The 138,571-nt window shown below is 49.5% G+C and overlaps 11 protein-coding genes and 1 pseudogene across 22 annotated transcripts; 7 read left to right on the forward strand and 5 right to left on the reverse strand.

The window, feature by feature from the left end:
* Positions 1-1,104: 1,104 nt before the first annotated feature.
* SEPHS2 (selenophosphate synthetase 2) lies at positions 1,105-3,367 on the forward strand. The gene has a single exon (XM_081257615.1). The coding sequence runs from the start codon at positions 1,267-1,269 to the stop codon at positions 2,620-2,622; it is 1,356 nt and encodes a 451-aa protein (XP_081113741.1). The 5' UTR covers positions 1,105-1,266; the 3' UTR covers positions 2,623-3,367.
* A 6,313-nt stretch (positions 3,368-9,680) lies between these two features.
* Positions 9,681-14,752, forward strand: DCTPP1 (dCTP pyrophosphatase 1). Its single transcript, XM_081256581.1, is given in 3 exon segments — positions 9,681-11,810; positions 12,500-12,611; positions 14,262-14,752. Coding segments are annotated over 3 exon segments (507 nt in total). The 5' UTR covers positions 9,681-11,712; the 3' UTR covers positions 14,559-14,752.
* A 2,897-nt stretch (positions 14,753-17,649) lies between these two features.
* Positions 17,650-29,771, reverse strand: ZNF771 (zinc finger protein 771; the record flags this gene model as incomplete). Its single annotated transcript, XM_081255154.1, has 4 exons — positions 17,650-18,703; positions 25,487-25,636; positions 25,981-26,162; positions 29,762-29,771. 4 exons carry the CDS (start codon positions 29,769-29,771, stop codon positions 17,900-17,902), a joined length of 1,146 nt encoding a protein of 381 aa, XP_081111280.1. The 3' UTR covers positions 17,650-17,899.
* A 291-nt stretch (positions 29,772-30,062) lies between these two features.
* On the reverse strand, positions 30,063-34,352 carry ZNF48 (zinc finger protein 48). The gene is made up of 3 exons (XM_081257616.1): positions 34,097-34,352; positions 33,842-33,935; positions 30,063-32,694 (listed from the first exon to the last, which is right to left on the reverse strand). Exons 2-3 carry the CDS (start codon positions 33,918-33,920, stop codon positions 30,893-30,895), a joined length of 1,881 nt encoding a protein of 626 aa, XP_081113742.1. The 5' UTR covers positions 33,921-33,935; positions 34,097-34,352; the 3' UTR covers positions 30,063-30,892.
* A 5,915-nt stretch (positions 34,353-40,267) lies between these two features.
* SEPTIN1 (septin 1) lies at positions 40,268-45,097 on the forward strand. The gene is made up of 11 exons (XM_081257617.1): positions 40,268-41,455; positions 41,627-41,717; positions 41,810-41,896; positions 42,146-42,269; positions 42,579-42,713; positions 42,813-42,930; positions 43,576-43,677; positions 43,798-43,897; positions 44,080-44,245; positions 44,477-44,567; positions 44,672-45,097. Exons 1-11 carry the CDS (start codon positions 41,453-41,455, stop codon positions 44,756-44,758), a joined length of 1,104 nt encoding a protein of 367 aa, XP_081113743.1. The 5' UTR covers positions 40,268-41,452; the 3' UTR covers positions 44,759-45,097.
* A 281-nt stretch (positions 45,098-45,378) lies between these two features.
* Positions 45,379-50,986, reverse strand: MYL11 (myosin light chain 11; the record flags this gene model as incomplete). Of its 4 annotated transcripts, XM_081256695.1 has the most annotated exons (8): positions 50,586-50,627; positions 47,903-47,941; positions 46,948-47,043; positions 46,621-46,696; positions 46,096-46,200; positions 45,910-45,988; positions 45,575-45,623; positions 45,379-45,483 (listed from the first exon to the last, which is right to left on the reverse strand). In XM_081256695.1, the coding sequence occupies exons 2-8, from the start codon at positions 47,903-47,905 to the stop codon at positions 45,379-45,381; spliced, it is 513 nt and encodes a 170-aa protein (XP_081112821.1). In that variant the 5' UTR covers positions 47,906-47,941; positions 50,586-50,627. The 4 variants fall into 4 exon arrangements, with proteins under 4 accessions (XP_081112821.1, XP_081112824.1, XP_081112823.1 ...); XM_081256698.1 differs by lacking the exons at positions 47,903-47,941; positions 50,586-50,627 and adding an exon at positions 50,960-50,986; XM_081256697.1 differs by lacking the exons at positions 47,903-47,941; positions 50,586-50,627 and adding an exon at positions 50,757-50,832.
* Positions 50,987-51,520: 534 nt separating this feature from the next.
* Positions 51,521-63,142, forward strand: TBC1D10B (TBC1 domain family member 10B). Its single transcript, XM_081255819.1, has 9 exons — positions 51,521-52,710; positions 56,421-56,520; positions 56,825-56,932; positions 57,034-57,140; positions 60,369-60,483; positions 60,610-60,675; positions 60,895-61,084; positions 61,412-61,566; positions 61,655-63,142. Exons 1-9 carry the CDS (start codon positions 51,767-51,769, stop codon positions 62,243-62,245), a joined length of 2,376 nt encoding a protein of 791 aa, XP_081111945.1. The 5' UTR covers positions 51,521-51,766; the 3' UTR covers positions 62,246-63,142.
* A 155-nt stretch (positions 63,143-63,297) lies between these two features.
* LOC308628647 (sesquipedalian-1-like) lies at positions 63,298-64,757 on the reverse strand (annotated as a pseudogene). The gene is made up of 2 exons (XR_014017922.1): positions 64,432-64,757; positions 63,298-63,912 (listed from the first exon to the last, which is right to left on the reverse strand). The product of XR_014017922.1 is annotated as a sesquipedalian-1-like (transcript).
* A 33-nt stretch (positions 64,758-64,790) lies between these two features.
* CD2BP2 (CD2 cytoplasmic tail binding protein 2) lies at positions 64,791-69,405 on the forward strand. Of its 8 annotated transcripts, none has more exons than XM_081255822.1 (7): positions 64,791-64,814; positions 65,525-65,628; positions 65,859-65,991; positions 66,119-66,276; positions 66,361-66,796; positions 66,878-66,984; positions 67,643-69,405. In XM_081255822.1, exons 2-7 carry the CDS (start codon positions 65,551-65,553, stop codon positions 67,793-67,795), a joined length of 1,065 nt encoding a protein of 354 aa, XP_081111948.1. In that variant the 5' UTR covers positions 64,791-64,814; positions 65,525-65,550; the 3' UTR covers positions 67,796-69,405. The 8 variants fall into 8 exon arrangements, with proteins under 8 accessions (XP_081111948.1, XP_081111946.1, XP_081111951.1 ...); XM_081255820.1 differs by lacking the exon at positions 64,791-64,814 and adding an exon at positions 64,885-64,987; XM_081255825.1 differs by lacking the exon at positions 64,791-64,814 and adding an exon at positions 64,885-64,987 and having other exon boundaries at positions 66,367-66,796.
* Positions 69,406-91,505: 22,100 nt separating this feature from the next.
* On the forward strand, positions 91,506-94,912 carry SPN (sialophorin; the record flags this gene model as incomplete). Its single annotated transcript, XM_081256863.1, has 2 exons — positions 91,506-91,621; positions 92,008-94,912. The coding sequence occupies 2 exons, from the start codon at positions 91,506-91,508 to the stop codon at positions 93,209-93,211; spliced, it is 1,320 nt and encodes a 439-aa protein (XP_081112989.1). The 3' UTR covers positions 93,212-94,912.
* Positions 94,913-97,838: 2,926 nt separating this feature from the next.
* QPRT (quinolinate phosphoribosyltransferase) lies at positions 97,839-111,147 on the forward strand. Its single transcript, XM_081256438.1, has 4 exons — positions 97,839-97,880; positions 108,904-109,439; positions 110,015-110,146; positions 110,226-111,147. Exons 1-4 carry the CDS (start codon positions 97,868-97,870, stop codon positions 110,442-110,444), a joined length of 900 nt encoding a protein of 299 aa, XP_081112564.1. The 5' UTR covers positions 97,839-97,867; the 3' UTR covers positions 110,445-111,147.
* A 10,729-nt stretch (positions 111,148-121,876) lies between these two features.
* Positions 121,877-124,306, reverse strand: LOC308628864 (transmembrane protein C16orf54). The gene is made up of 2 exons (XM_081256221.1): positions 124,237-124,306; positions 121,877-123,606 (listed from the first exon to the last, which is right to left on the reverse strand). The coding sequence occupies exon 2, from the start codon at positions 123,604-123,606 to the stop codon at positions 122,932-122,934; it is 675 nt and encodes a 224-aa protein (XP_081112347.1). The 5' UTR covers positions 124,237-124,306; the 3' UTR covers positions 121,877-122,931.
* Between the last annotated feature and the right edge of the window lie 14,265 nt (positions 124,307-138,571).

Raw genomic sequence — 138,571 nt, forward strand, 5'->3', positions numbered from 1 at the left:
TCTTCTGTCCCCTAACCACCTCATTCTCTCCCCAGAGGCAATCAAAATTACTTATTACTTATATAATAATTATTATAAGGTCTTTATGAGAATTAAATTAGTTAATATATGTAAAGTATTTAGAATCCTGCCTATTAGAACTGTAACTACTATCAGGATAATCACATCGATGTTTTCTCATTCTTTTTTACAGTTGCCTGATAGTCTATTATATAAATGTATCACTATTTTAATCATAGTTGATAAACATTTAAGTTGTTCCTGTATGTTTATAGCACAGCAGTAAATAACTATTATTTCCCACTCACATAGGTGAGTACATCTAAAGGATAAAATTCTGCAACTGGAACTGCTGGGTCAAAGGTATTTAACACAGTTATAATTTTAATAGATATTGGCAAACTGCCCTTCATGAATACATCACAGATTCTCATATATATTAACTTAAAGAGATAGAAACTTTGGAATAGAATAAACCTAGGTAAGCTACTTTGTTGTTCAGATGAGTCAGCTGATGCACGGGAGAGGGAAAATGACTGGCACAGGCAGTTAGTAGTGGAAACAGCACCAGAACCCATGCAGATGTCTGGACTTCGGGTCTTAAATGCTTTAAAGTCCATGTTAACATTTCATTATTATTATTATTATTTTTAACATTTCATTATTTTGATGCTGCAGCTTGCTTATATAATAGTAGTAACTTAATAATTAATTTCTCACTATTCTTTCCGATTTTTCCCTGGGCTATTTTCCTACCCTGGATTGATCATGCGCGCTGTCTTGGACAATTCTGACCGGCTTGAGGTTTGCCAAGTGACCCATTTGCCCTTGTCTTCGAAAATGCTGGATTTGGTAAACTGCGTCTAGGGAAACAGAGCTCCGCCAGCCACTCCCAAGAGATCATTTAAATTACATCAAGGGAAATGAACCAAGGTATTTGTTCTGTAATGTCTCCGAGGTCAATTTCCCAAGCTGGTGGTTGATTAGTAATACATCTTTTAGACCAAAGGAAGCCCGCCTCTCGAGGGCAAAGTCATCATTGGTTGGTACGGCTGTCAATCACCAGGGGTATAAATATGGGTTGCCGGCGGCTCCTCCTCCCGGACGGCCAGGAGCGCGTGGGGTGACGGCAGTCAGGCTGCGCGAGTCGTGCCGGGGAGGCGCTTTGCGGTAATATCTGACTGTTACTACTTAATAACTGGAGTGGAAAGTAAAAAGGACCTTTGCTCCTCTCTCCTTTTTTCCCCTCCCTGCCGGGCAGGCGTGATGGCGGAAGCCGCGGCGACGGTTGCCGGCGGAGAGGCGATGGCGGCGGTGGCGGCGGGGGAAGGCTCCTCGGGCCCGACAGGCTTGCCTCTAGGCCGGGGCTTCTCGAGCTACCGGCCCTTCGAGCCCCAGGCGTTGGGCCTCAGCCCGAGCTGGCGGCTGACCGGCTTCTCCGGCATGAAGGGCTGAGGCTGCAAGGTCCCGCAGGAGACGCTGCTCAAACTCCTGGCGGGACTGACGCGGCTGGAGGTGCGGCCTCCGCCGGGCCGGGGCCTGGTCGGAGGCCGTGAAGAGACGGCCCAGGAACCCGGCCTGCCGGTTAGGGCGGAACCCAGCCCAACCTTACCAACCCTAGGCATTGGGATGGACTCCTGCGTCATACCCCTGAGGCACGGAGGCTTGTCCCTGGTGCAGACCACCGACTTCTTTTACCCCTTGGTGGAAGATCCCTACATGACGGGGCGCATAGCTTGTGCCAATGTGCTGAGTGATCTCTACGCCATGGGCATTACTGAATGTGACAACATGTTGATGCTACTCAGCGTCAGCCAGAGTATGACTGAGGAGGAACGAGAAAAGATAACACCACTCATGATCAAAGGCTTTCGGGATGCTGCAGAGGAAGGAGGGACTGCAGTGACTGGTGGGCAAACGGTGGTAAACCCTTGGATTATCGTCGGTGGAGTTGCCACTGTGGTGTGTCAACCAAATGAATTCATAATGCCTGACAGTGCCGTTGTTGGGGATGTGCTTGTGTTAACCAAACCCTTAGGAACCCAAGTTGCTGTCAATGCCCACCAATGGCTGGATAATCCTGAAAGATGGAATAAAATAAAGATGGTGGTCTCCAGAGAAGAGGTAGAGCTGGCCTATCAGGAAGCCATGTTCAACATGGCTACCCTAAATAGAATTGCTGCTGGATTAATGCACACGTTTAATGCCCATGCAGCCACAGATATCACAGGCTTTGGCATTCTGGGTCACTCTCAGAACCTTGCAAAACAACAAAGAAATGAGGTGTCCTTTGTCATTCATAATCTGCCAATCATTGCCAAGATGGCTGCCATCAGCAAGGCCAGCGGGCGCTTCGGGCTCCTTCAGGGAACCTCAGCAGAAACTTCTGGGGGGTTACTGATTTGTCTGCCAAGAGAACAGGCAGCTCGCTTTTGTTCGGAAATCAAATCTTCAAAGTATGGAGAGGGCCACCAAGCCTGGATTGTTGGCATTGTGGAAAAGGGAAACCGGACAGCCCGGATCATTGACAAGCCTCGAGTTATTGAGGTCCTGCCTCGAGGATCCTCTGCTACCGCTCTTGCTCCTGAGAATTCCAGTACCTCCTCTGAGCCTAGCTTGTGAGATGGAATAGGGGAAGTTGTTTGGACTGTAGAGCCTTTGTACAGAATCATGGACAATTCTCAAGAGTTGATTTTAGGAAATTTCCAAAGAAGGCTGCCTGCATAATAGTTCCAGCTGCCCTTTGTAGGTGATTTGAATCAGCCCATCAAAAGCTTCACATTCCAAGGCCAGAAGTAACATTTTGGACTTTCGGGGGGTAGGTTTGTTAATCTCTTGAGTGGAAAAAGAGCAGAAAACCCTCTGTTTCCTCTTTCCAAGAGCAAGATGAGGCTACTCAGGTTTGAGAGATTTTTCTCAGCACAGGGTTCATTGATTTCTGCCCAGGGAGTGAGATTATTTAAAATTACATAGACACCAAAAATAAGTTGCAAGAAGAAAAACATTTAGATCAGAAGCAAATAAGTTTGGACCAGTACTGTTGATAAATCTAAATTGTTAAGGGAGATGAAAATGCAATGTCAAATTCTTTTTAGATTACTCTGAAATACTGGCTCTTTCCTACTCTGGACAAGAATTGAGCAGCTTGTCCAATGACTGGGAAAGGAGGACCTCCAACCACCTTACTTGGTCTCTGTTAATGACGTCTCTCCCTCTAAACCCCTTTAAGGACTGGGAGAGGCAGAGCAAGCCCCAGAGCCCAGGCCTTGGTGGACATTAAGATGTTAAATTCTTGTGCTGAAAATTCCTGGTGATTTAATCAATAAAGTGATTTCTAGTGAAATAAAGAGGATTTGGTTGAAAAATTCTTCTGGCTAATGTTTTTATCCTTGGAATTCTGAATGTTTTACAGTCTTATAAAATGAACCAACTGATACATTTAGCGTTGACAGTAAAGGACTCAAGAACAGGCATAAATCCCAAGGACTAGAGGGTGGGAAAGGAAATAGGTAAAGAAAGGTGTCAACAAATCTTGGAACATGGAAAGTAGGTGGAAGAGGGGTAACTGACTTAGAAGAACAGAGGAAGCCGAAGTATAAATGCCTTCAGAGTTGGGGAACACTAACAGGAAGCAAGGAGATACGCTCCGAATGTACTAAGGAAGGTGGGGTCAAAGGGTGGGGATGAAAACGGAGATACTGGTTAAAAATTTATGCACAGGGCAATTAGATCTTTGCAGTTCTCAATCTTCTCCCCTGTGTCATACAACCAGGTGACTGCCTCTCACCTGTGTAGGTAAACGGAGGTTTGTTTTCTGGAAAATGTGAATTTAAAAAATACTGTAAAGTCAGGGGCACCAGGCAGAGCAGAGGACAGGGAACCTCACCAAAAACAAGAATAAAGACAAAAATGAGATTGCCCAGCCCCCTCCCTCAGCTTAGCTATTAGAAACACTGTCCAGGAAGCTTATACCGCCCCTGCCTGGAGCAGGTGGAATATACTCCTCTGGAGAATATAAACCTGCCCAGAAAAAAGACCTATAAATACAAACATTTAGGGAGTCCCCGGTGAAAATCCCTGTACTGGGAAGCCTCCCAGTTGAAAAGCTTCACTCAAGCACATTCTTTTTAATGCCTCATTCTCAAATATGAGCAGGCAAGGATCACCAGATATTTGAGGCAAGCCTCCAACTTGAAAGAAGTCAAAGCAAACAAACTCAAGAAAGACAATACAGGGAGCAAAAGAATAAAAAGAGCAGAAATAAAAGAAGATAAAGTATCCATTAAAAGATAATAAGAGAGCAAAGCACTTAGAATATAAAAATATAGCTACGATCTTAAAATTCAGTAGATTTAGAAGGTAAAGTTGACATTTATCAGAAAGGAGACAAACAAAAAGATGCGCGATAGAAGGGGAAAAAAGTAGGAAAATCAGAGATGAGCCAGGAGGTTCAACATCTGAGAAGAGTCCCAGAAAGAGGTAATAAAGCAGATGGAAGAAAGAAAACGATCAAAAAATAATACAAGAAAGTTTTCTAAAGTTTAAAATTGAGACTGTCACATGCCTTTTGAATTCCCAGCATTGGGAGTGGAAAAAGGCCTACACTCATTTTATTGTTAAATTTTAAAATGCCAGGGATAAAGAGACCCTAATAATAACAATAGCAAATTCTTACCTGGTACATAGTCTTTGCCAGGCACTGTTCTAAGTGCTTTTATATGTATTAACTCCTGTAAATTTCCAACCACCCCATTTTGCAAATGAGGAAGCTGAGGTGCACGGAGATTGAGAAATTTATCCAAGGTTGCCCTGGCAGTCTCCTAAACAGCCTGGTTCCAAAGTCCATGCTTCTAATCATTGTGCTCTCCTAAATCTTCTGGGGGGAGGGGGAGATCACAAACAAGGGTTTGGTATCAGACTTCTCAACAGTGAATTGGAAGCTAAAAGACAATAAAGCGATGCTTTCAAAATTTTGAGGGTAAATGATCTTCTCTGTGTAATTCTATATTTAGCTACATTTTTCAAACAAATAGTATAAGGATGTTTTTTAGACATGGAAGGTATCAAAGTGGTTTCATCCCATTCACTCTTTCTCAAGAAACTACTGGAAGATGTGCTCCAGAAAAACAAGGGAGCAAACGGAGAAAGAGAAAAACATGGGGTCCAGGAAACCCAACCCAGCACAGGTGGAAGGTGAAGGGAGCTCTCAAGGTAATAGCGGTCCAGCAGGCATAGGGAAGAACCAGCCCATGCTGGAGCAGAAGCCTGGAAGGCTTCCAGGGAAAGGAAAATGGAACTGATAGAGGACTGGTATGTTTAATTGTGTGATAAACTGTATTGGAAGGTTATCAGAAGATGTAAATAGAATTAGTGATAATTACATAGAAAATTAGCCAAAAAAAAAAAAGAATGAGGCAGTTATCGACTCCAGCCAAAAATAAAACCTTGAAAAATAAACAAAATGTAATCTAACGACAACAACAAATAAATAATAAATAGATAAATTCAATCGGGGTTTTCTCCTGCTCAGAGCTCAAAGCTCTCAAATAGCTTTCTACAAAATCCCTGCTTCGTCTTGTGACACTTCATCTCACGCACTCTCCCTACCTCTCTCACTAAACTCTAGCCCATTAGCCTTTCCATGGTGCTTCAAACAAATCAAGATCCTTTGTTTTCCGCCTGGAACCTCACCTCTATGCAGCTGGCTCACTCTTAGTCCTAATTCAGCTCAAATAAAACCTCTTCATAAAAGCCCTCTCTGACCTCAGCCAACACCCAGCTACTCTCCCAACTCATCATCGTATTTACTGGCTTCATAGCTTTTATCCTAATCTGTAATTATCTTGAAAATTTCTTAGTTTACTTTATAATTGTCCCTTTCTGCTTGTACGTAAGCTCCAGGATGGAAGAGGATGTTCTATATCCTAGCACTGGAACAGTGTCTGGCCCCCAGTTAGTGTTCAGAATAGTCTGGCCCACAGTTAGTGTTCAGAATATACTGAATCAATGATTGAGTGAGGTATATACACTGGGGACCCCAGCACCCTCTGTTTTCACACTTTCCTTGCTCTTGGTGTCTCCTAGTGGTGGAAGTTGGTACCACCAATCTCTTAAGACAAGGCTTTGGAGAAGAAATTTGGGCCTTGGTTCTGCTTATCAATTTACACAGCTCTCTAACTGGTTTATTTTCTTGCTTGGGGTGGGCAGTAGAAAAGGGCAGGAAAATGACTGGATGTTTCCCTGGCCTGGGTCCTCTTAGTTAACCTAGAAAGGGTTAGGGGTTGGAAGCAAGGTAGGCATCAAACTATTCCTTGGGGAGGGGCTGGGCAGCAAAATGGAGGTAGCAGGTAGTGGAGGTGACAGGCCTCGGGTGGAAATCAGAACAGAATCACAGGTATAAACAGAGGTAAGAAAGGTGATGGAGGAAAAGGAAGAGGAAGAAAAGGAAAAGGGAGCCAAAGGAAGAAAAGAAAAAGGAGAGGAAATTGAAGGTAGAGAAAGAGAGAGAGGAGGACGAAAAGAAAGGACAGAAAGGCAGAAGGAAAGGCAGTGGCAAGGTGACCTCAGCAGATACCCAAGCACATGTGAGCTGCCTCCTTTACTCCTTTGTGGGGAGACGTCTTTCAGTTGCTGAAAAGCACTGGGGAGTGCTGGTGAGCTTCAGCCTTCGCCTTTCTGGGTGATCTCAGACAAGTCTCCTGACCTCTCTGGGTCTCAGTTTCCTCATCTGTAAAATAGGTGCAGCCATACCCACCTATGGCAGGCAAGTCATGGAGAGGATCCCATGAGACCTGCTCCTCTAAATTAATATTTATTAGATCGACTCAAGTACCAGGTCCCGGGGAAACAAAAGCCGGACACTGCTTTTGTTCTCCAGGAGACCCGGTCTAGGGGGAGATCTAGAACAGGAACACCAATCAGCCCCAAATTAAGGCAAGAAGTGGTAAGTGCCACGAGAGTGAGAGTGAATGAAGTGCTTTATAAAACCAAATTATGTCCTGGGAATTCCCTGGCGGTCCAGTGGTTAGGACTCTGTGCTTTCACTGACGAGGGCACGGGTTCAATCCCTGGTCGGGAACTAACGTGGCCCAAAATAAATAAATAATAAAATAAAATAAAACCAAATTATGTCTTTTTGGAGGAAGTTTAGGAAGGCTTCCCAGAGAAGGTGGCTTTGAAGCAGGGCTCTACAGGATGGGTGGAATTTGGATTTGGCTATGCAGGGAAGGGGGATGGTCATTGCAGATGGAGGGAACTATGTGAGCAAAGGCAGAGAGAGTGGGGAACACCTGCTCAGCATGTGTGTGGGGGGATACAGCTGGATAAGTAGGTTGGGGAAGGACCTTTAAGGGTGTTGGGGACTCCCTGGCCTGACTGAGCTAGGCTAGAGGTTCCTAAAAGCCTCTGTCATGACTCCTCCTGAAAATTTTAAGAAGAAATATTTTTAATTATAGCAGCACCCTTTCTGCTGTCCCCCAGTCCAAAACCAACAAGGCCTGTGGATCTACCTCAAATAAGAACAGCGCTGCAGTAGATTCTTGGGATCCAGCCATGAACAAAATACATATTGTTCTGGTCCTCCTAGCACACTTGTGGAGGGTCCTTGGAGGCCACCTAGGCCAGACCCCCATTATATAGAGAAATTGAGGCTCAGAGAAGAGAAACAATCTTCCCAAGAGCATTGGTAGATAGGTTCCCAATCACCTGACTCCTAGTTTCCCATCACACTCTGTTGTCTCTGGGACCTCCAAGTGGCCCAGTTTCCCCCACCCTGATACCACCTACCCAGCTTATGGGCTTCTGTTATTTTGCTCTCCAGCTGCTGTTGACACTTTTACTCCAGGGTTTCCCAAAGAGCCTTACTGGAACCAGTTGCATCTGTTTGGCTGTAGTGGGGAAGGTGGCCAAACTCCTGAGTACCAGAAGGGCATATGTGTGCATTTACACATTTGCCTGTTCCAGCCCATCCACCCTGTCATTAAACATTTATTAGCATGCACTGGGGAAACACCTTTGGTTTGAAAAGACTAGGGCACCTAGTCTCTGGGGGGATAGGCTTCTAAAGGGCTAATCACAAATGTGGACCAAAAAGCAAGACCAAGTACACTGAGGCCCTAACTAAAGCAGAGAAGTCTGGTTGCCTAGATGTGACTGAGGAGAATGGAGGAAACTAACAGGATGTGGGGTGAAGGTTCAGGAAGAGCCTGGGATGAGAAGTCCAGATGATGGGGCCAATCATATGTTCATGTCTGTTCCTTCTCCCTCGTGAAGGTCTCCCCCGTCCCCACCCCCAACTCCATGCCATGCTGATGCTGAGTTTGGTTGGTCTTTAGAGGATGATGCCGTTGGAGCAAAGAACTTGGATGTCCCTGCAGGATGCTTTGCAAGAGCTTTACAACTCAGCCAGGGAATCTTCTAGGGGAGATGGGCAGAGGCAGTCTCAGAGAAAGTGCCTCCTCCTTCAGGTCCGTCTCCAAGGACCATCTGACCTGGGAACTCTAGAAGTCCTGGAAACCTGACTCTTCAAAAATCTGAGATGCAGAGGATTCCTGAGAAACCTGCTCTCCAAGTGGTGTTTTATATTCCAGTAAGAGTTTGGGTTCTGGTCTGGAGAAGCTTAGCAAACACCAGGGAAGGTGCTGGGGTGGTACTTGGTTCCTGAAACTTTCAGTACCCAGATCCATAAGGCAGTTCAATGCTCTGAACTTCAGACCTGTCTGTCCACCCGCCTGCTGGACATCATCTGGATGTTCTAGAGTCATCTCGGACTCGACGTGTTCCAAACTAAAATTCGTTATCTTCCCTCCTACCCCAACTCCCAGGTCTTCTGTGTCCTCATTTCAGCAAATGACAAAACTATCCATCCATTTACTCAAGCCAGAAACAAAGGAGTTACCCAGGACTCCCTCTTATCTCCCGCACCCTATATCCAACTTCCATGTTGCCTAATCTAGCAAATCCTGTGCTCTCATTTTACCCAGCAGCTCAGCCGCATCAGACGTGCACTCGTTCTGGAACACTTTCCTCTCTTAGGCTCCGTAACTTCACCCTCTGTCAATTTTTCTCCTACCTCGCCTTTCTCTTCTGCTCAACTGCCAAATGTTGGAGTACCCCAAATGTTGGTCTCGTCTACCTAGATTCTTGTGCTAGTTATTCTTCTCCAATTCCCTGACTTTAGGAACTGTTTAAATGACTGAGACTACCAAATCTGAATCTCTAGCCCTGATCTCTCCTCTAAACCTTAGGCTCATAAATCTACCTGCCAATTCAATACGTGTCTTCAACTTGCTTTGTCCTAAAACACGCTTCTGATGCCTCATGTGTTCAATCCTGAACCTCATCTTCCACATCCCAGTAAGTCACCATCCATCCACCAATTTGCTCAACACTCAAAACTTGTAAGCCATGCTTGATTCTACCCTTTCTCCCATCTCACTAGTTCAAAACCACCAAAGCCTACAGATCTATCTCCAAAATATGCATCCACCTCTCTTCATTTTCACCCGCCATCAGCAGTCCAAAGCACCAACATCTGTTGCTGGAAAACTGCAGTAACTCATCTCTCTGCTTCAACTCTTGCCCTCTTCAGTTCATTCTTTTTTAAAAAATACAAGGTCAAATTACATAGAATGCTACACTTTTTAAAAATATTTAGTTATTTATTTGGTTGCACTGGGTCTTAGTTGTGGCAGGCGGGTTCCTTAGTTGCAGCACGTGGGGTGGAACCCGGGCCCCTGCATTGGGAGCGTGGAGTCTTATCCACTACACCACCAGGGAAGTCCCCCCTTCAGTTCATTCTTAACACAGCAGTCAGAGGGCTCAGAAATACAACACATGATCATACGGCTCCCCTGCCTAAAATCCTCCAAAGGGTTCCCGTAATAGTTAAAATCCAAAATAAAATAAAATATGAAATAAAATCCATGGTTGATTGATCTGATCTAGCCTCTTTTTACTTCTCCAACACCATATCCCACCATTCTCCCCCTTGCTCACTGCATTCCTGCCATGCTGGAATTCTTTTTGCCTTTAGAACATGCCAAGCCTTTCCTGCTTTAAGCACTGGTGTTCTCTCTACCTAGTACTCTTGATTTTTCCCCTTGACTTTTACTCAGCTTAAATATCACTTTCTCAAAGACGAGTAACAACAACAAAAGAACCCAAAACAAACAAACAAAAACCCCTAAAAGTGGCTTGACCAATCAAGCAATTTAAAATTATTTATTTATTTATTTATTTGGCTGTGCCAGGTTTTAGTTGTGGCGTGCAGGATCTTCAGTTTGCAGCATGCGGGATCTAGTTCCCTGACCAGGGATTGAAGCCGGGCCCCCTGCACTGGGAGCATGGAGTCTTAACCACTGGACCACCAGGGAAGTCCCCCAATAAAGGGATTTATTATCTTATATAACCAGAGTCCTAAATCAGGGCATCTCTGTAACTTGTAAAAGTAAGTGGCTCAGCAATGTTATCAAGGATCCAGGTCCTTTCTGTCTTGCTACCTACCAGTCCCAGATTCTTTTTTCATCGTACTTATCACCATTTGAGACAATATGACGTAGGGGTTAACACAGACTCTGAAGCCAAACTGCCTGAATTTGAAACCTGGCTACCACTTTACTAGGTGTTAAGTTAAACTACTCAATCTCTCAGTTTCCGTATCTCTAAACTGTGGATGATTATTGTAGTATTACCTACCTCAAAGGGCTGACTTGAGGATTGAATGAGTTGCTGTGAGGATTAAATATGTAAAATGCTTAAGCAACCTAAATGCCCATTGACAAGACAAATGGATAAGGAAGATGCGGTACATATGTACAATGGAATATTACTGAGCCATAAAAAGGAACGAAATTGGGTCATTTGTAGAGACGTGGATGGACCTAGAGACTGTCATACAGAGTGAAGTAAGTCAGAAAGAGAAAAACAAATATCGTATGTTAATGCAAATATGTGGAATCTAGAAAAATGGTACAGACGAACTGGTTTGCAAGGCAGAAATAGAGACACAGATGTAGGGAACAAACGTATGGACAGCAAGGGGGGAAAGCGGCGCGGGGGGGGTATGAATTGGGAGATTGGGATTGACACATATACACTAATATGTAAAAAATAGATAAGTAATAAGAACTTGCTGTATAAAAAAATAAAAATCAAAAAAGAAAAAAACTATAGATTTAGCAGGGCCTCCAAAAAATAAATAAATATGTAAAATGCTTGAAACAGCTACCCTACTTCTAGTTCATTCCTCAGGCTCAGCTGTATCCTGGAGACATTCCTGTATCCTTTTAATAAATTCCCCTTTCTCGTTTAAACCCTTCATTGCTGGGGTTCTCCACGGGGCTCCCCGCCATCATTTTGCTTTGGCGCCATCTGGCGCCCAAAAGGGAAGTGATGCGCCTGCGCTCTCCACTCTCTGCCTTTTGTCTCTTCCCTTGGTCGAATCTGGCACCTATACCTTTAAGATGCTTGGTCAAGACTGAAGACTTCGGGGGCCGGCGCCACGGAACGCAGGCATGAAGTCCTCTTAGGTTGGTCCTGTCCGGGTAAGGGGCGGGCTGTAGCAAACTCCACGTAAGGAATTGGTCTTTCCTTCGGCTCCGCCCCCGTGAAGCAATCACGAACGCCTGTGATTGGTCAGGCGCTCTGGAGGCGGGGGCTCCGAGCTTGGCTCCAGGTTCTTCAGCAAGTCAGGGCTGCGGCGCGGTGGGCGGCATGTCCGCGGGTGGGGAGACGCGTGGGGATGCTGGAGGAGAGGGCACTGCTGCTGCTGCCCCCTTCAGCTTCAGCTCGGAACCAACGCTCGAGGACATGTAAGCCGTCCTTGCCCAGGCTGGGCTGGGGAGATCGCCCCCTTTCTCCCTCCGTTTGGGGAGGGTCCCTCCACGTGGTCGGGAAGAAGGCTAGCAGCTGTGCTCAGGTCCTAGCTCTGCTGGCTGACCCCCGCAGGCGAGCCTTCTAACCTCCTCCTCTGTAAAATGGGCTTAACAATGCACACCTGAAGCAGGGGACATACCGGAGTACGATGCTGCTTCTGCCCTGTCTCTGCCCTCCAGGAGCGGGAGGTAGGACGGTGGTAAATGTAGTGTTGAGAGGTGGGAGGCATTTCTTGCTGGAGGAAATCAAAGAGGGCTTCTTAGGGGAAGTGTCCTGGAGCTGTATTCTGTAAAATCAATAGGATTTAGATATACAGAGATAGGGATATTCCAGATGGAGGAAAACTGCAGAAGCAGCAGCAGGAGGTGGAAAAATGAAAAAGAAGGTATTATTAGATTTCGATAATTTAGGGTCTGTGTAAGGTCCCACCCATTTTATAGATGAGGAAACCAAGTCCCCTAAAGAGGAAACGACTTGCTTAGGCCACCCAAGGAATTAGTTGCAGAATCCCCCCTGATACCCATGCCCCCATTACATATCACTGAGGTACCTGCCAGGGCCCCGCATCTCCTCCCCCATCCCCTAACCTTGGGACCTGGACTTCCACCCCTTTCTCCTATTCCAGCCGCCGCCTCCATGCTGAGTTTGCTGCTGAACGAGACTGGGACCAGTTCCACCAACCTCGGAACCTCCTCCTGGCCTTGGTGGGGGAAGTAGGGGAGCTGGCAGAGCTCTTGTGAGTAGATGACAGGCTTCTGGAAGAGTCTGTGTGTTGGGGAGGGGAGGGGAGGATTTATTTGACCATTAGATATCCCTGGATCCAATTTCCCCTCCTCACTACCAAGCTCTGTACGTGGTTGCTGGGCATACAAAGATGACTTATGTGTCCCTGCCCTCTAGGGGTGCCCAGTCTCCTGGGAGAGAAAGGTGTGAAAACAGCAAGGCAGGTCCAGGTCTAAGAGGGGGCAGTGGTAACTGTCCTTTACCTCTGTCTCTGGGGTGGAAAGGCAGGTATTCTTTAGAAGACCTGCCTATGGCATTCCAGACAGGGGAAGTTTACATTTGCAAAGGTAGTGAGGTGGGAAAGGGCAAGTTAAATTCAGGGAGAATATAAGATTCCTTCAGTGTAAGCTTCTTGAGGAAGAGCAAGGATTTTGTCTGTTTTGGTCTCTGGTGTATCCCAAGTGGCTGGGATACAATAGGCACTCAATATACTGTGGCTGTGGAGGACAGGGGTAGGATAGGAACACAGAATGATAGAATCAGGGCTGGGAAGTAATGGAGTTTGGACAGAACACCTGACCAGATTTGAATGGTAGAAAGGTCACTGTGTCTTCAGGGTGGATTGGATCCCCAAGAGAATTGGGTCAGGGGAGACCAGTGAGGAAGCTGGTGTAGATGAGGCAAAAGGTGGTGAGACCTAAGTCAGGGCAGTCACTGTGGGATGGACAAATGAGGGCACTGATGTGTGTGAGGGCAAGCCATTCGTTCATTACAGATTCATGACCACCATCTGTGTGCTACGTCCTCTAGAATCGAGATACGGCCTTGAACAAGATAGACACAGTTCCTACCATCACAGTGCAAGGAGACTGACAATAAATAAGTGAACTAATTTTAAAAGATGTGGAATTGTCACAAGTTCTATGAGGAAAGTAACACAAGGTGATGAGAAAGAAGGTAACAGAGGGAGAAGGCTTTTCTGAGGAGGTGACATCTGAGCTGAGACCTGAGTAACAGCCAGCCATGGGAAGGATGCGGGGAAGAGCACTCAAGGCAGAGGGAGCAGTAAGTGCAAAGGCCCTGTGACAGTTTGGCCTGTTTGCAAGGCAGAAAAGGCCAGAGTGGCTTTAGGTGGGGAGTCAGAGGGAGCATGGTGGATAATGACACTGGAAGAAGCAGGAGTCAGTTCACGCAGGACCTGGAGGGCATGGTAGGAGTTTGGATGTTATTCTAAGCACACCTGGGGGAGTTTTAAGCAGGGGAGGGACAAAATGTAATTTGTGCTTTTAAAAGATGGTGCAGGGTAAGAGTAGAAGATGAGTTAGAGGCTTCTGCAGTGGTCCAGGTCTAAGGTTTAGTCTGGGGTGGCAGTGGCTAAGGCCGGCAGGGGAGGAGTAGAATTGTGTCTCGATAAGTAAAATGTCCTTTTGGCTACTCCTTGGCTCAGATAGGGACACAGAGGTCTGGGTGAATCATCTGATGGGGTCTCTTCCCCACCATGAAGATTCCAGGGCCTAGCTGGGTTGACTTGTCTTTGGAGGAACTTCCTAGGAGGTGGGAGTTCATTGCTGCAAGGCCTGGGGTGTGCCCCTAAGAGAGGTGGAACCCATTGTCCTAGCTAGCATCTATGTGTGTGTGCCTGTCTTTGTGTCCTGTCCCGTCAGTGGAAGCCAGATGAGGAGCCTGGGCCCCAAGCCTGGCCCCCCAGGGAACGAGCAGCCCTTCAAGAGGAGCTCAGTGACGTCCTCATCTACCTGGTAGCATTGGCAGCCCGCTGCCGTGTAGATCTGCCCCGAGCAGTTCTCTCCAAGATGGACACCAACCGGCGACGCTACCCAGTGCATCTGTCCCGCGGCTCTGCCCGCAAGTACACAGACTTGCCCCATGGGGCCACCTCTGAAAACCAGGCTGTGGGGCCTGCAGACCTTGCCTGTGAGTCCACAGGTCAGGCCTCAACCTAGAAACATGGGCACAGAACCTGCAACTCAGCACGGCATCCGAGGAGCAGAGGGTGCTCCAGCCATGCTACCTCATTCTAGTCCTTTCCTAACAGATCATGGGCCTGGGGGCTACCCTTCTTGAGGTCTGAGGCCCAAGAACCTCCAGTAGGTAGCGTCCTGGTTTTTTCTCTCTCAATAAAAGTTTTGGTTAGCAACTTCTGGATTCTTCCTGGGGCAGCTGGGGAGGCTGTCTGTCTCAGCACATGCTGGAGAGGGGTACCAGGGATACCAGTGATACCTGTGAGCCCAAAGCCCATGTTTCTCTATTATACTTCCCACCTGCAGAGCAGAGAGATCTGATTTCTAGTAAGTTCTCTGTCTGACCTCATGCAAGTAAGTCCCTTCCCCTTCTCTAAACAAGACTGGAGGCTTTACTTAGTGTTGGATGAGAGCCCAGATTCTGGAGCCAGGCTGTCTGGGTTCAAATGCCATCTTTGATACTGGATGATGTTCTGGATTATATTGTCATCTTTCTCCATTTCCTCATCTAAAATGAAAATAAGGGACTTCCCTGGTGGTCCAGTGGTTAAGACTCCGCTCTTCCACTGCAGGGGGCATGGGTTCCATCCCTGGTCGGGGAACTAAGATCCCACATGCCACGCAGCCAAAAATAAATAAATTAATTAATTTAATTTAATGAAAATAATGTTATCTACCTAATAGGGTTGTAAGGTTTAAGTAAGTTATTCTAAGTAGAGTGCTTAGGACAGTGTAAGTTTGCAGTTGTCATTATCTGTTTGCTTTTTCAACTCAAAACTTTCAGGGGCCCAGAGCAGGAAATTTCAACAGTTAAGGCAGGCATGGGCCTTGTCCATCAGGACCCCAGCCCTGTGAGAGCTCTCTGCCCCTCTCCCTTGGCCCCCAGCACAAATCAGGGTCAGGTCTGTCTGATATGAAGCAGAACAGGGCTTCCTCTCTTTTGGGGCTTGGACCCCTTAGCCCCCTCCTTCTCTCCCAAGGCCAATTTGCTTGTTCCACTTCTACACCTGAAGATAGTGTTGGGTGTGTATGATTCACCCGATGTGTGACCCCAGGCACATCACTTCCTTTTCAGAGCTACCCAGGGAACTAGCAGCCTGCTTCCTTCACAGGGTGAAACCTGATTCCCCATCAGTAAAATAAAGCATTTCCCTTTACTGGCCTCACTCCTCTTATTAATGACGTCACTTCCTCTTAACCAGTGACCTCTCTTACTTCCTAGGTAAAAGAGAATCCATCAGATTGGAACTGCTTTGGCTTTATCTTCCCAAACCCTCCTTTCCTCTGCCCACCAGTGATAGCAGGAGCCTTATCTTATTGATCTCTTATTTCATCCTGTCTCCTTGATCAATTATGTCCTCTCTCCTCCATATAATCAAAGTCTTTTCCTTTCCATTAACCCTTCCCATTAGCACATAAAGCATACTTGAGGGCCTCCCTGGTGGTGCAGTGGTTGAGGGTCTGCCTGCCGATGAAGGGGACACGGGTTCGTGCCCCGGTCCGGGAGGATCCCACATGCCACAGAGCCGCTGGGCCCGTGAGCCATGGCTGCTGAGCCTGCGCGTCCGGAGCCTGTGCTCCGCAACGGGAGAGGCCACAGCAGTGAGAAGCCCTCGTACCGCAAAAAGAAAAAAAAAAAAAAAAAAAAAGCATACTTGAGTCTCTTTCCTATTGACGAGACAAAACCAACAGAACTCCAGCTACTTCCCTCATGCTTTTCACAGCCAAACCTCTTGAAATGGAGCTACACCGATCCACTCTGCTGCTTCTCTCATTTCTACCCTAACCAACTAAACGCTGGCTTTCACCCCCCACCCCTCCACTGAAACTGTTCTCATCACTTTCCCTGAATTCATACACAGTGGACACCACAGCAGCATCTGACTGAGCTAAGTTTCCTCCATAAAACACTTTCCTCTAGATTTCCCAGACAAGACACTTCTGCTTTTCGACTTCTGGCTATTCTGTCACAGACTCGTTCTCTACTACCCTCTTCTGGATGTGGTGCCATGCCCTCCAGACCTGATATCCCCAAGGCGTTACTTCCAATTACCTCCCTGACCCGTCCACATTTACTTCACACTCAATGTGTCCAGATTGGGGTGTAACAATTGTTGCCACTTCAACTCTGGTCCTGCTCCTTATCCTGTGTCCCCATCTCAATGACACTGCCTACGGTCACCCAAGCTGAGGAATGAAATAAGCCCCATCTCTCCTTTCCCCACATCCACTTTAACTCCTATTAATTCTAGCTCAATAACATGCCATATGCCTCCCTCTCCTCTAATCACTCAAGGCTTCTTTGTGGCCTTGGAACCTTTAACCTGGCTTCCAGGGTCCTTAGTGTCTGTCTCCTGCCAACGTCCTTGCTTGTTGTCCCTGCCTTCCACCCCAGAGGACACCTGCAAGCTCTAACAACTCTGGCATGCAGGTTCAGGGGTTCTCTCCATACGTCCCCAACCCCAACTCTCTTGACCTTAAGACCAGCTTAAATGCCACCTCTGAGAAGAGCCTCTCTAAACTCCAAGATTGCACTGAAGACCTCTCCTATCCAGCAACTTCCCCATCAGAGTTCCAATGACAAGGGACTGCATTTGCCTGTGTACTTGTCCCCACTGTGCCATTCACTGGCTGTCAGTACCTATTTACTCATCTGCAGAAATGGAGGTAAAAGTTACCTCACTTTGGGATGCTTTGAGGATGGAAATGAACTAATAATAACGTAGCACTGAAGTTCTTTAACCTAGTGCTAAAGTTTCCACTATTGCTTCTCTTTACTAGACCAAGTTCCATGAGGTTCATGCCGGCTCACTCAAAGCTCTGCAGAATGCAGTGCCTGTTGATCACAAATGCGCTAAATTTATGGACCCTTCTAGGTATGAGGTCATGGAGACATAACCAAGGGCCAAGCGTGGAATGACTCCACACACACACAAAACCAGTTCCTGTAACACTTTTGGGCTTATAGCCCCTCTTGACTCCATGACAATTCACCTAAATCACCTAAGCCTGGAGAGACCCCCAACTTTCCTAATTCACACCCCACCCACCTCATTCACAGGCACGGGTGGGGTGAGGATATAATACTTTATTCACTCTAACACGGGCCGAGAGGATGTAATGAGGGGGAGGTGGGCGCGTTTCCAGGAACCCCGGTAGGGGATCCTCCCTGTCTCCCAGTTCCAGGGCAACCAGGCCCGCCGTCCCACCCTATCTGAGACGCAGGTGGCGGGGCGGGAAGTTGTCCAGGTTAACGCAGCCCCAGGTCGGGATACTAGCGTGCCCCTCCCCAGCTCGCACCCCGCGGAGACAAGAATTGCGGTTCAACTGCCCTCACAATCTGGGCAGCGCTCAGTGGCAGTGGCTCCGGCGGGTAGCTTGAAGTCCCGGCCGCAGCCCACGCAGATATAGAGACGGCGCCGCATGTGCGCGCGACGGTGGCGGATGAAGTGCGAGCTGAGGCGGAAGCGCCGGCCGCACTCGGCACATGGGTAGGGCCGCTCGCCTGTGTGCGTGCGCGCATGCTCCGCCAGGTTGGAGCGGTGGCCGAAGCCGCGGCCGCACACGGCGCAGCGATGCGGCTTCTCGCCCGTGTGCACGCGCCGGTGCTTGGCCAGCGCCGAGCTCTGAGCGAAGCGCGTGCCGCAGTCGGCGCATGCGTACGGCCGCTCGCCCGTGTGCGTGCGTCGGTGGCGCGCCAGACACGAACTGCCGCCGAAGGCGCGTCCGCAGTCCGGGCACGAGTACGGCTTCTCGCCCGTGTGCACGCGCAGGTGCTGTGCGTAGTTGGAGCTCTGCGCGAAGCGGCGGCCGCATTGTGCGCATGCGTAAGGCTTCTCGCCCGTGTGGCGCCGCCGGTGCTGCCGCAGGTTCGAGGCGGCCGAGAAGCGCTTGTCGCATTCTGGGCATTCGTAAGGCCTCTCGCCCGTATGCGTGCGGCTGTGTTTGGTCAGCGCCGACTTCTGCGAGAAGCGCCGGCCGCACTCGGTGCACGCAAAGGGCCGCTCGCCCGTGTGTATGCGGACGTGCTTGGCCAATGTGGAGCGGCGCGCAAAGGCACGGCCGCAGTCCCGGCACGCGTGTGGGCGCGCCGGGTCCGCCGACGGCGCTGGCGCCTCGCTCGGGACCTGCGGGGAGAGGGGGGACAGGGGAAAGGTCAGCCCTGACCGAGAGGCTCGGGAGCCAGAGACCTGGGGCTCTGCCGGCTGCAGCCTCTACGTCCCCCGTTTGTACAGTAGGAAAAGCCACGGGGTGCGCCTCTCAGGACGGTTGTGCGCGTTAAATGAGATTAACATAAACGCACATATCACAATGCCTAGTGTAATTCTAACTATTCTTTATTAATTCATCCAGTATTTATTGAACGCGTACAATGTGCCAGACTCTGTTCTAGGAACTGGGGATTCAACATTAAATTTTTTTTAAAATTCCTAGTTTCAGGAAGAATGGATAAGGAGTGCTGGTATTGGAGGGGGTGCTGCAAATTTAAATAGGGTTGAGGAACCTCGCTGATGTCACATGAGCGAAGACCTAAGGAGGTGAGACAGCAGGTTCCAGAGGGAAAAGCAAGGCCCTGAGGCAGGAGTTTTCCCGTTATAGGAATGGCCAGAAAAGAGTAATCCATGGAGTGGTCCTGAAGGGGATATCTTAGCATAGGGCCTTGCATGTGAATGAGGTGAGGACTCAATAGAGATGTTAGACGGTTTTGAGCAAGGAGGGGAACAGATTAGACTCATATTTTAAAAGGTTTCAGGGGCTTCCCTGGTGGTGCAGTGGTTAAGAATCCGCCTGCCAATGCAGGGGACACGGGTTCAAGCCCTGGTCCGGGAAGATTCCACAAGCTGCAGAGCAGTTAAGCCTGTGAGCCACAGCTACTGAGCCCACATGCCTGGAGCCCGTGCTCCGCAACAAGAGAAGCCCACGCACCACAACAAACTGTAGCCCCCGCTCGCCACAACTAGAGAAAGTCCAGGCGCAGCAACAGAGAACCAACGCAGCCAAAAAAAAAAAAAAAAAATTAAAAAAAAAAGAATGACGGAGGGGAGGGGGCGGGAACCCAGTGAGGAGGCTTCTGTACTGCAAGCCAGAGAAGACAGTGGCTTGGACCCAGGTGACAAAGTTGGGAAGTGAAGGTGGTGAGAAGTGGTCTGCTTCTGGATATATTCTGCAGTTTGAGACAGCAAATTTGATAGTAGATTAGACATGAGGTGTAAAGAAAGGAGTAAAAATGACTCCAAGGATTTTGAGCTTAGCAACTGCACAGGTGAAGTTGCCATCTACAGAGCTGAGGGTGGAGGGAGGCACAGGTTGGTACCTACTATCCGTTTCTGATCTTATCTGCAGTTCTCCTTGACACATCTGCAGCTCAGGAGAGAGGCCCAGGCTGGGGATGTTAATTGGGAAGACATCAGCGTGGAGGTCGTTTTTAAAGCATTGAGACTGGATGAGTTCGCCCAAGGAATAGGCAGAGAGAAATGGGGGTGGCAAGACGAAAAGCAGCCAGCAAAGGAGACTGAGCAGAAGCAGCCAGTGAGGTAAGAGACCCAGGAGAGCACGGTGTCTTAGAAACCAGGCCACCATCAAGTCCAGGCTCTCTAATAAACTTTCAAGAGCAAGCACTTATCATTTTTTAAGCTGCAAAAAAGGCAGCCAGGGTGAAACCCAAATACTATTCTGAGGCCTGAAATGAAAAAAATTCAAAAATAAGCTAGTTTCATGAGGTCTGGGCCTCTGGAGATAAAATCAGAAAAAGAAATGCTTTATAAGAGGCAGATGAAGGGAAAACAGTTTGTACTAACAGTAAAGAGGAATACTGAGGAAACATTGCTTCCTTCTTAGAAAAGAGAAGGCTCATCCTAGCAAAAGTGGGGTTGAATCTCTACTATGGACTAAGCAAATAGGATATTAATTCATGACCAAATGAAAAACCAGGCACATATTAAGGATAAGACAGTGTTAGCTTCTTTCTCCCCATATTCCATCTCCACCAAGTGATTATCACTATTCTTCTTTTATAGATAAGGAAACAGGTTAAGAGAGGGTAAGTGACAACTAGGGAGTAGGGAGGCCTCTTCTTTCTGAAGTTGTAAGGAGGGCACCTTCAGGGCCTTCAAGATCCTTTGTTAAAAAGACAGTAGCTTTTTGGTAACCACCTCAGAAATTGGAAAACAAGGCAGTTTGGGAAACTGGTCACCAGCCAAGGGAACTCTGGCTTAAATACTATTATCACGATAATGATAATGGTGATAACATTACAGTGTAAAGATTTGGCAGCGCTGTGTTATGTACATTATTGTATTAAATCTTCCTGTCACGCTCCCTTGAGCCAGGCGTTATCTTTTGAGAAAACTGAGCCCAGAGAGATTAAATTCACATAGCCAGTGGGAGTCAGGACTGACCTTAGAGCTCTCACCCTTAACCAGTAGGCTACACTGCTTCCCTGCGCACACAGCACGGAGATGTGACAGCGGCTGGACTCCAAGCGCCTGGCACTCTCCAAGAGGGATTCAAGGTTAAAATACAACTTGATACTTTAAATCAAGAAACTCCCCACAGCAAATTCGGCACAGCTGAATTCAAGGTCACACTTTCCAGTCTTGCCCTGGTTTTGACATCTATTGGGTTTATTTCATCACGTCAGCCATCGTGGAGAGAATTTTTCTCATTATATCTATATTTTTCTGGCCCGTTTTTCTTTGGCACCCTTCTTTAAGGTGACTTTGACCAGCCTGAGGACTTCCTTATGCTGGATTCACTATCTTGTGAAAAAGAAATTCTTCACACAAGTACCTTTGGTATCTCCAGCTCCAGGAGGAGGGGCCTTGGGTGCCCTAGGAAGAATCTTGGTAAGAGGGGCTGAGTCTAGCTCATTAAGACCCCAGGCAAGTCCCTCCCTTCCCCTGCCTCACTGAACCAAGGAAGGCAAGGTAGGCTAGGTGAGATCAATATTTCCCGACTTGAGGTATGCACATCACAGAATGCAAGAGGATTCTAAGTGTTATGTAGGCTAACTCTTATCTTACTATGATCATTATGTATTTATTTTCATGGATATTAGAAAAACAACAGATCACATGAAACCCACAATTTCATCAGTATTATTGCTCAGATGAGGGTAAATTTATTTAACAAAACAATGTGAATCTATCTGAAGAAGAGCATTAAATAAATGAGCAAACAGGTAAGTGACTGAAGCTTGGCAAATACCAGACTTACATGCCTTTTGTTTGTTTTTGTTTTTTGTTTTTTTTGCGGTATGTGGGCCTCTCACTGTTGTGGCCTCTCCCGTTGCGGAGCACAGGCTCCGGACACGCAGGCTCAGCAGCCATGGCTCACGGGCCTAGCCGCTCTGCGGCATGTGGGATCTTCCCGGACCGGGGCACGAACCCGTGTCCCCTGCATGGGCAGGCGGACTCTCAACCATTGCGCCACCAGGGAAGCCCCTTACATGCCTTTTAAATTCTACAGCTGTTAGATTTAAAAATTAGAATACAGGGTATCTGCACTATAACATGAGGGTACTAGGGGGATACATGTAGTATAAGAATATGATAATCCAAGTATTTAAAGTTAGTGATTTTGGGACTTCCCTGGTGGCGCAGTGGTTAAGAATCTGCCTGCCAATGCAGGGGACACAGGTTTGAGCCCTGGTCCGGGAAGATCCCACATGCCATGGAGCAACTAAGCCCGTGCGCCACAACTACTGAGCCAGCGCTCTAGAGCCCAGAAGCCACAACTACTGAGCCCACGTGCCACAACTATTGAAGCCCGTGTGCCTAGAGCCCATGCTCCGCAACAAGGAAGCCACCGCAATGAGAGGCCCGTGCACTGCAACGAAGAGTAGCCCCGCTCACCACAACTAGAGAAAGCCTGAGTGCGGCAACAAAGACCCAATGCAGGCAAAAAATAAATAAAATAAATAAATAAAGTTATTTTTAAAATAAATAAATAAAAATAAAAAATAAAGTTAGTGATTTTGTCTTCCTGCTTAAGGTGTTTTTGTTTTTGTCTTAAACCAGAGCAAACATTCCAGGTTTTTCCTCAGCTATTACTTTTCTAATTAATAACAATAACTACCATTTACTGAGCACTCACTATGCCAGGAAGTGCGGTAAGTGCTTTCTACCCATGTTCTTATTTTAAATTCTCACAACCCTTTGGGTTAGGCTGTATTAGCACCATTTTAAAATAAGGATATAAGACTCAGAAGTAAGTGACTACCAAGGTCCTACAGCTAATCCATCGGCAGGGTCAGGGTTTACACTGGAAGTCTGTCATTGTCTAAAACACATCTTCTCTCATAGAATGATGCAATTCTATCTCACTGACAAGTTTAAGGTTACCTACACAGTTTGTCTCCCTCACCCGGACTTTTTTAGCTGTCAGAATCTCCCTTCTTTTGAGTACAGAGTATAAAATACAATCCCTATCCTCTCCCTCATTGCTAAAGGAAGTGTGGTCCACAGACCAGCAGCATCAGCATCACTGGAAACTTGTCAGAAATACAGCATCTCAAGTCCCCCCCATACCTACTGGATCAAACTTCAGTTTAACAAGATCCCCAAGTGATACGGACACATGTTAAAAATGAAGAAACCTGATCTAGGAGATGCACTACTCCCAGGGAAAGCAGGTGGGAAAGGTGAAGAGGGTTATACAGGCTGAAAGACCACATGGGCAAAGTCTTCGAGGTGAGAAGGGTCAGGTGTGTTTGAAGCTGGGGCATGGGATGGGTGCTGAGTGACTAGAGATGAAGCCATGAGGTCAGACGATGAAGACCTTTGAATGCCAGGCACAGGAGCTGAGGGAAACAGAACACCACTCAAGGTTTAATTTTAAGCAGGGAGAGACAGGCCTGGATGTACATAGAGCCCTCTGAGAAAACCCGTCTATTCATTAAAGATAGTTTGGATTTTAATAGGCAGTGAGAGAATACTCCAGCTACTGAGTGCAGCATAATTAAGGCCTGCTCTGGACAATGACCTGCCATGGGACTGGGTGAGAGCTAAGAGTCACAGAATGTTGACACTAGAAGGAGCTTTGGAGACCACTATTTCATAGAAACCGAGACTCAGGGAGACCACACAGCAAGCTGATGAGCTATCTTGTGGGCACAGTGCTAAATCTTTGTGGGATGTGTGTGTGTAACTCTCATTTCCACCCTCCTCCAAATTCAATCACCCACATGATACTTAGACTGGATTTCAAGGATCTTACTTTCATTATCTCATTTTATAGATGAAAAAGCTGTCGAGGCAAAACTGGTAAATAGTGGTTAGGATTTGAGCCAATGCTTTTAACCGCTACATGATACCATTTAGAGTCTAGTTCTACAGCCTTCTCATGACTAGCCATGCCTACACCCACCCTTCCCATCCTTAGCTCCATCCAGTCCAATCAATGTTCCCCCAAACCCCCTTATTTCCATCTTCTCTCCCCCTGCTGCCGCTACCTTAGAGCAGGCTACCAGCCATACCTGACCTGGTCTCCCCGCAGCAGCCCACGATTCTTCTAAATAGAAAATCTGATCATGTCTCTCCTCTGATTTGAGGCTTCTGATGGTACCGCATAACCTAACAGAGCATGTCCAAATTCCTAACCTGGCTTTCAACACCTTTTACTCTCTGGCCCTGCCTACTTCTCTGGCCTTATCTTCTCTGAGCAATTGCTTTTGTTGTTTCCTCATCCTGGAATGCCCTTCCTCCTCCTCCATTTGCCAAATTCCCACTAAGTTTTCAAGGCCCACGTCAAAGTCATTTCCATGAAGCCTTCCCCACTGCCTTGAGTTATTTGCCCTCAATTCTCTGTCTAGGCCTCCACGTTCTAGGTTTCCCTGTTCACTCCCAGCCTCAGGATTCAGCCCAGAAAGGCCCTGATAAAAATGAGTAGAAAAATCTCCAGAAGGATGACCTAGCCCAGGGTCCTGAACTTTAGGGAGAAGAATGAATAATAGCAGCAAATACTTACATAGTGTTTATTATGTGCCAGACACAGTTCTAACTCTTCACATGTATTAACTCATTTAATCCTCCCAACCCCAAGAAGTAGGTGCTATTATGATTTCCCTTGTACCAGTGAGGAAACTGAGGCACAAAGAGGTTAAACTCGCCTAAGGTGACACAGCTGGTAAGTGATAGAGTTGGAAGTCTACCCTAAACTCTGGAGTCTGAGTTCTTAACTTATAGGCCAAAGGTGGAGACCAGGGGATTCACAGGGCCGGAAGAGGCAGGCTGAGCTAGGAGGATGGGCCAAGGAGGCCTGAGAAAACAGAACTAAACGGGCCACGGCAGTGAAAGCACGGAGTCCTAACCACTGGACCGCCTGGGAATTCCCTAAATAGTTATTTTGACTGGAAGAGGAGGCCACAGCAGCCAGCCCCCTCCCCCTAGGGCCCACCACACCCACTAGGGGGCAGCAGAACTTTCTTTTTCTGGGAACTGGCGCCTGTGCAGGAAGAAATCAGAGGGAGCCTGGGCCCACAAATCTGGCCCAGGAGTCCTCCAGCTGGACTCAGGGCTGCTCTGGCTGTGGGTGGGAGTCCTGTAGGGTTTTGGGAAGTAGAACTATACCTAGTGGCAGTTAGGGTCTCTAATGGGTAAATCTAACTCATATTTTGATCTCCTTAAAACTCCTCTCTTTAAACCTTCAACACCCTTGTCAGTCTAACCCTGCTAGACATCAAGCTCCACGAGGAACCGAGGAGAGCGTTTACTCTCCAGCACCCAGCACAGAGCCTGGCACAGTAGGCGTGACATCTGTATGATGGCAGCATGGACTGTGGGACAGAAGGATGGGTGGCCAACCCTGAGAGTCAAGGGAAAGTAGGGACAGGATCCCTGGATTCTGTCTGAGGGAGGCTGGACCTGCAGCAGGTTTAGGGGCGACGGGACCCCAGGGTGTGGGACACGTACCTCCTTGTTGTCCATGGGGATCTTGAGTTTCACCACTTCATACTTCTCTTCACCCTCATCCTCCTCACCCTTCACCAGCAGCACCATCTCTTCTTGCATCTCCTCCTCCTCCTCCTCCTCTGTCTGCTGTTCACCGGGCATCTTGGTGTCCTGGGGCAGGGAGCTGAGTCAGAAGCTCAGGACCCGCCCCCCCACCATGGCCCACACAAGGCGGTGCAGCCGTGGCTTCTCCTGTGATCTTTGTGTCTGACCTTCTTCCCTCTATCCCAGCCCGGCCCTAGGCCCCAGCCCTATCCCGGGACCAGCTCGGAAGACTCTCGTTCACCCCTCATCCCGGCATTCAAGGCCCTGAACACTTCGAATCTCTAGCCCCAGTGAGTCACCACCCTCCCCGCGCTGAGTCACTCCCCGGTGCCTGGGTCCGCGGCCCGGAGCTCTAGGGCACGGGCTGGAGGCAGTATCGGGGCGGAGACCCTGAGGGGGTGCGCACTCACCAGCCGCAGGTTCAGGCGCTCGCGCTGCCCCAGGCCAGGGCGCCGGGCGGTTGGGCACTCTGCGACGCCGCGACTCCGGGGGCGGGGCGTAGGCGGGGCCTCGGTGACGACTGGCCATTGGTCAGAATACCTAACCCCGCCCCCTAGGGGAGGGGACAGAGGACCCAGGCGTCCGGCCCAAACTGCACCGGGAGGGTGGCGAGCCCACACCCAGTGCCTTCCGCTCAACCCCGACTCCCAAAGACCCCGGGCTGCACTACTCGGTGTTCAAGGTCCTCACAGTCCGGTAGTGACCTACCTTAAATGCTCGTCTCCTGCGGCCGGCTCGGAGATCTCAGCTGCGGCCAAGCGCGTCTGCTCCGCCCGAAATAGGCCACGTGCGCTCCCGCCCCTTCCTGGGCCTCTCGCTGGCGCCCCGCCTGGAGGGCGGACCCTGTTGCCTCCTCACCTCTTCTCTTCCCTCTTTTTGCCTCTTCTCCCATCTTTTCTCCTTTCGCAGCGTCGCCTTCACGGCCTCCTGGTCTCTGGGATATCTTGCTCCTTGAATACATACTTAACCAACAGCCACCCAAGCAACCGCTGCTGTTTGTTGCGTGGTGTGCCTCTTATGCGCCATCGTTATGCTAAGCCTTTTGCACAATCTGATCTCGATCCGCACAAAGGTGGGTCCATTTCACAGATGAGCTAATTGAAATTTACAGATGAGCTAATTGAAGCTAACTGACTTGCCTAAGTTACACAGTAAGTGTTGTCACAGCATCCCCAGCAACCCAGTAGCCTAGGTGGAAAATTATAGCACACGGACCAGATCCAGTCCACAGAAGTATCTTGTTTGGCTCTCAAGTTTAAAAGTTAACTTCAAAAGAAGCACGAGAGGTCTTTTACAAAATTTAATTTCCAACATTTAAAAATTGAGATATTTCATGTAAAGATCTGTATTTTCCCACTTCTCTTGAAAAAGATACCTAATTCTCCCAATTTATGAATGGGGCAACGAAGATTCAGAAATGATGAAAGAGAAATTACATTCAGTAAGTGCTTACAATCCCTAGTTGTCTCTTTACAACAACCCTGTGGGGATCAGTCATATTACCTTCCTTTGACAAATGAGGGAACTAAAAGCTTAAGTAATTTGCTCAAAGTCACATAGCTGGTAAGTAGCCAATTCCAAACCTCATGCTCTTCCTGTTGCACCAAATTCTCTCTCAGAAATGAGGTTACATGAGGAAATTGGTAGCAGAGCCAGGACTCAAGCCTGATCCTCAGTCTGCAGAGCCCAGAACATAATTTGGATGTTGGGATTACATCTGGTCAAAGTCTTGCTCTTCCTCAGAGCTGGGAAAAGGGGGTAAATGAGTGTGATACTCACCCTCAGGATCCCGAAAACCACTTTGATTGTGTTAATTCTCTCATCAAATATTTATTGAACCCTACTATGTGCCTGGCACTATTCTAGACATTGGAGATGCAGTAGTGAACAAAAGAGACAAAAATCTTAGCTACCATGGCACTTCTCAAGGTGTAAAAAATGTCAACAAGTAAATAAGATAATTTCAGGTAAGGATAGGTGTAAGAAGCAAATAGGGCCAGATGATGCAACAGGGAGTGGCTATGGTTGGGAGCTTCTTTAATGTGGGCAGGGAAGGCATCTCTTAGGATATAATATATGAGATGAAACTTGAATGATGAGAAAAAGCCATTTGAAAATCTAGATGAAGAATGTTCTAGACAGAACTACAGAGACTTTAAGGTGAGATTAAGCTTGGCATGTTTGAGGAAAAGAAAGAAGGCTTGTATGGCTGGAGCCAAGTGAGTTAATGGAAATGTAGTGTGGGAGCTGGAGAAGAGGCAGGCAGGGCCAGATTATGGCAGGAACTCTAGCGAAAGGCAAGGCATGCTTCCCCTAATTCAGAGAATCAGTGAGGAGACTCAGCTGGGAGCAGCGAAAGTCCCTACTGGAAGGTCGTCCTACTGTGGGAGGACTTTGGAACAGATGCTTGCAAAAGGGAACGTGTACAAGTATCTATCTGGAATCAGAGCTAGTTCTTGTTCTTGAGAATCTCACAGTCTAATAAAGAAGGTGATTTTAAAATATATATGTATATGATATATATATATATATATATATCATATACATATGAAAAGGAAACAATAGGTGTTCTGGCAACTCCCTGGAAGGGAGTGGATATTGGGTGCAGGCCTCACCAAAGAGATAAACGTAAAGGGCCTTCAAAGAAGAGTGGGAGTTTGCCAGATGGACAAAGAGGTAGCAGTTTGTGGGACTGTAAACTCTCGTGAAGAGCACATCATGTTCCAGGGACATCATTCACCAAAGTATTGAGTGAGCCTTATTGTGTGCCAGGCCCCTTTTAGGACTGGGCGGTAGAAAGTTGAATTTGGAAGTCTTTATCTTACTTTTCACTATTCTGCATTTCACTATTTGCCTTCAGCCTCACTAGAAGTTTACTTGAGTTCTTGAATCCCAAGGACTTGGTGCATAGAACATGCCATCCGCCATCCCATCTCCCACCTCCTCCTTTCTTGGCTTGTTCCAAATCATTCTTTACGTCTTAACATAATTGCCACTTCTTTGGAGAGGCATTGAATCGTGGGAGTCTCTCCTGCATGCCTGCTTCCTGCATAGTCTTTACCACGCTTGAAAATATTTGTTCAATGTCTAGCTTCTGCGTAGAAACTGAGGGCAGAAACTTTGTCTTATTCATCTTTCTATGCCCAGTACCCAGCACACAGTAGGTAATGCTGTTGAGTGTCTCTTTATCCTAAAGAAGCTCTCGATGTGTTAAGGGAGCTTAACACATCAGATGAAGGGGGTTCTAACCCAGGCTGGAGGTTTAGGGAAGGCTTCTGGGAGGAAGTAACACTTGAGGTGTTTGGATAGGTTAACACGTTGGGAAGGGGGGCATTCCAAGTTACGAAAACAGAATATTTAAGAAGCACAGGTCTGAAACCACACAAGTGGAAGGCCTTGAATGCCATCTAGGAGTTAAGTTTTATGGAGAGGACATGTGCATATATGGCAGGGTTTTTAATAGGGGAGTGAAGTGGTCAGATTTTACAAAGTTCACTGCAGACTAGCTTGGAGGCCGACCTGGTAGGGAGGTGAGACACGGCAACCAGCAGGGAGGATCTTACCAAAGCCCCAAAGGCCTCCATTCAGGTCTATGGGTGTTTGTGTGCACTTAAGGACAGAAGCCGCTGAGAACTCCAGGCCTGAACTCAAAATTCTGGGATTTCGAATCTGTTTAACAACTTGGCAGGGGTGGGAGGACTGGGAGGAGCCGCGCTGCAGCAAGCTTTCATTGGTTTCTAAGGAAACCCGGCTGACGGTTAAGATGTCGCGAGAGCTTCTACCTGGGGACCGTTCCCGCACGCAAATTAGCTGAGATGCCAAGCCAGCGAAGTTGTAGGGAGTCTTGTACTTCATTTCTTAGATGGGTGAACCGCCCTAGTCTTTTTTGTCCCTGGCCAATCAGGTCAGTTCCTTTTTTCCTTTTCCTCCCTATTGGCGCCCTCCTCGGAAAAAGCTAGGAGTTGGAGTCCTGCACCTAATGACGCATAGGTGGCTGGGAAATACGGTTGCCTTTTCTGGGGGATAGAGACATCCCCTTGGCCCTGCCTTTGGGCTATGCAGCCAAATGACCTGTTTCTCGACAAATAAAAAAAGGGTCGCAGGGAGGTGGGGTTTCCCAGAAGGCAGAACATCAGTGTCGGGGTCTTCTGAGCTGGTACCAATTCCTGCCGGCCACTTTTCTCCCGGTACCTGTCGCCATAGCAACAGCGCTCGCAGAACACTCGCCCCCCCCCCACGCTTCCACCGAGTGTTTTTCCTTTTAAGGGTCGCGCTCAAGCCTGTGGCGTAGGTGGCTCCTGTGGGCAGCCAGAACTCAGGTCTGAGGCATCAGCTGACAGGCCTGGTGGCCGTTTTCTTAACCCGTTGTCAGCTAAAAAGCAGCTATGACAACCCAACTTCTTTATTTGACAGGGCTCAAAGAGAGCAAGCTTACAACATGGCTTGTGGGTTTTGCCTGTGGTGACCCTTCGGCACCTTTTTCACCCCTCACCACGCACACACGCACACAAGAGTCCAAGCCTCAGACAAGAAGCAGTTTATTGGCGAGACACATGGAGATGTGGCTGTCAGGCCTTGGTGCTTCCCTGGCTTCTCCTCACCCCTGTACTGCCCTTCTCCCAGTGTATCTCTGCTGCCGTCCACGAGGACCTGAGCTTAGCATCCAGGGCAGATGACTGCCCTTTCTGCTGTCTCTGACCTATTCTGCCGTGTCCAGGTGTCAGGGCAGTTTGGGCTTCTCCAGGGCACATAGGTCTGGCCTCTCCAAGTGTCCTCTTCCTGGCTAAGACCACGTCCAGCAGCCTGAGGCTGGGTACTGCCTGCCTCACAACAATACTCTCACCATCAGTAGGGTGGTCAGGATGGCCTTGCCTCACTCTGTCACCCTAAACCTCAGAAGTCTCATTGTTGCAGCTCATATAGGTCTAACAAACCCTGGTTCAGGGTGCTGGTCTCCCAGGGGCAAGGTTGGGAGGGGTCAATTTACAGGTTAAGAGGCAGCAGGAATTTAGAGTTCTTTAAGGGCCCTCAGGCTAAGGTCAGTTTATTCAACAAATATTTATTGCCTACTGCATACTAGGCAGTGTTCTAGAAGCTGGGGGTATAAACCACACTGGCAAGGTCCTGACTGAGCCCAGCTAGGAGTTTCCTGAGCTTCAAGGTCATTGTCTCCAAATCTCTATTGCTATCTATCCACTCCTTTCTCCCATTTGTTTCTTCCCCTCCTTCTCCCTCCCACCGCCTCCCAGGCCCTTTCTTCTCTGCTTAAGCGGCAGATACCCCCCCTTTGGTCTCCTGGGCCTCCACCCTCCCTGGACCCCATCATTCCAGTCCCGTTGGTGGCTCCTCTTTGAGGGGCCTTGCCTGACCATCCCCTGTCCCAAAGGGCCTCAAGACCAGGTGCCCACGCTGGTGCTTGATGCGGGCAGAACTGTCACCAAAACCCTTGCCACACTCTGCACACTTGTATGGCTTCTCCCCGGTGTGTGTGCGCCTATGTTTGACTAGATCTGAGCTCCGGGGAAACTCCTTCCCACAGAAGCCACACACGTGGGGCTGGCTGGGCCCAGAGGGCTGAGCCCGGACTCGGGATCGAGGGGCCGTGGGTGCTGGGCCAGGGGGATTGTGTGGCCTCAGGAGAGTGGATGGTGGCGGTGGCCGAGCCCGTTCACCACGGTGGGTGCGGAGGTGCTTGACTCGGGCAGAGCTGTCGGCAAAACCCTTGCCGCATTCAGGGCAGAGGTAGGGTTTTTCCCCCGTGTGTACACGATGGTGTTTCACCAGGTCCGAGCTTCGGCGGAAACCCTTGCCACACTCAGGGCACTTGTGGGGCTTGTCACCTGCCAGCGGTGGAGGCGGCTCCCCAGCCTGTGGGCCCCCAGGCTCCGGCTCCAAGCCAGGCAGGCCGAAAGGGCCATCACCCGAGTGCGAAGGGCTTCGAGGCGTCAGCGGGGGGCTGGTGCCGAGGGGAGGTGGGGGTGGGCTTGAGCTGGGGGGTGGGCTGGGGATCAGGGGGGCGAGGGGGTAGCCTGGGAAGCTGAAGTCCTGGGGCTCCGCGTGAGTGAGGCGGTGGCGGAAAAGGGTGGAGCTGAGGCTGAAGGTGCGGGCACACTCCGGACAGGCATGAGGCCTCTCGCCACTGTGGGTGCGGAGGTGCTTGACCCGGGCGGAGCTGTCAGCGAAGCCCTTGCCACACTCGGGGCAGAGGTAAGGCTTCTCTCCTGTGTGCACCCGCAGGTGCTTCACCAGATCTGAGCCCCGGGCAAACTCCTTTCCACACACATCACAGCCAAAAGGCTTGGGCCCCAGGTGACTGCGCTGGTGGCTCAGGAGGCTGCAGCTGAGCACAAATCTTTTGCCACAGTCGGTACAGATATATGGCTTGTCCTGGGCCTTAGGTCCCTGTGCGGCTGCCGTGGCTGCTCGAGATGGCAGCCGTCGGGGCACCACGGGCCGAGGGGGCTGCTCCCCACGGTGTGTCCGCTGGTGCTTTATGCGGGCAGAACTGTCACCAAAGCCCTTGCCACAGACCCCGCACTTGTAGGGCTTCTCGCCCGTGTGTGTCCGCTGGTGTTTCACCAGGTCAGAGCTCTGCCGGAAGCTCTTGCCGCACTCACCGCAGATGGTGGGGCGCTCACCAGCAGGGATCCTGGACCGAGGAATCTTTGGGGGGCCCTGGGCTGGTGGCCGGGCTCTGTAGGGCTTTTCACCACTATGAGTTCGCTGGTGTTTAATACGGGCAGAGCTATCCCCAAAGCCCTTGCCACAGACCCCGCACTTGTAGGGCTTCTCCCCTGTGTGGGTTCGCTGGTGTTTCACCAGATCTGACATCTGCCGAAAGCTCTTGCCACACTCGCTGCACACGGCAGCCCGATCGCTAGCCTGGCCCCAGCGTGGTTCTCCCAGGAGCCGAGGGCCTCTGTCCCGGGCCTGTGGTTTCCCAGGTCCCACTCTCTGGACCCACAAGTCATCCCAGGTCTGAATGCCTTCGGGTTTGAGAGAGGCATTTCCTACTTCATGACCTGGGGCCAAATCTTCCTCTTCCTTGAACCCCAAGTCATCCTCCTGTGGGGCATGTTCAAACTCATCTGGCTGAGAAATCTCCACGTTCTCACTCCCTAGACCTGGGGAAAGAAAAAGGAGTTGTAGACCCTGCCCTTTGGCTCAGCCCCTATCTTTGATAGCAACCTCCCCAGAAAGGCGTCCTTGACCATCTGTGGTTGCAAGGATCTCTCTTGCTCTCTCTCCTCTGAATTTCTGAAGCACTTATTATTGTCTGTGCCTCTCAGTAACAGTAACTTCCTTTTACCGTGCCCTTCATATGTGCCAATAACTTAACCAAGCATTATTGAATCCTTGCAAACAATCCTATGAGGTAATACTGTTAACTACCCCCATTTTACCAACATGGAGACTCCGAGAATTTAAGTCACTTGCTCAAAGTGAGTTATAAAGTAGCAAAACCAGGTTTCTAACTCAGGTCTGTCTGATACTCAAGCCTGTGTTAAGCCCTACATTATATTGCCACTATTTGGAAAGCCTGGTATTTGCTAGTTACATTATATCTTTTTTATATTAGCCCAGTCTGTAATTTATTACTTCAATCATCTTGTGTGTACCTGAGAGGACCCAGACACACACCTGTCCCTCAGGATGGGTAGGAGAGATAAGGCACAAAAAATTATAACTGCAGGCTCAGAATAACTGTGCTGTCACGAGAGAGAGGAAATAAAGAGACAGGGCTGGGCTTTCACAGCAGAGAAAGAGTAAACCATGGAAAGGGATGCTGAGACTAGATTAAGCATGTAAGATCTGGATTGAACACTAGGCTAAGCCTTTTAATTAGTAGCAGAAGGGAGCTAGGGAAGGTTTTTGTGAAGGGAGACAGGATTAGATCTGGACTTAGATCAATGTGGCTGCACAGCGCATCACTGGAGAGAAAAGGGCTGAGGGGAGGCTGCTGCAATTGCCGGGATGAGACAGAATGAGGCCTGAAGTAGGGCAGAAGCAGCAAGCCTGCTGATCACTGTCGGGGACGGGGAGGGAGTCCTTGAAATGATGCCCCTCAAGGCCTGGCGCATAGTAGGTGCTCAGAAACACTGGCTCCATCCCTTGGCTTTTGCTCTCCTCCTCCCCGCCCGCCCCCCCACCCCCACCCCCGGAAGCACAGTTCATGTCCGATTTTTCTGGGTCTGGGCCAGGCAGAGCCCAGCACCGGGGTCCTCACCCGGCCATTACCTGCCCACGGCGGTGCACCGCTTTGGCCCTCACCTGTGCGGGTGCCTCTCAGCTGCTCCCTGTCCTCTGAGCCACGGAGATCCGCGCCCCAGGGCCCCACCGAGCGCTCCATCGCCGGCACGCCGCCCTGAGCAAGGGGACAGACACAATTTCACGGTCACACAGCCATGTGCGGACGGCGGCGCCCTGCCCTCTGCTGGCCGGCCCGGGCACCGGGCAGCGTTCGGGTCCGAGGTGCGGGGCGCGGCTCCCGGTGATCCCCGCCCGCGCCGCCAGCCGCCCTTGCACCTGCTGCTCCTTCCGGCGTGCAGCCGCTCCCCTTCTCCTCCCGCCGCCGCCGCTGCAGCAGCCGCCTCCGCCACCCCGGCGCCCTCCGGAGCTCCTCGGCGGGGCTCCGGTGCCCGCGCCGCCGACGGCTCGGGGATGCGGGCTCGGCGCCAAACGGGGAGGGGGCTCCGTCCCAGGCGTTCCCCTGGGGCGGCCGCCGGGGGCGGGGACGGGAAGCGGAAGCGCCGGACGGCACCCGGCCGCTCTAGGACCTTGGAGGAGCTGCACGCTTGTGGGGGCCGCCCGCGTCCTCCAGAGCTCTGTGGCCGGCGGGCAGCCGCGTGCCGCGGAGAGGGCTACTCTGAGCCGAGGACAGTTGCCCGAACTCGGTGGTATTAACCGTGTGCCTCCTGGTCTGGAGCTGGATGTGGTGGGCCGAAGACTTCCTAATTGTCGCTGTGTCGGGCCACCCGCGCCGAACTCCGGAGCTGGCCGACAGCGCCAGCCACCCCGGCCTAGAGAAACAAAGAGAGATCCAAAGGCCGACCCAGGGAAAGGGGTGGGGGAAAGACCAAGGCAGACAAAGGGCGGCAGAGGGCGGCGGAGACCCCAGATGGGGCGGGGGCGGGGCGCCGAGAAACGGGAAACAAAGCGGGACCGGTCGGCGAGGCAGAGGGCCGCGCGTGGGGGCTGGGGCTGGGCTGGGGGAGACCGAGGCAGTAGCGGGAGCTAGTGGCAGACGCCAGATAAATGCTGAGGAGAGTCAGGCCGAGGGACACAGACCTGGATCCGGAGTCGTAACCTAAGAGCCCTGAATCAGAGAGGATGCAAAGGCAGAGAGACAGAGACTGCAGCAAACCAAAAACACAAGAGCAAAAGATTGGCCGCCAGAAACAAACACGTGTAGAAACAGATAAGAGAGACATAAAGTCGTTGAAGCAAAGTCGGAAGAACTACAAGAAAAGGCAGGGAACCTGGAGAGAAACAGAGGCAGAGGAACGAAGAGTGAAACAGGCAGAGACAAAGAGAGACAGGGACACAAAGAAAGAGGCCATGGGGAGACTAGGGACAGGTCTACAACCCTACCAAGGGAGCCCAGGGAGAGGCTAAAACATTAAACCCCGTTTCCCAGCTTGGTGGGGCCCTGGCTGGGGCTGTGTTCCAGTGGTCCCAGGGGTGTGATCCCCAGTATCTGTACTCTGGGCAAGGTTGCCTTTGGGGAGGGGTGGGGTGCCTGTGTCTGCAGCCCATCTAATGATGGAGAGGGATAACCAAGGTTTGTATATTAATTAACATTTATTAGCACCTCAGTGATATGTCAAGAGTTTGATTAAAGAGATGAAACACGTGTAAGAGTTGTCCTTGGGGTGCTACCAGTTTAAAGGGGCAAGCACACAAATCATGATAAATAAGTCTAAGGGCGTGAGAGAGTTACGTTCACCGATTCAAGATAGTAGGAAGAGTTCTCATTTGTGGGAATGAATCTGTGGTTTTGTGTACCTTGTATACATGAATGTTAGACACGGATAAACATGGAGCACAAATCAATCAACACATACTTATGGATCATCAACCATAAGTCTAGACCCTGGAAATACAAAGAAATCCCTCAGGGAGCTCTCTCTGCTCAGTAGAACATGGAGACATACAGATGATGTGACAGATTGTATACCAAGCTAATAAACAAAGATGTGATAGGGATGTAGTACAGAGAGAGAGAGACCTATAGAGTTTAGTGGCTGTAGACACTGTCTTTAAGTTCATTCATGCAGAGTTTGATTCCTGACCTTGTCATTTGCTCCCATTTAACCTTGGGTGGAGACGTTACTTCTGTTTCCTGAACTGTAAAATGGGGATAATACTTAATTTGAATGGTTGAGGTGTAAAGTAATTAGTAAAAAATATCAGTTATTACTCTTTGGGCTGAAGTAACCAAGGAAGAAGGTGGCATTTTTGAGCTGATCCTTTCAGGACGTAAGATTTCAGCCAAGTCCAGAGCCTGGCTGAAGTGGGCCTGAAATGAAGAACTCCAGGCAAAGGGAATGAAATGAACAATGGCCCACATACTAATTGCAAACCTACTATGTGCTAGAAGCTTGGGATCCAAAGATGATTAAGATCTATCCTCAAAGAGGAAGATAGATAATAGTTCTGTTTTAATGTGTCAAAACTTTACATAATAGGAAAGTAGTGGAAGCTGCAGATGAGATGGTAAGTTAATCATCTGTTCCACAAACATTTCCCGGGGGTCCAATATGTGCCAGGCACATGTGCTGGTAAACAGAGGTAAGAGGGTACCAAAATGGCAAAGAGCCAGCCCCTCTTGGAGGAAACCCCCAAAGGCTGGCCAGCCCACATGCCAGACTCACTTGGAGAGGTAGCTCTGACTTTGAGAAGACAAAGCCTGGAGTTATTGGGCCTGAACCTGAACTCAGGTCTAAAGACATAGAAACCCTTCCAGGGATGTCTGGTAGGGCCATAGGTAGCTATGAAGATATGATGGAGAGATGAAAAAGAACTAATCCAGATGATTATTAAATGGGAAGACTGCTGGCTACCATTCACTGCCCCATAGGAAACTCAAGGTGGGATCTTCCTTTCTACAAACAGGCCCCAAACCTTATCACAGGAATGATTGGGCATAATTTGTTGGAGGTAATAAGCATGTAAATGGAATATTGTGTCACTGCTAATTCATATCATCTCTGCACTTAACCAAGCCAAGAGCCTTTTCTGAGGGCATTTATTAGTATGCACAAATGCCTTAAATATGTGACTTCCTTTGACTCAGTAATTCCCCTTATAGAAATGAGGCCCGAGGAAATGGTTGGACAAGTGCACAATGATAGCACCATAAACACAGTCATCCCAGCTCAGTGTTGTTTATCACAGGGAAGAATGGGAATCAGCCTGAATACTAAGCATCTAGAAAAATGATAATGTAAATGTGTATTTATGATCATAGACATAACATATAAGGTGACAAAAACAGGTTTCCAAAGTTATGTTATGATCCTAGTTTCGTGAATATATATTTATTCATATGTATAGGCATATGAGAAAATCTAGAAGGATGAAAATCAAAATGAGGATATATCATGGAATGATATTAGATGTAAAATTTTCTAACCATTTGCATTTGCTAATTTTTCCATGAGAATATGTATTGGTTATACAGTAAATAAATGAATATAAATGGCATTTTTTCTTTTTTTTAATTGAGGTATAGTTGATTTACAATATTATGTAAGTTTCAGGTGTACAACATAGTGATTCACAATTTTTTTTGTAAATATTTATTTCATTTATTTTCATTTATTTCATTATTTTCATTTATTTCATTTATTTTCCTTATCTGTTTGGCTGCGTCGGGTCTTAGTTGTGGCACATGGGATCTTCGTTGAGACACGTGGGATCTTTCATTGTGGCGTGCTGTCTCCTCTTTGTGGCCCTTAGCCTTCTCTCTAGTTGTGGCGTGCAGGTTTTCTCTCTCTAGTTATGGCACGCAGGCTCCAGAGCGCGTGGGGTCTGTAGTTTGTGGCACGCGGGCTCTCTCGTTGAGGCACGAGTGCTCAATAGTTGTGGCGTGTGGGCTTAGTTCCCCCGAGGCATGTGAGATCTTAGCTCCCCGACCAGGGATCAAACCCACATCCCCTGCATTGGAAAGTGGATTCTTTACCACTGGACCACCAGGGAAGTCCCAGTGATTCACAATTTTTAAAGATTATACTGCATTTATAGTTATTATAAATTGGCTGTATTTCCTGTGCTGTACAATATATCCTTGTAGCTTTATTTTAGTTTGTACCTCTTAATATCTCAGCCCTATCTTTCCCTTCTCCTTTCCCTCTCCTCAGTAGTTTATTCTCTAGATGTGTGAGTCTGTTTCTATTTTGTTGTATTCGATAGTTTTTAAAAATTTTTTATATTCCATATATGAGCGATAATATATAGTATTTGTCTTTGTCTGACTTATTTCACTAAACATAATACCCTCCAAGTTCATCCATATTGTTGCAAATGGCAAAATTTCATTCATTTTTATGGCTGAGTAGGTAGTATTCCATTGCGTGTGTGTGTTTGTGTATGTATATATATATATGTATATATATTTTATATTTGTATATATAATACCACATCTTCTTTATCCATTCATCTGTTGATGGACACTTAGGTTGCTTCCATATCTTGGCTATTGTAAACACTGCTGCTATGAACATTGGGGTGCACGTATCTTTTTGAATTAGTGTTTTCGTTTTCTTCAGATATTTACCCAGGAGTGCTATTGCTGGATCATATGGTAGTTCTATTTTTAGTTGTTTGCAGAACCTCCATACTGTTTTCCACATTGGCTACACCAATTTACATTCCCACCAACAGTGTACAAGGGTTCCCTTTTCTCCACATCTTGCCAACATTTGTTATTTGTGGTCTTTTTGAATGATAGCCATTCTGACAGTTGTGTACATGTTATTTCTTAAATATTATTGAATAATTCAGGGAAGAGCTGATTAGAGTCTGAATCCAGTGCAGGGGCAAGACGGTGAAGGGTGTAGAGAGGAGGGGCCAATTTTTCTCATGGATAGAAAGGACTTGGTAACCAATTGGATATACTTGTGGAGAGCAAAGGAGGGAGGAGTTCAGAGTTTTAACTAGGATGGTAGGGCTGCTCAGCCTCGTGAGAAATGCAGGGGAAAGGGTTGTGGTGCAGGGGGAAGGGTATAATTATCCCTTCCCTTGGCTTCTCAAAGTACTCTGTTTATCTCATTACACTACATTTTTAGCACCAGTGCTGTGTGTCACACTTGCTTGTGGCTGTCTCTGTCTCCCCAGAGGGCGGCAACCCTGGCTGATTCACTCTCTGGATTCTCAGCAACTAATCCAGAAGAGCAGTCGCTAGATCGGAGCTAGTGAGTGGCACTGTTGCACCCCTCAGCTCATGTAATAGCAATAACTAGCGTTATGTGTGAGCTCATCTTTTATGCCAGGCACTGCTAAGAACTTTATATGTGTTAGATATATAATCCTCATCATGTCCCGATGAAGTGAAATTATTAATGGCATTATTTAACACATACAGAAACGAAGTCACTGAAAGGTTAAAGATGCCCAAGGTCACACGGCTCTTAATTACTATATGTCTTTATAATCATGAAACTTGAACAACTTCTGTGAATTCAGTGTGGTGGGAGCGTCCAATCCCATATGGTAGATGAGGAAAGTAAGGCCCAGAGAGGTGATTTTTCCAAGGGTACATGAAAGGAGCAGTACTAGAAATGAGGTTGAAGTAAGGAAAAGGTGGTAGCATGGATGGATCTTAAAAGATAGCGCTGATTGAAAAAAATTAACAAACAAATACATATTAATATATACATATATAGCTATTTGTGTAAACATGTACTATGCACTGCACATTTTTCAAAATGTGTACAAACTAAAAAATTACACATTAAGCACATTAGAGTGGTTGCCTTAGGCTGAGGAGAGGAAATGAGTGAGCTATGAGGTGGTATAACAGAGCACCGCAGACTAGGAGTCTTAATCAAAAGATGTTTATTTTCTCATAGTTCTGGAGACTGGAAGTCCAAGATCAAAATGCCAGCAGGGTTGGTTTCTGGTGTGGCCTCTTTTCTTGGGTTGCAGACAGCCACCTTCTCACTGTGTCCTCTCATGGCCTTTCCTTTGTGCATGCGCAGAGAGAGGTTGCTGGTGTCCCTTCTTATAAGGACACCAGACCTATAGAATCAGGGCCCCACCCTTCTGACCTCATTTAACCTTAATTTCCTCCTTAAAGGTCTTACCTCCAAATATAGTCACATTGGGGGTTAGGGCTCCAACACATGAAGTGGGGGGTAGGGGGACACAATTCAGTCCATAACAGGGGCTAAATGGGAAATAATAAATAGAACCATGAAGAATAGAGAAAGAAAATGGGGTTGGAGCAATAGGCAGGATCCAGATTGAGCAAGGCCTTATAGGTCATACTAAGGGGACTCGATTTAAAGGTTCAGAGAGGTCACTCAGTTCATAAATGCTAAAGCTAGGGTATGTGTGTGTGTGTGTGTGTGTGTGTGTGTGTGTGTGTGTGTGTGTGTGTGTATATATATATATATATATATATATATATAGTATATTGTATACATAACTGATTAACTCCAAAGCCCATGTCATCCGAAACCACTCTGAGTCCTGATAACAAAATATAAATGTGTGTATTTCATCTTACTATGAAAAAAATGGAGTTCAGAGAGAGCAAATGACTTGCCCAAGGTCACACAGTAAGTGGGAGAGCTGAGGTTTGGGAAGTTCTTTCTGACTCCAAAGCCAAGCTCCTTTTACAAGTTCTGCAGCCTGCCAGCCTTTGTCCCGGACTAACTTCAATCACTCACTCTTTCATGCATTCATTTATCTAGTATATTATTTATTGGCACCTTCTTTGTGCCAGGCCCTGTGCAAGGCACCAGGGATATAGAAATTAGAAGACATGGTCCCTGTCCTCAGAAAACTCAGCCGGGAGTAGAAGAGACAGCCAGATAAGCAAAGGTGGGCATTGGAGGGGACTGTGAAAGGTGCTGGGGAGTCCAGAGGATGGAAAATGACTCTGCCTGGGGTGGGTGGGGAAGGTTTCATAGACGAGGAAGAAGAGCCCTTTGAATCAAACCCTAGAAGGATAAAGAGGAGTTCACCTGGTGCAGAAGAAGGTAAAGTTCAATATACACAGAGCCTAGGATATGGGCACTCACTAAGGGTGAGTGAAAGACGGTGTGATGAGGTCAGATGGGGGAGGCTTTGGCTGCCAAGTCAGGACTCAGAATTGATTCTGAGATCACTGGGAAGCCCATGAAGGGTTTCAAGCAGGGGAGTGCCTTGGCCAGGATTCTGAAGGACAGTCTCTCTGGAAGTGGTGTCCAAAGACCTGAAGTCCTTTTAAGAATCCAGTGCAAGAGCTGGCGAGGAAAATTGATTGCCCCTCCCACCCTCAATCTTTGTTATGGCTTTTGGTCCACTCAGACCCTTGGAACTTTTTTTTTTAACCACCTCTGTCAAAGCCTTCATCTCACTTGCTAGAGAGACCAACCCACTTCCTTCCTCTCTGCTTACACCCTACCTCCCACCAGGGTGATGGGGTTACATGGGGCTTGGAATAAAGGTGTACAGAGAACAGAGGGGTTGAAGCTTCCTATTGGGGTTATGGGCAAAGGTATCCAGGAATTGAGGACCACAGCTGTTCTTGGTCTCGGCTTTTCCCACCTCTCTGGGCCAGTTTGAGCATCTCAGCTTCCTACATTGCCCGCCCCCTTGTTTGCCGCCCTCAACTTCCTGCCCCACCAGAGGAAGTGGGGAGAGACAGCAGGTGCAGCGACAGCTATCGGGGCCATGGTGAGTCTTTATGCCCAGGAATCTAGGCATCTCTGCCCCCAGTACCCAACCCCCAGGTTAGCCAGGTCAACCCACAATAGGTTGACTTCTCCTAGCCTCTGAGATCAGGTTATCCTGGGGGCCCTGCCTGCTGCCCCCAGCAGCCTCATATTGTCCACCCCCTGCCAACAGGACAAGGAGTATGTGGGTTTCGCCGCCCTCCCCAACCAGCTGCATCGCAAGTCTGTCAAGAAGGGGTTTGACTTCACACTCATGGTGGCAGGTCTGGGGGTTTTGGAGAGGGGCCTGGCAAGGGGTCCTCAAGAGACCTTGGCTGTCGCCTCACCTGACCAGTTGGGCCTGTCTTGTCCACAGGGGAGTCAGGCCTGGGAAAATCTACCCTCATCAACAGCCTATTTCTCACCAACCTCTATGAGGATCGGCAAGTCCCAGAGGCCAGGGGTAAGACCCCCTCCCCACCGTGCTCTCCAGGCACTCTGACCCCCTCCTCCCATGTCCCTAGACTGCACTCTCTTCCTTTCCATCTGGGTTTCCCATGACATTCTGGGGGACTCAGGCAGCTCACTGCTTTTCTCCGAGACTCACTCTCCTCCCCTGAAAAATGGGTGGAGGCAACTGTGAGTCTGAGAAAGGAAATCAGTCCTGCCTCAGGCCCCTACCCAGCTCCCTGACCTCTCCCCATCCTCATAGCTCGCTTGACACAAACACTGACCATCGAGCGCCGGGGCGTGGAGATCGAGGAGGGGGGTATTAAGGTGAAGCTGACCCTGGTGGACACACCTGGCTTTGGGGACTCAGTGGACTGTTCAGACTGGTGAGGAATGGGGGAGGACCTGGGGCTCAGCTTCCCAATGTGGCTACTCTGTGGAGACTGAGGGGTCAGATTCTGGGCTGGTCTGCCCTGCCCTACCCCCCCACCCCCGCCAAAGGTGGGGCCTGTTTCTGGTGGCCTTGTGGCCCAAAGTGCCCTGTGCTTCCCGACATCTCACCTGCCAGTTTCCTCTTATGTCTTTGGTTGGAGCCAAAGAAACTACTTCCCACACCCACAGTCCTGGCTAGCCTTGTCCCCTTCCCTTGCTGTGGTCCCTGTTCTCTGACTTTCCGCTGTCTCCCCACACCCCAGCTGGCTGCCCGTGGTGCGCTTCATTGAGGAGCAATTTGACCAGTATCTTCGGGATGAGAGTGGCCTGAACAGGAAGAACATCCAGGATTCCCGTGTCCACTGCTGCCTCTACTTCATCTCACCCTTTGGCCGGGGGTCCGAGGGGCACCCTGGGGAGTTGGGACATTTGGGGAGGGCTGGAGGGGGAGTGTCTCTGTGCCCTGAAACTGAGCCCTGACCCATCCCTGGGTGCAGGCTCCGGCCCCTAGATGTGGCCTTCCTCCGGGCGGTGCATGAGAAGGTCAACATCATCCCAGTCATTGGCAAAGCAGATGCCCTGATGCCTAAGGAAACACAGGCCCTCAAGCAGAAGGTGTGTGCGGTGGCCTCTGACATTTGGCCTCACATGAAGCCAAAAGTCATGATCAAAATCGAACTCAGCTTTGACTCCTTTGATCTTGGGGTAGCCCTTTTGGAGCATGATGTGTCAGGCTAGACTGGAAGAAAGTTTCTGAGGAAGGTGGGTCATAAGCTGCCTAAGGAAGCCATGTCTCTGGAGGTTCGGAATAGAATCCCTGGGCTGGATGCTTGGCTAAGACCTGTCTGAGGCCAGGGGTGTAGACATAATGACTAATATTATCCTTCTGGCCCCAGGATGCTGACTGCCCCCACCCCCACCTTCCCACCTCCCTGTGTCTTCAGAGCCCTTTCCCACTGTTTCCGCTTATGCCTCTCTCTCCTGGTCTTTTGGTGTCTGCTCATCTTCAAAACTTCCCAGGCATCAGTCTTCCCATTAGGGTAACTGTCTCAGTTTTTCACCATCTACGTCTCTGTCTCTCGTCTGAGATTTTGTTTTCAGTCATCCCGTATGTCCATCTTTCACCATCTCTGTCTTTCACGTCTTCCTCTCTCTCTTCCACCCCGTGTCTGCATCTATATCTCACTGTCTCTGGTCATGCAATGTCTGTGGTTCACAGTCTCTGTGTTTCTCACCATCTCTGCATCTGTCTCCTCCAAGATCCGGGAACAGTTGCAGGAGGAGGAGATCAATATCTACCAGTTCCCTGATTGTGACTCTGATGAGGATGAAGACTTCAAGAGGCAGGATGCGGAGATGAAGGTGCAGAGGCAAAGGAGGAAGGGGCAGAGAAGCCAGGGGAGGCGGATGTGGAGGTGGGAGCTGAGAAAGAGGTTTCTGCCCAAAGGGGGCCAACAGTGATCACTGACTCCTGCCCTCTAGGAAAGCATCCCTTTTGCCGTCGTCGGTTCCTGCGAAGTAGTGAGGGACGGCGGGACCCGACCAGTGAGGGGACGCCGCTACTCCTGGGGCACCGTGGAGGGTGAGTAAGGCCAGGAACGCATTGTGAGGCCAGCAGGGAGCCCAGGACGTCTCCGAGTCAACCGCACCCAACAGGTGAAGTTGGGGAGAGTTATGGTCCCGGGGGTCCTAAAAGTCAAAAGAGGGGTCCTTGGGCAGCAGAACCGACCCAAGCTCCCCGACTCTTGCCGGTCCGCCCCCCAGTGGAGAACCCACATCACTGCGATTTCCTGAACCTGCGACGGATGCTAGTGCAGACACACCTGCAGGACCTGAAGGAGGTGACGCATGATCTGCTCTACGAGGGCTACCGGGCGCGCTGCCTACAGAGCCTGGCCCGGCCTGGGGCGCGTGATCGAGCCAGCCGTAGGTGAGAGCCAGAGCTGATTCCTAGGTGCTTCCAAGGTTCCGCGCTCACCATCCATGACTCCGGCCTTCACCTTCTAGACCTCTCTCCCGGAGCCTTTCTTTCCCCACCCACTTTGCTTATGGCCCTAACCTGAAGGACATGGTCCCGCCAAACCCCAGGCCCTGCCTCGCGGCAGTGACTCACAACCACGGTTCTCGACTTTGATTCCTGTCCCTTCCCCCCACCCCCTAGCAAGCTCTCTCGCCAGAGCGCCACAGAGATCCCGCTGCCCATGCTGCCTCTGGCCGACACGGAGAAGTTGATCCGCGAGAAAGACGAAGAGGTGAGCAAGCACCTCTCTTTCTCCCAGATCAAGGCTCCAAATCCTCTTCGAAGTCCCTTTCTGGCCTTGCCCAGTCCCACCGCCTGCAATCTTGCCCCGCACAGCTGCGCCGCATGCAAGAGATGCTGGAGAAGATGCAGGCCCAGATGCAGCAGAGCCAGGCTCAGGGCGAGCAGTCGGACGCTCTCTGAGACCCCCGCCCGGACCCTACTTTACCTCGCCTTTGCCTTCAGTTGGTCTCTTGTCCAATCCTCGAGCCCCAGGCTGCCCGGCGCTTAATCCCGGAGCCCCAGCCTGTAAGGCCCGCCCTTGCAAGGGGTTAGCGGGCTAGCAGGCTCTCCCAATCCTGGAGTGTGTAGCCCCGCCTTTGGCTCCGCCCCGACCCCGCCTTGACTCCGCCCCAATCCGCCTCGGCTCACCTAGAGAGCCAGAGCTTCCCTCCCATCCCCTAACTCTCCCAGCCCCTAACTCTCCCACCCGCGCCCCACTTCACCCAAACTGCGACTTCAATAAAAACTGAATTTCCCTGAGGCCACGCAAGTCTTCTCTTTCCCAGCGGGAATAAGCGGCGGGCGTAGCGGGTGGAACCGTTCCACCCAGGCCTCTGGGCCACTATTTATTCATTCATTTGCTGGGCACTCGTTTCGTGCCAGCTGGTGTTTCAGCGCAGCCTCCCACCTGAGCCCTGCTCACACAAACGCACTGAAGCCGTCGCGGATAAGAAACGAGACCAGTGCAATTTATTAGGAGTCGAGGTGGGGTGGTCGCACTGGCAGGAAGGCGTTGCCCAGCAGAGGCCTAAGAGGGTCCGCTACTCCTGATCCTTGGCGTCGCCATGCGTGATGACGTAGCATATGTTCTTGTAGTCTACGTTGCCGCCCACGTCGGGGGGGAAGGCCGCCCACATATTCGTGATCTGGGGAAAAAACGCAGGGGTATCTCCAACCGGTTCCTTATGTTCCCCTTCCCCCATCCCTCCACTTCTCCTAGGCCCTTTCCCCACTTACCTCTTCCGGGGAGAAGCGGTCACACTGCGTGGTAAGCAGCTCCTCCAGGCTGGAGAGAGGTGACAGAGATTGGGCTTCGTGATTCCTTTCCACTCCCTCCCACCTCATCCCCGTTGCCATTCCCAGTCTTGCCTTGAAAACCAGGGTTACTCTGGATTCCTCTTTGGTCTCCCAAACACTCTGGCCTCCCCCCTTTTGCCCTTCCCCCTGTGTGCTGTGAAAATTTAATCCCATCGCCACAGTCCTAATTTTTCCCTTATCTCTGGCAGTGCCTAACTCTTGGTAGGAATTTAAGGAGGCTTTCTGTGTGGGAGCAGCTGGAGGGTGTCACTTACAACTCCTTCTTGATGGTGCCCTTCCCCTCGGGGTCCAGGACCTTGAAGGCTCCAGTGATCACATCCTCAGGGTCGGCACCTGGGGGGGTCAGAGGGCACATGAAGCTGAAGGGTTGCTAAAGGGTCAGTCCCTGAAAGGTCTGGGGAGAGGCATCTGGGGGTTTGTACCCAGGACACTTCATTCACCTTTGAGCTTCTCCCCAAACATGGTCAGGAAGACAGTGAAGTTGATGGGCCCGCTGGCTTCCTTCATCATGTCATCTAGCTCCTCATTCTTCACATTGAGACGCCCTGGAACAGGGTGGGGGAAGCATGGAGTGGAGGGGGTATAGGGGCCAGGTTATAATGCTTCCCATAAATTCACATCATCCCATCCTTTTTTTTTTTTTTTTTTTTTTGTGGTACGCGGGCCTCTCACTGTTGTGGCCTCTCCCGCTGCGGAGCACAGGCTCTGGACGCGCAGGCTCAGCAGCCATGGCTTACGGGCCCAGCCGTTCCACAGCATGTGGGATCTTCCCGGACCGTGGCACGAACCCGTGTCCCCTGCATCGGCAGGCGGACTCTCAACCACTGCACCACCAGGGAAGCCCCCCATCCATTTTTTATCTGGGTAGACTGAGGCCCAGGGTGGACCTGGCAGGGCTGGAACCTAAGGCTGCTGAATTCCCAGGACTCTGCAGCCTTGAATCTTTACAGGTGGAGTAGGCTCACCCATGGCTGCGAAGGTGTCCCGCAGGTCTGCCTTGTCGATAATGCCATCACGATTCTGGTCAATTACTGTGAAGGCCTGTGGAGGGCCAGGGTAGGGAGAGGTTAGGTCCCCCATGGCCAGGCTTCAGCATCCTTACTCTAGGCAGATCAGATTCTGAGATTCTGGCCCCCAGCCAGCCATCCACTTACACTCCAAGCAGGGAGGAGAACAAGGAATTCTAAACCCTTCCCCTCCCCCCAACAGGTGCACATTCCAGGGAGGGGTGGGGGAGGGGCAGCAAGGGGAGCCTTTGGTCAGCCTTCAGTCTCCCTTCTCCCCGCACTTACCTCCTTGAACTCCTGGATCTGGGTCTGATCGAACATGGAGAAGACATTGGAGCTTCCGCCCTCTGCCACTGCCTTTCTCCTGGCCTTCTTGGGTGCCTGAGGGATGAGGGTTGGGCAGAGGGGTTCATGGACCAATCCCTACTCCTCTCTAGAGGCGTTGGATTAGATTCAGGCTTCTTTGAGTCCATTCTTCTAAAGCAACTCTTCTGGCTCTAGGCTTCCCCTTCCTTATGACCTCTTTGCTGAGGAGACCTGCTGCGGTTGTACCCCCGAATTCCTCTGTGTAGCCCTCAAGTCCCCATCCTTCCATCCTACCCAACAAGTGGAGTGTACCTCCCTTTCTCAGTGCCCTGACCCTGCCTCCTCTGAGTCCCAGACTTGCTGTGTGACCCTGATCACTCACTCACCTGAACCTCTACTTTCTCATTTATAAAATGGGAGTGGGAACACTTGTCTGGCTGGTCCCGGGGGTTTTAGGAAGATGGAGTGCAGGACGGCATGGAGCATGCTTTGAGAGGGACTGGGCTCCTGCGAGTGGAGTGTCTAGGCAGATTATCCTTGGTTAGATCCTTTAGGGCATCATTCTGTACATTCCCCATTAGTGATATCAAGAAAGGGAAAAGGGCTTCCCTGGTGGCGCAGTGGTTGAGAGTCCGCCTGCCGATGCAGGGGACACGGGTTCGTGCCCCGGTCTGGGAAGATCCCACATGCCGCGGAGCGGTTGGGCCCGTGAGCCATGGCCGATGGGCCTGCGCGTCCGGAGCCTGTGCTCCGCAGCGGGAGAGGCCACAACAGTGAGAGGCCCGCATACAGAAAAAAAAAAAAAAAAAAAAAAGAAAGGGAAGATTCATCTTTTTTCCTCTTGCTAGACTGGGAACCAGCTACTTTCTTTCAAAGGATGAGGCCGCCCTGAGGTCTGAGGGATCTGGGCAGGGGCTGGGGGATTCTCACTCACCATGTCTTAGGTCTCCTGGGGGCCAGGCAGTGGCTCTGGCTGGAAAGGAGCAGAGAGTCAGCCTGGGGCGGTCCCTCTGGAGTTATATAGTCCTGCCCCAGGGAGCCGTTAACATACCAGGGTAACCTTAGCCCTGTGGGTGCCCACCCCAGATACCAAAATAGCCCAGCTCAGGGCCTCTCCTTTCTTGGGCTGGCAACAGCTGGAGCCCAGGGAGGGAGGGAGGAGGGAGGGAGTCTTGGAATGCAGGTATCACTAGGACCTGGGCAGGAAGGGATGTTCTTTTTCCCCAAAGGAGGCCGGAATGTGCCAGAGTTCAGAGAGGGCCCAGGCTGAGACACAGGACTAGGAAAGAGATGCACCAGGCTCCTGTACGCCTGTGTGGGGTGGGCCCAGATTTAAACCCAGTAAATTTATTGAGTACCTACAGTGTGCCAGGCACTGGTCCATGCTTTGCAGGTGCACTTTGACAAACACAGTCCCCCCCTGTGTTTGTCTGTGAACTGTTGGAGTTCACAGTCAAGGGTATGTATATGTGGGGGTAGTGACAGAAGTTATAGGTGGGAGAGAGCTGCCTGGGGAAGCTGAAGGATCAGGAAGTCTTCTACATCCCCTTCAAGAAGAGGGGGGATTTTGTGAGGAAAGATGTGGGGCATGGAATCACTAGGTATGAAGAGACTAGACAGCCTGGAGCAGAGAGCCTGCTCTGTGACCTTGGGCTTTGTGCTCCAACTCCCTGGGCCTTGGTTTCCCCCTCTATAAAATGGGGATGTAATTTCCATCCCACAGAACTTGTGGAGGTGAACACTATTTGGAAACAGTTAGTGAAGTATAATCATTATTTTTATTTTTATTTTTTGGCTGCGCCACATGGCTTGTGGGATCTTAGTTCCCCGACCAAGGATCGAATCTGGGCCCTTGGCAGTGAAAACCTGGAGTCCTAACCATTGGACTGCCAGGGAATTCCCACAATCATTATAATTAATATTCAGGCCCTGCCTTGTTAGCACTTACAGTCTAGCTTTGGAGACAGGGTAAATGCAGAAAATGACAAACCAGCTGGTCAGGAGTACAGAAGTAGAGGACATAGCAGCCCTATCTAGGAGTATGGGAATGACGTTATGAAGGCTGGTAGAAGTGAGTCAGGTGAAAGTGGAGGAACAGAAATGCTAAGTGGTGGGCACAGATGGGCAAAGGCCTGGAGAAGTGAAAGATCAGAAGTGTTCAGTTCACCAGAATTGGGATGGGGCTTGAGCAGAGGATACAAGGGGCTGGACATCAGATACCGGAGGGTCTTCAAATGCCACGCTGAGGGCTGAGACCTTGGAAGCCTTGGAAAGGTTTGAAACAGGAGAAGGACATGGCCTAGTGTGAGTCTATAATCACTTTTTTGGATACTGGTGTGAAAGTTGGAACTCAGAGGAGGGGAGTCAAAGCCACTCCTCAGTGGCTGGGATGGCCAGTGGCTTCTCTCTCCAATCTGGGCAAGAACCAGCTAGGCTGACTGTGTGACTTTGAGGTATGCTCTCCCACCCCTCTGAGCCTCGGTGCCCCAGTCCATTCTGTACAGTGGAGGTCTGCGGAAATTGTGGGTGAGGAAGCCCCAGGAGGCCCAAGGTTGGCAAGGACACCCGTGTCTCCTCCTCCTCCTGTTCCCTCTAGGACCTGATGTCCTGAGGAAGTCTCCTCCTCCCCTCCCCCTCCTCCAGCCTCATACCAATGCCTCTAAGACATTTGCTTTTCTGGTCACTGGGGTCCAGGCACCTGTTGTCTCTAAGAAGAGAGACAGAGCCACCCTAAACTTAGCAGCTGCCCTTGGCCTCCTGCACTGGCCCCTCCCTGCCTCAGTCGACAGCTGCCTCACCTTATATGGTTACCATGGGGGTCCAGGCCCAGGGAGGAGCCCACTTATTACTGGGTTCTGGGAGGGGAGGAGGACTCCAAAGAGGGCGATGGGGGAAGTGCTTAGGAAGCTTGGGCCAGATGGAAAGTGGAGAAGTTGAGGAGGAGGAGATCGGGAGTGGCATATCTCAGACACTGGAGTTCACAGGATCTGAGTCTGAGCTGGGATTAAGGAGCCTCAGAGAACTCAGCAACCAAGTAACTGGGAAGCTGGGAGCTAGGCCTGACTGAAATTTCAGGATGGTGGACTTTGTATGGAAATTGGAGCCCTCCTGGTGCTGAATCCTGAATCCTGGACCTCAGGGGAATGAGGGCCAGAGAGAGGAGGGGCTGGTAAAGTCAGGGCTTTGTGTTTGTGGTCTAGGGTAGCCTGGAGGGCTCATGAGATTGGGGTCTGATTTCTTAGCAGAGAATGAGGAGCACAGAGGGGTGTATCGATGAGGAGAGAGGAGTTGATGGAATGGGTCCTGGATCCCCAAAAGAATAAGAACACGGATGTGGGAATTCATGGTATTGGGAATTCATGATTTGGGGTCTGGGATCCCCACTAGAATGGAGGGGGCACTCAGAGGATGAGTTCCAAGGAACTGGAGCCCAGATCCTGGGGAAGAGCTCAGATAGAAGGGGCTGAGGAGAGGGACTTGGGGATTGGGATACCCACAGGAAATGGTGGATCCAGAGAGATGAGTCACTTATAGGATTTGGGGGCTCTGGTTATAGTCGCCTGTGATTTGTTGCGGGCTGGGATGAGAATTAGAGGCTGAGTGAAGGGCGAGAGTACCTGATCAGAGCACTGGATCAAGTGCCCTGTGGTGGGCTTGGGAGCTGAATAGAGAATGGGCCCCACGAGAGGACTCAGGCAGGGCAGCGTGGCGCTCTTATTGGCTAACGGTTGCACCCATGCCCCCGGTCCCCGCCCCCTCTCCGCGCCGTCCCCAACTGTCACCCCCACCTCCCGCGCTTGTCTCCGGTTGTCACCGACATCCCTGGCTTGGCACTGCCTGCTGGCAGCACCCCTTCCCTTTGGATGCTGCATTGGCTGAGACAGCTGTCTATCTTCCTCCTGTTGCTAAATGAGAGAATGCATTCATTGGCTGACAAGGTAAATTAATCGCAAATTTGACCCGCCCTTCCCAGCTGTCATTTCTTCCTGACCTTCTTGGGAGACCCAAAGAATCCCTCAGCTCCTATCGACTGTGGATGCTGTCTGCCACCGCCCAAATAGACATCACTGTCTGTCAATTTGACCTCCGCCTACTCCCCTTTTCATTGGCTCCCTTTTAACCATTCTTATTAGGCAGGCCCGCCTCTTCTCGCACAGCACCCGCCTCCTTCCGCAGTCTTTCACTCTTCAGCCATCTTTATTGGCCAGGAGGTTCATCTTCCTGCTTTTCTATTAGTTACTCACTTCGTCCCGCCTCCCCCTGCCTTCACTCGCCCTCTCATTGGTTTTATAACCTCCGCCTTCTCTGTTTCTTCTTCCCAAATTACCCACCCCCTTCCCACCTCCAGCCCCACCCACACTTCCAACGATTGGCAGAAACCCAGTTCTCTCTCTCCTATTATTTGTCCAAGCCCTCTGACGAGGCGGGAGAAAAAAGGAGCGCGATGGGGCCCCCCGCGCGCAGGCGTGAAGCGCCGAAACGCTGGCCTCTTGGCCGGCACCGGGGCTTGTGCGCAGGCGCGAGGTGGGCCGCTCGCCCGAAGCGGGAGGGAGGGGGTGGCAGCGAGAGTGCGAAAGGGGGGAGAGGGCGCGAGCGAGACCCCGGCGCCTGGCGCCCCGGGACCCGTGCCCCGGCTCCGCGCGCCGGGTGGCCGCCCGCGCGCCAGCAACCACTCCGGCGCGCGCCGGGCCGCGCCCTTCGCCCTTTCCCCTTCCTCGGCGGGCGGTGGGGAGCGGCCTGAGGGGCGGCGCCTTTTGCGGCCGCCGCGGCGGGGGGATGTGAGGGGCGGCCCGCGGTCATGGAGACGGGCCCGGCGCCCCTGGTGGCCCCGCCGCGCCGTCATGGCGCCCCCGCGGCCCCGTCGCCGCCGCCCCGCGGCTCCCGGGCCGGGCCCGTCCTGGTGGTAGCTCCGGGGCCGCCAGTGACCACGGCCACTTCGGCCCCGGTCACCCTGGTGGCCCCCGGGGAGGCGCGGCCCGCATGGGTACCGGGTCCAACCCAGACCTCGGACTCGGCCCTGGCCCCCGCCCCGACAGTCACCGGCAGCACGGAGGTGGGGCTGACTCTGGAGGCCTCACCCGAAGCCCTGAGGGCGCAGGTCTCCGACCCAGAGCCCTTGGTGCCCGAGGCTGTGGCAGGAGCCGAGAGGTCCATGGCTCTGGCCCCAGGGGCAGACTCTCCGAAGACGGAGGAGGCCAGAACCTCACCCGATCCTGGGCCAGGTACCCTCACCGGGACCTGCACCAGGACCCCTTCAAGAACGGCTCCTGGGGCCCTGACCGCCAAACCCCCGCTTGCCCCCAAGCCGGGAACCACAGTGGCCTCAGGAGTGACTTCACGGGTTGCAGCAGTGACAGCAGGACAGGTGACAAGTGGACATGGAGCTGCAGCATCAGCATCAACAGGACAGGCTCCAGAGGACCCCTCAGGGCCTGGCACAGGCCCTTCAGGGACATGTGAGGCTCTGGTAGCTGTCGTGACGGTGACCCCAGCTCCGGAGCCTGCTGAAAACTCTCAGGACCTAGGCTCCACGTCTAGCCTGGGACCTGGCATCTCTGGGCCTCGAGGGCAGGCTCCAGACACTCTGAGCTACTTGGACTCCGTGAGCCTCATGTCTGGGACCTTAGAGTCCTTGGCGGATGATGTGAGCTCCATGGGCTCAGACTCGGAGATAAATGGGCTGGCCCTGCGCAAGACGGACAAGTACGGCTTCCTTGGGGGCAGCCAGTATTCGGGCAGCCTGTGAGTACCTAGTGGGCACCCAGCGGGCCTGCTTCAGTGAAGTAGAGGTTGCAGGGTGGGGGGATGATACACCTTGCCCACACTCTCGCTGCCCATCCTCCTCTGAGGATCCACGGGGTGATTAGTGGGAATGGGAATGCTTAACAATCCATATCATGCCTAGAGCTTCCTGAGGTTTCTGTGGCACCAGCGTGTTAGGGTTTGAGACCAGGTATCGGGAGTTCTGGGTTTGAGCCTAAGCCTTGCCTTTGGTGTGTGAGTGCCCTTGAGTTCGTGCCTTCCACATATGAGTTAGTGCCTCGCTTTCCTCCTCTGTGAAGTGAAAGGTTGAATGAGATGATACCTCAGGTTGTCCCAGCTCCATGATGGGAATCTCCAGCTACAGGTCAGATATTCTGGAGGGTTGGCTGGACAGGGGTTCTGGTAGAGCTCTTTGGTTCCTTAGGGAGAAAGTCTGGAGGGATGCAGGCAGCTCCCTTCCCCCATAGCCCTAGGTCTGATGGGGTGGTGAGGTGGGGAAGTCTGTTTGATGGAGGAGAGACTCTGAAGGTAGGGCCCCTCTGTGCAACAGAAGAGCAGTCTTGTGTTTTCACTGAAGGAAAGGGGGTGGAGGAGGCCTCTTCCCCATTTCCTCATCTCCCCAGCCGGGCTTACTCTTTCCTGGTTCCCTCCAGGGGCCTGAGTCACTTCTGAGGTGAGGGTGTGATTGCTTCTGACTTCTTCCTTCCCTCTCTTTGGATCATTGTTCCTGTACCCCTTTAACCTGCTGGTCAGTTCAGTTTACAGCACTGCCTGAGAACCCCCAGTGCCGGGCCCTGTGCTGGGTACTAAGGATAAAATAATCATTTCAAGGTGCTCATCATCTAGAGGGAGAGACAAATACTTAAACAGTTGGTTTCAATATAATATGTTAGGTTTAGCCTGGAGATCATCACAGGGTTTTGTGAGCAGCTAGGGAAGGGATCTTTTGCCCTATCTGGGAATTCAGCTGCACTGATCTGAATTGTGAAGAATGAGTAGGATTTAGTCATGGCTGTGCATGATGGGGTGAGGGGGACCTGCCTGGTGTTGGGGGGAAGCCCTGTGGGAGGGATTATAGTCCAACAAAAAAATCAGAAAATCTTTGAGTACCAACATTCTCGGTCCTGTGTGGGGAGGGCAACTTAAGTTTGACCCTGGTGCTTTCCCATGCATGAGGGATGCATTGCTGTACCTAATTTATAGATGAAGAAACAGGATTAGAGCAGTTGAGTGAATTGCCCCACTCAAATAATTTGGATCTGTGTGACCAATGGCACTCTCCTCAATACTCTGCTGCCCTGAGGAACTTGGATTGAATTGGATTTTAGTGAGCCCCTCTTGTGTACCAGGCACGGTGCTGGGTGCTAATTCTCTGCTTTTAATTTTGTCTCTCTAAAATCCATCTTCCATGCTGGCAGAATCTACTTCTGAGGCAAGGCTGACTGTGGCACACGTTACCTTAAAAGCTGTTAGCAGCTCCGCACCGTCCACAGGTTAAAGTCCAAGCGCTTTAGCCTGCGCACAGGCTCCTTATGTTCTGGCTCTGCCAGCCTCTCTGGTCTTCTTTTCCACCGCCTTCTCACCATGCACTGTGTGCTGTGGTCCTGTTGAAGTGATTGTAGTCTTTCTCCCTTCATACTCAGGCTGTACCGTCAGCCAGGAATACCCTTCTCCTGGTCTTTCCCTGCCATGTTCTACTCAGTTCTTCATGGCTTACCTCAGATGTCCCTTCCTCCAGGAAACCTTCCCTGCTACCCATTGCCCCTACTCCGGTTAGGTGCCTCTTCTGTGCATCTTTGTCATTGCATTTCCCTCACATATTGCAATTATCTCCCCTGCTAGCTTGTGACCTTTTTTTTTTTTTGGTGGTACACGGGCCTCTCACTGTTGTGGCCTCTCCCGTTGCGGAGTACAGGCTCCGGACGTGCAGGCTCAGCGGCCATGGCTCACGGGCCCAGCCGCTCCGCGGCATGTGGGATCCTCCCGGACCGGGGCACGAACCCGTGTCCCCTGCATCGGCAGGCGGACTCTCAACCACTGCGCCACCAGGGAAGCCCCGCTTGTGACCTTTTGAGGGCAGGAAAGGTATCTTACTCTTCCTGGCCTTTAGTAGAGTTTGGAATTGCCTTATGATAGAGATTAATGAGAAATCACCTTTTTTTTTTTTTTTTCTTTTTGCGATACGCGGGCCTCTCACTGTTGTGGCCTCTCCCGTTGCGGAGTACAGGCTCCGGACGTGCAGGCTCAGCGGCCATGGCTCACGGGCCCAGCCGCTCCGCGGCATGTGGGATCCTCCCAGACCGGGGCACGAACCCGTGTCCCCTGCATCGGCAGGCGGACTCTCAACCACTGCGCCACCAGGGAAGCCCCGCTTGTGACCTTTTGAGGGCAGGAAAGGTATCTTACTCTTCCTGGCCTTTAGTAGAGTTTGGAATTGCCTTATGATAGAGATTAATGAGAAATCACCTTTTTTTTTTTTTTTTCTTTTTGCGATACGCGGGCCTCTCACTGTTGTGGCCTCTCCCGTTGCGGAGCACAGGCTCCAGACGCTCAGGCTCAGTGGCCATGGCTCACGGGCCCAGCCGCTCCACAGCATGTGGGATCTTCCCGGACCGGGGCACGAACCCGTGTCCCCTGCATCGGCAGGCGGACTCTTAACCACTGCGCCACCAGGGAAGCCCGAGAAATCACCTTTTAGTTTAAGGAGCTTCTGGGACAAAAGAAACTAACTTTAAACCTCCCATGTAACAGTCCTTTATATACAGTTTCTCAATAGTCCTCTCATAACTTTGTGATGTAAGTGGTGGCATTCCTTTTTACATTTATAAGGAAGAGACTTAGGTTATCACTTGCCAAGACTCCCCAGCTTCTAAGGGACAACTGGGCTTTGAGCTCAGGTCTATCTGGAAACCCAAGCTGTTTCTTCCATTCCACTCACCTGGTACTGGCTCCTACAACTAACTGTGTCAAGACTGATGGGGTATCTTGAGTGCGAAGCTCTGACAGAACAGTGAGCAAACAGTGCAAGGAGAGCTTCATTTGCTTAGGAATGTGGGGTGATTTCAGGGAGGAGGAGGTAGCGGAAATTGCAGAGGTGCAAGGGATCTTGAGTCTGGTAGAAGGAAACTCAGTTGCTTCTAAGGGGACAGGGAAGTATGTTTGTTATGTATTTTATTTTATGGATAATAATTGCTGTTACTTACTGAGTCGCTGCTGTGTGTTATCTCATGTAACCTCTTAGGTAGATACTGTTTTTCTCTCCATCTTACACATGAGGAAATTAAGGCTTAGAGAGTGACTTGCCCAAGGCCACACAGTGAATAGGTGGCAAACCTAGAACTTGAATCCAGGTCTAATGCAAAGTGTAGCTTTTCAGTATTCCGTGCTCTCTCCCCAAACTTGTATGTGTCTGAAATGGGATTTGAACACAGCCTCTGTATAGCCATCCAACATGAGAATGTGATCTCTGTGCAGAGATTCCAAGGAAATTCCATTTAGCGTGGTGAACTAGGACCTTGGATGGCCAGAATGACCAGACGTCCTAATGTTTGGTATTGGTAGCTCACAAAATGCTTTTATGGTCTGATCTCTCATTTTTGAGCTTGGGGAGGTGGCTTGCCTCAGTTCCCCCAGCAATCTAGGTTTTATACTACTGCTACTGACCTCTTCCATACTCCCCATATCCTCAGAGAGAGCTCCATTCCTGTGGATGTGGCTCGGCAGCGGGAGCTCAAATGGCTGGAGATGTTCAGTCACTGGGATAAGTGGCTGTCACGGCGTTTCCAGAAGGTTTGAGAAGGCTGTGGTGGGCAGGGCAGTGGACATGGTGCGGGTGGGGAGGACAGGGTGGGCCCATGTGCTCTGGGGAAGCCCAGGAACCTGATAGTATCTGCTCTCCGGACCACGTTGGGGGTAGGTGGTACTTGGGCCTGGGGGGAGGAGTAGCTTTAAAGATAGAAGACCAGGCGGGGTCCAGTGGAGTGAAGCCTATGGGATGTGGGACAAGTGTCCCAGGGAGCCCAAGGACTGCTGGGGAAACTTGGAGGCTGTGCCTGCCACTGAAGCTGTTCCCCTGCCTGCCACTCTGCCTTAGGTGAAGCTGCGCTGCCGGAAGGGGATCCCATCCTCCCTCAGAGCCAAGGCCTGGCAGTACTTGTCCAATAGCAAGGAACTCCTGGAGCAGAACCCGGGCAAGTTTGAGGTGCGCACAGCTCCAGGGTGTGGGGACGTGTGACAGGGTCTGTGTGAAGGGTATCATCAGTTCCCCCAGATCCTGAGATAATCTCAGCTGTCCCACTGCAGGAGCTGGAACGGGCTCCTGGGGACCCTAAGTGGCTGGATGTGATTGAGAAGGACCTGCACCGTCAGTTCCCTTTCCATGAGATGTTTGCTGCTCGAGGCGGGCATGGGTAAGGCAACTTGACTATGTGAGTCAGTGGTGGATACAGGGCTGGGTTGAAAGCAGTTCTTGCCTTCCAGAACTTCTACAGGAGTGGTCCTTAATGGATTGAGTGTCTAGCCATGTTGAAGGAAGTCTCCTGGGAGGGAGACTCTGATTCAGGGTGATGGGGGTGGGGTGGGGTGCTGGTGAGGGGAAGGGGAGGCACGTCAAGGGCTCACTGAAGAGGTTGCATTTGAACTAGGTTTTAAAGGGTAGATGGGAGCAGAGCAAGGGGCAGGTTTTTCCTGGCTTGGGGGTTATGTCAGCTGTGTCTGGGCAGTGGGCTTGGGTAGAGCTGAGGCTGGAAAAGCAATTAAGGGCCCTTAAATGCTGTGCCCAGGCCCTTCGGTCTTTGTTCTGTTTGCCCGGCTTCCTCACGAAGGCTTCCTAGTAGTGTGCGATGTTTTTAGGTGCTTCTCCGCTCCTTGTGGGAGCATGTGGATGGACATTTTTTTAACAGTAAGTTCATCCTTTCAGCAAATATTTGTCAAGCGCCTGCTATCTGCCAGGTACTCTTTTAGCTACAGATGACAGCTACCCCCTCAGAGCTTATATTTTAGTAAGGATAGACAATAAATAAAATAAAGAATGAAAGTATGTTGTATGTACAATGGTGGTAAATAGAAGAGTTTAAAGCAAGAAAGGGGAAAAGAGAATGTGAGCCGAGATGGGGTTACAAGTGACCTGATCTGACTTGTGTTTTAAAAAGATCATTCTGGGACTTCCCTGGCCGTCCAGTGGTTAAGACTCTGTGCTTCCACTGCAGGGGGCATGGGTTTGATCCCTGGTCAGGGAACTAAGATCCCACATGCTGCGCAGCGTGGCTGGAAAAAAAAAAAAAAAGATCATTTCTGGCTGCTGTGCTGACAATAGACTATAGGAGACAAGGGCAGAAGCAGAGAGACCAGGTGGACTATTTCCATAACCCAGGAAAGAGATGATGATAGATAGACCAGGATGGTAGCTGTGAAACTGGATATATTTTGAAGGTAAAGCCAAAAGAATTTGCCAGTGGATTAGATGTGGAGTGTGTGTGTGTGTGTGTGTGTGTGAGAGAGAGAGAGAGAGAGAGAGAGAGAGAGAGAGAGAGTAGTTAAGGAAGACCCTTAAGGTTTTTCGTCTTAGAAACTAGAATAAATGGAGTTGCAATATGCTGATATGGATGGGAAAACTGGGGGGAAAGTAGGCTTGAAGGGATATCAGGAGCTCATTTTTGGAATGTGAAGTTTGAAATACTCACTGGATATCCAGATGGAGATGCCAAGTAAGCTGGATGTACAATGGACACAACATCCAGGGAGAGGTTTAAACTGGAGACAGATTGGAAATTGAGAGTTGTCAGGCTCTACATGGGACCAGATCTCACCCATGGGACTAGATGAGGTCATCAAGGCAGCAAGTGTAGATATGAAAGGAAGCTGTTCAAAGATTGAGCCCTGCAGCTCCAACATTTCAAGAATGGGAAGATGAGAAAGAACCTGTAAAGGAGTCTGGAAGAAGCTGGTGAGGTAAAAGGAAAACCAGGAGAGTGTGATTCCTGGAAGTAAAGTGAAGAGGGGTTTCGAGATCAGCTGTATGAAATGCTGCTGACGGGTCAAGTAAAGTGAAGTCTGCAAATCGACCTCTGGATTTAGCAATGTGGAGGTCATTGGTGACCTTGATAAAAGCAGTTTTGTGTGGAGCAGTGGGCTAAAGCCTGACTGGAGGATGGGAGGAAAGAAATTGAAGATAGCAAGTCTGTACTCTAAGTGGGTTTGGCTGAATAGGTAGGAAAGAAACGGTGTGGTATTCAGAGGGGAAGGCTGGGTAGAGAGAGGTTTTTGTTTGTTTGTTTTTTGGCCATGCCCTGTGGCATGCGGGGTCTTATTTCCCCGACCAGGGCTCGAACCCACACCCCCTGCAGTGGAAGCATGGAGTCTTAACCATTGGGCCGCCAGGGAAGTCACAAGAGGTGTTTTTTTTTTTTTAAGCTAGAAGAAATGACATGTTGGTATGCCAGCCTTTGTAGTTAGAGAAAAATGGATGATGCACAAACAATGGGAAGGTTGCTGGAGGGATGGCCTGTGTAGGCGAGAGGGGATGGCACCCAGTGCCCAAGTGGAAAGGCTGTGGTTGGCCAGGATCACAGATAGTTCACCCATAGCAACAGGGGAGAAGGCAGGGGTACAGAAGCAGGCAGGAGGCTGAATGTAGCATGGGAGCTTAGGGAAGTTACATGTTTATTTTAATATATATTAGATGAAATAACTAGTATTATCAAACCTGTCATTTCATGGACGTTATTACAAAGTGGAGAAAAAATAAATAATAGTGGGGTGGTGTGCAGATAAAGCACAAATGAAGATCACACTTCAGTGACTGAATTTTGAGAAACACTACTGTAAGCAGTGGTCAGGAGTGTGTGACTGGAGGCAGAGAGAGGGTCTGGGAGGTTATTATATCGTCTTGGTTAAGAGATGAAGGTCTGAGCTGCTCAGTGGCTGTGGTGGCGGAGAGAGGGAATAGACGTGAATAAAATTCAGAAGGTAGTGTTGATACGACTTGATGATTAGCTGTGGGGAGTGATGGAAGGCTCGCTGTTTTCTGATGTGGGGCTGAGGGGATGGGATTCCCACACACAGCGATGAGGCACCCTCAGGGAAGAGGAACAGATCTAGGGCAGAGAGTTTATTCTTTTGGATGCAGAGACAAGAGAAAGGTCTGAGGCACAGCTGGCTTCCCAAGCCTACACCGAGAACCAGGGCTCTGCCCGGGGGTGGGGGGGACTGATGAAATCCAGACAGATAAGGCAGGGCCTGCCCTGGGAGAGTGCCTGCTCTGGGGCAGTAAAAGCATTCAGACAGTGCCAGAGGAGGGCTGATGCTGTTGAAAAGCTTCCTGAAGAAGATGACCTTGAAGATTTACGGGATCGGGGCAGACAGAGCACAGCCTGTGTGGGGACATGGGTGGGGAGCACGTGGGTGTGCAGGCAAGGGCGGAAGCCTAGAGCCTGGAACAAAGCTTAGGTTATGGTCTGAGTCTTTGGCTTAAGCTTGATAGGCAGGATTAGGAATGTGGATAGAGGTGTGTGGTGGTAAATCTCTGGGGTTGACCTGCCACGGGATATGGGGGTCTCTGGGGGGGGGTGTGGGTTAGTTTGGGGGCGAGAGCTCCCAACTCCTGTGACTTTCCTCATGGTCTTTCCCCATACCCACAGGCAACAGGACCTGTATCGAATCCTGAAGGCCTACACTATCTACCGGCCTGACGAGGGCTACTGCCAGGCCCAGGCCCCTGTGGCCGCAGTGCTGCTCATGCACATGCCTGCTGAGGTCAGCAGACGCTGGACCTGGTTGGGGAGGGGCTGGGAGGATCTTGGCCTGCAGTGGTGATGGGGGAGCTCCCTCCTCCCTGTTTCTCAGGCCCCATCCCTCCCTCCTTGTTCTTGCCCTTCTCAGCAAGCCTTTTGGTGCCTGGTGCAGATCTGCGACAAGTACCTCCCCGGTTACTATAGTGCAGGGCTGGTGAGTGTCTGGAGGCTGGGTGCAACTGGGGCTGTGACTTTTCCCCAAGACTGCAGGGTGGTCCTTGTCCTGCCCCACGCTGTACCATTCTGTCCCTCTGTTCTGGGCCTCTCTCACTGAGGTGAGGATCCCACTTTGTGGATGGGTACTGACTACCAGGGCCGGTTCTACCCCAAGGGTCCACAGCAGGCCTCTTCTCATGGTTTGTCCCACTTCCAGGAGGCCATTCAACTGGATGGAGAAATCTTTTTTGCGCTGTTGCGCCGGGCCTCCCCACTGGCACATCGGCACCTGCGACGGCAGCGCATTGACCCCGTGCTGTACATGACAGAATGGTTCATGTGCATCTTTGCCCGCACCCTTCCCTGGGCTTCAGTGCTACGTGTCTGGGATATGTTCTTCTGTGAAGGTACTTCTGTAGCCATTCAGGCCATGATGGGGCTGCGGTTTCCATGGTGGCTGCCAGAGGGTGGCCTGCTGACAGAAGGCTTCACTGGAAGCTCTCTTGGGGCTGGAGAAACTGAGGCCTGATCTTGTTGGCTCTGCCACCAGCCCACAGCTTGCTTTACCTCCCAGGAACCTAAAACCCATGGCAGCTTGTTTCCCTTCTTGGGGCCTCAGCTTCCTCATTTGTGAGGTTGGCAGTAGACAGGGATGGGGGCTGTGAGTCCCTCCTAAATGGGACAGGCTGAGATCCCGGGCTGATCATCCAGCCTCTCTTCCTTGGACCCTGCAGGTGTCAAGATCATCTTCCGGGTGGCCCTGGTGCTGCTGCGGCACACACTGGGCTCTGTGGAGAAGCTGCGCGCCTGCCAAGGCATGTATGAAACCATGGAGCAGCTGCGCAATCTGCCCCAACAGTGCATGCAGGAGGACTTCCTGGTGCATGAGGTAGGTCCTAGCCTTAGCATACCTCACACCTGCTTTGGCCCATCTCCATCCCCAATCTTGTTCCGGTACCTGTTTCTTCTCCATCTAGGTGACCAACCTCCCAGTGACAGAAGCACTGATTGAGCGAGAGAACTCGGCCCAGCTCAAGAAGTGGCGGGAAACCCGGGGCGAGCTGCAGTATCGGCCCTCACGGAGACTACACGGTTCCCGGGCGATCCATGAGGAGCGTCGGCGGCAGCAGCCGCCCCTGGGCCCCTCCTCCAGCCTCCTCAGCCTCCCTGGCCTCAAGAGCCGAGGCTCCCAGGCAGCTGGAGGGGCCCCCTCTCCACCCCCTCCTGTCCGCAGGGCCAGTGCTGGGCCTGCCCCAGGGCCTCTGGTCACCGCTGAGGGACTGCATCCATCCCTTCCTTCGCCTACTGGCAACAGCACCCCACTGGCTCCCAGCAAGGAGGCCCGGAGGCAGGAGAAGGAGCGGCAAAAACAGGAAAAGGAACGTGAGAAGGAGCGGCAGAAGCAGGAGAAGGAGCGGCAGAAGCAGGAGAAGGAGCGGCAGAAGCAGGAGAAGAAGGCTCAGGGCAGGAAGCTCTCGCTGCGTCGGAAGGCAGATGGACCCCCCGCACCCCAGGATGGCGGGGACAGGTCCTCAGCATCAGAGGCCCGGCAGGATGCTTACTTCTGACGTCTGCCCTGGGGCTGGACTGCAGGGCCCCCTCTTTTTCCCTCAGCCAAGAGCAGGCCTTGGCCTGGGGTGCTGCTCCTGGCCCCCTTGGCAGGCTGTCCCTCTTTCTGAGGAAAGTGGCTTGATTCCCCGTCTCCTTGCCAGCTGCTGACCCCTGCACGGCCAGGACAGCCAGAGTACGTGGGGCAGCTGCATTTCCCTGGGGCAGCAGCGAACAAGTCTGGACCCCTCACCTCCAGTTAGGCCCAGCTGGGGTCTCTGTCACTCCTGCCCCGACTCCCTCTGGGATCCCTTCCCAGGTGCTGTCCTGATTGGCCTTTTGTCACCACAGGGGTGACTTCTGGCGATGGGAGTCAGCGGTTTTCAGATTCTTAACACTCCAGTCACTCCCCTTACCCATGAAGTGGAGCTGGGTTCCTTTTCCCATCTTCAGTCTTGCCTGTCTCCCCCCACTTCCTGGCGGGGGCCCAGGCTCTTCGTGTTCTCCTTCTGGACATCTCCGTGTTGTAATTATGTACGGAGGACCCGGTTGGCCCAGGGTGGGGGTGTTCACTCTCTTCTGTCCTTTGGTTTTCCTCCACCATGTTTTTGCACGCTGGTTTATTTAAGGGGACATGCACTGGAGCAGGAAATGTCCCCCACTTCCCCACCACCACCCTCCTTGCTCTCCTTCCTCTTCACCTACCTTTCCCTGTATTCTCAGGCCTCCCGTGCTTTGTCTCACCAGGGCTCCCACCTTTCACCTTGTCCCCTTCCAACCCTCCAGCCCCTACCTGGGTAAGGGGTCTTCCCTTGAGCTCCAGGGGGTGGAACCCAATGTTTACATTTTCTTCTGTCTCTGCCCCCACCCTGTGCGGCGCTTTGAGGAACCGGAAAAGAACCTGCTGTTGTACCTGGGCCTGTCTCCTGCATTGTTATTTGATGAAGGGGGTTAGAATAAGGACAAGGAGGGAGGGAGTGACGGAGCTAGTCAGGATCTGGGTGTCTCTTGAAGCAATCGGCTGGTCTCCTGGTCTCGGCAGGTGGGTACCTTTTGGCCTTTGGCCTATTAGTCACTCATCAACAGACAGTGGTTGAGCTCCGCTTCACCTCTGCCTGGGATCCGCTGCCTCCGTTGTTACTGGCCTCCTGGAGCTGTCTGTGCGCCGCCTGCAGCACCTGGATCTCCTTCCCAAAGTGCTCGTGCAACTCCTGCAAGCTGGAGAGGTACTGCCCTCTCTGTACTGTGGGGAGCCACAGTCCTCTGGGGGTGAGCTGGTCTCTTGTCCAGCTGCCTGGCACAGCTCCTGGTGCTGGGCCTCCAGGGAGCGTAGCAGCACAGCCAGGCTCCCAGCTTCTGGTTTTCTGCTGCCGGCTTGTAGGCCTGCCCACCTTCTACCCCTGGGGTCAGGATGGTAAAGGTGTAGGGTTCTGTGGCCCCAAGGTGTGGCTCCACCTGGCAGTTCTCTAACAGGATGAGGCTCAGGGGTGTGTGGGCCAGCCTGGTGTTCCAGGTAGAAGAAGAGGTTTCCCCGGAGGATGAACCAGCGGTGCTGGTAGCTGGTATTTCTGGCCCCCTTCTTTAGTAGGATGCCCTCCCGGTCCACAGCCTGTGTTCTGTACCCATGGAAGAAACTGAGCACGGACTTGTGGTGCAGTTTCATGGTTGTCCAACCTGGGAGGAAACCCTAGGGGCAGGAAAAAGGAGGGGTGGTCCATCTGGTTATCCTAGGGACCGCAGCTGCCCCCAGTGCCCTCCTCTGGCTCCAGTAGGCTCTTTCTGGGCCCAGCCTTGGCCTACTGGGATTCAGACTCTGAGTATCCTCAAGAGGTAGAGGTCTTGTACCCTGAGCAGTGGGACCTACTCCCACTTCCCAACCCCAACTCTGCCCCTTGGGACAGGTTACAAAACCTGGGCAGGGGCTGCTGGGCTGGGGTCCTGTTTGGGGGGGTGGGGCACGGGTATCCACTACTGCCCCTTTCCAGGCCTACCTGAGATGAGGGCACAAGGGGCCTCTGGCCTCGGTACTGGGCACAGGTGCCACTGCCACCTCTCCTATTATGGCTCTTCCCACCTCAGAAACCAGGAAATCGCCCAGGGGGTAGGCGTGGGGTAAGTGACTTCCCCTGGGTCCTAAAAGGAGCTGGGTTGGGAAAGTACGCCAGGAGAACCGAGCAACCCCTCTGGGACAAGAGCAAGGCCGCACCTCGAACTAGGAGAGGGCCGACAACGGGACGCTGAGAGTAGGAAGGCAGGATCTCATGAGATCATCAGAGCCAGCCCTGGAGAAAACGAGACTCAACCGGGGAAAGGGAAACAAGGGCAGGGACCCAGCGGCCCTGCTGGGACTTTGTCCCTCCATCGTGACTCTGGGCGCCCCTTTAGGTACAGCGCGCTCCGCTTTCTCCCCAGAGCCTCTACTGCTGTAGGAGGGAATCGAGACCACTTCCGGCCATCCCTCTCGTCCGATCAGGGTTTAGGCGTTCATACGTCCCCTCGGCTCGCCGTCGTCGCCCCACGCGGCTCACCGTCGTCGCCCCACACGGCTCACGTCACTTCTGGGAGGGGGTGTCTTTCCCCGCTCAGCGCGTACGTACTTCCGCCCGCCCCTTCAGTTAGTCCTCTAACACGAGTGAAGCCACTTCCGGCCTTCCCTGGCGCCTTCCACAGTTCTCTTCCGGGTGGGGGCGGGCGGGTGCCCCGGATGTAGCCTTGGCGAAAACCTGTCTCCCTGTATTCCCCCACCTTTCCTGGGTCTTTAGGTGAGCGCGTGCCGGCTGGATTGCTGGAGTCCTCGTGGCTCTGCCGCCTCTTTGATTTGTACACAGCCCAGGACAGTTGGGGGTCACCCCACGGAGTCGGGAGCTCGGCGCAGGGAGGAGCGGGGCTGCCAGGGTTCCAGGTCCTGGGTTCGCCGGGGCCCCGCGGGCTACGAGGAAGCTGGAGGTGGTTGAGCGGGTGTCTGCTCTCGGAGCAACGTCTCGCGCAGGACTGCGGGGGCCGGGAATGGTGGTGGTCACGCGAGGGAGCGCGTCTCAACGGGGGGGGAGTGCCCGTGGGGAGCTCCTCCGCGCGTCCACCTCTCCATCCCCGCTCCAGCAGCTCTTTCGGATGCCAGACCAAGTCCTGGGGGCCTCTTGGCTGCCAGCTCCCCTTTCGGCCCCTGATTCTGTGCTCCCTCCCCTCCCAAACTGGATCCAGTACCGACCAAGGGAAAGATTTGTTGTGCGGGAGACCCTCTCGCGGTGAGTATTCTCCTCACCCAGTTCCTTTAATCTGCACCCTTTTCCTCGGCTCAGCTTGAGAAAGGCCCCTCTGTCCAGTCATGCCAAAGAGGAAAGTGACCTTCCAAGGCGTGGGAGATGAGGATGATGAGGATGAAATCAGTGTCCCCAAGAAAAAGGTGAGGGGGCCAGATTTTTGCGTTCTGGGGAGGAGTGAGGGGAGGAAAAAAAGCTAGAAGGCAGGAGGGAAATCTGGAGGGACAAAGGAAAGGTGGAAAGGGCTAGCTAGCTTTTCTATGTGCTCTGAGAAATGGGTTTGCAGGATTTTCAGTTTGAGTCTAGATCCTAGAGTATTTTGAGTAATAGCCAGTAACCTGCATGTCTCTCGATTTCTGACTCCTGCCCACAGTTGGTGGACCCTGTGGCTGGGTCAGGAGGTCCTGGGAGCCGCTTCAAAGGCAAACACTCTTTGGACAGCGATGAGGAGGATGATGATGAAGGGTCCAGCAAATATGACATCCTGGCCTCAGAAGATGTAGAAGGTGAGCTATAGCCAAGAATTGACTTTCCGCTGGAGGAACAAATAGGGGCTTCTGAGGTCACAGAGCACAGGAGGCTCCTGTCTCTTTTTTGCATTCCTAGCATGGGACGCCTGTGTCTTTGGTGCAGGTCAGGAAGCAGCCACACTCCCCAGTGAGGGAGGTGTGCGGATCACACCCTTCAACCTGCAGGAAGAGATGGAGGAAGGCCACTTTGATGCTGATGGCAACTATTTCCTGAACCGGGAAGCTCAGATCCGAGACAGCTGGCTGGACAACATTGACTGGGTGAGGTCCAGAGGCTGGCATGGCTGGGCCTGGGCCTTGCTGGCAGTTTGTCAGAAATAAAACCCTTCCATTTTCACGTTGCAGGTAAAGATCAGGGAGCGGCCGCCTAATCAGCGGCCGCCATCAGACTCAGAGGAGGAGGATAGCTTGGGCCAGACACCAATGAGTGCCCAAGCCCTCCTGGAGGGCCTTCTGGAGCTGATGTTGCCAAGAGAGACAGTGGCTGGGGCACTGAGGCGCCTGGGAGCCCGAGGAGGAGGCAAAGGGGGCAGCAAGGGACCTGGGCGGCCCAGTTCCCCCCAGCGCCTGGACCGGCTCTCCGGGTTGGCTGACCAGATGGTGGCTCGGGGCAACCTCGGAGTGTATCAGGAGACAAGGGAACGATTGGCCATGCGGCTGAAGGGGTTGGGGTGCCAGACCCAGGGACCCCGTGACCCCACAGCCCAACCCTCCCTGGACATGTTTGCTGAGGAAGTGGCAGAGGGGGAGCTGGAGACCCCAACCCCTGCCCAGAGAGGAGGTAAGATTGAAGGGCAGAGGAGGGGTGTTGTGGGCAGGGGCAGGCCCCTTGATACCCAGATGGCTCTGCCTGTTATTTTAGAAGCAGAGTTGCCCGGAGATGGTCTGGCCGATGTGATGTGGGAATATAAGTGGGAGAACACAGGGGATGCTGAGCTGTATGGACCCTTCTCCAGCACCCAGATGCAGGTAAAATCCTTTCTTCTTCACTTTGCCTCTTCTCTCCCTCCCCCCACCCCATTAGTCCTCCCCCAGCTCTGCCCTCTCTTCTTGCAGACCTGGGTGAATGAAGGCTATTTCCCGGACGGTGTTTATTGCCGGAAGCTGGATGCCCCCGGCGGACAGTTCTACAATTCCAAACGGATTGATTTTGACCTCTACACCTGAGCCTACTGAGGGCCGAGTTTGGTGGCCCCTTCTTTCCTGGATTTTGCGGAGGAGGCCCCGGCTGCCTTAGGCAGTGAGGATATTGGGAGCCACTTTTCAGTTAACTTCCTTTTCCCAATAAAAGCCTTTAGTTGTATATTAGGGCCTTGGCTGGGCTGATGGCCAGAAGTCGGGAACGTTTTCCAGACCCCTTTGGACTTGCTTTGGCCCTTGAGTGTTTCCTCTCATGAAGTTCCTCCTTGGGAGTTTGTCTCTGGTCCCTTGAACCACTTCACCTTTGTTTACCAGTCTTTGGGGCAGAGCTGGGCCTGTCAGGTGTCCTGTGGCCTCCCAACCTGGACTTTGTTCACCATCTAAAAATCTCTCCACTCACATGCCGTTCTCCAGAATCCTCTGGCGGTTCTTGTTTTGCTGTTCTTAGGTCTTTGGCTTTTAAGACCTAAGATGCTCTGCCTTTCAGCCAGTGCAGGACAGAGCCCCAGAAGTGCAGACTTTAGGCCTGGAAAGGCTGGGACATCTGTTGGGAGTGAGCAGGAAAGCTGATACTCACTGGCTCCCCACTGCCTCAGCCTTCTTCGAAGTGGATAGAAACGGCCTCTTAGGTAAAGTCTAGACTCAATGTTGGCACTTGAAGGACCTTTCAAGGCCACCTGGGCCAGTCATGCTTTGTACAGGCACAGAGATGGGCAGTGTCTCACTGGAGGTTACACAGCACGTCAGAGGGCGGGCCCAGACCCAGTGGGCTCCCTTCGAAGACCTTTCTTGGCACCGGGGCTTTTCTGTCTGGCCTTGGAAGCCCTGTGGCTTACGTTTCCTGGGCTCCCACAATGTGTCTGACACTGGTTAGTGCCTTGAGGGAACTGAGAGAACTGGGCTGGTCCCCTCCCAGGAATTCAGAGTCAGGGGAGGGATTGGGAGGAAGACTGATACGCATAATTGTATAGTCTGAACCAAACACCTTCCACCTCCCACCGGTGCTGCCTTATGCCTCTCCTCACTCACACCAGTTAGTTCTCCACCTTGGCTCTCTGTTGGAGTTTTATGGGGAGCTGTAACATCACTCCGCAGAGATTCTGAATGAATTGATCTAGGTAACGGGCCTGGTGTTTGGGGCTTTAAAAAGCTCCCAGGTGTTTCCCACGTGCAGCCAGGTGGAAAACCACTGGGCCTGACTCCAGGACTGAGGTTACACCTGGGGAAAGGGGCTGTTTCGCGGACCCTGCTGTGGTGGAGCTGAGCATGGGTGTGGCCGGGGCTCTGGTGGAGTCTGTTACCTATGGGAGAGTCAAGCACCAGAGCCATGGGGGCAGATGGGAGGGTGGAAGGAGTCAGGCTCGGAACCAGGAAAGGCTGGAGGGCAGCGTGGGGATACTTGATGCTCTAGTGAGGCACCCAGCTTATATAATAATTAACTACTATAATAATTAGGCCCATTCTAGTGCCAGCCCAGACCTGGATTTCATTGACTTCAAGATGCCTTCAGTTGTAAGATGTCTTACTTTATGTGTCAGTTAGAAAGAAAAGCCTGCGCATTGCAGTTGTAAGATGTCATTGATTCAGAGCTGCCTCCTTATTTCAGAAATGTTTCAAAGTGAAAAACAGATGTCTTAGAACCAGTGAAGTACAGTGTTCACGTTTATATCCCCAGTGACCGACTCATGGGAGGTACTTAGTGTTTGGTGAATAGATGGGCGCCATGGGGGGCAGTTCCCCTGGATGTCCCAAAGGCACCCCGGGCTCCACAATCCAAAGCTGACCTCACCTTCCCCACCCGTACAGCCTCCTGTGTTCACCTCCCAGAAGACACCACGTGTAGGCAGAATAATGGCCCCCAGAGATGGCCACTTGTGAATATATGACTATATGGCAAAAGGGACCTTGAAATGTGATTATGTTAATGACTGAGATGGGGCGATTATTCTGGATTATTGAGGTGGGCCCAGTGTAACCACAAGGGTCCTGTTACATGAAAGGGACTGAGGCGGGTCAAAGTGAGAGGGAGATGAAGATGTTATACCCACGGCTGGGTTTGAAGATGGAAGAAGGGGCCATGTACCGAGGAATGCAGCAGCCTGTAGAAGCTGGAAAAGGCAAGAAAATGGGTTTTTCCCAGAGTCTCCACAAAGAAATGCAGCCCCACTGTGGGTTTTAGCCCAGTGAAAACCGTTTTGGACTTTTGACCTCTTCTAGAACTAATAAAATTGTGTTGCTTTAAGTTGTTAAGTTTGGGGTCATTTGTTATAGCCTCAATAGGAAACTAACACTCCATCCAGCTGAATGCCTCTCCTCCATGAGCATCAGTAAATTCTCTCTCCCTTCACCTTGTCCCTATTTCAAGCCCCTATCAACAACTCCCTTGCCTTTAATTTTTATATAAGCTTTGTATATCTTACAATAGTTTTGTAGATTAACAGAAAATTTACAAAAATAGTAGTACAGAGTTCACCCAGCTTCCCCTGTTGTTAACATCTTTCAGTAGTACATTTGTTACAACCAATGTACCAATGACCTTGCTATTTTTAAACAGCTTTATTGAGATAGAATCCACCCATTTAAAGTACCATTGTTTTTAGTACATTCACAGGGTTGTGCAACCATTGCTACAATCATTTTAGAACATTTTTCTCTAAAAGAAACCCCACCTGTCAGCAGTTCCTCCCTATTCCTCTCCATCCCCCCTCACCCTCCAGTCCCTGCCAACCTCTAATCTACTTCCTGTCCCTGTAGATTTGCCTATTCTGGACATTTCCTACAAATGGAATCATACCATACGTGGTCTGTGTTTTCTGTGTCTGCTGCTTCTACTTAGCATGTTTTCAAGATTCATCCATGTAATGTGTAACAGTATTTTATCTTTTTTATTGTTGGCTAACATTCCATTGTATGGATGGATTACCGCTCACTAAACCTCACACTTTATTTATATTTTACTAGCTTTTCCCTAATGCCTCTCTTCTGTTTCAGTGTCCCGATCTGGGACACTGCAGGACATTTAGCTGTCATGTCTCTTTAGCTTCCTCTGTTCTGTCTGGTCCTCAGACTTGTTTTAACTGACCTTGACCAGTTTGAGGGGTGCTGGTTAGGTATTTTGTCAAATTCCTAAAGTTTGGGCTTGTCTGGTATTACCCCCATGATTAGATTTGGGTTATGGGTTTGGGGGAGGAAGACCACAGAAGTGAAGTCCCTTACCTTTCACTGAAACTTTTTTTTTTTTATAGGCATCACTTTTTTTTTTTTTAATTTATCTTTGGCTGTGTTGGGTCTTCGTTGCTGCGCGCGGGCTTTCTCTAGATGCAGCGAGTGGCGGCTCCTCTTGGTTGTGATGCGCGGGCTTCTCATTGCGGTGGCTTCTGTTGTGGAGCACGGGCTCTAGGCACGTGGGCTTCAGTAGTTGTGGCTCGTGGGCTCTAGAGCACAGGTTCAGTAGTTGTGGCGCATGGGCTTAGTTGCTCCGCAGCATGTGGGATATTCCCGGACCGAGGCTCGAACCCATGTTCCCTGCATTGGCAGGTGGGTTCTTAACCACGGGACCACCAGGGAAGCCCCTCACTGAAACTTTTGAAGGCTCCCCATTGCCCTCAAAGTTCAAAAGCTTGAAGCTGATAGAAGGTTTTCCATGGCCTGGCCTGAGCCAGCCCCTCCGCCTCCACAGCTGCCTTTGCTTTCCTTCCTCCCGGCCTCCCCCGACGCCAGGCTCTAGGCTCCAGCCTGCTCCCAGAACAGGACAAATAATTCACTTCTCCAGCCTGGCCAATGATGCCCTTCTCTCTTTTCAGACTCTCCAGGGAGACCAGTGAGTATGTCTGTCGTGCCTTAGCTCTAGGCCTCCTTTTCCTAAGGGCTTCCTGACTCCCACTCCCACCTCCCAGGTTGGTCAGCATTTCTTCCACAGCACCCAGTAGCACAGACGTCTGATGCAGCACCCAGAGCAGTTTTTCCTGGCCTGTGTTCACCAGTTAGCCTGAGACAGGGAATCAGTGCTGATGAATGAATAGGGAATGAGCCATTTCTTTCCCCCTCCTGTGTGTCAGGGGGACAGTGCCTTCCTGAGCCAGACTGGGGAGTGGGAACCTGTGGGGCTGTTTGTTGCCCCAGAGGGGGTGAGGTGTGACCTGGATGGGCAGTGTACAGGTGTCTAGACCCAAGCGTCCCCCAGAGGGGCAGGATGGAGGGGTCTTTAGGGTCATTCTAACTCCTGGGGGTGTCACTGAACCATGGGCAAATTTACAGGAGGGGTTCAAGTTCAAAGCTGCAGGTGTCATCACTGCATTTGGGACACCAGACCCTCTGAAATGCAGCCTCTTGCCTTTGGCAGGCCATTTTCCAGAAGAGTAGCGAGAGTGGGGGAGGGTGAGTCTAGACACTCCTGGTGGAGGGCTGGGGTATCACTCTGCCCTGGGCATCTGGTGGGACCCTGGGGGAGACAAGGACTGGGAAAGAGCCCAAAAGGAGTTAAGATTAATGAAGAATCAGGATCCACAAAGCCTGAGGAGTTTGGGCACCTTCACACCTTTGACTCACCTGCCACCCCTTCCAGACCCGCCCGGCTGGCTGGAAGTCTCATTGCACAGTCACTGAACCCCAAGCTCCCAGGCAGTGGGGAGACCTGAACCTGGCAGCTTGCCTTCCACTCTGCTCCCAGCCAGAACCAAGCTGGAGCCCTGGAGATGCCAAGCTGTTTCTGGTGCTGAGACCCGAGAGGAATTCCTCTCAAGGGTGGATTAATTAATTAATTAATTAATTAGCATACCCCGCGGCTTGCAGGATCTTAGTTCCCCGACGAGGAACTGAACCCATGTCCTCAGCAGTGAAAACATGGAGTCCTAACCACTGGACCGCCAGGGAATTCCCTCAAGGGTGGATTTAGTAGCAGATGTTTTGCGCAGGATTCCAGGGTGGATAATGTACCTTCAAGTCAGTAGCCATTTCTGAACTCCCTGTGGAGGCTGGGCTGCCCCTGGTCCTTTTTGGCCATTCCCCAAGTTCAATGATACACTTTCATTGTGGTGGGTTCACCATTTCCCAGACCAGCTTCAACCTCCTCCTGGGGGAGCTTCCCAGCACACATCAAGACGCCTAGAGCCCATGCTCTGCAACAAGAGAAGCCACCGCAATGAGAAGGCTGCGCACCGCAACCAAGAGTAGCTCCCGCTCACCACAACTATAGAAAGCCCGCATGCAGCAACGAAGACCCAACGCAGCCAAAAATAAATTAATTAATAAATTAAATTTTAAAAGAAAGTACATATGCCAAAAAAAAAAAAGAATTTATTTATTTGATCGTGCCATGCAGCATGTGGGACCTTAGTTCCCTGACCAGGGATCGAACCCATGCCCCCTGCAGTGGAAGTGTGGAGTCTAAACCACTGAACCACCATGGAAGTCCCTAAACATTATGTCTTGAATACCTGTTAGAATAGTTGAGAACAAATGACAGTTTAAACTGGATTCCCAAATATATAAACCAGATAAAAGTGCCTTGGTTCTGACGGATGTGGGGGAAGGTAGGTCAGTCAGCCCAGCAGGAAACAGAGTCTAACTCAGCTGGTTCTAGAGCAGTGCTGTCCAATAGAACCATCTGTCATGATCAGATTTCTATATCTGCACTGTTCAAAGTGGTAGCCACTATCCACATTGGCTACTGAACACTTGAAATGTGGCTAGTGCAATGGAGGAACTGCATTTTAAGTTGTATTTAATTTAATTATTGTAATTTAAATTCAAATACCTACATGTAGCCAGTGGTTATTATATTGGACAGCACAATTCCAGAGGCTTTAATATAGGGACTCCTGGTAGAGATACGTGTATGTTTAAAGGAAGCTTCTAAGAGGACTTCCCTGGTGGTGCAGTGATTAAGAATCTACCTGCCAATGCAGGGGACATGGGTTCGAGCCCTGGTCTGGGAAGATCCCACATGCCATGGAGCAACTAAGCCCATGAGCCACAAATACTGAGCCTGCTCTAGAGCCTGCAAGCCACAACTACTGAGCCCGCATGTTGCAACTACTGAAGCCCGCGCGCCTAGAGCCCATGCTCCACAAGAGAAGCCACCGCAATGAGAAGCCCGAGCACCAAAACGAAGAGTAACCCCCACTTGCCACAACCAGAGGAAGCCCGCGGGCAGCAACAAAGACCCAACGCAGCCAAAAAAAAAAAAAAAAAAAAAAAAGAACCTACAAAGACTGTTGCCCCCAAGGACTAAAGGAGAAGAGGAAGAAATAGTGTCGCTGAACCCCAGTGAAAGCTGGAGACATAGAGGAGGAGGTAAAATTCTGATCATCAATTCCAGTGTGTGTGTGTGTGTGTGTGTGTTTGTGGTTTGGGGAGCTCCATGCCAGAAACGGGGACAAAGGTCAAATGTATATTTCTTATTGCAAATCACAATATCCCAGGAGGCCAACTCACAGATGCTATAGACATGGGTAGGGAGATAAAGCCACTGCCAGAGGCCTGATCCAGAGCAGGGAAGAAATGTCTTGACTCTCTTCACTCTGCCTCTGATCTCCAGGCTGTCCTACCTTTAGCTGAACCCAAGTGGGAGCCAGAGGGCAAGGGAGCCTCCAGGGCAGAGAGCAGGGCAGAGAAGGGATCTGGCGAGGGCAGATGTTAACCAGCCCAGGGTGACAAGCCCCAAAGCACCACCTCTGAACCCCAGGGTGGAACTGTGTCCTAGGTGGGACAAGTCAAACTGAATAAATTCCTGGGGTAGGGGCAGGAGGGAACCCTTGGAAGTCATATGGCTTCCATATTCTTAATGGCTGAGGCAGGAGATGAAAAATAAATTAAACTCTGTGCCAGGGCTTGCCATAAGCTGAGTGACCTCACTGATATTTTCTTGTTTAACCTTATAACAGTCCTGGAGAGATGAGCACCATTACCTTTAATTTAGGATTGGGATGAGGGCAAGTAGTTGGTGACAACTATTGGTGACATTCTTCCAGACTGGAGGAAGGCTGCAGGGGTGTAATACTGAGTACTCCACTAATTGTTCCGGGGCTGGGATGGATCCAAAATCATGTCTTAATGTTCAATGTCTCCAACTTTCATAATCTAGTATTTTGATTCCTACCACCTCTGGCTTTGCAAAGCACACAGATCTGCCCTGTCTCCGTGTGTGGGAATCCCATCAGACCTCCAGGCCCAACCTTGGACTCCTGATTCTCTAGCTGTTCTCAAAGCTCAGCTGAGAAACAACCGAGGGCTTCGGAACCTGAATGAACACCAGTTAAATCCTCTAAATGTTCTAAATTATAGCCCTGGCTCAAATTAGATCAAAAGAAGCTTATATAGATGACTCTAAAGGAGTATTGAAAGATTCGAACTAGGACCTGTTTTTTTTTTTTTTAAACTTGATTTTATGATTTTTAGTTTCCTTTTTTTTTTTAAAGGGTCTTCGTTTCTGTGCGAGGGCTTTCTCTAGTTGTGGCAAGCGGGGGCCACTCTTCATCGCGGTGCACGGGCCTCTCACCATCGCGGCCTCTCTCGTTGCAGAGCACAGGCTCCAGACGTGCAGGCTCAGCAGTTGTGGCTCACGGGCCTAGCTACCCCGGGGCATGTGGGATCCTCCCAGACCAGGGCTTGAACCCACGTCCCCTGCATTAGCAGGCAGACCCCCAACCACTGCGCCACCAGGGAAGCCCTAGGACCTGGTTTTGAATGCAGATTCTACCCCCTTACTAGCCGTGTGATCTTAGGCAAGTCCCTTAAACTCTCTGAGCCACCATGGCCCTCTCTGTAACTGGAGTAACACCGATCTCACATGTCAGTTCTGGTCCTCTTCTGTTAATCAACACTCACTCTTGAGGTGAGCTCATCTAGACCCACAGCTTTAAACACCAACCAAATGCTGATGGCCCCCAAATTTACACCTTCAATGTGGGTCTCTTCTGGGAGTTCCTTACTTGCTCATAGAGAATTGCTTACTTGAAACCTCCACTTGGGTGTCTAATAGGCATATCAAACTTAGCATGTTTGATCAATTCTATATCTTCTCCCCCAAACCTGCTCCATCCCCAGCCTTTCCATATCAGAAGACGACAATTTGGTTCTTACAGTTCGTCAGGCCGGAAACCCTGGTGCTGTCAGAGCCCCTCTCTCACACCCCCATATCCAATATGTTAAGAAATCCCATTGGTTCTACCTCAGAAGATAGTCAGCAGCTGACCACTTCCCTCTCATCGCCCATCATCCTGGTTCCCTAACCCTAAACCTAACCCTAATCTCTCACGTGGGTGCGGGAGCTCCCACCCTTGCCACACCCCCTGCCACCCCCCATAGTCTGTCTTCTAGGCAGCAGCCAAAGACCCTTTTCAAAGACAAAGCCCCCCAACGGCTCTCCACTGCAGACATACTGGCTTCCTTGTGGTTCCCAGAACAGCCAAGCATGATCTGGTTATAGGGCCTTTGACTTGGCTTTGTCCTCCATAAGAGCAAACACTATAGATTTGTCTAGATTCTGTCTCACCTCAGGAGACTGTCACCTCCAGGGGGACAGGTGACAGGTTCATAATTATAAACTATGCCTGACACATGGTTAGGGTTCAACAAGTATTTGTGGAATAAATGAACAAATTAAATAACCTTGTAGGTGGATCCCTTATTCCCACTTTAAAGGTCAGGAAAACTGAGACTCAGAAATGTGCCTAAGGGAATTCCCTGGTGGACCAGTGGTTAAGACTCCATGCTTCCACTGCAGGGGGCCCGGGTTTGATCCCTGGACAGGGAACTAATCCTGCAAGCTGAGTGGTATGACCAAAAAAAAAAAAAAGAAAAAAGAAAGGTGCCCAAGTGCACACAGTTAATGACATGGATTCAGGTTAGAATGTCTGCCTTCAAGGCCCAGGTCCTTACTCATGACTGATGCATTGTCGGTTGATGTCATGGACATCAACTTACATGAGGGATGTTCTCACATGAAAATTAATTTTATAAGTGAGTACCAGGAAAACACTGACTCCTCTGAGGAACGACTGTGTTTCTTCCTCTTTGACTAGGAAAACTCATCATGTAAATTGTCCCTTTAAGGGCCAGCCCCAGGAAGCTCATAGTCAAATGTGAAGTGGGTTACTCTATTTGCTCTTTCTTAGGCTTGGAATTTTTCCTCTCATTTTTGTTAACTTCACCAGTTTTTTAAAATTTTAATTGAGATATATTGTCTTATAACATGATATTAGTTTGAGGTGTACAACATAATGATTTGATATTTGTATATATTGCAAAATCATCACCACCCTAAGCCTAGTTAACATCCATCACCACACGTAGTTTTGTCTCTTGTGATAAGAAATTTTAAGATTTACTCAGCAACTTTTAAAAAGGCAATACAACATTATGAACTGTAGTCATCATGCTGTATATTACATTCCCAGGATTTACTTATTTTATAACTGCAAGTTTGTACCTTTGACCCCCTTCACCCATTTCACCCACCCCTGACACCCCCGCCTCTGGCAACCACCAATCTGTTCTCTGTATCTATGAGGTTTTTTGTTTGTTTTTTATTTTTAAGATTCCACATATAAGTGAGATCATCCAGTATTTGTGTTTCTCTATGTTTCACTTAGCATAATGCCCTCAAGGTCCATCTGTGTTGTCACAAATGGCAAGATTTCCTTCTTTTTTTATGGCTTAATAATGTTCCTGTATATAAGGATATACATCTCTCTTCCTCTCTCTCTCTCTCTCTCTCTCTCTCTCTCTCTCTCTCTCTCTCTCTCTCTCTCTATATATATATATATATATATATATATATATATATATATAACACTTAGGTTGCATCAGTGTCTTGGCTATTATAAATAATATTGCAATGAACATGAGGGTACAATGTATCTTTTTGAGTTAGTGTTTTCATTTCCTTTGGGTAAATACCCAGAAGTGGAATTGCTGGATCATATAGTAGTTCTATTTTTAATTGTTTGAGGAACCTCCATACTGTTTTCTATACTAGCTGCAACAGTTTATATTTCCATCAGTGGTGCACAAGGGTTCCATTTTCTCCACATCTTTGTCAACACTTAGTTCTTGTTTTATGATAATAGCTATTTTAACTAGTATGAGGTGATATCTCATTGTGGTTTCGATTTGTATTTCCCTCATGATTAGTGACGTCGAGCATCTTCTCACGTGTCTGTTGACCATCTGTATGTCTTCTGTGGGAAAAAGCATATTCAGATCCTCCGCCCATTTTTATTTTATTATTTATTATTTTTTAATTTTAAAAATATTTATTTATTTATTTATTTATTTATTTGCCTGTGCTGGGTCTTAGTTGCAGCATGCGGGATCTTTAGTTGAGGCATGTGAACGCTTAGTTGCAGCATATGGGATCTAGTTCCCTGACAAGGGATCGAACCCGGGCCCCGCTGCATTGGGAGCATGAAGTCTTAGCCACTGGACCACCAGGGAAGTCCTTATTTAAAAATTTTTTTTGGCCACACTCCATGGCTTGCAGGATCTTAGTTCCCCAACCATGGATTGAACCAATGCCCCCTGCAGTGGGAGCGTGGAGCCCTAACCACTGGACTGCCAGGGAATTCCCCACCTATATTTTTAAAATTAATTTATTAATTTATTTATCTTTGGCTGCCTTGGGTCTTCATTGTTGCGTGCGGGCTTTCTCTAGTTGTGGCGAGCGGGGGCTACTCTTCATTGTGGTGTGTGAGCTTCTCATCGCGGTGGCTTCTCTTGTTGCGGAGCATGGGCTTTAGGCACCTGGGCTTCAGTAGTTGTGGCATACAGGCTCAGTAGCTGTGGCTCGCGGGCTCTAGAGTACAGGCTCAGTAGTTATGGTGCATGGGCTTAGTTACTCTGCGGCCTGTGGGATCTTCCCAGACCAGGGCTCGAACCCGTGTCCCCTGCATTAGCAGGTGGATTCTAAACCACTGCACCACCAGGGAAGTCCCCGCACCCATTTTTAAATCAGATTTTTTTTGGTTTTACAATGTAGTTGTATGATTTCTTTATATATTTTGATATTAAACCCTTATCAGATATATGATTTGCAAATATTTTCTCCCATTCTGTAGGTTGCCTTTTCATTTTGTTGATGGTCTCCTTTGTGCAGAAGCTTTCTAGTTTGATGTAGTCCCACTTATTTATGTTTGTTTTTGGTGTCAAGTCCAAAAAGTCATTGTCAAGACCAATGTCAGGGAGCTTATTGCCTATGTTTTCTTCTAGGAGTTTTACGGTTTCAGGACTTACCTTCAAGCCTTGATCCATTTTGTATTATTTTTTTGTGTATGGTGTAAGAGAGGGGTGCAGGTTAATTATTTTGCATATGGCTGTCCAGTTTTCTTAACACCATTTATTGAAGAGACTTTCCTTTCCCCACTGTATATTCTTAGCTTTGTTGTAGTAAATTAATTGACCATGTTTTGTGGATTTATTTCTGGGCTCTCTATTCTGTTCCATTGATCTATGTGTCTGTTTTTATGCCAATGCTATACTGTTTTGATTATTTTATCTTTGTAATATAGTTTTAAATCAGGAAGTGTGATGTCTCCAGCTTTATTATTCTTTCTCAAGACTGCATTGGCTCTTGGGGTCTTTTGTGGTTCCATGCAAATTTTAGGATTGTTTGTTCTGTTTCTGTGAAAAATGCCACTGGAATTTTGATATGGATTACATATAATGTAGATTATTTTGGGTGGTATGGACATTTTAACAATATTAATTCTTCCAATCCACGAGCATGAAATATCTTTCCATTTTTGTCTTCTTCAGTTTCTTTCATGAATGCCTTACAGTTTTCAGTGTACAGATATTTCACTTCCTTGGTTAAATTTATTCCTAGGTATTTTACTCTTTTTGATGCAGTTGTAAATAAGATTGTTTCCTTAATTTCTTGTTCTGATAGTTTGTTATTAGTGTATATAAACACAACTGATTTTTTAAAATAAATTTATTATTTATTTATTTTTGGCTGCGTTGGGTCTTTGTTGCTGCACACGGGCTTTCTCTAGTTGAGGCAAGCAGGGGCTACTCTTCGTTGCGGTGCGCGGGCTTCTCATTGCAGTGGTTTCCCTTGTTGTGGAGCACGGACTCTAGGCGCATGGGCTTCAGTAATTGTGACACGTGAGCTCAGTAGTTGTGGCTCACGGGCTGAGTTACTCTGCGGCACGTGAGATCTTCCCAGATCAGGGCTTGAACCCACGTGCCCTGCATTGGCAGGTGGATTCTTAACCACTGTGCCACCAGAGAAGTCCCCACAACTGATTTTTGTACATTGATTTTGTATTCTGCACTTTTATGAGCTAATAAGAGGCCCACAGAAGGGGACAGGTGGGATTCAGGGCCCACTGATCCAGCTTTCATAATGCCTCCAGGATCCCTTGCTGTTTGACTCCATTCTCTCCACCCACAACATTGTCAGCATCCTAGGGCTGGTTCTTCTCAGAGTTGTAGGATGTGCCTTTAATCATGGCTGGCGGGAAAGAGAAGTCATTTCCCTTATATTTTGTTTTTGTTTTTGTTTTAAGGAAGAACTTTTGAACCTCATGAAGCTTGCATCTCAGTGGCTAGAATGGGGTCACATTCTCTTTCCTGATCTAATCGTGGATGGAGGTGGTGGTAGTTACTTTAGATTAATTAGACTTTCTCCTGGAGCTGAAGGAGGGGGTCAGTGTCCCTGATGTGCAGTGGCCCTGATGAACAAACTGGGGTTCTATTAGAAAGGAGGGAGGCAGGATGGATGACAGGGTTGGTTCGTCTGGGTGCTTTCTTTTCATGTTTCAGTGCTTTTTTGAATGTCTGGTATTTCTTTAATGTCTGTTCATACTTTGGAGTGAGCTAATAAATAGCTAACTGGGGTTTTAGCTACTGGAGTAGGGCTTCCCAGTTTGAAGACCGAACTTACAAATTTTTCCTTTTTTTTTTTTCTTTTGAGAAAAAACCCTTGAATTAGCATCAGACTTTTCCTCAGCAAAATCAAGTATTCAGATCCTAAAAGAAAATGAGTCAATGACTTCTAGGTTCTAAAGAAAATATTTTTTAGCCTACCTATAATTCTATATCAAACAAACGTGAGAATAAAATAAAGACACATTAGGGTGCAAGATTATTTAGAAAGTTTAACTTCTCAGGAAGATCACTGTCTTAGGAAGTGACTTGAGGATGTGCTCCAGCAAAAATGAGGAGATAAGCCAGGAAAGAGGAGGATGAGAGGTATAGGAAACAGGGGATCTCACTTGAGAGAGAAATAACCACCAGTCACAGCATGAAGCTGTACAGCCATAGGGAGAGGCAGGGGGACAGATAGGCCACTCAGAGCAAGCAACTAGGAAAAACAATAAGAAATTCTAGGAAAAATTAAAAGATATATAATTAAGGGTGGGTAATCATAGTAAACTATTGGTTGTGTACTGAATAACATTTATATAATCTTAAAAAGGAAATAAAGTTAATAGTTTTCCATTTTTAGACTCAAACTCTGGACCAGACAGTGCTGATCCTGAATTTCTGAGATGATGGAAATATTCTACCTCTGTGTTATCTAGTATGGTAGCCATTAACCACATGAGGTTTTTGAGCACTTGAAATGTGGCTGGCTAGTTGCTACCAAGGAGCTGAATTTTAATTTTTTTTTTTTTTTTTTTTTTTTTTTTTGCTGTGCCATGCAGCTTGAGGGATCTTAGTTCCCTGACCAGGGATTGAACCAGTGCCCCTGTAGAGGAAGCATGAAGTCCTAACTACTGGACTGCCAGGGAATTCCCTAAATCTTTTTTTTTTTCTTTTAATTTGAAGTATAGTTGATTTACAGTGTTGTGTTAGTTTCAGGTGTACAGCAAAGTGATTCAGATATGTATATTCTTTTAAAAATTCTTTTCCGGGCTTCCCGGTGGCGCAGTGGTTGAGAATCTGCCTGCCAATGCAGGGGACACGGGTTCGAGCCCTGGTCTGGGAAGATCCCACATGCCGCGGAACAACTGGGCCCGTGAGCCACAACTACTGAGCCTGCGCATCTGGAGCCTGTGCTCCGCAACAAGAGAGGCCGTGACAGTGAGAGGCCCACGCACCGCGATGAAGAGTGGCTCCCGCTTGCCACAACTAGAGAAAGCCCTCACACAGAAACGAAGACCCAACACAGCAATAAATAAATAAATAAATAAATTTATTTAAAAAAAAATTCTTTTCCATTATAGGTTATTACAAGATATTGAATATTGTTCACTATGCTATACAGTAGGTCCTTGTTGTTTATCTATTTTATATATATCAGTGTGTATCTGTTAATCCCAACTCCTAATTTATCCCTCCCCCATCCCTTTCCCTTTTGGTAACCATAAGTTTGTTTTCTACGTCTGTGAGTCTATTTCTGTTTTGTAAATAAGTTTATTTGTATCATTTTTTTAGAGTCCACATAAAAGTGATATCATATGATATTTGTCTTTCTCTGTCTGACTTATTTCACTTAGGATGATAATCTCTAGGTCTATCCATGTTGCTGCAAATGGTATTATTTCATTTTTTTATGGCTGAGTAAGATTCCATTGTATACATATACCACATCTTTTTTGTCCATTGAATTTTAAATCTTAATGAATTTTAATGAATTTAAATTAAAACAGTTCCACATGGTTAGTGGCTGCTGTATTGGACAGTGAAGCTCTAGACAATGCAAAGAAGAGAATGCAAGTATTAGCTACTTTAAGCATTATAAAAGTAAATGTAGGGACTTCCCTGGTGGCGCAGTAGTTGAGGGTATGCCTGCCAGTGCAGGGGACACGGATTCGAGCGTGGTTCGGGAAGATCCCACATGCTGTGGAGCAACTGAGCCCGTGCGCCACAACTGCTGAGCCCTTGCACCACAACTACTGAAGCCCACGTGCCTACAATCCAGGCTCCACAGCAAGAGAAGCCACCGCAGTGAGAAGCCCACGCGCTGCGATGAAGAGTAGCCCCTGCTTGCCTCAATTAGAGAAAGTCCACACACAGCAACGAAGACCCAACGCAGCCAAAAAAACCCCAACATTTGAGTACCTACAAAAAAAAAAAGAGGCAACAGGCCCAAATGGAGTCACTTGTGTTAAGCTGAGTCACCAAAACCAAAACTTAATACCTAGCCTAATTGCAGTTTCAGCTGCTCCCCCAGGCATGGAATTTTAAATTAATCAGTCTGGAGGTTCTTTTTTTTTTTTTTTTTTTTGTGGTACGCGGGCCTCTCACTGTTGTGGCCTCTCGCGCTGCGGAGCACAGGCTCCGGATGCACAGGCTCAGCGGCCATGGCTCACGGGCCCAGCTGCTCCGCGGCATGTGGGATCTTCCCGGACTGGGGCACGAACCTGTGTCCCCTGCATCAGCAGGCAGATTCTCAACCACTGCGCCACCAGGGAAGCCCAAAGGAGCTTCTTTTTTTTTTTCCAATTTATTTTATTTATTTATTTTTGGCTGCATTGGGTCTTCGTTGCTGCACGTGGGCTTTCTCTAGTTGTGGAGAGCGGGGGCTACTCTTTGTTGCGGTGTGCAGGCTTATTGCGGTGGCTTCTCTTGTTGAGGAGCATGGGCTCTAGGTGTGTGGGCTTCAGTAGTTGTGGCTCGCGGGCTTAGTTGCTCCGCAGCATGTGGGATCTTCCCGGGACCAGGTCTCGGGCCCATGTGCCCTGCATTGGCAGGCGGATTCTTAACTACTGCACTACCAGGGAAGCCCAGCCTGGAACTTCTTGATAAACACTAGTGAAGTAATTTCCTTGAAAAGAGCCTTACCTTTCCTGACGGCTGCCTCTAAGGGAAGATGTCCTCACCTAAAATAATCCTTCTTTTCTTTTGCTGATCACCTCCTCATCTCACCCCACTTCTGCCTATAAAAGCCTTCCATTTGTACAGCCCCTCAGAGAGCCTTTCTACTTGCTAGGTGGGATGCTGCCCAATTAATGAGTCATTTAATAAAGCCAATTAGATCCTCAGTTGAATTGTGTTGTTTAACAGGTCGCTGGCACTGTTCCCAGTGCACCCCGTGTCCTAGCTCACTGAATCCTCAGGATGAGGCTAACCCTTCTCACAGATCAGCAACCTGAGGCACAGGAAGGTGACATTTGTTGCCCAGGGTCACACAGTCAGTCAGTGGCTGAGCCTGGGTCTGGCCCCAGGAAGTCTGGCCCCAGAGTTCCCTCCCTTAACCACTGTGCCGCCACACATGACAGCTGATACTGAAAATGACCATGGAGAGTTATTATACTTACAGCAACAAAAACAACTTTAGTTACAGTTACAAAGAGCCTAAAAAGAGGGATGTAGCTGACCTGGGAAGTGGGACAGGGCCAGTGGGTCAAATGCTCTCCTACTGGAGCTAGAAACTAGTAGATTAATGGCAGGCAGGATGGATACATAAAAAAATAGCAGAATTAGCATATCGTTGAGGGATATGGACCCACGAGAAGAGCTGAGACTAAAACAAATTAAAGGGATTAAAAAATGGTTCCTTTCCAGGACCATGACTTGGGAGGGAAAGGGGAGGAGTATTACCATTCATGATAAACACTCTGTGCTTGTAATATGCGATACTTCGATAAAAATTAAGAAACCATTATGTTCAACGATAGATTAGTACATAAACACCTCTCTGACCAGAATGAAATTCCCCGGGGTTGGGGGGTGGCCAATGGCTGCCTGACTTGTCAATCCTGTTCCTAGAGAGGGTTGTGGATGGGAGGAAAAGGCCCCAGGCCTTGGGGGATCAGATGGGACAACACAACGCACCTCTTTTAACATCAGCTATTGTTTATTAGGCTCTTACTAAGGGATTCCACCCCCCCCACACACACTATCTAACTTAATCCTCCCAAGAACTTTGAAAAATAGTATTATCATCCTTATTTACAGATGAAGAAACTAAGGCAAAGAGATGACATGACTGACCCAAGGCCACACAGGGGCATGGAGGTCTGCCCCTCAGAGACCTGCAGGAGGTCAGAGCTGAAAGTCCAGACCCTGGGGAGGGAAGAAACATCTTCATGGAACATGAGTCGGTTGCCCCACTGTTGCACCTGCAGACCTCTGATGACCTCCTTCCTGGAGGTCTGTGGTCTGGGTGAAGCCTTCGCAGTTTCAGGTACACCCAGTGCTCGCAGTGCCCCACCCCTGCCTGGTCCCTTTCTGGTCCTTGCCTTCAAGGCAAGGTCACCCGGCGCCCTCTTCCTTCTCTCAGCCAGAGAACTCCAAGTCAGCCAATAAACATCACGGAGTGCCGACTGTTTACCAAGCACTTTCAGTGGTACAGCAGCCAACAGACACACACGCATGCTCTCGCGGGGCTTACGCTCCAGTGGGGGTAGAAAGACAAAACAAAATAAGAAAGTAAATGAGAAGTGCCATAGAGAGAAAGCAGAGGTGGGAGCTGGGTAGTGCAGGCCAGGGGGAAGGGGTACAATTTTAAATAGCCAGGCAAAGCCATACTAAGAAGGTGACATTTGAGCCATTTAGCTATCTGGGTGAAGAGCCTTCCAGGCATGGCCACAGATGACGCAAAGTCCCCAGGGCTCGGATTCTCCAGGGATGAGATGGAGGCCTTGGTGGCAGGAGCAGAGGGAATGAGGACTGGAGGGGAGGGTGGGTCAGACTGGGTGTGGTCTTGTGGTCCATTTTGAGGACTTGGGCTCTGAGTGGGGTGGAAGCTGTCTCAGAGCAGGGGACAGATGGGATCAGATGTTTGATGTGGGATCAGATGTGGCTAAGAGCCCGAAGCAGGTGAGGAAAGACAAGGCTTAGGGCAGGGGGACAGCAGTGAAGGTGGAGAAGAGTAGTCAGATTCTGGATCTTTTTATTTTTTAACATGTTTTTTTTTTTTTGGCCCCCCCTCACAGCTTGTGGGATCTCAGTTCCCTGACCAGGGATGGAACCCGCGCCCTTGGCAGTGAAAGTGCAGAGTCCTAACCACTGGACCGCCAGGGAATTCCCAGTATGTTCCTTTATTTTGAAAATTTTCAAACACAGAAAAGTCACAAGAACAATACAGTTAATACCCATAGACCCTTCACATGGCTTCACCATTTCTTTTTTTTTAAACGTGTCCTTTAGTTAGATGCCCGAGCACATAATAGACAGGTGATGGAATTACATTTTCAGTACGGCATCTGGATACATCCTTAAAACTCTGTAGTTCTCAGAAGGTTTGTCTGGGTCCTCTTTGTTCCTGACTTTGGGGAAATATAGGACCCCATTCAGCGTTTTTGTTAAAGACCACTAACTAGAAACCTTTTTTTCTCTTCTTTTATGAGCACCTGAGGAGAGATTTGAGATTTGCAAGATATGCATTCTTGCTTTTTCATTTCAAAGTTGAGTGCTTCTCAAATATCAGGTCAGGTGCTAAATAAATAGAGGGAAATGGTGGCTCAGGAAAATGTTAAGGTTTATTAGATTACTGGTTTGTTATAAAAGTGTATAACGCAGGAACAGTGAGATGGAAGAGGCGTATAGGGCAAGGTCTGGGGGAAAGGGGCGGAGCTTCCACGCTCCCCCCCCCATATCTCCTGCATCTGTGTGTTCATCAACCTGGAAGCCCCCTCACTTCATATTATTTTGCCACATATGTGTTTTCTCTTCCATTTTTAAAATTTTTAATTGTTATTATTGTGTGTGTGAAACATTTAAGAGGAACTTGCTGCATAATGCACCATCACTCCTACATTCTTCAAACATGTATTTCCTGCAAACTAGGAATATAATTATAACATACTTATCAAAATCAGGAAAGTTAATGTTAATTCAACACTATTATCTACTCTACAGTCTATTCGAATTTTTCCAGTTATCCCCACGGTGTCCTTTATAGCATCTTTTTTTCCAATCTAGGATACAATCCAGGATCCCATACTGCATTTATTTATCTATTTATTATTTATTTATTTACTTATTTAATTTATTTTTTAAGGTCAAGTCTTTATTTATTTATTTTTTGGCTGCATTGGGTCTTCGTTACTGCGCGTGGGCTTTCTCTAGTTGCGGCGAGCAGGGGCTACTCTTCCTTGCAGTGCACAGGCTTCTCATTGCGGTGGCTTCTCTTTTTGCAGAGCACAGGCTCTAGGCATGCAGACTTCAGTAGTTGTGGCGCATGGGCTCTAGAGCGCAGGCTCAGTAGTTGTGGCGAACGGGTTTAGTTGCTCCGCGGCATGTGGGATCTTCCCGGACAAGGGTTTGAACCCGGCTCCCCTGCCTTGACAGGCGGATTCTTAACCACTGCGCCACCAGGGAAGCCCCCCATATTGCATTTTTAAAAATAAATTTATTTATTCATTTATTTTTGGCTGTGTTGGGTCTTCGTTTCTGTGCGGGGTCTTTCTCCATTTGCGGCGAGTGGGGGCCACTTCTCATCGCGGTGCGCGGGCCTGTCACCGTCGCGGCCTCTCGCGTTGCGGAGCACAGGTTCCAGACGCGCAGGCTCAGTAGTTGTGGCTCACGGGCCCAGCTGCTCCGAGGCATGTGGGATCTTCCCAGACCGGGGCTCGAACCCGTGTCCCCTGCATTGGCAGGCAGACTCCCAACCACTGCGCCACCAGGGAAGCCCCCGGAAGCCCCCGGAAGCCCCCATATTGCGTTTAATTATCATGTCTCTTTACTCTTTTAAGATGTGGAAGAATGTCCCAGGCTTTCTTTGTTCTTCCTGACACTGACATTTTTGAAGAGTATGGGCCAGTTGTTTTGTAAAATGTCTTTCAGTTTGGATCTGCCTAATATTTCTTAATGATTAGATTGTTTTGCATTTTTTGCTAGGACAGAAGTGATGTTGGTTCCTTCTCAGTGCATATCATATCTGAAGCCTCCTGTTGTTGGGTTGCCCCATCATTGGAGATGTGAACTTTGATCACTTGGCTTAAGATGGTGTCTATTACTTTTCTCCACCATAAAGTTGCTACTTTTCCTTGGTGATGAATACATAGCGTGTGGGGAAAGACTTTAAGACTAAAAATATCCTATATGCACCCCACACCTCGCTGCTCCAATTTCACCCAATGTTGTTGTTGTTGTTTTTAATTTGGCTATGCTGGGTCTTAGCTGCAGCATGCGGGATCACGTTCCCTGACCAGGGATCGAACCTGGGCCCCCTGCATTGGGAGCGTGAAGTCCTACCCAATGTTTTTAAACATCCATTCTTACCTGAATCCATTATTATTATGGTGATTGTAAATTGGTCATTTTAAAACTCTACATTCTTCTACAATTATATGTTAGGTTTCCACTTGTAGAAGAACTTTCCCTACACTCTTTCCTCCCTTCCACCCCCTCCCTTCCTCCTTCACTCTGTGTCTCTCTCTAACATTTTCAGAATCAGTATGAACTCATGGGTTCTTTTTTTATTCAATGCTTTAGTTGATCACAGCCGTTATTCATTCTGATGCTCAAAGTGTCCCTGCCTTGGCCATCAGGAACTCCTTCAAGCTGGTTCTTTGTCCTTTGACATGTTTCCGTCATTCTTTGAGCACTGCCTTACTTTTCTGATGCAACGAGATGTTCCAGGCTCTTCTTTTCTTCCCCCTGCTTATTTATTTATTGAAGTATAATTGACCTACAACACTGTTAGTACCAGATGCACAACATAGTGATTTTATATTTCTATACAATACAAAATTGTATCAACATGATAAGTCTAGTTACCGTCTGTTACCCTACAAAGTTATTACAATGTTATTGACTATATTCCCCATGACTCTTTGATTTTTGTAACTGGAAGTTTGTACCTCTTAATCTCCCTCACCTATTTCATGCACCCCCACCCCTCTGGCAACTACCAATTTGTTCTCTGTATCTATGAGTCTGTTTCTGCTTTGTTATGTTTGTTCATTTGTTTTGTTTTTTAGATTCCACATATAAGTGAAATAATGTGTTGTCTTTCTCTGTCTGACTTATTTCACTAAACGTAACACCCACTAGGTCCATCCATGTTGCCACAATGGCAAGATTTCATTCTTTTTTATGGCTGAGTAATATTCCATTGTATGACACTTAGGTTGCTTACATATCTTGGCTATTGTAAATAATGCTGCAATGAATATAGGGGTGCACATATCTTTTCTTTCTTTTCTTTTTTGTTTTTGGCTGTGTTAGTTCTTCGTTGCTGCACACAGGCTTTCTCTAGCTGCAGCAAGTGGGGGCTAATCTTCGTTGAGGTGTGCAGTCTTCTCATTGCGGTGGATTCTCTTGTTGCAGAGCACCGGCTCTAGGCACGTGGGCTTCAGTAGTTGTAGCACATGGGCTCAGTAGTTGTAGCTCATGGGCTCTTGAGTGCAGGCTCAGTAGTTGTGGTGGATGGGCTTAGTTGCTCTGTGGCATGTGGGATCTTCCCGGACCAGGGATCAAACCCATGTTCCCTGCATTGGCAGCCGGATTCTTAACCACTGAGCCACCAGGGAAGTCCCCTCATTGCAGTTTTGATTTGATTAGTGATGTTGAACATCTTTTCATGTGTCTGTTGACCATCTGTATGTCTTCTTTGACAAAAATGTATATTTGGGTCCTCTGCTTATTTTAAATCAGATATTTTTGTTGTTGTTATTGAGTTGTATGAGCTCTTTATATATTTTGGATGTTAATTCCTTATCAGATATGATTTGCAAATATTTTCTCCCATTCTGTAGGTTGCCTTTTCATTTTGTTGATGGTTTCCTTTGTTCAGAAGCTTTCTAGTTTGGGGCTTCCCTGGTGGCACAGTGGTTGAGAATCCACCTGCCAATGCAGGGGATATGGGTTTAGTCCCTGGTCCGGGAAGATCCCACATGCCGCGGAGTAACTAAGCCAGTGTGCCACAACTACTCAGCCTGCTCTCTAGAGCCGTGAGCCGCAACTACTGAGCCCACATGCCGCAACTACTGAAGCCCGTGTGCCTAGAGCCCGTGCTCCACGACGAGAGAAGCCCACGCACTGCAATGAAGAGTAGCCCCCGCTCGCCGCAACTAGAGAAAGCCTGCACGCAGCAACGAAGACCCAACACAGCCAAAAATAAAACAATAAAATAAATAAATTTGTTTAACAAACAAACAAACAAAAAGAAGCTTTCTAGTTTGATGTAGTCCCACTTATTATTTTTGCTTTTGGTGTCAAATCTAAAAAGTTATTGTCAAGACCAATGTCAAGGAGATTATCACCTATGTTTTCTTCCAGGAGCCTTATGGTTTCAGGTCTTACATTCAAGTCTTTAATCAATTTTGAGTTTACTTTTGTATATGGTGTGAGAAAGTAGTCCACTTTGTTTCTTTTGTATGTAGTTGTACAGTTTTCCCAACACCATTTATTGAAGAGGCTGTCCTTTCCCTATTGTATATTCTTGACTCGTTTGTCATAGATTAATTGACCATATAAATGTGGGTTTTTTTCTGGGCTCTCTATTCTGTTCCATTGATCTATGTGTCTGTTTTTTTTTTTTTTTTTTTTTTTTTTTGTGGTACACGGGCCTCTCACCGTTGTGGCCTCTCCCGTTGTGGAGCACAGGCTCCTGACGTGCAGGCTCAGCAGCTATGGCTCACGGGCCCAGCTGCTCCGTGGCATGTGGGATCTTCCCGGACCGGGGCACGAACCCGTGTCCCCTGCATCGGCAGGCGGACTCTCAACCACTGCGCCACCAGGGGAAGCCCTATGTGTCTGTTTTTATGCCAGTACCATACTGGTTTTTTGTTTTTGTTTTGTGGTACGCGGGCCTCTCACTGTTGTGGCCTCTTCCGTTCCGGAGCACAGGCTCCGGATGCGCAGGCTCAGCGGCCATGGCTCACGGGCCCCGCCGCTCCGCGGCATGTGGGATCTTCCCAGATCGGGGCACGAACCCATGTCCCCTGCACTGACAGGTGGATTCGTAACCACTGCGCCACCAGGGAAGTCCTATATGCAGTCTTACAAACATTTTTGTTGATTTTCTTTTTAATTAAAAAAATTTTTTTAACCTCCAATTACTTTGCAGCCAATTATTCCTACTTTTCTGTTTGCAACAGCAAAATGTTGAAACAACCTAATGTCTGACAATGAAATGTTTTCCTTCCTTCCTCCCTTCCTTCCTTTTGTTCAGTAAAAAAAAGAAAAGCAAGGAACATTATGTATAATAAAATCTAATACTGTAAAAAATACATGTGTATATGCACATATACCCTGTTACCAGGGTCTATCTGGTGGTGTTGGTTCGGAGCTTTTTCACTTTATGCACTGCTGCCTGGTGGGAGAGGCAATCCACCCTAGCCCCGAGCTTCCCTGCACACTCTTGCTGATATGCCACCAATACAAGGTCCTGGCCGCTCTACATCCAGGCCGTTTCTCAAGGTTGTGTTTGCAGTGAGTAATGCTGAGGGATGAAGTAATGTCTCCCTTCAGGACAAAGAGCAAGCTTGCTTACCACCTACTCGAAAAGAAGGAAATTCTCCAAGCTCAGTGTTCCTCAGCTGCCGGGCAAGCCTCTCCGTTGTCACCCCTGTGGGACTCAGGGGGACAAGTGGAACTGAAGCAGACGGCGCTCCTGCTGTTTGCTGAGCAATGAGTAGTGGATTCTTATGTGTGTGACCCAGGAGTCTCACGTCTTTGTCAGACTAACTCGTTAGCTTGTGAGTGGGGTACAATCCCAGGCCCTGACATTGGCCTGTTTCAATCATCTATCATGTACATGCATTATTACTTTTACAACATAAAAATCAGTTTTGATTTTTTTAAAAGAAAGGCAAAAAACCGTACACATACTGAGAGTCAAAGCTTACAAATTAAAGGAAAGTAAGAAAATATCAAACACCCAAAGAAGAAAGTAAAGAACTCTCTACTCATACCTACCCAGTGAAACTTGTTAATACCTCAGTGAATAGCTTTTCAGACTGCCTTCCATGTAGATTAGTCTCCTGCAAAAATAAGATCATAGCATATACAGTGCTTCATAACCACCTTGATTTAGTCAGGCAGTCCACGACTGGGGGCCATTGTAGTGACCTACCCCCCGCAAGCTTCTTGAGAAGTCAAGAGCCCACCAGGGATTTCATACAGCCTGCAAAGGCTTCCACTGCCCCAGCCAGAGTCGAGGGCTTCCTCTTGCCCTGATACTTCCTGGGAGCTCTTGGGGCAGAAGAAGTGTTAGCCTTGGGTGCTGGCCTAACAGCTTGGGGACCACAAAGGCAAAGGAAACCACCTTCCCCTCCCATCTCCTCCTCCGCACCCCCTGGTTCTCAAGCATGCATTTCCACCACCCCTGCTCTGACACATATCCCTATCCCAGCTTCACGGCTTTCCATCCCATTCCAGACCCCGCCCACCATCCCCACCTGCTTCAGCTGAAACCCCAGAGCCCCTGTCATCATCTCAGACCCTGAAAGAGTGAGTGATGCCTCTCTCATCACAGGGCAATGTAGGAGCAGGGCGGGTGGGGCAGGATGCTGGGGTGGGTGGAGCCAGGGCCACTTCCTTTCCCCTTGGGGCCCCTCCACCAGTCTTGCTTCAGGAGTTGGAGCAGCCTGGTCCCAGCCCTGTGCCCATATCCACTGAGCTGGTAAGTGGTGTGGCCTGGTGGGGCAGGGGCTTCAGTGGAACTGGGAATGTGCCTCTGGCTTGAGAAGACCTTGATAGATAATGGGAAAAGAGGACGAGGAGCCATTGGGGCTGAATGGGGACAGCGCAGGCCAGGAGAGGGTGGCTGTTGCTGGAGCGGGGGCTGCCAACACCCAAGGGGGCCTATGGGGTAGATTCGATGGGGGAGCTGCCAGCGTCTTGTTATTTCTGATACTAGTAAAAGCAAGGGTGGAAAAAGCCGTTGAACCGCAGAGTTCGGCCCGGCAGGTGGCAGGGAAGTGGGCAGGAGGGGAGGGCCTGGCTAGGTTCTCCCCCGCCGCCCCCAGCTCCTTATGTATTCTATTTCTTCAACTTCCCCACCCTCAGGTCCCAACTCCTGCTCATGCCTGTTGCTTTGGAAATGATCCTGCGTCTCCTCCTCTTCGGGAGTGTCTGGACCCAAAACACAAGCTCAGAGTCTCCAGATGGCACAATTACTTTGCAGAAGTTGGAACCCACAGGGTCCTCTGTTTCTTTGGTCTCAAATATCTATGAGACCACAAAATTCAACTCAATGACATCTAATTTTGCAACAACCGAGGTCGCTACGACAGATGACAGCACTGAGCACAAGATCTTCCCGCCTTCCTCAACTCCCTATACAGCCAATGAGGTTTCCTCTCCTGGGACTTCCACTGCTGCCAGCAGGGGCCCTCCTGTAAATGAGTCAATAATCTCCCACAAAGATTCGGCCAAAAAATTATCAATGCCCCTGGAAATCTCTAATGCAACCAGTATACCTGCTGTCCCAGTAATGAAATCTACAGGATTCCACACTACGACTGGTGAAACCATGGCAACTAGCCCTCTGGAGACCTCCAGTGGGACCAGTGGACCCCCTATCACCACAGCAACTAGCTCTCTGGAGACCTCCAATGTGACCAGCGGACCCCCTGTCATCATGGAAACTAGCTCTCTAAAGACCTCCGAGGAGACCAGTGGACTTCCTGTCACCATGGCAACTACGTCTCTGAAGACCCCCATGGGGACCAGTCGCTCCCCCATCTTTGGAGTAAAAATATCCAGCCCAACGTCCTCCACAGGCATAAGCAGTAGGTCCTCCACAAATTCAGGTTGGGGGACAAATGGCACCTTGCTGGTAGCTGTGCTTGTGGCCCTGCTGGTGGTCATTGTCCTCGTGGCACTACTCCTGCTGTGGCGCCAGCGGCAGAAGCGGAAGACAGGAGTACTGACACTAAGCAGGGGTGGAAAACACAACGGGGTGGCAAATGCCTGGGCTGGGGTAGCCCAGGTGTCTCATGAGGAGGCCGCGACAATAACAGAGGGAGTGTCTGGGGGTAACAATGACTCTGGGGTCCCCCAGGGGGAGGTGTCTGGCCAGCGGCCCACACTTACCACTTTCTTTGGTAGACGGAAGTCTCGCCAGGGCTCCGTGGCGCTGGAGGAGCTAAAGCCTGGGCCAGCCCCCAGCCTAAAGGGGGAGGAAGAGCCACTGGTGGGCAGCAAGGATGAGGCTGCGGAAACCTCTACTTCTGATGGGCCAGAAGAGAGAGACGTGGAGGCCCCTTAACGTTTGAGAATAATAAGACTGGAGTTCAGAATCGTTCCCGCTTTCATCACCTTCCCTCCTGTCATCACATCCAGCCTCATCACCCAGCATTTTCACCCAGCACCCTTTGGATTTTCACCCAGCATCTTCACCCTGAATCCTCATTCAGCTCTTCTAGCCAGCAGCCCATGCAGCACCCACACCCAGCGCGTAGATCAGGGCTGACACCCACTGAACCCTTGTAGATTGAATGAACGAACTTTCCTCATCAACCCCTACTTCTCCCCATCACATTTTCTCCACATTTCTGTCCTTGAAACCAGCTGCTGAGTCTCTGTAAAGGCCAAACTTCATTGACTTACGTTTTCTCAGAGGATTCCCCAGGAATACCAGAGTCTGGGAAGAAGAAGGAAATGGCAACCCAGCAAACTCTCGCCTTAGGATTACTCTGGAAAGTACATTTGGACCCATGGATTAGGACAGTCCTACTGGCTCAGCCCATGAACTGCCTTTAACTCCAGGCCCCAGTGCTCTGTGCTAGGCCATCCTGGAGCATGGGCTGGGTGGTGTCACCCAGCTGTGGTCTCAGGTGTGTCTGAGACAGCCCCTGGACCCTAGGCTGGCCCACGGTCCCAGCCACCATATTCTCCCCCAACTCTGGACCGAGGCAGCCAGAGGCTTCAGCTGTTTCTCCTCCCAAGAGCGCAGGTGAGAAGAGTTTCTGGGCAGATGTAGTTCTTAGAAGTCTCGGCATCTGCGTGGGTCCACTCATGCATTCACTTTGTGTGCAAGAGGCGAGGACTTGGTGATGCTTGTGAAGGGCAGTGGCGAGTACAGATTGGTGAGGGAGGGGGCAGGAAGGGCTGCAGAGGCTGAGGAGACGCCGCCCTCAGGAGGTGCTAACATAGGCGCCCTCGTCTTTGCCCCGATGGGGTGGAGGTGGAAGATTTAATTCCGTCTGTGGCAGGGCTTGACAGAAAGACTGCATGTGTGACCAAGTGTGTTCTTCAGCTCAGCCGCTATGTCCCTTCCTCAAAGCACCCCCCCATTCCCCCACACTCCCCCCACCACCACTCCCCAGCGCACACACAAGAGTCCCAGGTCTTGCTGATGCTGTTACAAGTTTAATGTGTTTGTCTGTATCCCCTCTTCCATTCTACAAGGAGGGTCAGTGAGAGAGTGAGCTGTGACAGGCCTCCAGAACCAGGGGCATCCCTGTGGCTCTGGGATGGAGAGGAGGGGACAAGACCCAACTGTGCTCTCTCTGAGACCAGCCCAGGCCAGAACCCAGGGCACCGCATGGACCAGAGGCCGTTGGTATTTCCCCAGGGCAAAGAGGAAATTTGCAAAGAGGAAGTTGTTGAGTCAGAGGAGCAGTGGATGAGAGCAGATGCATTGACCTACAAAAGGAGAGGCCACGGGACTCCATGAGAGCGTGACTGCCAGGTGGTTTGGATTGGAGGGGACACCAGAGGCTGGGAAAGGGCCCCCAGGTGGGTCAGTTCATGGGGGTGTGGAGGAGGGATGAGGAGAGAAGGGGCGGAAAGTGGCCACGGACCCGCCCGGAGTTCTGCCACCCATGCCTGGGCGAGCTGGGGTGGAAATCCAGCCTTCACCACGCAAGCCTGGGTGCCTTTTCTTTTTCTTTCTTGGACGTGCCACACAGGAACAAGTGGTCTTAGTTCCCCGACCAGGGATCGAACCTGCACCCCCCACCCTGCCCCCGGCCAAAATAAATAAATAATAAAATGTTGAAAATACTAATTTTGTCCTGACAGTAAAATAACATTTTTCTTCTTTTGCAAAACTACCAGCACATTCTAGTTTCTTAAATAACAGGATTCTCTCTCACACACAACCATATACAGTGTATTATTCTTCATCTTATATTTTAAAATGCATGTTTCTATTTTATTTTCTAAAGTACACATTAAGATCACGGTTACAAATACAGCTTTGTCATCCAGTGCAACCTCCAGATGGAAGAGGGATTTGGATGGGGACGGTCTTGAGAAGTCTATTAATATAATTCACTTTTGCAGACAGGAAAAGGGCCTCAGAGCATGGTTCTATGGACATTTCATTTCTGAAAATGGACATTTACGCCTCATTTTCCTCTGCATCCGTATTTCTGCTCCTGTTCTGGGGAGGTTAGGGGTTGAGCCATTAGCCATCAGAAAACCCAGGGTATTTTGGAGACCATCTACATGTCCCCAGCAATGAGCTGCCAATGGGTGCCTGTGTGCCTTAGCCCCCTGGGGTGCTTAGCATCTGCCTGCCCAGCTAGTGGCTTCAGGACAGCCTAGCTGGACCATGCCCCAGATCCCCAAAGCTGCCGGCCATGGAAAGGGCCACATACTCACTCCTGCGTTTGCGCACGCTCTGCCAGAAGCCTGCGCACCCCCGTCCTTTTCCCCCCAACACACATTTTGACTTCCCGCCAAACTCCTCTCAACCATCATGATGTAGTTCAAATGTCACTGCCTTTGCGAAGCCGCCCTTGCTTCCTCCATCCCAAGCAGATAGAGTATTTCTCCTCCACTCTTACAGCACCTTGCGTGACAGTACAAACAACTGGACTGTAATCATATGAAGGTGTCTCCCATTCATTAGGGTGTTGCCCCTTCAAGTCCACCTGTCATCTTTGTGGCTCCAGAGGCCAGAGCCTGGCATGTCTACCTACTATGTGTTTACTGAACGGAGAGGTAAATGGATTAATGAATGAGCAAACAATGGTTTTCAAGTAAACCATGGCAAGGTCAGACCTGTCCTTTGAATGAAACTGGCATCCAGGAGCATGGCCTGAAGGCAGTGGGACCTGAGATGGAAGCATTAGTCTAGTTCAGGTTAGATAGAGTGGGAGTCTGGCCTAAGGTGAAAGAAGAGGTCAGGCTTGAAATATATTTATTCAGAGAATAAGATTTTTAGAACTAATTGACTATTGAGGTGATGGGGGAAGAATGAGGTTAGACTCTTAAAGTTTCTATCTTGGAAAATGGAGGAGATGCTGACATCACTATGTGGAAATGCAAAGAGGTGAGCAGTTTGGGGGGAAAACATGAGTATTTATTTATTTATTTATATTTTGGCCACACCGCGCACTTTGCAGGATCTTAGTTCCCCGACTAGGGATTGAATCTGGGCCACAGCAGTGAAAACGCTGAATCCTAGCCACTCGACAACCAGGGAACTCCCCATGAGGGGTGTTAGAAGTAGAGGCCTGGAAGTTGCAAGGGAAGTCAGAGCTGGAGATATAGATTAAGGAGTCATCTGATGTTAGATAGCAATTTAAATAACGGCATTGGTGGATAAATGCATAAACTGTGTAGAATGAGAAAAGGAGAGAGCTGTGGAGAGAAGCTTCATGTGTTAGTCAGGGCAGGCTAACTGCTGTAACAAACAACCCCCAATTCTCAGGGGTAGAGCTCAAGAGAAGCTTTTCCCTTGCTTATGTAACAATTTAATGTTGGCATTTGGAGGGTGACCTTCCATGAGGTGATTCAGGGACCCAGACTCCTTCCATCTTGTGGCTTTGTCATTCCCAGGGAGGATCATGGGAAGACTAGAGCGACATGCATCACTTTTGCTCACATTCCATTGGACAGAATTCAGTCATATGGTGGCCTCCATGCAGAGGAGGCTGGGAAATGTAGTTTAGCTTGTGCCCAAGAGGAAAAGAGGAACAGTCCCGCCACACTGAGGGGACACCACAGTTTGAGGGCTGCCTGTAGGAAGAAGGACCTGCAGGAAACAGAAAAGAGCCTTTAGGAGAGAAACCAGGAGAAAATGACGTCTAGGGGGAAAAAGGGAGAAATAGTTTGGAGAAGGGCTGTCAGGAGCTGACCTGGACTAGAGTGAGGCAAGCAAGGCAGTAAGGTGCAAAATGGAGCTTGAGAGTGAGGCCTTCTTCAGTTTTGTGCCCGAGGACCCTTGCTTGCCTCACCCAAGTCCAAGTCCTGGCAGGGTCACATGCTGCAGAGGCAGAAATGGGAGAAGGCTGGGAAGAGGCCAGTGTCTGGCAATCAGTGGTCCCAGAGACTTTAGCAAGTGGTTCTGATGAAGAAATGGAATCCCCAGCACTTCTGGGACAGGAACTTGCCTGAAGTCACAGTACAATAATGGGCAGTTTCCTGGTTTTCTTGTTCAAAAGCCCGGCTCTGATCTACTCAGGGCCCTTAAAGTACCTTGGGAAGAAGGAAGAGAAGGAAAGTGCCTATTTGTTGAGTTTCTACTCTGTGTCACCCACAGAGTTTTTTCACTTGATTCTCAGTTGAAGCCATGAGGTTGGTATTATCCCATTTTACAGCTAAGGAAATGGAGGCGCAGAAAGAGGTAAAGAAGTATTTGAGATAAAAAAGAATGGAAGTAGGATTTCCCCAGTGCACCATCAAAAACACTCTCCAGCCATCACAGGGAGCACACCCTGGGGCAGGGTCAAGGAGGTTGGGTGAGTGGAGAGAACAGGGCGGCGGCTCAGAGAGGAGAGGACTTCTGAGGTATGTGACTGAGTGTCCTGGAGGCCAGAGGGAGCCCCAGAGAACCAGGGCAGGGCCGGTCAGGGCTGGTCAGACCGGCCCCTCCCCCTCCCCCTCCCACCCCACCCCCTCTCCCAGTCTCCCGCCTCTCCAAACACTAGACCAAGCAGTGGGCACACCAGTCGGCCAGCTCCAGGCTGTCATGGACCCTGAAGGTAAAGAAGCCTCCCAGACCTCTCTCCCCTGTATCCCTACATCACCACCTGCCCCTCTCCTGCCCATCACCCATCCCATCTTATCTCCGTCCCCATCCCCCCCCTTCTCCAAGACCAAGTCTTCGCTGGTCTCTAACTACTCTCTTACCCCTCCCCCATCTCCCTCCAACCTCTCTGAACCCAAGCACTCCTTTCTGCCCTGCAAAGACCTCTTCTCACCCTTCTTTATTCTTCTACGATAGGTCCCCAAGTGAGCTCTGGGGAAGAAAGGGGCTTGAGCCCCAAGAAATTCAGGGGTGGCCTGGAGTAGGCCACGTCTCCTGGGGGCTGAAGGGGCCAGGCAGTGGGAGGCTGGACCTGGAGCAGCTCTGGACTTTGCCCCTCACTAGCAACTCCGGAGGAGTGAGGCAAAGTCCTGTCCCATCTGCCTCGGGGTGGGGGAAGGGAGCCTGAGTCCTGTGATCCCAGTGATTCCTGTGCATGTGGGGAGTGACGTTGTGAAGGAGGCTGGATGCAGGATGATACGGGCCAGGCTCTGGAGTCAAAAGGCTCCTGTTTGAATCCCGCATCCACCAGGAACAGACTGTGTGTCCTTGAGCAGGTCACCTGATGTCTCAGAGCTTCATTTCCTTGTATTGCAGTATCTGCAAAATGACAGTAATAGTTCCCTGCTCACCAGGTTGGGGATGTGGGCCGGAAATGACATGAGCATGGAGGGCTCCCTGCAGTTTCACCTTCCCCTCCCCGGGCTTCTCCTTCCCCAGCTCTGACCTTCCTCCCCTGGTCTAGGGCTTCTGCTGGCCCCATACCCAGCCCCTCTGGCTTGGCTGTGGAACCAGCTGTTGGGGGTCCAGACTACTTCTTGGTTTAGAAATGATCTCAGAGTCAGAGCCTGGGTTCAAGTCCCATCCCTGCCACCTGCTAGCTGTGTGACCTCAGACAAGATGCTTAGCCTCGCTGTGCCTCGGTTTCCTCATTGATCAAGTGAAAGCAATGTATTCCTTTGGGTTGTGGTGAGGATGAAACGAGATCATATACGTCAAGCGCCAGCACAGAAATCACTCAGTAGTTACGCTGGAGTCACATCCATCACTCCAGTCTGCCTCTCCAGTCCTGAGCCTGCCCCAGGTTCCAGTTCCATTTGGGGGACATGTCCCTGGCGTGTCAAAATCAAAGTCCTCCCCTACACCAGTTCCATTTCCATTCGTGCCTCACCAGCCTCCTACTCGGACTGGAAACCTCAGGGTCACCTTTGACAGCTCACTCTCCCTTGAACCCTAATATCCAGACAGTTGCTGCATCCTATGGATTTACCTCCACGTCTTTCTGTTCCCACCTCCCTCTGAGGGAGCCTTCCTCTGCCTGGCAGGCTTCACGCACGTGATGACACTGATGTTTAACTCTGGGCCAAGCCAGAAGTGTTGGCTCTGGGATCACTGACCTGCGGGAATTAAACCAGGAGGGAGTAGTCGAGTCAGGGGCTGAGGCAAAGGCTGGGGACGTGGGGCAAAGGAGGGGCGAGGACAGAGTTGGGGCAGAAGCAGATGGCAGGCTGGTGGCCAAGGTGTGAGGGGGCGGGGCCAGGTCTGGAGGCATGGTGTGCAGGGAGCGGTCCCCTTACAGATGCCCTTCCCTTACATTTTACCCAGACTCACTGCTTCCTGGTCCAGGCTGTTGCAACAGCCTTGCAACTTATATCTTTCAAAAACGCTAGGCACAACTTAAACATTTAAACTCACGAGTGCATTTTTGATCAAGTGACTTCTGATCAAAAGTCTTACGGATTTTCCATTGTTTATTGAACGAGAACCTAACTGTTTCCTATCATTCAGGGCCTGCTCAGTATGGCCCCATCCTACCACTCAGCCCTCTCTCTCTCGCTACCCTCCACGTGCAACTTCGCCTACATATACCCCAGGCCTCCCACTGCTGGGCCTTTGCTCTCTCCCATTCTCTCTGCTTGGGGGGCCTTCCTCTCACCTGTCCAATGCCAGCCTATTCTCAGAGCCAACCTTCCTGAATCTTCTCTTACTGCTCTTGTACCTTAACGACAGGTCATCTCTCCTTGCTCTGAAACCCTGTAGATCATTTTACCACTTGTGTGACCGGCAATCACATCTGGCTCTATTTGGAGGTCATTTCTCCTCTCTAGGGAGAGAAGGGGAAAAGGAAAGAACATTTATCTGGAAGCTGGGGTGCTAACCAGCCTCTGTCTCCCTCTGGTGTTTGCCAAATGGATCAACAAATAAATAGATGGGAGAACAAAATTGCCGGGAGTCAGACACCTGGGTTCAAAGGCATCTTGCTGGGCATTGGCTCAGGCACTTGACGTGAATCGCCCATTCCCTTCTCGTTGTAGCCCTGTGACTTCCTCATGAAACTGACTCTCAGAGAGGTTAGGAAATTGCCTAAGGTCACCCGGCATGTAGGTGATGGAGCTGGGATTCAAACCAGGCGTTTCTGAACCTCCAACCCAGGCTGTTCCTACTACACCAGGGACAGAGCCCTGGATTCTTGGGTGTGGCTTGTAGAACTCTGTGAATAGTGATATAATAAATATATAATAATTTTAAGTATAAGTTTGTGCTCAGTGTGGTGAGGTTGGGTACATGAGGGGACTCTGGGGCCAGCCCGCCTAGGCTTCTGATCCTGCCTCCACACTTCCCAGCATGTGAGCTTTGGGCAAATTACTTGCTTCTTCAGTGCCTCAGTTTCCTTATCTGTAAAATGGAGATAATAATGGTACATACCTTATGAGGGTTGTTGTGAGGATTAAATGTGTTAATATATAGAATATGCTGGGAACAGTGCTTGGGAAGGACCATAAAAGTGTTAGCTGTTATTATTATTACACATGATGTCACTCCAGATTCTATTATAGACAAGTGGTAGCAGGCACCAGAGTTTTAAGAAAAACTTATAAAGGCAAAACCTTTAAAACTGATGTCTATCTATTTAATTATTTTTCCTGTAAATTGGGGAAAACAATCATTACTTGGTTTTAGCTGGAACACTTTGTCAGCCTCGTACAACATCACTGTTGCTGCAGGCACAGGCCACATGGTTACACGTGGTTACACATCAAATTAAGAACAAAAACTTGTGATCTTTGTTTTAGGTGCATTTGCAGACCCTGACTTTGTGCCCGTCCATCAAAGGCATGAATAAGTGTTTATTAAATGACTGAAGGAAAGATGCAGGGATGGAAGTTCTGATTCTGGCCCAGTCTCTCCCGGGACAGAGCCACTGGCCAGTTAGGGCAATATAGAAACATGGTAAAAGTCAGTCAACAATCCAGACAAGAACGGCACAAGTGCCAGTGGGGGAAAAAATCTTCAAATATTCTGCCAGAGTCAGTTTATCTATACCTTTTTACATTATTTGTAAAGAGACAAATGCAGGAAATTTCCCCAGATGCTTTGGCTCCCCTCAAAAACAGAGGCACCAATTTTAATAAAATTCTGGAATAACCAATTAAGAAAGGATTGCCTTGAGAGATCAAGGTTACACCCCACAGGGTAACACTGTAATCTCTGAAGTCCAGGCACCTTGAGAGAATATTTACATATAACAACGGCAAGAATAAAAAGGGGACAGGGCGTTACAGCTGTTTCCTCTGTGCAGCCGCTTCTCCTCAGGCAGCTGCAAAAACAGCCCCACTCCTCTCTGCAGTTCCTTTCTCGACAGTGGCTAATTAGGAGAGCCTTTATTTTCAAAGCTACCCACAGGAATCCCTTTTGTTGGAAATGCACAAGAGAGTTGGGGCCTAAAGAAAACCAGATGTATTTATTTTTCACGAACATTCTGCATTTACAATAGGCGATCAGAACAGCTGATCTTGCCTAAGTGGGCAAGAGAGTAACCCCTGGGTGAAGGCTGTGTGGTTCTAAAACCACCTTCTGTGTGTGGACAGGGAAGACCAGGGTCCACGTCGATCATTTTCTTTTCTCTTTTTCTTTAATGTTTTGAATGCTTTTTTTTTGGGGCGGGGGTTGTTTTTTTGCCTCGCTGCATGGCCTGTGGGATCTCAGTTCCCCAACCAGGGATAGAACCCATGCCCCCTGCAGGGAAAGCACAGAGTCCTAACCACTGGATAGCCAGGGAATTCCCATTTTCTAGCTCTGCTCTTTAGGTAATTTCCCTTTGCATTTCTGAGCCTAGGTTCTCTGCCTCCAAATGGCCTTTACCATGAAGAAGGACAGGTAGGATTTGTGACATCGTATATATAGCAAGTGCCCGGCATCTGGTAGGCAGCAGTGTGTGGTAGCTATTGCTCTCTTCCTGCGGTTCAGAAGCTCTCAACTCTGCTACACATTAGAATTAAATTACCACATTCCAGACCAGTTATATCAGAATCTCTGTGGGTGGGACCCAGACATTGCATTTGGCAAGGCTCTCCAGATAATTCCATTGTGTAGTCAAGGTTGAGAATCACTGCTCTATTCATCCTAAAAAAACTTTCCTTGGGACTTCCCTGGTGGTCCAGTGGCTAAGACTCCATGTTTCCAATGCAGGGGGCGTGGGTTCGATCCCTCTTCAGGGAACTAAGATCCCTCATGGCATGCGGTGCGGCCGAAAAAACAAAACAAAACAAAACAACTTTCCTTGACCCTATCTTAAGTGAGGGCCCTCTCTCTCCTTTTCTTATTTACTTATTTATTTTACTTTTTTATTATAGAGAATTTCAAACATACACAAAAATAGACAGAAAAGTATGATGAATCCTCATGTACTCATCATCCAGCTTCAACAACCACCAAATTTTGGCCAAGCCAGTCCCATCCATACCCTTTTTTTTTCTTTTCTGTTTTTTTTGGCTGCGCCACACGGCATGCGGGATCTTAGTTCCTCAACCAGGGATCAAATCTGTGCCCCCTGAAGTAGAAGCTTGGATTCTTAACCACTGGACTGTCAGGGATGTCCCCATACCCTTTCTAATTTCTACCTTCCAAGATTACCTTAAAGTAAAACCAGCTGTCAAGTCTTTTCATACATAAACATCTCATTTTATTATTTTTTATTATTTTTAAAAGATAAGGACTTTTAAATAATTAATTAATTAATTAATGGCTGCGTTGGGTCTCTTTTAAAATTTTTATTTAATTTTATTTATTTATTTTATTTTTGGCTGAGTTGGGTCTTCGTTGTTGCGCACGGGCTTTCTCTAGTTGCCGCGAGCGGGGGCTACAGTTCATTGCAGTGCGCGGGCTTCTCATTGAGGTGGCTTCTCTTGTTGTGTAGCATGGGCGTTAGGCGCTCGGGCTTCAGTAGTTGTGGCACGTGGGCTCCGTAGTTGTGGCTCGTGGGCTCTAGAGCACAGGCTCAGTAGTTGTGGCGCACGGGCTTAGTTGCTCCGCAGCCAGGGCTCGACCCCTGTCCCCTGCATTGGCAGGCGGATTCTTAACCGCTGCGCTACCAGGGAAGGCCCAGGACTTTTCCTTTTATCACAACCATAACCCACTTCAAAAAAAATTTCCTTAATGTTACCAAATACCCAGTCAGCATTCAGATTTTCAGTTGTTTCATAAAAGTTCTAATTTGGTTTCAATTTGTTTGTTTGAAGTAGTATCCAAATAAGATCCATACATTAGTTTTTCCCCAGCTCTGCCGCTGGTTAGTATGCATTTTGGACTCTTTAAATCTTTTGTTTTCCTTGCAATGTATGTGTTGAAGAAATTAGGTTATCTTCTGGAGAGTTTCCTATGGTTGTACCCCGTGGTATAGTTTAACATGTTCCTCTGTCTTCTGGTTTTCTTGTAATTGGTGGTTGCGTCTAGAAGTCTGATCTGACTCCGGTTCAGCTGTTCTGGCAAGAGTATTGCATAGGTTGGGGGATGTTCTATTAGGAGCACCCAGTGTCTCGTTGTCTTTCTTCTGATGTTGGCTTTTGATCCAATACCTGGATTCACTGGGTTATTAGGGTTGCAATATAGTTTCCTGCCTTTTGGCAGAGCACTGGTTCTTGTTCGTTTGTTCAAGTGGACAATTCAAAGCTTTTTAGTACATTTATTGTGTTATGCCACCATCATCATAGACCATTTCCATCACCCCAGTAAGATCCCACGTCATTTAATTTCCAGCCCCAGACCACCACTGTTCTGATGTCTGTCTCTCTTAATTTGCCTTTTCTGGATGTTTCATATAAACGGAGGGATACAACATATGGTCTTGTGTGAACATTGGTTGTTAACCTTTCTGTGCATCTGAATCCCAGGTGGAGCATTTCCAAAACCTGGAGGCATGGGAACCACCCCGGAAAGGTTCTGATTCAGTTGATCTGGAATGCACCTGAGCAGCAGAGTTCAAAAAGCTCCCCAGGTGATTCCAATGTGCCGCCCAGGCGGGGGTGGGGTGGGGGGTGGGGGGAGTCCCTGCTTTCTCAACTTCTGCGGAGAGGAGTTGTTCATACCCCTCCCCCACTTCCTCACCTCCTGTCTGTTCCTTGACCATGACAATGTGGCTTCTGCCCCTACCACAAGGCATTAAGACTGCCCTAGCAAAGCCCTCCCAGGGGCTAAGTGCAATGCTCACCCTCAGCCTTCTTCTTCTCCTTCTCTTTTCTCTCTCAGCCTTTCTTCTGCTTTGCTTCTGCTCACACCCTACTTGCAACCCTCTTCTTCCAGACACCCACTCCCTCCTGGTGGGACTTCTGTTTTTGACAGCCACGCCTCTGTGTGTCCTTCAAATCCTGGTGTTTCCCATAGCCCTCCTCTTTCACCCTGCCCTGGTGATCTTACCCACTCAGTGACCATCTGCACATGCTCATGGCTCCAAATTCTCCATTCCTCACCCCAAATCTCCTCTGAACCCCAGAACATTCTTCTACCTGTCCTCTGTGCACAGCCACCCACGTTTCCTGATGGCATCTTGACCTTAACATCTGCAAGACCAAAGGCATTATGTTTATTTATTTATTTATTGGCCACACTGCGTGGCTTGCAGGATCTTAGTTCCCCGACCAGGGATTGAACCTGCGCCCCTGGCAGTGGAAGCGCAGAGTCCTAACCACTGGACCTCCGGGAAATTTCCCCAGAGTCATTCTTTTTCCCCAGCTCTGCTGCTCTGTCATACGCTCTGACCCTCCCGGAGATCCAGTTTCTGTACCTGTAAAATGGGAATGAGTCTCTGTGGTGAGTTCCAAATGAGAGAGTGTCAGGGAGCTGAGGTGCCTTCGACTGGCCAGGGGCACACCCCGTGAGGGTTGCTGATTGCCGCCAAACCCCTCCTCCTCCCCAGCCTACCCTGAACAATTCCTTATGTCAGTTTTCAGCTACCCAGGATGGAAACCCCAGCCTTCTACATCTTATTAGCTGCCAATTCCAGTAGATTCTACCTTAGAAAAAAACTCTCCCATTTGTCCCTGCTTGCTCTTCCTTTCATTACTGCCCCAATTCGGGGCTTCATCAGTTTCTGTCTGGCCAATCGCCCCAGCCTCTTTTTGTCTCCCAGCCCATCTCCATTTGGTGGCTGAAGTGACCTTTCTAGAACAAAATCATAATCATATCATTCCCTCATTTAAAATTCTGTGATGGCTCCCGGGGTCTGTCCAAATTCCTCAGGTAATTGGTTTAGTCCCTTTTTCATTCTGGCCTCAAGACATTTCTCCCATAAATCCTACTCAGCACCCCGTCACCTCCTCGCTCTATTTTCTTGCTTTTGAACCTTGAACACTTGCTCTTTCAGTCCGAAATGTCTTGCCCTCCCTCTTCCCCACCCCCCCACCCCTGCCTGGCAAACATTACTCATCCTTCAAGGCCACTAAACCTTCCCCCTTCCCCAGGGACATTTAGTCATTTCTTCCTCTTTGCTCCCACGACTCTTGGTAAATGCTTCAGTCATCTCGCCAGCAAACACACCTACAATGTTCCTGAAGGCTTTGCAAATACTAACTCCTTTAATTTTCATAACAAGCCTATGAGGTGATCAGTGTTATTATCCTCGTTACAGTTGGGACAACGAAGGCCCCCGAAAGGTTGAGTCTCTTGCCCAAGATCACTTAGCTAAAAGTGACAGAGGCAGTATTGGAACCCAGGCCGAGCGGCCCCGGAGTCTGGCCTGTGATTCCACAGTGCGGCCTCTCTGCTCAGAGAACTATCATCAAACACTTAGTATTAAACTAAACAATATGAAATTGCCAGTATTTGACTGTTGACCTATACAAGCAGCACATTTGACTGGGTCACCGTGCTAGGCACTTGGGATACAGCAGAAAACTCAGTGGACATTTTGGCCCCAGACAGGAAACACCAGCAGAGGATGACATTGGGGGATGAACAAGGAGCTGGGTGAGCATGTGACCTGATTTAGGGGGTCTGTGAGAGCCCCCGGCTGAGGAAGTGATATCTAATAGAAGGTCTGAAGTTGAGTGAGAGGTGAAGGGGCAGTTTGGGGTGAGGGTGAGGAAAGGGACTTCTAGGAGAAGGCTCAGCCTTGGAACAGCATAAGTGAAGGCCTGAAAGCTAAGAGAAAGAGCTGCTCTCTCTGTCACCTAGCAATGAAGACCTGGCACAGAGCAGGTGCTTAACAAGGATTTATCCAAAGAATCAATGAAAAATGGAAAGAAGTCAAGAGAGCTGGTGCTAATACAATGAAAGTGAGGCTTTAAGCAGGGGAGTGATCTGCTTAAATTTCTTTTTTTAATGGTTTGATTTTAAAGTCAGGTTTAATGAGGTATAACCACAGACAGTAAAATTCACCCTTTTCTGTATAAAGCTCTATGAGTCTTGACAAATGCATCAGTGTTATAGCCACCATCACAGACAAGATCTAGACTAGTTCAGTCACATCCCAAAACTTGGTGCTGCCCGCTTTGCAGCCAGCCCCTCCGCCCCCCGCTCCCCAGGCAGTCACTGGTCTGTTTTCTGTTGCTATCTTTTTTTTTTTTCCTTTTCCAGAATATAGTCATACAGATGGACACAAATAGCATGTCACCTTTTGAATCTGGCCTCTTAGAATAATACATTTGAGATGTGTGCTTATTGGGTATATCAGTAATTGGTTCCTTTTTTTTATTGCCGAGTAGAATTCCATTGTATACATGCATCACAGTTTGTTTATCCAATACTCACCAGTCCAAGGATTCAAATTCACTTTAAAAGCAAACAGTGAATCTAAAAAAAAAAAAAGAGTGGATATATGTATATGTATAACTGATTCACTTTGCTGTACACCTGAAACTCACACAACATGTGAATCAACTATACTCCAATAAAAATTAAAAAAAAAAAAAAGCAAACATCACGGCACCTGATCTGAATGGAGTGGGGGCCTTTGCATCCATCTCTGCTGTTCGTTCACTGGCCTTTTGCCTGGTGGGACCGTGAACGGTGGAGGCAGGGACTATATTTTTCTCCCTATCACCGACTTTGTTCCCAGCATCTGGCCCACAGCTGGCTCTGAGTGTGAATGAAAGCCACGTGGGGCAGCTGGGCGGGAACTTGGGGAAGGAGGGTCAGGTGCGATAACTGAGGTCTGTGGCTGCTGGTGGGGCACAGGCTCTTGTCTTTGGGGAGGAAGGGCTGGACAAGAAGGGCCCTCCTTCTGAGAGCAGAGCAAGCCAGAATGTCTGGCCTTAACTTCAGCTTGGAGCAAAAGTGGGGGAAACAAAACTAAACTAAATAATCCCCCTTCACATGCTATCGAATTGTCTACCCCTCCCCCGGCAGCGAAGCCCACCTATGGCACCGCCCACGAGGCTGCAGGTCTTCTCTTGGCCGACAGATGGCGATGTTTCACTGCGCCTGAGCTCGGCCTCTGCGGTCACCCCATTCATTTCAAGAGGCAGCGGCCCATCAACGTGGCACGCCGGCGGGAAGGACCTCAGAGACCACCTTGTCCTTAACACTTATTTTACAGGCAAAGGGCTCACCCACACTCCTGAAGCTCTGTCTCGCAGAGCAGGGGCTCAAACCCATTTCCCCGTGCTGTTTCCTCCTTATACAACCCCATCTCTAGAGAGGTGACAGCTTTTTGAAACATCAAGTGAAGGAGAGGTTTTCAAGCTAGAGGGCAAAGGTGGAGGAACAGATGGCCATGGCCACAAGGCCTGGCCAGTCTCGCTCTGCTGTCAATATGCTGTGCGACCTCAGCTGACTTGCCTTTCTTCTCTGGTCCTCAGTCTCCACATCTGTAAAAAGCTGAACTTCCAGCTTTAAAATTCTTGGTGCTATAGAGAAGGCAGGGAAGGGAAAGACACACAGCTTACATTCTCCTGAGGGCTTCAGCTAGTAAATAAGCGATCCTTCTATGCAAGGCAGACAGAAAGGCAACAGAGTGGCTTTTTAAATTTATTATTTTTAAAATAAATTTTATTTATTTATGTATATATGTATGTATGTATTGGCTGCGTCGGGTCTTCCTTGCTGCGCGCAGGCTTTCTCTAATTGTGGCGAGCGGGGGCTACTCTTCTTTGTGGTGCGCAGCCTTCTCATTGCGGTGGCTTCTTTTGTTGTGGAGCATGCATTCTAGGCGCGCAGGCTTCAGTAGTTGTGGTGCACGGGCTTAGTTGCTCCGCGGCATGTGGGATCTTCCCGGACCAGGGCTCAAATCCGTGTCTCCTGCATTGGCAGGCAGATTCTTAACCACTGCACCATCAGGGAAGCCCAGAGTGGCTTTTAGGTGGCTGCATTTCTCTTCCACTGGTGAATAGCTGTTGGTCTAGCACTAGGTTTACCAGATAAAATACAGGGCACTCGGTTAAATTTGAATTTCAGATAACTGACAGATAATTAAGAATAAGTATGTTCTAAATATAGCCTAGAATATATTTATACTAAAAAAACTTTGATGTTTGTCAGAAATTTAAATTTAACTAGATGTCCTGTATTTTTATTTGGTCAATCTGACAAACTTGTTCAGCCCACAAGGCCCACCCAGTGCCTCAGCCCCTCTCCTGGTACCCCCAGGTCTTCACCCTGATTGGCTAGTGCCCAATTCAGCCTGTTGTTAGGTATTTTGACAATCACCCCTGACTACCAGAAAGGCAGCCAAAATGTTAACACTGCTCTCTTTCTTTCCCTCCCAGGCCTGGCGCTCCTGCTGCCCCCTGCCACTCTGGCCACCTTGGCAGAAAGCTGGCTCCGAGAGGACTGCCCAGGCCTCAACCACATGGCCTTGGTCACGGGGGCAGCCCCCTCACAGGCGGTGCTGTGGGCCAAGTCCCCTGGGGTGCTGGCTGGGAGGCCCTTCTTTGATGCCATCTTTGCCCAAGTCAACTGCCAGGTCTCCTGGTTCCTCCCCGAGGGATCAAGGCTGGTGCCTGTGGCCAAGGTGGCCGAGGTCCGGGGCCCTGCCCACTGCCTGCTGCTGGGGGAGCGGGTGGCCCTTAATATGCTGGCCCGCTGCAGTGGAGTTGCCAGCGCTGCCGCTGCTGCTGTGGAGACCGCCAGGGGGACTGGCTGGGCCGGGCACGTGGCAGGCACGAGGAAGACGACGCCAGGCTTCCGGCTGGTGGAGAAGTATGGGCTCCTAGTGGGCGGGGCCGCCTCCCACCGCTACGACTTGGGAGGGCTGGTGATGGTGAAGGACAACCACGTCATGGCAGCCGGTGGTGTGGAAAAGGTGTCTGTCTGTCCAGCTGAGCCCCTGCCCTGGCCCTGCTCCAGCCACCCCGCCAACATTGCCCTTCCCCTTACCAGGGACCCCCAACCACTCCCTGGAAAATAGTGATGGCCTGGGGGTTGGGGCATGCAAGACTCCTTGACCCCTCAGTGGTTCCATCTGTAAAATGAAAGGTTGGACTTGCTTCTTCACCAGCGTTCTTCTGCTGGTCGGTATGATAGTCAAGGGAAAAGGACAAACTATTGGGAGCCCAGTGTTGGGCAGGTCACTCTAACTCCCTGGACCTGTTTCCCGTCTGTGAAAATGTTCTTGAAGACCCATTCCAGTCTTAATATTCTGAGTCAATTGAACTCAGGTCCAAATGCCAAATAGTGCTGAATTTGGCCATTTTCTTAACCCACAAAAGTGGTAATTTCACGTGGTTTCACCTAATATGTGAGAAGCCATTTCGATGCCTGGTTTCCTCATTAACCCCAAGCTCATTATCCATCCGGAGCCTTTCGAATGCCGGTCCCAGCTCACTTGCCCAGGGCCGGGTGCCACCCGTTCTCACTCTCACCCTTGCCACCTGACAGGCGGTGAGGGGGGCCCGGCAGACCGCCGACTTCTCCCTGAAGGTGGAGGTCGAGTGCAGCAGCCTGCAGGAGGCTGTGGAGGCGGCCGAGGCAGGAGCAGACCTCGTCTTGCTGGACAACTTCAGGCCTGAGGTGAGGCGGCATCTGCTTCCTGGGAAGGGGAAGGGGCTGGGGCGGGGGCTTTCACCTCTCGCTGGCTTGTGTCCCGCAGGAACTGCACCCCACGGCCGCGGCGCTGAAGGCCCGGTTCCCGAACGTGGTCGTGGAGGCGAGCGGGGGCATCACGCTGGACAGCCTCCCTCAGTTCTGTGGGCCCCATATCGATGTTATCTCTTTGGGGATGCTGACCCAGGCTGCCCCGGCCCTCGATTTCTCCCTCAAGCTGTTTGCCGAAGGAGCCACTCCAGTGCCCTACGCCCGCCTCTCCTAAAGCCAAGGAGGCTACACTGGCAGTGGGATAACACGGTTTCATGCGACTCTCACGATTTCACTTCTTTAAGTCCAGTGGCCAACAGAACACTCTCGAGTTAGCCTGGGCTAAAGTCCCAATCTGGCATGTACTGCTTGTGGGACCTCGAAGGACTGACTTCACCTCTGCTCACCTCAGTTTCCTAATCTGTAAAATGGGTCTAGCCAACCTTATGGATTTCTTTGGATGATAATTAATGCAGAGTAAGTGCTTAGTAAATGTTAGAAATTACCATTATTGGGCTTCCCTGGTGGCACAGTGGTTAAGAATCCACCTGCCAACGCAGGGGACACAGGTTTGAGTCCTGGTCCCACATGCCACGGGGCAACTAAGCCTGTGCGCCACAACTACTGAGCCTGTGCTCTATAGCCTGCGAGCCACAACTACTGAGCCCACGTGCCACAACTACTCAAGCCTGCGTGCCTAGAGCCCGTGCTCCACAACAATAGAAGCCACTGCAATTGGAAGCCTGTGCACCGCAATGAAGAGTAGCCACTGCTTGCCGCAACTAGAGAAAGCCGTGCACAGCAACAAAGAACCAAAGTATCCAAAAATAAATAAATAAAATAAAGTTATTAAAAAAAAAGAAATTACCATCATTCATCTGTTCTAAGAAGCACTTCTTTTCCCCCCCACACTGAAGTCATATTTGGTGTGTGGGAAAATATGGTGTAATCAAGGGTGTCTAATGGTCACTGTCAGCCAGGCATCAGTTGTCATGTAGCCGTGTGGCCTGTGCCTGTGGCTTGTAGATCCGACATGATAACAATTTATGTGGAAATAAGTCCAAAAGAACTCTTTATATAAAATAGAAATTGCAAGTGATAAGAAAGCACTGGTTTGACAATTTTCTTTTTGAGTAATAGTATGTGTGTTTTACAAACAATGGCAGCTTATATTTGAGGATATGTGACACCCGGTTTGATGTTCAGCTGGAACATTACACTTGGTTGATGCCCATGTTGTACTGGTTACTAAGTATTTCACCTCTTGCCTGTGGCTGCTGTTACCACCTTTTTGGTTGGAGGTGAGAAACCTGCTTATTCCTCACTCCTGGGGTCCCAAACAGACTCCATCACGCATCCCTCCCAAAATGAAACCCCCATTGGGTGCTGAAGGCCCTTAAGGATTTGGTTCCATGGGGATACCATTAGTTAGGAGAGGTACAGAGCAGCTGGGGCCAGAGCCAAGGTCAGTTAGGGAGTAAGGGAGGGTGGTGGGGGTCCGTGCTCAGACGTCAAACTTCCTTCCATGTTGAGTCAGGACTCAGAAGTCTAAGCAGTGGATCTAAATCCAGTCCCCCAAATATGCATACACACACACACCCCTGAGGTCTTGCCCACCTGTGTGGCCCCTCCTACCCTCACCTCAAGCCTATGGTTCGCCTCTCTCTAACCCTTCTGGGTGGATCTGGGAGAAACCAGAGCATGAGGGCTTCCAAGGGTGAAGGTGGTCCCCAAGGTGACTCCTCCTGGAAGGGCTCCAGTCTGGAGCTGCCTCTCCCCTCCCAGAACCTACTCTCTCCTCTGCCCTTTGCCAGGAGGAGAGAAAAATGGGTCTCATCCACAGAGGTTCCTCCTTCAGGGGGAGTCTGGGGGTGCCAGTCTGCCTTGAGGGAGCTATTCTACCCCTTTGCTCCTTTCTCAACCTTGGAGACCAGCGACGGGCCAGGGGCCGATGAACTACCTCAGATGTGAAAGCTCCAGACCGACCAAGACCTTCACCCTTCAAGCACCAAACATATGGTGAGGAGTTCCCCGGACTCCGTGCTTTCACTGCTGAGGGCCTGGGTTCAATCCCTGGGTGCAGCCAAAACCAAAACAAACAAAAACCCCACAACAACGCTGGGCAGAAGTGGACACTGTGTTTGGTGATGTCCTGAACTGAAGGGGCCATTCTCACAGGACACAGCCCAGAGATGCCACCTGGGGCTGTACCTGTGCTCTGTAATACACACCTCCACCCCGGGGCCCTCCTGTCCTCTCTCCAGGGAAAACATGGACAAGCTCAGCTAGGCAGCCTTCCCTGCTCCAGGGAATTTAGATCTCTGAGTCCCAGCTCCTCAGATCTGAAGGGGAATTAACTGAACCTTCAGAGAACTAGGGGCACTTCTGGGTGTCAGGACAGGACAGGGAAGTGGGGATCCAGGAAGAGCAGGGAACTGAAAGGCAAAACCTTTGGGATCCAGGAGGGAATCAGAGCCTAGTAGAGGCGGAAGGGAGATGTGTACCAGGAGTCTCAACTCAAATGCCTCTAGGACCCAAGCAGATGTGACAGATGGGGGAGGCTAGAATAAGACATAGGGGCCCATGTAGCCAACTGGAGAATGCAGGCTGCACCCACAGCATCCCAATTAAGAAAGGAAAAAGCAAGCTCCCAGGCTGAGTCTCCAGCTCACCCTTGGTCACAGAAATGAACCTGCCCTACAGGAAGATCTCAGATTTGAGCCCTGGGTGGGGATTCCCTCACCAGTGGAAAAGAAAATGGATCCTGGGCAGGCAAAAGCAATCTATGCCCTCCTTGCAGGGGATGGATTTCCAGGCAGAGGAGACTGCGTGGGCAAAGGTTCAGAAGTGGGAAATGGCTAGGATTGTTTGGTATAAGATTTGAAGCTGGGATCAGGAGAGGCGAGATGACTAGATGCTGGGCTGGGTCCAGACCACAAAATGGTAGGTCAGAGGACTTGGACCCTGTCCCGAGAACAGTCGGATTGAAGCTGGGAAGTGAGATAAGCATATATGCATGAAGATCTATTTGCGGGGGCGGGGGTGGCTGCAGGCAGACCAAGAGGAGGCTGATGCAGCCACTCAGAGGGCTTGAATGTGCGTCACGGCAATGGGTTGGCAAGAAGGGAAGGTAGGCAAGGGAAACAGCATCTGCAAAAGCTCAGAGGGCAGATGGAGCCTGATGGGTTCAGCGCAGTGGGAAGAGTTGGGTGTGGCTGTGAGGGTGGGGAGACGGGGGCAGGGAGTGGCAGAAGAGGAATCTCACGTTTCACCTGGTGTCTATCTGGCTACACTGCCTTCTTGCCTGACCCGCCTGGGACTAGGCGTGGACGATTTCCCCAGGCTGCCCCACATGCAGTATAAAGCCCATGCCCATTAGAGCAAATGTGCCCATCAAATCAGGTGCAAATCAGGTCAGCATGTAACGCATCATCACGACCAGCTGGTGGGTGAGAAAGGAACACACATTTGACCAAGGGCTCTTGCTCAGCACGTGTAGGTCTCTTTCTCAGTTAATGCTGGTGAGGGCAGGGATGTTAGTGTCTCCATTTTACTCATGAGGAAACTGAGGCTTTATGAAGTTAAGAATGCTGCTCAGGGTCATAGATCAATAAAATGGTGGAGCAGGATTCAAAAATAAGTATTTGTTGAATGTCTAATATGTGCCAGGCGCTATTCTAGACACTGGATATACAACAATGAGTAAACAGTGAAAAAGCCCTGTCCTCATGGAGTTTATATTCTAGTGGGGCTCTGTAGGAGCCTGGGGGTGTGGAGTGGGGAGGGGAGAACAGACAATGAAAAAAATAGCTAAGAATACCATCAAATCCCCTATGGCCACCAGAGGACACTTCAGTCACACCACCTTCCAATCTCCTCTGATTCCATCTTCCTTCCAGGTTCCAAAGATATTAGCCAAGGAAGCTATGAATAGTGTAAAGCATCTGCTCAAGAAGGAAAGCTGAGGAGGGGTGTGCAGCAGTCTCATCTTCCACCCACTTTTCCAGCTTCATCTCCTCATCAGATCCCCATCCAACCGCCCAAGGTATCTCAGTGACTTCAAGGCCCTGTGTACTCCGGAGACGACCAAGACTCATTCACTCACCAACCCATCCACCCCCCACCCTCACCCTCCTGCTAACATTTACCCACCTGCCCACCCCTCTTCCACCTATCCTCTTGCCCACCCACCCCCGCCTTGCATCCACCCATCCCCCTTCCCACCCCTCCACCCACCCACCTACTGGGGTACTCAGTCTAGAGGGTCAGGGAAGACAAGAAGTCAGACCGGGTTGGCAGAGTCAATGAACTCAATGGGCACGAGCTTTAGTGAGCCAAGGCCAGTGAAAGCTGAAAGCATTTAAAAACGGCAAGACATTATTAGCAAACCACACTATATCTGAAAAAAATTCAACTTTGGACCTTTGAAAAATCCCACTGTGCTATTATGCGGTGTTGACACGTATACTAATTTATCGCTAGCCCTTCAAGACAATACAGTCGGTAAAACTCCATAAGTGTTTCAGTACCTCCGTACTTTGTTCTAATCACTTCCTGAGGAACGGAACATTTTGGCAGTTAGTAAGTAACTGCTTTTAAGACCTGCTTTCTGAGGCCCAAAGTAACTCAGCTTGTAAGACCAGACTACAAAGATCTGAAGAGAATGTGATCGTGAAGCTGTGAATAACATCTCGCTGTGCACATCAGATTTACCCCAGATAATGTGGGCTTTCTTTATTCAGGTAGGTAGTGCTCTTTGGATCCCTGGACCTAGTATAGCACACTTAGAAAATGATCAGAGGCAGAGATCCTCACGTATACCCCTAGTTTGGTGGGTCACTGGCTAACCTATTTCTTCTCCCAGCTCTTGAGCTAGAATTTTTCGAAGACTTAGCACCAACAAAGAACCATCCTATAAGTCAATTGCTTCTTGATATTTGGCTGCTTTTTAACCAAAGGAAAGATTCTCTTTTGGAATACTACATCAGTATATAAAGAACAATGCTGGTTTCTTAAAGGCTGGATAAAAATCATGCTTCCCACATTAAAAAAACAAACAATAAAGGCCCCTTAACTGTAATCTCACCAAGAACCAAAAATATCTTATTTTTTGCATGATTTGCTTTGTTTTCTCAGAATATTAGAAGCCAGAAGGGGAATTCATTGAGACTTGGCAGCTTTTTAGGTAAAGGACTGTACTAATGTATTTTTGTATTATTGGTATAGTAATTACCCAAATGCATGGAAGATTTCAAGGGCTAGACTAAGTCTTGCATTTTAAAATTCCAATCTAATTCATTCCAGTGGATGAAAAGTCCATCAGGGGAAAGATAGAAGATGCAAAAGAACTGTTTCAGTGACCTATCTGAGGCAGCAATTCAGTGATTCTCTGTGTATGATAATTAAAACAGAACCAAAAAAGGTCCATACATCTTTTCTGACAGGTCACTGATTCTCTCCTGTGTTTTCACTTGTTAATTATTGCTTGCCGGATGTGGTGAATTTCACCTTGCTCAGCACCAGATAGTTTTCTGTATGGTTTGTTAGGCAGGTCCGAAGCAGTGCTCAGTCTAGTGGATTATTTTCTACTACTAAGCCAAGACTTTCCCAAGTGCACTGCCCAAGGCCTTGTGACATTTTCCAGTCTGGCTGGTGGGAAGAGGCCCTGGCTTTGTGTGAGGCCCTGGGCACTGCTGCCTTAGCCCTTTCACATGGCTCTTCTCTTGGCCTCAGGTGGTTTTCTCACACATGTGTGTTGATCAGTTCTTTGCTGAATAACATGCGAGAGGGACCCTCAGCAGATCTTGGGGTTCTCTCTTCTCTGAGCCCGCAGTTTGGAAACTCTCTCAAGCAGAAAGCTGGACAATCTTAAAAGGACAAGTCCCCTTTCGTTCCTCCTTCCCTCCTTCCCTCCCTCCTGCCCTCTCTCTCTCTTTCTTTTTTATATTTTGGCTGTGCCGCATACCTTGTAGGATCTCAGTTCCCTGACCAGGGATTGGACCCGGGCCATGGCAGTGAAGGTGCCAGATTTCAACCACTAGGCCCCCAGGGAACGCCCTCCTTTGTTTTCCTTTCCCTCTGGGATTTCGTTGTTTTCACGACTGTCTTCCGCTGCTTGGTGTTCAGTGTTTTGAAAACTGTTGTTCCATGTATTTTGTCTGGTTTGGTGGTGGCCGTGGAGGTTGTTTCAGGCAGAAGGGTAAACCCAGTCCCTGTTCCTCCACTTGGTGCAAAGGGGAGTCCTGGTGGCGTCCGTGTTCCTTGATGCTCCTCAGGTGGTGCCAGTGTGAGGCACCTCACGGACCTCTTTCTTCTGCCTGAAATGCTTCTCTCCATTGCATAGAATCTTTCATTATTTCCTCCCCTCCGTTTTCTCTGTTCTCTCTTTCTGGAACTTCTATTAGGTAAATATTGAATGAATCTTAATGTTGCTTACCTGTTTTCCATTTCTTTGTCATTTTCCTCTACCTCCTGAGAGATGTTTAAAAACTTTTTCCTCCCACACCTTCCTTTGATTTAGAAGGAACTTTTTCATTTGGGCAATCAAATTTGCAATTTCCAAATTATATTAGAATTTCCAATTACAAAAGACATTATGATGCACTCACTGCCTTCCTAGAAGCCTCTGCTGGTTTCCTGGTGTATTATCTTATTTATTTGTTTCCTCCAAGGCTGGTTGTCTTGTCTCTTCATCTTAATCCTCTTTTGGTGCCACTGAAAATTAGTAAGAGGAGGCCCACATTGTTCTACTTGGCAGCTGAGTGGTTCTAGTTCCCCAGCAGCCCTGTCCCTGGACAGGCTGCAAGCTCTGTGGGCCCGTGTGTTAATTGATTAAAATGCTTCACTTAGAAGCATCAGAGGGTTTTGTCCCCCTCCCCGCCCCCACCCCAGGTGACATTTGGCAATGCCTGGAAACATCCCTTCACAACTACGGGGAGGCAACTGGCACCTAGTTGCTACAGGCCGGAAATGCTGCTAAATATCCCACAATGTACAGGAACGCAAAGAATTATCTGGCTCAAATGTCAACAGTGTGAAGGTGGGGAAAACCCTGATTTAAGATCATCTGAGAGCAGGCCGTCCCACCTCCAACCACCAAAGGCCAACACAAAGAGGGACCCTCCACACCCACTTCAGGGGCCTTCCCAGGCACTTGTTCAAGTTTGTTTTTTTGTTTTTTGGGTTTTTTTAATATTTATTTATTTATTTTGGCTGCGCCAGGTCTTAGTTGCGGCACGCAGGATCTTCCTTGCGGTATGCAGGCTCATGGTTGCAGCATGCGGACTCTTAGTTGCAGCATGCAGGATTTAGTGTCCCGACCAGGGATCGAGCCCAGGCCCCCTGCATTGGGAGTGCGGAATCCTACGCATTGGATCACCAGGAAAATCCCTCAAGTTTGTTTAGAAGAGATCTCCGACCAGTGTTTCCTGAGCCACATGTGGCCCACAAGCTTGTTTCTTTGGATTTTATAGGTTGATAGATTCATATACATATATATAAAGTGGTCTTAACATTTTGGTTGATTTTACCTAAAAACCCAAATTTCTAGCTTCTGCTGGAAAATCAGAAGCATGGACATGATTGGTGGAGCCGAGTGGCAGCTGCCCTTACAGACAGGTGTGAAGTCTTTTCTCACCTCTGTCCCCTGGTCCACATCACTCTTCACCTATATCTCTGACTTGGCCTATTTCTGCATGTGAATTCATGACCCCTGTAGTTGTTTGTTTTTTTTGGGGGGGGGTGTCGTGTTTTAATACTGGGGTAAATACTGACTCTGTAATCAAGGATGACTATGGAGATGTTCTGAGATAATCTTTTTTTTTAAAAATAAGTTTACTTATTTACTTATTTTTGGCCGCATTGGGTCTTCGTTGCTGTGCACGAGCTTTGTCTAGTTGTGATGAGCGGGGGCTTCTCTTCATTGTGGTACAGGGGCTTCTCATGTGGTGGCTTCTCTTGTTGCAGAGCACGGGTAAGCGGGCTTCAGTGTAGCACACGGACTCTAGCACGCAGGCTCTGTAGTTGTGGTGCTTAGATGCTCCGCAGCATGTGGGATCTTCCCAGACCAGGGCTTGAACCCATGTCCCCTGCATTGGCAGGCGGATTCTTAACCACTGTGCCACCGGGGAACTCCCTGAGATAATCTTTTAGTTAATCATCTTGTTTTCTCTCCCACTGGTACTATTACTTTAGAATAACGGCAGGATGTCTGTAGGAGGACCATATCTGCCACAGTCAGAGGCAGAGACTTGGGGATCATCAGGGAAGCCAGGAGCTGAAGGTATGGGTGTCACTGGGATTGCCCAGGAAGACTGTGTCGAGGGAAAGCAAAAGCTGAAGAAGGCAGAGAGCAAAAGAATCAGAGAAGATGGCAGACAGAGGGAAGGGAAATCAGATGTACGTGGAGTCCCAGAAGCCAAGGGAAGAGAACATCTCAAAAAGGGAATCAGGACTTCCCTGGTTGTCCAGTGGTTAAAACTCTGTGCTTCCACTGCAGGGACCGTGGGTTCAATCCCTGGTCGGGAACTAAGATCCCACATGCTGCATGGTGTGGCCAAAAAGTTAAAAAAAAAAAAAAAGAATCAAAACGTCTAATGCTGCCCACAGGAGGCTGAGCAGTATCCTTTGATTAAAATGTGTAGGTCATGATTTGGGGGAAAGCAGTTTCTAGAGAGTGCTGGAAGTGTATAGAAGCCTGTGGCAGGTTGCAGAGTGATGGGAAGATGAGAAAATGTAGACTGCTAGGACAGACAGCTCTTTCCAGAAGTTTGGCTGCAAAGATTTGAACTTGGTTATAGAGGAAATCATCTGTTTTTTTGTGATATTTTGAATGGTATAACCTGACAAGCACATCCCTGCTGTGAAACATCTAGAAATGCTACATAAAATCAAGCAAACATCCTTTACAAAGCACAGCTGGGTTTCAAGAAACTAAGGGGAATCCCTGGAGCCACACAGGAAGAGGAAATTGAAAACCAAAGCTAGAGGAGCTCATGAGCAGTTGTAGATCTTGGCAAAATGAAGGGTTTGGGTTTTATATCCACCAAGATTTTGGAGGCCTTACCTGGGGCATTGAAAACTGAGACCCTAATATACAGCTCAGCCCCTTAAAGGGTGACACCCTCAGTGGAAAAGCAGACTAGGAAAAAAAAATCTTTCCATCAGCTCATAAAGCACAAAAGAACCTCGTGGGTCTCACCCTGAGATCTAGAGGCAATAGAAAGTCTCCCCTGAGAATTCATAACCAAAGGTGTGCCCTCATGTGTAAATTTGGGGTTCAAATTTACACCATTTGCATAGTCTTGGAAGCCCAAATAAAATGAACAAATGTGGTCCAGGGTTGGTTATTCCCCTGAAGCATCCTTGGCAGGAGCAAACACAGAAGCTCGCTAGAGAGACACCCTGGAACTAGTCACCTGGATTCCCACTAAGGCCCTGTTGAAGCTGAGTTCACAGCCCCAACTTAGAAAACATAAGAGGAAGCCATCCGTCATGAAGGAGAGTGAGCAGACACCCTAGAACTTGGAACTCCAGAATTATTGAGTAAAGGACCATACAGGAAGTGCGTTTCATTTTATTTTATTTTTTAAATTTTTACAAATTTATTTATTTATTTACTTATTTTTGGCTGTGTTGGGTCTTCATTGCTGTGTGCAGGCTTTCTCTAGCTCTGGCGAGCGGGGGCTGCTCTTCGTTGCGGCGCACGGGCTTCTTATTGTGGTGACTTCTCCTGTTGCAGAGCATGGGCTGTAGATATGCGGGCTTCAGTAGTTGTGGTACGTGGGCTCAGTAGTTGTGGTTCACGGGCTCTAGAGCTCAGGCTCAGTAGTTGTGGTGCACAGGCTTCATTGCTCCACGGCATGTGGGATCTTCCCGGACCAGGGATCGAACCCATGTCCCCTGCATTGGCAGGCGGATTCTTAACCACTGCTCCACCAGGAAAGCCCAGGAAGTGCGTTTTAAACGCCAAAAAGCATAAAGGAAGAACTCAACATGAGAAAGTGATAAGATGGTGTGTGTTTTTTGTTTTTAATTTTTGGCCGCACCCCAAGGCATGTGGGATCTTAGTTCCCCCAGCCAGGGATTGAACCCACGCCCGCTGCAGTGGAAGCATGGAGTCTTAACCACTGGACCACCAGGGAAGTTACAGTAAGATAGTGTTCAAAATGAAGAGGAGATGTTTAAAATAAAGAGGAGAAAGGGTAAAACAAATGTATCTATGAATCCGTCTACTTATTCATTCATTCTCCTTTCTTTGGGCTCCTGCTGTGTTTTAGATACTGTTCTGGGTCTGGGGATATAAAGGTGACTTTGGGGACAGCAAGCTGGACTTTGCCTCAGGGAGATCACATTCATCCATGCATCGGTGTAGGTATCCATCTTTCATTTTATTGTATCCTTAGATGTCACAGCTAGAAAATTCCCAATAGAGCATCTGTTCAACTTTCAACTCTCTTGTTGTTGTTGTTGTTGTTGTTGTTTTTTTTTTTGCGGTATGTGGGCCTCTCATTGTTGTGGCCTCTCCCATTGCGAAGCACAGGCTCCGGACGCGCAGGCTCAGCAGCCATGGCTCACGGGCCCAGCCGCTCCGCGGCATGTGGGATCTTCCCAGACCGGGGCATGAACCCGTGTCCCCTGCATCGGCAGGCGGACTCTCAACCACTGCACCACCAGGGAAGCCCTCAACTCTCTTGTTGTAAAGAGAAAGAATGTGAGGCCCAGTAGTACAAAAAGTACTTTTCTCCAAGAGTGAGTGATAGAACCAGATTGAGAACTGGGGCCTTGTCCCTGGTGTCCCTTCCCCACCATCCTGCCTCCGCTGAGCCCTTGGCATGCAGGCCTCTAAGCTCTGAGCGTGGTATCTCAGTTCTGTGTCCCTGAGGGACTGTTCATGCTTCCTGGGCAGAGTCCCCACAACCCAGTCCTGTCAGCTGATGGTGAGAACGAGCAGTGACATAGTTTCCTGGCTTGTGAGTGACAGAGGTGGGACAGCAGCCCTGATCTTGTATCAGTTATGTCTTCCTGTCTTATCTCACCTCCCTCCACCCCCACCCCTGCCACTAGAGAGACTGAGATCTCCCTGAGGGCGGGGCCAGGTCTGATTCCTCCCTCCTCAGGGCCTGGCTCAGGGAAGATGCTGGGAACACAGGCTGAATGAGTGCAGCCGGGGGTGGGGGGGTGGATGTCCCTCAGCCAGGGGGCTTCTAAACCCCTGGCTGCTCGTCCAACTCCTGGCATCCAAGGGGTGAGAAGGGAGGTCCAGGCCCAGGTGCTCCCCGGCCCTCTGAGCAGGAAGAGCAGAGTGTTGGCCTCTGCCTGACAGCATTTTCGGGGTGTGGGTGAACTTGGTGGCGGGGGTTGGGGTGGATTCCTGGCCAGCATTAAGTAGCACAGGATGGCTGCTCCCCATGCAGGGCTCTCATGCATTACAGCACTTCTCAGGGGTGGTCTCAGGGAGGCACCAGAATGTCTAACACTTTCCTAATACTTGCTGAGCCTTTTGACAAAGAGAGAGCAGATCTCTGGGTCAATGCCTCCACCAGGAAACAATGTCTACTTAGAACTATATACCTTTGTTTACACTGTATTTATTTCCATGTTTTACCTTCTATTTCTGACAAGTGATATTTGGTTTTCCATTTACATACAGAAGTGATACAAAACAGATTCCTTGTAAAATGAATTTATTAAGCAAATAGTAAACCAATTTAAAGAAAAATATAAAGTACAGGTGGTAACTGACATGGCAAAATCCTAACGTTCAGGACTGAGGTTCGAGAAGTCAGAGCCCAGGGAATGGAAACTCCTTCGCCTCCCCCCAACACCTGGCTCTGCGCCCAGAGGGGAGGTCAGCTGATACAGATATAGGGGCTCCATTTTTGCGGGGTGGAGCCTCATAAGTAAGCCTGTCTTGGGGCAACTCTGTCTCTCTGGACAGTGCACTCCAAGAAGCTGGGAGGGAAGACGGCCAGGGGCCACGTTCTGGGAGAATGTTCCTTTCCACACTGGATCAAACTCAGATCTCCTTGGCTTGGGCTTCCCTCACCGTGGAAGGGTAAGATCCAGAGGGCTGAGATGCGGCGGTCTCAAGAGGACATGCTGCCCGCTGGCCTTTTGCGACTCTGGGTCCCAGGTGCAGGCAAGAGATGGCCTCTTGTTGCGAGGTGGGGGTCAAAGCCACAGTTTATATGTAATAAGATGCTCTTTTGCCTGATCTTGACCTCTCTGTATGTGTTTTTCTGGAGGGATGATGTGGCTCTGGGAAGCTGAATTCCTGTCATCTCCTGCTAGCACGGCTGACACTTGTCATCACCACACTCTGTTCTTCAGCATCCTTGGGACCCTCACTCCAATGTCAGCATCTTAGGTACACACTGAAGGAGGGTGGAAGCCGCTGCGTTGATGCTCTTTCCTGTCTTCTGGTACCTTGAGTTCTTAATCTGGAATGTGATCTTGGCAGTTTCTGGCCCAGAGTTGGCCCCAACTCCAGTTCTCTAAGCCACCGCCCTGGGCAGCTAAGAAAAGGCACCTCTGAGCTTGCCCCACAGCGCAGGCTCTGTCCACACCCAGGTTGCCCAGGCCCAGATCCAGGGGAGCCGAAATCCAGAAGTAAAAGGCCTGGGAGGGGCATTCTTTCCCGGGGCCTCAGGGTCTTAGGATCCCTCTGAGGTTGGGCCTCCCCCAGGGGTCTCTGGGAGGCCAGTCCTCCAGGCCCTGGGGATTCAGAAACTCACGCTGGTCCGGGCTTCACGCCTCCAGAAAGCTGAGATCTGCTCCAGGGTGACCCGAGGCTGGAGGCCCCACTCAGGATCAGGGCTTCCTGGACGCAGCCTCCGGGCCTGGGGGCTCCCTGGATATGCACTGGCCTCTGGCCTCTGTTCAGGCTCAGCCCAGCTCACCAGGCCTGGGGTGTGGGGCCTCTCCTCCCAGACCTGGGGCCTCCAGAAGGTGCTACGGGTTGAGGCATTTGGTGGGGTCTGGGGGACCAAGGAGCTGGGAGGGGAGTATGGGGCTGAAGGGGCAGGTGGGGCTGTCACTCGTGCCTCCAAGGCACCCCCCTGGGTGGGCGGGTCTGGGGCCCGGTCCATCAGCAGGGGGACCGCGGAGCCGTACCAATCCTCGGAGCGCTCTCGGGGGGTGCCCGTGGGCTCAATCCACAGCTCTCCTCCCGGGCGCCAGACCAGGGTGGGTGCGCAGATGCTGGGGTCTGGGCGGAGGGAGCGGCGGAACAGGCGTTCGGCCAACACGGCTGTGGTCAGGAGGAAGACAGCAGCCAGGGCGGCCAGGGCCAGCATGATGGGGACACAGGGCCCGCAGGGCAGCGGGGGCCATGAGGAAGCCTCTGATGCAGGGGGCCCCTCCATGTGCCCAGAGGGCTGCTCTGGGGTCGGAGGCATCTGGAGAGACGGGGTCAGGAGAGGAAGCACATGAGACAGGGTTGGCATGATCAGGAGAGAGAGGGGCCAGGGGAGCAGGGCTCAGCAACATTTGGCTGGAGAAACAGACCCAGGCAGACAGAGGAGCCTGGAGGACCCAGAAACGGCGGGAAGGAGCCAGATGGCCAGAGAGATGGGGCCCACCTCAGTCTGCAGCCAGGACCTCCTGTTCAGAATCCCCAGGCCCTTTCTGGAAGCTGCATTTTCCTCCCAGACTCCAGGGTGCCTCAGACAAAACTGAACTCAAACTCAAAGAACCCAAGGACTTCTTTCCTCCTGTCTCAGCCCGCTCATGTCTTGCTTGGAAGAAGTGCTGGGTGAGGAAATGAAAGCCTCCGTCCCAGCTCTGCCCCTGCGTGTGGGCCCCGCTCCCGGCCACCTCCGCGGCGCCCTGAGTGCTCCTTTGCCCTCACAACTCTCCTTGGAGTTGGTCTTGTTCTCTGCAGTCTCCCCTGAGTTTGCTGTTGTGCCAGGTCTCAGGTGCCACCTCTGCACCTGTCCCCGCCTCTCTGGCTTTGCCCAGTCTCTGCCTGACTCTGGCTGTCCCCCAGGTCCCCCACCTGCAGGGGCCTCCTGCATTCCTCACCTCACCTCAGTCAGTCTCTGGGCTCCTGGCTCGCCCTCAGAGCCGCTCTTCCCTGTGCGAGCCAAGGGTGCAGGGCAGCTGCCTCAGATGAGGGCGGAAGGGAGGGCACCACCTGTTGCTGGGCAACTGTGCCCTGGATCTCCCAGCCCCCGCAGAGTGTTTCCAAGGCAACCTGGGGGGATGTGGTCACTGCGGTGGGGAGGCGTTTCCTGGTGAGAGGTGGGGCCGGAATGGGCAGTGGTTCTGTTGAACTCAGTGTCACCCCACAGTCAGGCCCCAGGCCCCAGAACAATTACCTGGAAGCCAAGAGAGAGAGACAGAGCCCATCCAGACCACCAAGGTGGCTTGCTCTACCTGCTCGCAGGTGGCTGCTGTGTCCCTGCCCTGCCCACTGGGCCCCGCCAAACCCACTCCTGCTATCTGTCCCCACACACCTTCCTGCTTGCCCACCTTCTCCATGCATTTCACAAACATATATCTTCTTGTCCTCAGACCATTTAGCCCCAATTTTGGTTGGAAACTATCTGTGAGGTGAGGCTCAGGTAGCAAAAATGTCAGGCCTCTGGGAAGGATCCAGGCTAAAAAATATGCTGAGGCCTCTCTCCAAGACCACGAACATTTGTCATCTCGGCTCCTTTCTCCTGGTGCTTAGTGTTGAGGAGAGCATCACCAGCTCCTGGACTGGGAGCCTTTCAGAGACTGTCTAGAATCGACTCACTCACTGACAGATGGCAGGTAAGCCCTAAATAAGGGAGGTGTTGTGTTCTAAGTCACACACCTCACGTATATAGGAGGATGGGGGGAGCATAGATATAAATTCCTTCTCTGGCAAACAACGTGTACACAACAGAACTCTTCCTACGTATTCAGATTTTGTTTTGCAAAATGACAGCCATTTAATGTGAAAGGCTACAAAAAATATGTTGAAATGTTAGTGTCTTACCAAAGAAGGTCACAAAGGCAGCCTGACTCAGATTGCTCTGTCCTTGTGGTTTGGAGGGAAGGGCCAGAAGGAGTACAAAGTGTGGCAGGGGTAGGAGTAGGTGGAAAGGAGAGTCCCAAGGCTCTGGCCTTAATATGCATCACCCACCGAGATTAGAATTTGATGAGATTATAAGCCTTAAAATAAAACCCGAGCTTAATACCACTGAACTGGATATGTACGAGTGGTTAAGATGGTAATTTTTGTGTGATATGTATTCATGACAATAAAAAGTTTTCTTTTTAAAAGAAATTCCAAATAAATAAAACCTGAAAATTGTTATGTATGTTCTCTTGTAATTAGTCTTTCTTTAAAAAAAACTAAAGCTCTAGAACAGTAAACATTATTCAAAACCACAGGGCTGGGCTTCCCAGGTGGCGCAGTGGTTGAGAGTCCACCTGCCGATGCAGGGGGCACAGGTTCGTGCCCCGGTCCCGGAAGATCCCACATGCCGCGGAGTGGCTGGGCCTGTGAGCCATGGCCGCTGAGCCTGCGCGTCCTGAGCCTGTGCTCCACAACGGGAGAGGCCACAACAATGAGAGGCCCGTGTACCGCAAAAAAAAAAAAAAAAAAAAAAAAAACCCCACAGGGCTTCCCTGGTGGCACAGTGGTAAGAATCCACCTGCCAATGCAGGGGACACAGGTTCCAGCCCTGGTCCGGGAAGATCCCACATGCCGCGGAGCAACGATGCCCGTGCACCACAACTACTGAGCCTGCGCTCTAGAGCCCGTGTGCTACAACTACTGAGCCCGCGTTCCACAGCTACTGAGCCTGCGCACCTAGAGCCTGTGCTCCGCAACAAGAGAAGCCACCGCAATGACAAAGAGAAGCCCCCGCTTGCCACAACTAGAGGAAGCCTGTGCATAGCAACAAAGACCCAATGCAGCCAAAAATAAGTAAATTAAATAAACTAAAAAAAACCCACCAAAAACAAACAAACCAGAAAGACCAGGTATGATTTGTTGTTGTTGTTGTTCCTAAGGTATCGAACTGGCTGTTTTGATTCTTAACTGTTTTTCATCACTTACAAAAAGGCTTAAAAATTTTTAACTGGTTCCTCAAGAAATTAAACATAGAATTACCATATGTCCAGCAATTATATGTCTACATATGTGCAAAAGAATTGAAAGCAGAGACACAAACAGATATTTTCACACTAATGTTTATAGCAGAGTTATTCACAAAAGCCAAAAGGTGGAAACAACTCAAATGAACTCAAACGTCCATTGATGGATGAATGGATAAACAAAATGTTTATATTATATATAAAATATTGTTTATATCATAATTATTCAGGCCTAAAAAGGAAGGAACTTCTGAAACATGCTACAACATGGATGAACCTTGAAAACGTTATGTCAAGTGAAATAAGCCAGACACAAAAGGACAAATACTGTAGGATTCCACTCATATGAGGTCCCTGGAGTGGTCAGGCTCCGAGAAACAGAAAGTAGAATGGTGGTTTCCAGGAGCTGGGGGGAGGGGAATGGGGAGTTCGTGTTTAATGGGTCTAGAATTTCAGTTTGAGGACTTCCCTGGCGGCCCAGAAGTTAAGGCTCCTCACTCCCAATGCATGGGGCACGGGTTCAATCCCCGGTCAGGGAACTAAGATTCTGCATGCCACATGGTGCCGCCAAAAAAAATATATATATATATATATATATATATATATAGAATTTCAGTTTGAGGAGATGAAAAAGTTCTGGAGATGGAGGATGGTGATAGTTGCACAACAATGTGAATGCACTTAATGCTACTGCACTGTACACTTAAAAATTGTTAAAATGGGGGACTCCCTGGGGGTCCAGTGGTTAGGACTCAGTGCTTCCACTGCAGGGGGCACAGGTTCAATCCCTGGTCAGGGAACTAAGATCCCATAAGCTGTGCAGTATGGTCAAAAAATTGAAAAATAAATAGGTAATAAAATAAAAATTGTTAAAATGGTAAATTTTATGGTATATATATTTTACCACCATGAAAAGTTTAAATCATAGTATAGAAAATTGAAACATAAAGAGGAAAATGATTCCTTATAATTTCTTCACTCCCAAATAAACCTGCATTTTTTTTTACAGGCTTCTGCAGGGTAGGGAGCAAAACCCAGGTATTCTGACCCCTAGCTTCCTCCCCCTCCACCATGCAAGAATTTCTGAAAAAAGGAATCAGGAAGTTACTCAAGGAGTGTGTGTAAAAGGGAAGTCTCTGGTCAGAAGTCTGGAGGACAGGCCTTTGTGCGGGTGTCTTCTGGTTGACGGGGTGCTCCTGGATCCAAGTGTTCTGGAATGAGCCTGGCTGTGCTTGGAACCAGTTAAATTTTTTTTTTTTCCTTAAAGCTCTTCCACTTTAATCTCCTTTAGGATTTTCTTTGAACTCCATATGCATTTTATTTCCCCCCACCCTTTATTTTCTTTTTTGGCCCACCTCACGCGACATGCGGGATCTTTAGTTCCCCAACCAGGAATCAAACCCATAACCCCTGCAGTGGCAGCACGGAGTCTTAACCATTGGACCGCCAGGGAAGTCTTATTTTTATTTTTTAATTGAAATACAGTTGGTTTACAATGTTGTGTTGTAAAACTCTATTTCTCATACACTGTGCAGCTGGCCCATGGGCTGCTGTGTGCAGAGTTCTGCCCTTGGTGTTCTTCACTCCTAAATGTATGTGGTGGTTTTTAAATATTTATTTATTTATTTATTTAGGCTGCGCTGGGTCTTAGTTGCAGCATTTGGGATCTAGTTCCCCGACCAGGGATCAAACCCGGGCCCCTGCATTGGGAGCGCAGGATCTTACCCACTGGACCACCAGGGAAGTCCTTATGTGGTGGTTTTAAAACATGTCTCCAAATTCCTTTTCACTCCTCCTGTCAAAGGGAGAATCTCATCCCCTGCCTCGTGAATATGGGCTGGCCGTTGTCACTCACTTCTTTTTTTTTTTTTTTTTTTTAATTTTATGTATTTGTTTTTTGGCTGCATTGCGTCATCATTGCGGTGCCCGGGCTTCTCACTGCAGTGGCTTCTCTTGTTGCAGAGCATGGGTTCTAGGCATGAGGGCTTCAATAGCTGTGGCTCGCAGACTCTAGTTGTGGTGCACGGGCTTAGTTGCTCCACAGCATGTGGGATCTTCCAGAGATGGAACACACGTCCCTTGCATTGGCAGGTGGATTCTTAACCACTGCGCCACCAGGGAAGTCCCATGACTCACTTCTAATGACTAGAATTCAGCAGAAGTGACAGTATGGCTGCCATGGCTAGGTTAAAAAATAGGGAGAGTGCTGTTCCCACCTGGCTTGGGCTCATTCTCACTCTCTACTCATCCTTGAAACCCAGTCACCATGTGTGAGGAAGCCTAAGACACAAGTAGGTGCCCTGGTTAAAGTCCCAGCAAGGGTCCCAACTGACAGCCAACATCAACTCTCTGACCCGTAAGCAAGCTCCTTTCCAGATGACTCCAGTCCCAGGTTTCCAGCCACGTCAGCAGACGCCGAGTTATCCCCCACTCAGCCCTGGCCAACATGCAGATTCATGAGAAAAAAAAATATTGCTGTCTTAGGCCACTAAGTTCGAGGGTGGTTTGTAGCAGAGAAATAGATAATCTGGAACATTCTACATCAGTGTTTCTCACCAAGTGAGTAAGGACAATACTTCAGAATAACCTGCGGGGCCTTCTCCAGGGTTCACTCTTTATCCCTATTCTTCCCCCCCGCCATTCTATTACTGTTTTAGGGCCTGAAATGGGGAGGGTGAGGAGGAACATGGCAGACACAAGAGCACTGAGTTGGTTGAGAAATCCCACAGGTGATTCAGATACGCCCTCCCTGTGGATGAAATCCGCTAGACCTGCTCTGTCCAATACGGTAGCCATTAGCCAGGTGTGGTTCTTCAAATTCAAATTACGTCAAGTAAAATATTCAGCTCTTCAGTCTCACTAATTACATTTCATTTAATTAATCCACTAATTACATTGCAGCTAGTGGCCACTGTATGGACAGTGCAGCTACAGAACATTCCCGCCATCACAGAAAGCACTATTGGGCAGTGCTGCTTTAGAACCTGGCTTCCCAGAAGGCCAGCAGCACCCAGGGAGAGCATCAGAATGCACACTCTCAGGCCCCGCCCAGACCTACTGGATCAGAAGCTGTATCTTATCAGGATACCCAAGTGATGTGTGGGCACATGAATGTCTGAAAAGCACGGCACTAGCCAGTTCTCAACCTTGGCCGTATGTTAGAAGCACCCAGGGAGCTTTTTAAAAAGATTGAGGCTTGGACTTCCCTGGCGGTCCAGTGGTTAAGACTTCACACTTCCACTGCCGGGTGCACAGGTTCGATCCCTGGTCAGGGAACTAAGATCCTGCGTGCTGTGCGGCGCAGCCAAAAAAAAAAAAAAAAAAAGCCTGAGGCTGAAGCCACACCTCAGACCAAGTAAATCAGAATCTCTGGGGAGGGACCCAGGCATCAGTCTTTAAGGTTTTCCAGGTGATTTCAATGGGCGGCCAAGGTTGAGACCCACTTCTATGGTCTATATCCTCTGGGGTCCAACAGCTTCTGCCCTGCAGTGGACACCTGTTGGACTGTTAGACTGACGCCACTATTTGAGGAAGTGTCTTTTCTGAATGGTTGCAGTAAGAGCTGTCACATTCCTATACTGTCACCCCCCACACACACACACACTTAACCGTGAGCTGATTGAATGCCTCAGGTAGGCTGGACCAATGAATTCTTTCCCTTGGAATTTTGGAACTGAAACTGAATGTCTCTGGGTGACTGAATCTGTTAGATGTGAGGGTTGGGAACTCTCAGTGCTTCCCTCTCCCATCACACAGACCAGAGAGAGGAGCACTGGAGAGAAAGAGAGAGATTTCCGAGTCTCTGGTTCCATTTCCCTCCAGATGCCCAGCTATAGTCTTGTCCTTGGACTCATGCGTCCTTATAATACATTTCCCTTTGTGCTTAATAGTTTGGGTTGGGTTTCTGTGACCTGCAACCTGCAAATGCGTATTTAATATAATCCTAGGCCTGTTAACTATGTTCCAGAATGGAATTTCTTTTTTTTAAAATTTTGGTCTCATGGCTTGCAGGATCTTAGTTCCCCGACCAGGGATTAAACCCGGGCCCATGGCAGTGAAAGAGTCCTAACCACTGGATCGCCAAGGAACTCCTGGAACCAACTAGATCCCACACGTAACTCAAAGTTACTAAGTAAAAAAATGCTTTATTATTATTGTACAGAACATTTCTTTTTTTGTACTTTTCTATATTGTGTAATATTTCATAATATTAAGAAGGCTTCCTGTGTAAAACTGCCTGATTTATTTGGGCAGCAGGCAGACAGGGGAGGGGAAGAAGCAGGCTTTCCCAGCAGTGCAGCCTCTCTGAGGAAACATCTGTTTGCAAAACTGGAGTTCTGGGCCATGTCTTCTCCAGTCAGAAGTTCCAGATGATGCCAGGCCCAGTGTATGTGGACCTCAAAGGAACAGAGATTTGGGGACTTGGTGAGCTACCCGCTGGGGTTCTGCTCACTTTTAGACTTGCTAAAGGAATGGCTAACTGACTGCCTGGTACCCCCTTCACTTCTGCTTGGATCCCACCTGCCTAATCTGGCCATGCCTACACCTTAATAGTTCTCTGTAGCCCTAAACTGAAGCCCCATCTGGAGATAACTGGACCTGATGGATCTTGAGGAAATGATCATTTGAACTGAGTATGTCGGGGTGGGGGCCCTGCCCACAAGGTGGCTTTTGTGGGTCCTTTTTTTCTGCCATGATGCTACTTGAAAAGTTAATGAGGTATATTCCAGACTGAGGCTCTCAGTGGCCAACACCTACACTCTATGATGCATCGCTGCCCACCAGACGTTTCCAGGAGAAAGGAGGGCCCAAGGGGCTACCACAACTTTCCCCAACTCCTATGTGTACTGAGCCTGACCATACTCAGGTTCTTAGCCTGATTCTGGCGGAGGTGGATGCTCTCAAGAAAACATCAAGGGACTTCCCTGGTGGCACAGTGGTTAAGAATCCGCCTGCCAATGCAGGGGACACGGGTTCTGAGCCCTGGTCCGGGAAGATCCCACAAGCTGCGGAGCAACTAAGCCCGTGCACCACAACTACTGAGCCTGCGCTCTAGTGCCCGTGAGCCACAACTATTGAGCCCACATGCCACAACTACTGAAGCCCGCGCGCCTAGAGCCCGTGCTCCGCAACAAGAGAAGCCACCTCAATGAGAAGCCTGCGCACCACAACAAAGAGTAGCCCCCACTCACTGCAGCTAGAGAAAGCCCGCATGCAGCAACGAAGACCCAACACAGCCAAAAAAAAAAAAAAGAAAGAAAGAAAACATCAAACTTCATGTCCTTTACCACATACCTGACTATCACTGTCTCATTCGTCAGAAAGGATTACTACCTCTGTGGGTCATTAGTCACCTGAGATCCAGCTGGAGGACTCACTTGTATTCTGGTTCCAGAAAACTCGTCCATCCAAATTCATCCATCCTCTAGCTCTCCCATCCCAATGCCAAGGGGTATCAACTGGATCCTGAATACATCACTCCATTGCTGCACTTTCTACACGTAGCAACACTGGGTGGCCAAACTTTATTTATTTATTATTGTTTCTATTGAGCCATTATTCACATACTATAAATTTCACCTTTTTCAGGTGTTCCATTCAGTGGTTTTTAGTGTATTCGCAAGACTGTGCAACCACCACCACTGTCCAATTTCAGAACATTTTCATCTCCCCAAAAGGAAACTGATTACCCACTAATAGTCACTCCCATTCCCTCCTCCCCCCCAGTCTCTGGCAACCACTATCTGCTTTCTCTATGAATTTGCCTATTCTGGACATTTCGTATAAAGGCAATCATACAATTTGTGGCCTTTTGTGTCTTGTGTCTTTCACACTGCATAATGTTTTCAAGGTTCATCCATGCTATAGCATGAATCAGTGCTTCACTCCTTTTTTAAAATCACTGAATAAATAATATTTCATCATATGAATATTTGTCTTTCCCACTATCTGAAAGTACAGCATTCCTATGAAGCCTCCCATAAACTGAAATGACAAAGTGAAGAAGTAATTATCTTAGGACACATCTTGCTAATGGATGCACAAAATAAACCGAGATAAAGCACAGATGCCCACAGACACAGTTGAAAACTATGGTGGCTGGATGCTGAGATGCTGAGTGTAGTTTCTGGGGAAAGAGCTTGGCTGTGCCACTCCCTTGCTTGGGGTATGTGCTGCCTCTATAACCACTAGCTGCAAAACAGACACTGAATACTACTCTCACCTTTTGGCTTTTACATTGTAAAAGTGAAAATCCTCTTCAGATTTCTTTTGGCTAGCAAAAACAGGTACTAATGTAGGTTTTCCTAAAAGCAAAGTGGCATAAAGTGAACTTTCAAGAAAAGTGGGGAAGGGACTTCCCTAGCGGTCCAGTGGTTAAGACTCTGCACTTCCACTGCAGGGGGCATGGGTTTGATCCCTGGTTGGGGAACTAAGGTCCTGCAAGCTGCATAGTGTGGCCAGAAAGAGAGAGAAAGAAAGAAAGAAAGAAAGAAAAAAGAAAAAAGAAAGAAAGGAGAGAAAGAGGGGCTTCCCTGGTGGCACAGTGGTTAAGAATCTGCCTGCCAAATCAGGGGACATGAACAAAGTTCGAGCCCTGGTCCAGGAAGATCCCACATGCCGCTGAGCAACTAAGCCTGTGCGCCACAACTACTGAGCCTGTGCACCACAACTACTGAAGGCCGTGTGCCTAGAGCCCATGCTCCGCAACAAGAGTAGCCCCCGCTCCCCGCAACTAGAGAAAGCCCGTGTGCAGCAACGAAGACCCAATGCAGCCAAAAATAAAGTGAAGGAAAGAAAGAAAGAAAGAAAGAAAAAAGAAAGAAAGAAAGGAAGAAAAGTGAGGGGTACCTGTACCACATTTTGTTTATCCTTTCCTCGGTTGATGGACATGTGGGTTGTTTCCACTCTTTGCCTATTACAAGTAATGCAGCTAGGAACATTCAGGTCCAGGTTTTTGGGTGGACATATGATTTCAGTTCCTTTTCCGTACATACCTAGGAGTAGAATTTCTCAGTCGTATGGTAATTCTATGTGTAACTTTTTGAGGAACTGTGGGTGGCCAAATTTATAACTGTTAAGTTCATCCACTTCTTACTTTCTGCTCAGAACTCACGTTCCTCCAGCAACGACAGCTCCACACCTTCCCCTTCCACATTGTTGAGGACCTCAATGAACCTGGCTCCTGAGCAAAATGTGGAGGACACCAACCTCAGGTTAGAAGAGCAGCAGCAGCAGGCACCAGGGGAGACAACCCTTCGGAAGACTGTGCTGTCTTCCTGCCATGCTTACACCACTCATCCTGGCTGAAGCCTAAAGACTCCTTCTAAAGCAATGTTACTGCAACCAGAGTTCTGGGTTTCATGCTTCAAGTGGCCTTCATCCACAACCCACAACCCACAACCCACATCTCACCACTGCCTACTGAGCAAGGTGTGTTTGGATCTTGCCACGCCCACCTGGGGTCAAGAGGCAGCAACCAGGAATGGCAGGGACATGATCAGTGGGGGGGGTTCCTGATTCGTGCTCCGGACCACACATCAGCACAGCTGAGGGCTCCAAGCAGAATGTTGGTGAAAAGTTGCTTTGCACTTCAGAATTTCAGCTTCTGCAGATGAAGGAACACGCAGTCAACCCTGAGCTTCTCCCAACCAGACGGAATTAAACCGTACTCCCTCTTCGTGTTCTCTGTAAAGTGCAGCCTCAGGTGTGAGAAGCAGAGAAGCGGGCAGCAGACGGGCACATTTTATACTTGGACACTGAGGCTTAGAGGGGTTGAGTAGCCTGTCTGGGGTGACTAACGATCCTATTTTGCCCGGGCCTGTCCTGGTTTTAGCATTGAAAGTTCCATGTCCCAAAATACCCTTAATTTTGGGCAAACTGAGAAAGCTGGTTAGTGTCTTCCAAAGTCACACAACTAGCAAGTGCTGGAGCTGAATCTGAACCCAGACTTCACCATCTCCCATGTCCTCCTCCCGCTGAATGAATGACTTCCTGAGCAGGTCAATCACGTGAAATATATTCAGAGCAACAAGAGATCCAGGTGTTTCCTGACGCTCTTCCTTTCCCTTTTGCCCTCTCTGCAGGGGCGCCCTGACCAGCTGAGAGTTCCATGCCTTACCCAGGGCCATCCTGATGCTTACAGGGAATAAGGACAGGGCCGCTGAGCTCAGGAGAGCTTTATCACTGTCAGGGCCTGCCAGGTCTCACCTACCGGGCTGCCCAAGGTCTCAAGAGTCAGAGATTCCAACCTTGAGAGCTGTGAAAAGTGATGAGAATGAATTAGAGAGGTCCCAAGTGCCACCTCTTTGGGGAAATCTGGGGAAATGGAAAGAACCTGGGCTTTGGAACCAGTCAGCCCTGGATTTAATCTGAGCTTCCCATCTTTTTTTTTTTTTAATACTTTAAAAAATTTTAATTTTGTTTTGGAGTATAGTTGATTAACAATGTTGTGTTAGTTTCAGGTGTACAGCAAAGTGGTTCAGTTATACATATATATGTATCTATTCTTTTTCAAATTCTTTTCCCATTTAGGTTGTTACAGAATACTGAGCAGAGGGACTTCCCCGGTGGTCCAGTGGTTAAGACTCCGCACTTCCAACGCAGGGGGTGCAGGTTCGGGGAACTAAGATCCCACATGCCATGCAGCGTGGCCAAAAAGAGTAAAAAAAGAATATTGAGCAGAGTACTCTGTGCTGAACTTCCCATCTTAATAGCTCCAAGAGACTTGGCAGTCTTCTTAATTTGTGCCTGAATTTCTATTTTTCCCAAATCCCCAACTTGAAGGGCTGTTGAGGAGATAATATTAAATACTTTATATAAAGAACCTCATTTAGCACTTCGGTCTTCGTTTACCTTGACCTAGTATTGCTTCTCATCTCATCTTTCAAGACCATAAAGATCTGCCCCTCCACACTAGGGACCACCTTAGACCTTCTTACCATTCAGGATTGCTCTACATTGACCATCAAATTCCCCAGGCGCTGAGCCTCCCCTTCCTCTTGCTCCACCTGCTGGTCCATCTTATTGACACTTCTTTTTCCTGGAGCCCATATCCTGGAGGTCATCACTGACTACCCACCCTCTTTGACCTCACTCCACTTCCTCTATAACCTTGACTTCATTGTGAATCACTTCAACCCTTCTCCTTACAGCCTTCCTCATAAACCTTCTGCCTTGAGCCAATACAACCACCTTCTCTTTGTCCTATTGGAGAAAATCACACAACCCACGATAGTCAGTGCCTCTAGTCGCCCTGTAACATGGATCTGGACAACTCTCGCTCCCCTCCCGACAGTTGCTCTTCCAAACATTTCACAGCTTCCCTAAAGAGACCTGCGCAATGCCACCAATTCTCTATCAGCTGATAATCTCTTCCTCTCTCCCCAACGAAGAAAGCTGGGGTTTTCGGCAGGAGCCCCAGCTCTCTTCCTTGTTGATTCTCGGCCCCCCAGAATGGGGTCGAACCCCAGAATGGGGTTGGCCTCTTTACCCCTTATCCCCACCCCAGCAAGGATAGATTAGTAATCATAAATATCATGGTCTGCTCTTGGCTTCATACATGGCTTGCCTGGGGATTCTTACTGGCTTCCTCCGGTTCTTGCAGCCCTATCTGCTGTGATACTTTCCTCCTGTAGTGAAGGAAGGTGTTTCCCACTTTGTACCCTCCACTGACCGTCCTACCCTGTTAAAATGTCTCTATTCCTCCTATGTCACTGCTCCCGGCCATAACTGATTGTGTCTTCTATGTACCTCACAATTTACTGAACACATTTTTCTATCTCATTTAATCCTCTGAAATAACCCTTTGAAGTGGATCTTTTTATTTTTTATTTTATTTTTTTTGCGGTACGCGGGCCTCTCACTGTTGTGGCCTCTCCCGTTGTGGATCACAGGCTCCGGACGCGCAGGCTTAGCGGCCATGGCTCATGGGCCCAGCTGCTCCGCGGCATGTGGGATTTTCCCGGACCGGGGTGCGAACCCGCGTCCCCTGCATCAGCAGGTGGACTCTCAACCACTGCGCCACCAGGGAAGCCCGAAGTGGATCTTTTATAAAATTTATTTATTTATTTATTTATATTGAAGTACTGTTGATTTATAATGTTTCAGGTGTACAACAAAGTAATTCTTTTCCATTATAGGTTATTACAAGATATTGAATATTGTTCCCTGTGCTATACAGTAGATTCTTGCTGTTTATCTATTTTACCTATGACAGTGTGTATCTGTTCATCTCAAATTCCTGTTATCCTTCCCCCACTTTTCCCTTTGGTAACCATAAGTTTGTTTTCTATGTCTGTGAGTCTATTTCTGTTTTGTAAATAAGTTCACTTGTATCTTTTTTTTATGAAGAGAATCTTATCCTTCCTTTATCAATGATGGTTCAGATACTTTAAGTAATTTGCCCAAGACAAGTGATAACGCTGGATGGACCTCAGCCTGCTTCTCTCTTTTCACTCTGCAATCCTGGCATCAGTGACCAGACTTCCCTGGCCACAGGTGGGATTTGCATTTCGTCCTCTGTGCTTGGCTGAATCCCCATATGCCCACCTGCTGTGCTCATTCACCACACTCTGAAGATGTATTCCTTTATGTTTGCCCCTCATAAGGCTGTGAGCCCCTCCAGGGTGGGGAACTTCATTTCTGTTTTCCAAGTTCCCTCAGTAAATGCTTTTGATCACATTAAGTTCAAGTTACCTTGGCCTGTGTGTCAGGTTAGTTGTGGCTAGTTGACCATTTTGCCTTCACACTTTCATAAAATGAGTGGACATGAAAAAGTGATGATACTAGAGAAAAGGTGTGAGATCTCATGGCCTTGGTACAATAGGGACAAAGCTGAGAAGAACTGCAGATGCTGAAATCAATGACGCCGGCCTCAGTTGGACGTGCAATGGGCTTTAGTTGGTCTGCACTGTATTCAATTGGGAAGGAAAAAAACAAAATCGAAGCATATGTATAGAATGCTAGGAATATATGATTTAAGTGTATAACTAAAACATGAGGGGTAATTAGAAATTTTATGATTTTCTCATTTGCACTGGATGGAGCCACTCCTTAGAATGTGAGACTCTGTTGTTTTACTTGTGCACACTTGATTCATATAGAAACAGTTCCTTGGCACTCACCATGCACTAGGCCGTGTTCTGGAGTGAACCCTAAGAGGTGGGTACGGTTACCACCCACCCTTCTTTTTTTTAAGATGAGAAAACAAAAGCAGAGAGAAGTAAAATAACTTGCTACAGGTGCTCAATTCAGCAGCATATATACTAAAACTGTAGAAACAGAGAAGAGTAGCATGGCCACTGCGCAAGGATGACACACAAATTTGTAAAGCATTCCATTTTTTTTTTTTTTTCTTTTTGCGGTATGCGGGCCTCTCACTGTTGTGGCCTCTCCCGTTGCGGAGCACAGGCTCCGGACGCGCAGGCCCAGCGGCCATGGCTCACGGGCCCAGCCGCTCCGCTGCATATGGGATCCTCCCAGACCGGGGCACGAACCCGTATCCCCTGCATCCGCAGGCGGACTCTCAACCACTGCGCCACCAGGGAGGCCCAAGCATTCCATTTTTTAAAAATTTATTTTATTTATTTATTTTGGCTGAGTTGGGTCTTTGTTGCTGTGCACGGGCTTTCTCTAGTTGCGGCGAGCAGGGGCTACTCTTCGTTGCGGTGCGCAGACTTCTCATTACGGTGGCTTTTCTTGTTGCAGAGCACAGGCTCTAGGCGCAGCCTTCAGCAGTTGTGGCTCACGGGCTCTAGAGTGCAGGCTCAGTAGCTGTGGTGCACAGGCTTAGTTGCTCCGCAGCATGTGGGATCTTCCGGACCAGGGCTCGAACCCGTGTCCTCTGCACTGACAGGTGGATTCTTAACCACTGCGCCACCAGAGAAGTCTAAAGCATTCCATATTTTTATGACCAACTCTCTACAAATTCTTATCCGTGGAGAAGACAATGCTTAGCTCTGCATCACAATCACCCTTGTTTACTGTGTGTTTTCCTGCTCACCTCCCAGAATGGACTCTCCCCACCCTCAACATCCTCTTCTGTCTTTAGCTGAGGGTGGCATTTAAGATGAGGGCTTCGCCCATTTTGGCGAGTTACTCAATTTTTCTGGGTCTCTCCCATGTACACATGTTATTAAACTTTGATTTTCTCCTGTTTAAAAATAAATAAATAAGTAACTTGCCCCAGGCACACGCCCTCTGTTTAGTGGTGGCTGGATTCCAACACAGTCTGTGCTCTTCACCAGCACATCACACTATCTCTGTCTTAATGCATTTGCAGAACACATCATG

Source organism: Mesoplodon bidens (genome assembly GCF_964165515.1).
Source record: "Mesoplodon bidens genome assembly, chromosome: 15".
NCBI classification, from domain to species: Eukaryota; Metazoa; Chordata; class Mammalia; order Artiodactyla; family Ziphiidae; genus Mesoplodon; species Mesoplodon bidens.

Bases quoted from the DNA above. Each gene is read 5' to 3' on its own strand.
- LOC308628864 (XM_081256221.1), bottom strand. From the start codon at position 123,606: ATGCCTCCGACCCCAGAGCAGCCCTCTGGGCACATGGAGGGGCCCCCT.
- ZNF48 (XM_081257616.1), bottom strand. From the start codon at position 33,920: ATGGAGCGCTCGGTGGGGCCCTGGGGCGCGGATCTCCGTGGCTCAGAG. The intron at 32,695-33,841 runs GTGAGGGCCAAA...TTCTTTCCCCAG, and splicing joins GCTGAGAGGCACCCGCACAG to GTCTAGGGAGTGAGAACGTG.
- TBC1D10B (XM_081255819.1), top strand. From the start codon at position 51,767: ATGGAGACGGGCCCGGCGCCCCTGGTGGCCCCGCCGCGCCGTCATGGC. The intron at 57,141-60,368 runs GTAAGGCAACTT...CCATACCCACAG, and splicing joins GCTGCTCGAGGCGGGCATGG to GCAACAGGACCTGTATCGAA. The intron at 60,484-60,609 runs GTCAGCAGACGC...TGCCCTTCTCAG, and splicing joins TCATGCACATGCCTGCTGAG to CAAGCCTTTTGGTGCCTGGT.
- QPRT (XM_081256438.1), top strand. The intron at 109,440-110,014 runs GTGTCTGTCTGT...GCCACCTGACAG, and splicing joins CAGCCGGTGGTGTGGAAAAG to GCGGTGAGGGGGGCCCGGCA. The intron at 110,147-110,225 runs GTGAGGCGGCAT...TGTGTCCCGCAG, and splicing joins TGGACAACTTCAGGCCTGAG to GAACTGCACCCCACGGCCGC.
- SEPTIN1 (XM_081257617.1), top strand. The intron at 41,718-41,809 runs GTCTGGGGGTTT...TCTTGTCCACAG, and splicing joins CTTCACACTCATGGTGGCAG to GGGAGTCAGGCCTGGGAAAA. The intron at 42,714-42,812 runs GTCCGAGGGGCA...CCCTGGGTGCAG, and splicing joins ATCTCACCCTTTGGCCGGGG to GCTCCGGCCCCTAGATGTGG.
- CD2BP2 (XM_081255822.1), top strand. From the start codon at position 65,551: ATGCCAAAGAGGAAAGTGACCTTCCAAGGCGTGGGAGATGAGGATGAT. The intron at 65,629-65,858 runs GTGAGGGGGCCA...TCCTGCCCACAG, and splicing joins TCAGTGTCCCCAAGAAAAAG to TTGGTGGACCCTGTGGCTGG. The intron at 66,797-66,877 runs GTAAGATTGAAG...CTGTTATTTTAG, and splicing joins AACCCCTGCCCAGAGAGGAG to AAGCAGAGTTGCCCGGAGAT.